The sequence below is a fragment of the Onychomys torridus genome, chromosome 8, assembly GCF_903995425.1.
Source record: "Onychomys torridus chromosome 8, mOncTor1.1, whole genome shotgun sequence".
NCBI lineage: Eukaryota > Metazoa > Chordata > Mammalia > Rodentia > Cricetidae > Onychomys > Onychomys torridus.
This window is the reverse complement of record NC_050450.1, coordinates 34056594-34159720: the sequence shown is the minus strand read 5'-3', so window position 1 is coordinate 34159720 and position 103127 is coordinate 34056594. Positions and strand designations below refer to the sequence as shown.

Sequence of the window (103127 nt, the reverse complement as noted above, 5' to 3'; positions counted from 1 at the left end):
CCCTGGGTGGTTTGTTTTAGTGTCTGGGGAGCTTAATGGTTCTCTTAGGACCAGCAGGCAGCTTGTGAAGGACTTAGCCAGTTAGCTTCTGAAGCAGGGGATTGGGAGCAGCCTGCACCTTGCTCTTTGTCTGGCGCTTATCAAGGCAGAGAACATTCCAGTGTGGGCGCCCACGAACCCTTGGGATGAGCTGCGGTCAGATCAGGAGCAGCCCCATCTGTCTTGGCAGGGAAAGAATGCCCCTTCCTCAGCATCACAGAGATCTGTGCCGACACTTCTGCCCTTTAAGAGAAAAGAAATAGACCCAGCATGATGCAAAGTGGGTGTTTGTGTTTCTGTTTACACTCTCCATGACAGCCACCCAGGCGAAATCATGAAATACAGTTGGTTCTATAAATTGCTTCTTTAAATGTCCTGTAGGTTTTTCCTGTAGGAAAATATTAAAATTCAAAGACAGCTAGCTGTCATTGGTGCTCTCCCAAAGCATTTCATTCCCTTCTGTACTTTTTATGAATGAAATGGTTGCTGTGCTTAGGTCAGGTTAATGGGGAAAAAGAGTCCGGTGGTATAAATTGAGTAGTTTGAGAGATATTTTTATTTTTCTCTTCCTGAACCACATCTGGAATGCACGCAGCCAGTTGTGAATAACTCTGTTCATCTGTCTATGTCTTTCTTGCCCAGAAGGCTTTTTCTCGGTGGCTGAAAGCAAAGCCATCTCCTCTGGCCTCTGTGGGAAAGTCAGCTGTTACTTTCTGGCAAACTGGTGGGTTTAAGATAGCCTCCGCCTCCTGTCCCAGTTATCTGAAGAAGGGTGGGGCCCGCCACTCCCAGTGTTTCAAGAAGTTTTCAGACATTTGTCATTTCACTCTCCTAATAAAAGCAAAAGCCCTCTGTCAAGAAATGGCATGGGTGGTCTGAAGATGGGGGCAAGAAAACTCCAGGCACCCGGGACCCTTGGGGTCTTTGAGCTGTCAGAGTCCAGGCTCCATCCAAACACTTTCTGCAAACACAGGGCATCCCTTAGGAAAGCTGGGAGCAAATGTCTGATGTGTTTTCAGAGCCTGAAGGAACTGCCTGCACACTCCTACGGTCCCAGCACGTGACTACCTGGCCATGTCCTGTAGAGCCTGGCTCCCGAGCAGCCTCCCCTCTTTTTCTGTTCTCCCGACAGGGAGGCAGACAGTAAGCTGTGTCCTAAACCACTCACTCCTGTAAACCCTGTCCTTAGGAGACTGAGGACCACTGTGATCCAGACTAGTCCAAGCTACAGAGGGAAAGTGTTTCAAAAATAAAAAAGACAGTAACCAAAAGAGACTTGCGTATTCGGTATGGGCATGTAAAGGCTGTGGCAACTGTGTCCCCCTGCACCGTGACTTGGTGATGGTTTACAGACAGGGCTGACGCTCGTGACTATGGTTTCCGTGCTCATACAACAACTGGGAAACCCCGAACTGATCTCCTCTTGATTACCCCTTGTTGTTAGGTTAACCGAGACCTTCCTGTTGTGGGGACCTGCTGCTAGTAACCTCCAATTGCAATGTGCTGCTTATGGTATGTGTCGAATGGGAGTCTGGAAACTGTAATAAATATGATTGTATCCATTCGCTTGCCGCTTGGTCTCTGCTAATTTTGGGGAGTCCTGGAAAAATCGTGGGTCTCTTACCAAGAGAAGACACGCATCTAGAAAGTGAAAGTATTTCAAGAGTGGGCTGGAGAGATGGCTCAGCAGTTAAGAGCTTCACAGTAATAAGGATAAGAGTTCAGATCTCAGCACCCACGTAACAAGCCAGGCGTTCCTTATACACCTGTAACCCCAGCTTCTGGGTGGACAGACAGGAGACTTGGGCTGGCTGGCTTCTAGCCTAGCTGAGAACAGTTGAGCCCTGGTTCAGGGATGAGACCTCACATGAAAGAGGGAGGGTGGGGCTGGAGAGATGGCTCAGAGGTTAAGAGCACTGGCTGTTCTTCCAGAGGTCCTGTGTTCAATTCCCAGCAACCACATGGTGGCTCACAACCATCTGCAATGAGATCTGACGCCCTCTTCTGGCCTGCAGCTATACATGCAAACAGAGCACTATCTATACAATAAATAAATAAATATTTAAAAGAAGAAGAAAGAGGGAGGGTGAAGGAGGAGGACCACAGCGCCCTGGGCATGTCCACAAACGCATACACATGTGTACGTACAAATAACCAAATAAAACCTTTCTAGCCAAGTGCAGTCCTGTTGCTGTGGTCTTGGGGTCAGGAGGTGGAGTCAGAAGGGTCAGGAGTTGGAGGCCAGCCTAGGCTACATAGCACCATCTAATCTCTAAAACTCCAAAGACAGGGTATATAGCTCAATGGTAGAGTGCTTGTATAGTATGTGCAAAACTCTGGGTTCCATCCTTAGTGTGTACACACACACACACGCACGCACACACACACACGGATTCTTTCTCAAATTAACTTGACATGCAATGCCCTGCTCTAAAAGACATGAGTTAACCTGAGCTCAACTGCATTTGTAATTGATCCCAGCACTCAGGAGGCAGAGGTAGGTGGATCTCTGAGTTTGGGGCCAGCCTGGTCTACAGAGTGAGTTCCAGCACAGTTAGGGTTGTTATACAGAGAAACCCTGACTCAAAAAAAGGGGGAGGGGTCAAGACCCACAGCTCTAGGTCTGGTTTTTCCCAGGTAGAAAGCCAGTAAATCTATCTTTACCAAGGCTTGTAAGCAAGAACTGAAAACTTGTCTTCTAGTCTTGAATAAAACTAAAGGTCTTTCTCAGTCTGCTCAACCGCCGCTAGGTGGCAGTAGGTTAAAGAAAACTCCTTCGCTAGGTCTCAGAAGGACCCACGTCCAGCTGCAAGCCATACTTCAATGTGTACAAGCTTTGACATCAAGAAAAAAAAAAAAATTCGTGATCCGCCCTGTGGCAATGTGGATTGCTGTCTTTACTTAATCTAAAACTCAGACAGCCCAACGGCTGGCAGTCGGCAAGGGAATGAACTTAGAAGGAAGAAAGAGGTTCCCAGTGTCCGGCTTCAGGGGGCTGTCACGATTCTCAGCGCCCCCTGCTGGCAGGAGATTGGCCCCTGCACTACTGCCTTGAAGCCCTAGTTTCTCAGCAGTGCTGTGTGAAAGCCCAGTTGAGACAGCAGTTGCCACTGTCTTTAGATTTCTTTCCATCCCCAGCATGGAGCGGCCACTGCAGAACTGGATGCAAAGGTGCTCTCGAGTCAAACAAGCGTTTATAATTAACCAAGGAAAGCTGTTGTTTTAGGGTGGGGGGGTGTCAAGGCTTATCTACCTCCTAACACATGCCAACGCCTCCAGAAGACTTCCCTACCCCACCTGAAGCATGATTTACTAGCAACAAACACGGTGAAGAGAAATGTGGTATGTGAAATAATAGCTGATTTTTAAAGGAGTCACTGAAAACAAGAATACGGTTATGTTTGTTTGATTTTCATAACTACAAGGAAAAACTCAAGTTGGTCAACTTATAAAGAGGAAGGTTTTATCTGACTCCTAATTTTAGAGGTTCCTGCCCATGATTGATTAGCCCTGTTGCTTCAGATCTGTAGTGAAGCGTGTGCCCAGAGCAAAGTAAAGCCCTTTCTGCTTCATGATGTATTCATTTCCACAATGTGGTGCTCCTGGGAGGGTCTTTGACTCTCACTGATTACTTCCAAGCATTAGCTTCCTCATCTCTAGAACAGGCATACACCATTCTCATCTTTAAAATTAGGCAGGAGGGGCTGGAGAGGGGGCTCTGTGGTTAAGGGTGCTTACTAGTCTTCCGGGGACACAAGTTCAGACCCCAGAAACCGTGGCCGGTGCCTCACAACAAACTGTACCTCAGCTCCTGGGCATCCGATGGCTACCTGTGGTCTCCTTGAGCTTCTGCACATGTGTGGCAGACACACACACACACACACACACACACACACACACACACACACACACAAAATAAATCCTAAAATGTTGGTGACATAGCCTGATAGAGCACACCCTTGGTGCCATTTACACTTGAACTTGCTGTGTGATATTATGCAGTTTCTGCACTCGCCTGTCCTTGTGTCTTAAGACCAGATCCACCACACTGCTACTGTGTCCTCCTCCTTTCTCCCAGCACGCAGGCGTCTGCGAGGTTATCCCTTGGCTCCCCAAACTGTCTGGGCTCCTTCAGTTAGCTGAACTTCCTGGGTTAAACCTTTAGAAGAGCCCATCTGCTGCTGGCGGAGCTGCATGCTTCCCCCCAGGAAGGACATTAGACTCCATGGGACATTCATTAGTTGGGGTTGCAAGAGGGCCATGGGGCACTGGAATGGTAATTTCCTACAAGAGACCCCAGTGACCCAGTGCGAGCTAGCTCAGCTGGTCTGAGCATGTGACTAATGAGGGAAAGGTCATGCTTTCACTCCTGTGTGGGCCAATTAGAGTCACGTGGAAAGTACACTCTGGAGGCAGCAAGCAGCAGCTCACACATTAGGTGCTGGTTGCCAGGGTGGCTTGTCACCAGCTATCACCACGGTCAGAAACCCAACCCAATGCTTACCTCATCTTTCCTGTGACTGCATGGCCCAGTGTGCTCACCACCCAGTTAACTCCGAGCATCTTCACAGTTTCCATATTGGTCGTGAGCAGGCCACCTGCCATATTTTTATTTAGCTACTATTTCCTTGTACGTTGACTTACTTTTGAACTTCGACTGTAAAGGAAGCCGAGAAAGGGAAATTGAGAAATCCAAATGGGGAGTCGGCATTAACATACGTAACTATTCAAATTAAAGTGTTCATCTTAGTTCGGGCCATCGACAAACAGCTTCTGTGACAGCCACGGCAGGCAAATAAATGTTGTAGCTACAGAGTCAGCATGTGCTGTGAAACACTAGATAGTAATCAAATGCCATCTGCAAAGATAGAGTTAGAAAACATTTGCTTCTAAAAAATAAAACCAATTTGCCATAGTGGGGGAATGTAGGACCAGTGACCTGGATGTTTCCATATTCCATTTTGATGAAACTATTATTCTTGCAGGAATCTCGACACCAAAGGCCTTTCTGGAAACCATAAGTGAGGAGCTATTAAGCTGGAACAAACCTGGGGCTTTATTTACATGCATCTTTTCCTCCAAAATCACAGGTTCTGTTCCCCCTCACTCTCATAACCTTATGTGACTTCTTATGTAGCTCACCACCGTTTAATGCTAAAGAACATGCAATGAGGGGTTTGCTGCCTGTGTAGCACCTAGCCATTTGATTTTCTATCCATGATCTTAAGAGTACTTGCCAGGCATGGTAGTGCACTTTAATCCTAGCCCTGGCGAGGCAGAGGCAGGCTGATCTCTGTGAGTTCAAGGCCAGAATGGTCTGCGAAGTGAGCTCCAGGCAAACCAGGGCTACACAAAGAGAGCCTGTTTGACTTGGAAAATGAAACCAAATCCTGGTGATGACTGATGGTATTCACAGTATTCCATAGCCAAAGTCATCCCATGAGATACCGAAGAAGGGAGGCATATAACTATGCCAGGAGCTTAGGGAACACTCAACAAAGGGCAGCTGCTGTGCCCAGAGACGAGGTAGCTGAACATTGACATGTCCTGTTGGCTGTCTGTCTATGAGACCTTAGCTTTGTCTTCACCCTCTTGTCTCTTTCCTCCTTCTCCAGGGCCACAGTTTAGAAGCTCATCTCTGCTCACCTGGACATTTAAGTGAGTCTTTTCATTTGTCCCTCAAGGGCCTCCATCCTCACTGTTGACCCACTTGCTGTTAAGATGCTCAAGCAGCAGAGCATTCAAGTGAAAGTTATTTCATGCGTTAAGGAGCCCAATTTCTGGCTGAGTGGTGGTGGTACCCAGGACTTGGAGGCAGAGGCAGGTGGATCTCTGAGTTCGAGGCCAGCCTCGTCTACTGAGTGAGTTCCATCCAGGACAGCCAGGGCTACAAAGAGAAACCCATCCACCCCCGAGAGAGAGAGAGAGAGAGAGAGAGAGAGAGAGAGAGAGAGAGAGAGAGAGAGAGAGAAAAGAAGAAGAAGAAGAAGAAGAAGAAGAAGAAGAAGAAGAAGAAGAAGAAGAAGAAGCTTAATTTCCATAGCTAGTTAAAAAAAAAAAAAAGAGCAGTAAACACCAGGGTTTGAGTTTAGAGTGTGTGAATGATATTTTTTGTTTTCTTTGACGTCTACCTCATGGTCTCAGTATGGTTGCTCTAGCTCCAATTATCATCACCTCTACTTATGATATCATCCAAAGGCACCAAAAGAGCCTTTTTCCCCACCAAAAAGAAAAATTCTTCTAGAAGCTTCCTAGAATTCCTCAAAACACAGCTACCTTAAACCAGCCCTAGGCAGAGAATAGAATTACAATGACTGGCTGTCCCTAGGCCCGGATCTATGTTCTCTGAGCATTGTGTTAGCCATATAGCCTAACACAGTCAGGTATCCTGTATCGAGGAAGGCATGTTGACTGTTAGATAAACAATTTCAGCCCGTCCTTCCTACACTCTTCTGGCAGATTCAACGACATCTTGCTTGGACAAGCCTCACCCAAAGCCAAAGTCCAGGCTCTGCCTGTAATTAGGTGTTCCCTCTCTGTTCTAGCAGACGGGGTCTCATTTGCTGGCACACATCTTTCCTTCATAACTCCTCAGCCCCTTTTGTAATTATCCAAAGAGGGGACAACATGACCGATGAGGTCCAGCTACAGAATGAAGTCTCCAAGTGGGGGGATGGATCTGTTTTGCTCCTCATGAAGCCCAACACTGGGCACAGAAGCTAGACACAGAAGGTTTTCATCTTTTCTTTCTTCCTTTCTTTCTTTCCTTCTGCCTTCTTCTTCTTCTTCTTCTTCTTCTTCTTCTTCTTCTTCTTCTTCTTCTTCTTCTTCTTCTTCTTCTTCTTCTCTCTCTCTCTCTCTCTCTCTCTCTCTCTCTCTCTCTCTCTCCCCCCCCTTTCTTTTTATTTGGTGCATGGATGAATGTGTGAATGCACATACTTGCCAGAGGGAGCAAGCAGCGGTGTCAACAGCTAGACATTTAATTTGGCAAGAGCAGGTTTTCACGTGGCTCTGAAAAGAGGTTCAAAGAATTTGGTGCCTGAATATCACCAACATTTTGTTGAAGGGCTGATTGCCGAACCCCCCTGTGCACCGGGGACCATTAGTAATTCCGAAGCTATGCAAATTAAAACCCTGATGTATGATTTATAGCTTTAATAACATTCTGAAGGCTCTTAAATTTTAATCACTTGCAACATCCTTTTTAATATTCAATTACTTTATTAACTAATTAGGTCACTTGCTGAAGAGGCACATAAGGCCGGTGCTATTTTAATATCAGCTGAGCCCCACAAAATACCTTTGAAATGGTGCAAATGGTTTATTTATTTTAAACAGATCATTAAGATGCTATAATTAATAAACCAATTATGAAAAAGAGGCTCGATAGTGATAGATGCTGGTGCACAATAGCAGTGTCCGACAGATTAGTCATTTTTATATACGTACATCAAGGGGCAAAATTTAAATGAACCCCACCATAAAAAGCGTTCTCCTAAATAATTAACTTGCTCAGTGACTGATAACCCTATCGAAGCAAGCCTAACTTGAGGCTTATTCATCACGCAAACCTGGACCGCATGCTTCCATTTCATCTTATGACAGCTTGGGTAGGGAATCCCCAGCCAGAGAAACCTGTGCTTCTTGATTACTTACAAGGACCTTCCTCTGCAGGCAGAGCTGGGCTCCTGACTACCAGTGGGCTGGAGTGAGCCCAGCCTCCTCCCAGAGGAGAGTGGGAAAGAGCCACACTCAGGGTCAGCAGCGACCGGGCTTATTGATTTCTCAGTGCCGGCGAAGGTCTTCAAAGCAAACAAAGTGAACAAAGCAAGCAGAGGCCAATCCTGCGGGGAGTTCTAGTCTAGGATTTTAGAAGTGGCAGGGTGGGGGGGGGGCTGCTAAAGCACACAGATGCTGGACTGTGGCTGGCCGGGAGGGGCGGCTCTCAGCCTCTAGGGACAATTGTTTTCCGGGGTCAGAGCGAGCCAGAAGGAAGCAAATGCTTTCATTGCGAGAGAAAACTGTCAAATCCTAGGGGCCGGGTCATCGTCCTGGCTAACAACACATGATAATAAAAAGCTAACACCTTCATTTATTGAGTGCTTGCTGTCTACCAGACTCTGGGTCATCCCCTGAACTAGTCCCATGGCTAGCCTCATGGATCTCAGAATATACCTGACACTTCTCCCTGGGTGTCCTTCTGGATAAACTGCAACTCAGTCAGTTCCACATGCCCCCCTTTGTCTTCTGTAGTTTAGGTAAGTGCGTGTTTTGTACCCTAAACGGGGTGATTTCTTAAGCACGAGGGTCAGGTCCTGGGTTGGCATCAGAGACACTGGGACACAGAGACATTGCTTTCATATTGCTTTTATTGTCTTGGGACAGATCGATACTCTGCAAGGGAACAGAGTGTGAATAAGGATGTTAGCTAGTGTAAAGAATTAGGCAGCTAACATTGAAAAAGGAGAGCTATCGAGAAAGCTCTGCAGGAGGCAAAGGAAACTGTCTTCAAGCCTGAGGACCTGGGATTGATCCCTGGGATCCACACAGGAGAATCAACTCCCACAAATCGTTCTCTGAGGAGGCAGGAGAGAGCCAGTCGGGTAAGAAAAAGCTGGAAGACATGGGCGGGGGTTTTGTTAAGTTATGATCATTATCAAGTCTGGGAACTTGGCTGCAATGAACGTGTGTGTGTGTGTGTGTGTGTGTGTGTGTGTGTGTGTGTGTGTGTACACACACGTGCACGCGCCATAGAGCGTATCTGTGGAGGTCTCAGAGGTCAGAGGATGGATGGTTCTTGGGAGTTGGTTCTTTCCTTCCACCTTGTTGAGGTGTTATCGATCTTATTTCGGCCACTCTTCTTGAGACTAGCTGGCCCAGATGCTTCTGGCACTCTCCTGTGTGCCTCCCATCACACTGGGATTACAAATATAAACCACCAACCACATCTGGCTTTTTATGTGGGCTCCCAGGACCCGACTCAGTTCATCAGGTTTTCGAAGTAAGCATTTTAACCTGCTGTGGTAACTCCCTAGCCCTGGGGGCTGTGATTCTTAACACTTCCTGGCTGCAGTAGATTCCTGTTCAGTCAGTGAGACCTGCACTGTGGGTATCCATGCAACCTCAACAAGTGGATTAGGGAGGGCTCTCCTGCAGACCCCAGCCCATGTGCATTTACCTGGAGGGGTCTCTCTGTCTCCTGGAATGGGACCTGTGACTATGGACTGATGTGTATAGACTCAGTGACATAAAACTGTACTTCATTTAAAGACAATTATTACACAAAACTATATTTTGCTGTTGTTGCTTTGGGGCTTTAAATAAAAGATGCATTAAAAAAGTTTTACATGTATATATGTAAGCCTCAGTGTATGTATGTGAACCATATTTATGCAGGAGCTTACAGAGGCCAGAAGAGTGTGTCAGATCCCTTGGAACTGGAGTTTTGGAGGTTGTGATATACCTTGTGGGTGCTAGGAACTGAAACTGGGTCTTCTCAACAGCACCAAGTGCTCTTACACACTGAACTGTCTCTCCAGCCCCTGTTTTTTGGTTTTGTTTTGTTTTGTTTTTTAAATAGGATCTCACATAATCTAGGTTAGTCTCTAATTCACTAAGTGGCCAGGGATGACCTTGAATTCCTGATTCTCTTGCTTCCTCCTTACAAGTGCTGGGGTCACAGATATGTGTCACTAAGCCTGCCTTTAACATTGTATATATTGCTACAAAGGATTATGAACATATAACCACGTAACCACATGCAAATGAAAGGATTTTCTGGGAATTCTGTGTACCAGATCCTAGCTTCTGCAACCAACACCGCCCCCCCCCATCTCAAGTTGTTATGTAGCTGAAATGCTAGCCCACAGGTTAGCATGAGACTCCAGTGGGTAGCTAACATCTGGGATGTGTTCAGCACCGTGCCTGGCATGGATGGGGCTGCCAGGGAAGGTTTAACCATGATTATAATAGATTTGTTACTGCTTTCCATCTAAAACAGGAACCATGAGCTTTGCCTGATACCAACCCTGTGGTTATTAATGTAATTATGCAGGGGAAGACGAGAAAAGAAGGTCTCCCTTCTCCCACGGTTACATGGAGAAGGCCGGGTCTTTCTGCCCAAAGGACCTGTATCTGAGGAAGGCTGGCTGAGAGGAACAGAAAGAGGTGCTGTGAGTGAGACACAGTTTCCTCTGCTTGACTCATGGGAAGGGGACTGGAGGAAAAGGGTCTGGAAAGGACTAGCTGCGGTTAGATGTCACTGAGCAGCTGGACTCATGGGGCATGAGAGTCGTTAATAATTTTTGAGCTAGAAGGAGGTAAATATGATATTGAGAGTGAAAGAGAGGCCACAAACGGGAATGTCATCCAGGAGGCCACAAAGAGAGACCTAAGCTCAGAGGGTACTGGTGGTAGTGGGAAGGAAAGATACCAGTTGATGATTTTATGTCATATCTCTATATAAATATAAATATATAATAACTCAACAGAGAAGATTGCGTCATCTTTATTCCCACTCTCAACTGAAACCAACCAAACATCTTATCCATCTTCAAAAGTAAGAAAGAAAGAAAAAAAAAGAAGAGAAACAAAGAAATCAAATATGATATTATAAAAAGGTCTGGGGATGTAGCTCAATAGAGTACTTGCCCATCATGCACAAGGCCTTGGATTCTGTCCCTGCTGCTGCAATATACGAAGGAGGAGGGAAAAGGAGAGAGGAGAGGAGGGAGTGGGAAGGAGGAGGGGGAAGTGGGGAAGGTATTCTTGTAAAGAGGGATGAACATTATTACTTTTATTCCCTGAGTTTAAGTCATGCATTTTCCTAGGTCTAGAATATCCAAGTGGACATGCAAGGTACACCACATTTTTTTAAGAAATTTTTTTCTTAAAAAGCACATTTAGTTTTTGGGGTTTTTATTTGTTGTTTCTTGTTTTGTTTTGTTTGTTTGTTTTTCTGTTTTAAAAAAAAATATTTATTTATTATGCATGTATGCCTGCAGGCCGGAAGAGGGCACCAGATCTCATCATAAATGTTTGTGAGCCACCATGTGGTTGCTGGGAATTGAACTCAGGACCTCTGGAAGAGCAGCCAGTGCTCTTAACCTCTGAGCCATCTCTCCAGCCTTGTTTTGTCTTTTTGAGACAGGGTCTCTCTATGTAGTCCTGGCTGTCCTGGAACTTGCCATGTAGACCAGGCTGACTTCAAACTCAGATTTATGCCTGCCTCTGCCTCCCGACTAACAGGACTAAAGGCATGAGTCCCTACACTCAGCACACACTTAGTTCTTTGTAATACCTGTGTTGCAGATGACAGAATCTCCAGTGCCTGCCTGAGCACCCTGCTGGAATTCTGTCATGTGACTGCCTCTCCACTCACACTTAGAGAAGATCACTCCATATCCAATTACAGGATTTCCAATTCTACTATTGTGCAGAATATTGTCTTATTTATTTCCATGAATGGCACAAGGAACCCTTTTCTTCAAAAGTACCTTCTTCTGTAACTGAGCCATCTCTCACTTTCTGTTTCTGAGATTTGGCCTTTTATCTGGGACACCTTAGAAGAGGCGACCATCACGGCAGGGAAATGGATCTGACATCTCCAGGAGTGGCATACTTAAGACTGAGTCAAGACCCAAGGTGATGTTTTCTTCTATTTAGCAAGGGGGCTAGCACACGCCTGGCCATTTCTATGCTTCCATGTGGTATTTGATGCCATCTCCCCCCCTAAGACAGTCATAGTGGTCAAGCTTGTGATAGAATGCCACAGATGCTGTAAAGTGTTGTTCTTTCATGGGGTAGTGAGTGGATCTTAATTGCCCCCCCCCACACCAATGTGGGGCTAGGATTGTCTTAGGCCCTGTGTATACTACACAAGAGCTCTACCGTTAAGCTCAGTCTCAGCCTCCCATTATTTTTGTTTAGTCTCTCACGTGGATTTTCAAGCTGTGAACTGAATAAGGTTTAGAAGAGAACAAAGTCTGTCCTCCTGAGCTTGACCTCCAGACAGGCCCAAATGGGAATGGGATAGCCAAGGGCATCAAGGTAAGAATGACTGGAAGCGAAAAGGAGACTACATGGCAGTTCTTCAACAACGACGCTTACTGGCTGTTCAGAGAGGCAGCAGCATTCGTGCTCTGAGTTCGAGACTGGCCTCCCATCTAAAACCACAACAAAACAGAGTTATACCCGGCACAGTCATTCCACATCTCGGTATGTACTTCACTGAAGGCAGGGGTCGAGCAGATGTTTGTACAGCACCCTTGACGCACCCTTCTTCGCAATAGCCAAGGAGTGCAAACCACTCAAACGTCCACGTGTAAATGAAACATGGTGGATACATACAACCAAACAGTAGTCAGCCTTCAAAAAGGGGTGAAATCCTAGGGCATGATACAACATGAGTGGATCCGGAGGACATTGTGCAAAGTGAGATGTCACACGGGACAAATACTGTATGACCGGATTGACATGAGCTACTTAGAGCACACTCAGAGAGAGAGAGAGAGGGGGGGGGGGGATGGTGGCCACCCGCCCCTCAGAGGAGTGAGATGGGGTGGGAAATTCATGTTCCCCAGATACAGAGTTGGGGAAGATGAAAACCTCGGAGGATGGATGATAGTGACAGCTGGGTGGCAGTGAGACTATTCCAATGTCACTGAACTGTCCAGTTTAAAAGAAATGGTAAATGCTACAGTGTTATATACTTACACGCACATATTTACCATGTTATACACTTAAGACAAAATACATTTTACCCTATGTTGAAGGGTAAGGTGTGCTGGAGAGGTAGTTCAGTTACTAGAGTGGCTGGCTGATGAGCCTGTATGAAGCCCTAGGTTTGATACCTAGCACCCATGAATAGGGTGTGGCAGTGCAAACATGTAATCCCAGTCCTCATGAAGGGGAGGCAGGAGGGTCAGTTTAAGGTCACCCTCAGGTACATGGGAAGTTTGAGGTCAGCCTGGACTGTGTGAGACCATGTCTTTACAAAAAAAGATTAGTCAAATGAAATACAGAAGGTCACTGAGAGAGCTTCCGTGACTCAACTCTCTTCCTCTCATCCCAGGAGTCTCCCAAATGGCTGAGTACTTTGACGAGAACAGAGCCAAAGAGGGCTCCTGTTTGATTGTGAAAGTGCAGAGTCTCCTAGGCCCCATCTCTCACCTAGGAAATAATCCCAGACAAAGCTTCCAGAAACATGTCTGTCTCACCCAGGAAATGGGAAGCCTGCCCATGAGCACACAGGTGTCACATGGAGGCACTACTGACCCTAGGCTTCCACTTATAATGTCTAGGTCATTGCCTACATGCAGAGTGAGGGAGTGTCCCTCAAAAGGACCCAACAAATGACAGCGCCAAGTTTCTTGTTGTGTACATAGGTTTCACTCTAAGAGTTTTCCAGGTCATAGGAAGACATACAAAATCAGTTTGATGCCGACACATCCCTACTTTTCTCTTGTGGAGATGCCTCCTTCATTTTAGAGTCTTGGTGATGAGCATGTAACTTCGGAGAACTTTTTTTTTTTTTTTTTTAAACACAGACATTGTAAGCTTCCTGTTAGGCACTCGGGAAGGAACAAAGTTGTACATGGAAACACGGCCAGCAGTCTGGGAAGGGTTTTAGAAGCGAGGAGATACAGAGACAGTATGCGATCATTACCCTCTCAAACTCAATTCAATGCGGCAGTGACACTTTGCAGCGCGTTACATCCGATCTCATTTGAAGCTGACAAAGATTGGTTCTGCTTTACATCTATTGGTTTATTAATGGTCTGCAGCCTCTCAGGCTGATGAATATTCATTAGGTAGCCAGCTGTTAGGAGGTTCCCAGATGTCGAATATAACTCTCTCTTGGAACAGTTTTTTTCTCCCTCCTTATTAGGAAAACAAAGTAATTGAGGCTTTATTAAAGAACTGGTTAATTACTAAAGCGGCACCTTATGGCACCCTTTTATCATTCAAATCCAAGAACTCTTGGGACAACTAAAAATTGGGTGAAGATCCAGTATTTAAGAGCCAACATTTTTATTGCATACACAGACAGGTTCTGTACACAGAGAACAATTACACATTAGAGGAACTAAGAGGATGTGAAAAGTTCTTTTTAAAAAGATTATTACACCTTATATATTTGTGCATGTGCATCTATTTCCTGGTCCATGTGTGGAGGTCAGAGAATGACTTGCGGAAGTCAGTTTCCTCCTTCCACCATGTGGGTCATAGGGATTGAACTCAGGTCCTCAGACTTGGTGGCTGGGGTCTTTACCTACTGAGTGAGCCTTCTCAATGGTCTCTATATGAAAAGTTTGTTTGTTTGAAGACAGAGTTTCTCTGTGTAGATTTGGCTGTCCTAGAACTAACTCTGTAGACCAGGCTGGCCTCGAACTCTGAGATCTGTCTGCCTCTGCCTCCTGAGTGCTGGGGCTCTGACACCACCACTCAGTTATGAGAAGTTCTTAACTCTTTTTCTGTTACAATATCCTTTATTGGTTCATTATAGGGATTAGATCTGAAGGACAAAACTAATAAGCCAAGTAAACTAAGATCAAAGTACTTTAATATTTCTTTTGTTCAATCTTATTACTTTCCTGTAAAAAAGAACTTAAATTTGTATGTGTACGTACGTGTGTGTAATTCATGCTCAAACTTCATTTTATATTTTCTACCCCCATCCACCAAAAATAAACTCAAGTGGTGATCAAAGTGGTGTTCTCAAATGGTTGAGTGTTGTCTGAATGCTTTTCAAAGCCCTTAACGATGTCCATTCAAACATGGTCTTAGGAACATCCTTACTAGCTCAGCAGCAGTGGTACAGACCTTTAATCACAGCACTCGGGAGGCAGAGCCAGGGAGTCTCTGAGTTCGAGGCCAGCCTGGTCTACAGTGTAAAATCCAGGACAGCTAGGGCTACACAGAGAAATCCTGTCTCGAACAATAACAACAACACAACCAGAAAACAAAAGAACAACCTTACCTGTAGATATTCCCTATCTAGTTTGATTTGGTGACAGGGCTTCTTAATTCTGTTTCTCAGAATTAGAAGAAGCATACACATGTTTTTGAAACCACTGTGTGCTTTCTGAAATGAATCCCTTCATACAGCCACCCAATCCCACCCACCTTCCACCTGCAGCTTACTTATGACCTATCTCTTGGTCATTTGAGGTACCTTTGAGTTAACTTGCTCTGAATCCGCTGGGTTTTCTGCTTTCTAGATTTGGATGATGATGATGATGATGATGTGTGTGTGTTTAAGATATATGTCCATGTTGTTGTTTGTTTTTGCTCTTTTGGGGGACCCACCACCCAGCTCCCAAGTAAATCACATATGGAGGCTTATTCTTAATTATAAATGCCGGGCCTTAGCTTGGCTTGTTTTTAACCAGCTTTCCTTAACTTAAATTATCCCATCTATCTTTGGCCTCAGGGCTTTTATCTTTCTCTATCCTGTACACCTTTCTTTGTGTCTTACTCCATGGCCTGCTGTGTAGCTGGGTGGCTGGCCCCCGGGTCCTCCTCTTTCTGTGGCTACTACTTCCTTTCCTCTCTGATTTCTCCTTCTATTTCTTCTCTCTGCCTGACAGCCCCACGTGTCCTCTCCTGCCTCACCACTGGCCGTTCAGCTCTTTATTAGCCCTTCAGGTGTTTTAGACAGGCGCAGCAACACAGCTTCAGAGTTAAACAAATACAACATAAACAAAAGTAACACATCTTAAAATAATATTCTCCAACATGTCCATTTCTGGAAAACATACATAAAAGTTTCCCTCTATCAGACTGTGTAGGTTTTTATTTGCTATAAGGCTTATCTCCCACTGCTGACCTATAGAAAATGCAAATAGATGATATGAATATTCCATGGTCTGGTGAGATAGCTCCATGGGTAAACATGCTTGCTGCCAAACCTAACAACCTGAGTTTGATCCCCAGAACTCACATAGTCAAACGAAAGAACTGACTCTCACAAGTTGACCTCTACAAGTATGCTGTGACAGCATGTACACACACATACACACACACACACACACACACACACACACACACACACACACACATATTACACAAGTTAACAAATATTTACAAGTTGTGTATTGTGTGTGGAGTGTTTGGGGACCAAGTGGTCAGGGGTGTGCAAGAGAAAGTGGACAATCTACCTGTGGTCTGTACAATGCCTGAAATACTAATAAACAAGTAATGAAGGAAAGTGGAATAAACCAGAATGTGAATTCCAGGGACTGGAAGCCATGGCCTTTCCCCTAAAGACTGTGGCCTCCCAAGTCATGTTTCCTCACCTGTAAAGAAGAAATAATAACTGTCTTACCTTCTTAGCTTGGGGCTGTTATGCAAATTAGAGAAATGACCATGAACATTCTCTTTGACCATAATAGACACATGAACATTATCATTTGAAATACTCAACTGGCTTTTATAGTAACCCCTTACATGCAAATAATCCTTACCCTTCATGCACAATTAACTGCCAATGCATTTGTTTAACAGCAAATATCAAAGTATACCATACAAATTTCCACTGGTCTTTTAAGGGCCAGTGAAGTGAGCCTTCTCTCCCTTTGTTAGACAGTGTCTCATGTATTTATTCCAAGCTGGCTTTGAACTTGTATGTAGCCAAGGATGACAATGGACTCTTGTCTTCAGCCTCCTTGCCTGGTTTATAAGGATCAGGGCTTTATGCATTAGTCAAGCACTCTGCCCCTGAGCTCCATCCCCAGCCCACTCTCAGCCCTAGTGACAGAAAGGGGTGGGGGTGGGGATGCGTCTTAATATTCCAGGTTGATAGTCCTCTGTGAGGAACTCCTAAGGAGTAGAGTACTCGCTAAGCCCACCTTCTACTCTTCTGTTGGGCTCTGTCCACACTCACCACACTCTGGCTGTTGGTTTTCCCCCTGGCACCTTCTCTGTTTCTGGGACCTCTTGTCTTACTGAGTATAGCTGCCTCCTTCTCATTCAACTCTCCCTTCTCAGAGGGTTTCCCTAGTTACAAGCAGTCTACCTGTTACAGTTCTCTAAAGACTGCACCATGACCTCCCTTCATCCCGCTGAACCCTTGCTCGCATGTCCCCTGGTGGCCTCATGGCCATGTTTCTGTTGCATCGACACAGCACAGGACTTGAGGTAGGGCAGACACAGGAACATGGTTAAGTCTGAACAAGTACATCTCACAAATGGTGGTGGTTTTGTGGTTTGGAAGGACCTTACAATACTGCAGTCTTACTTCCTAGTTCAGAAGAGTTGGGCTTATTAAATCTGTGGAATTACAAAAGTAAAAATGTCATGGGAAAAATACAACTATTGCGAGCTAGTCTGCTATCTAATTTCAGTTGCATTTAAAAAAGAGAAAAGCGCCGGGCAGTGGTGGCATATGCCTTTAATCCCAGCACCCAGGAGGAAGAGGCAGAGCTAGCCTGGTCTACACCTGCACCACCCCCCTCCAAAAAACAATAAAAAACCAACCAAACAAACAACAACAACAACAAACCAAGCAGCATGTGCCTGTAATCCCAGCTCTGGGGAGATTTAAACAAAAGGATCATGAGTTTCAGGCCAGCCTGGACAATATAGCAAGATATTCAATCTCAAAAATAAGTAAGCCAGGCCTGTAATCCCTGTTCTTTCAGGGCTGAGGCAGGATTGCAGATCCAAGGCCTACCTCAGCTACAAAGTGAGTTCATTAAGACTGGGCAACTTAAGTGAGACCTTGCTTCGAAGATAATGTTTAATAAAATCTACAGGTTAAGATCTAGAACATTACATTTTTAATGTTCTAGTCACCAAAAATGAATTTTGTATCTACACTACAAAATAGTTTCCAAATGAAGCTATGAGATGAGGATTTCCAGGTGGCATTATCCTTCCATGGCAAACCCATGGGCAATTGGGTGTATCACAACTGCCTTTGCTTGGGAGACTCACTTTTTTTCTTCTGTCTTACCTATTCTTTCTGGTAAGGAGACAGTATTCCTTCAGCCTTGAGAATGAAGGGACCTGAGTGGGTAAGTGGCTTGGCCCAGAGTGCACCTTTTAGTTCTGGTGGGTGACTGCAGCAGCCACAGGTGAAGAGGGTTTTGCGTTTTTCCTTTTTATAGTTTATTTTCAAGGGATCTTGGAATCACATAGCTTCATATACCACCCTATCTCATTATAAACTAAGAAACACATGTGCCTGGGGTATTCAAAGACTATAGTTTCAAGATGTAAGCTTAAAAAAAAAAAAGCAAAACCAAAAGTAAGGACTCATATTGCCTGAATTATTTCAAGAAACGAAGCCCATTTTTGCCCATCAGGACTTCAGATTGCTCCTACATTTCTGGGAAGCTAAACTTCAGAATTGTCTAGAGGCCAACTCTCACCTATGGCCTTAAAGGAAGACAGGAATCATGGCCACAGTTGAATTAGAGGTAAATAAAAACTCCTCTTTCATGGGTTTTATTTTCCCCCTTTGATTTTTATATATAATTACCTACCTGGATATTAAAAGGGCAAAATCTTGGTAAGCAAAATTTTAAGAATTCAATCAAATAACAGATCTGCGATCTCTACAGCTAATGAAAGCCAGGGCTGGTGTGGTGGAACACACCTGTGATGCTAACTTGGAGAAGGTTGAGACAGGATGAGTACATGCTCAAGGCTATCCTGGGCTACATAGTGAGTTGGAGACCAGCCTGGGGTACATGCAGGTCTGCCTCAAAAGTAAGTAAACAAGCAGGAAATATTGTGCAGATCTCAAACCAAAAGCACACTGAGCAGCTCCCAGACACCTGCATGCCCATGGTAAATACATGCAGTCAGTGACAATTCCTTTGACAGTTAAAAATTTAAAAATCCGTGTGAAGTTCATGACGGCAGCACAATTCTCAGTTATTACAGAAACCAACCTAAGACAGACACTTGGGCTTTCTGAATGACTTTGCTTTCAGGAATGTTGGGATTTTGCCATGTCAAGTCAGTGACATCACAGGAGGTGGTAAAGGCAGCAAAGAGCAACAGGCTAAACTAGGGTTGGTGTCTAAGACATCTGCATAAGTAAGGCAGGAGGCAGAGGCACACCCAGAGAAGGCGGGTCCTCCCACCCCTGTGGAGTGGAGTTGTTTTATATCACTAAGAAGCAAGTCTAGGGACTTTATTTTAGAAAAATGAATCAGAGCACAGAAATGCTAGCTTATTATTATTATTTGTGGCACTAGAGATTGAAACCAGAGCCTCATACCCTCTACCAGCCTTTTTAACTTTCTGAGATAGTTCAAGTTGCCGTTCTGGCTTTGAACCTGGACTCTCTTGCCTGTCTCCAGACTAGCTGGGATTACAGGCTTTCACCATCAGACCCAGCTCCAAGCAAATGGGTCTTCCTACATCATCATGCAGCCACCCAGGAGAGCTGAAGCAAAAAGCCAGTTTATTTCTGAGAGCCAGTTTATTCCATTTAACATGTCTCCATGTCCAACACAAATGATGACTGATCATTATAGACAGTATAAAGACCAGAAAGCATGAAAGCCGGCAAAGAAATTTACCACGCAGGTACCTGTGGAGATCAGAAGAGGGCGTCCAATGCCTTGGAACCGGAGTTACAGGTGGCTGTGAGCTGGCACAGTGTTGAGAACCAATTCGAGCTCTCTGCAGAAGCAGTTGGAGCTGCTGAGCCAGCATCTCTCCAGCCCCTAATTCAGACGTTTGAAACAACAAAGGGAAGCTGAACCAAGTACAGCAAAGAGCACTCCATCCATTTCATGACTTTCAAAAAACTGTTATTTCCCCCCCATGATTATATGAGTAATGTGTGTGGGCAGCCAGGCCACAGCACAAGTGTGGAGTCAGTTCTCACCGTCTACCTTTAATGTGTTCTAGGGGTGGAACTTGTCAGGCTGGAGGGACAAGTGTTTCACTGGCCGTCTCACTGGGCTCTTACGTGTGTTTATTGCATAAATTTACTTTGCATACATGTGCATGGATTTAGGTGTGTGTGTCTGTGTGTGAAGGTCAGAGGACAACTTGTGGGACTCAGTTCTCTCCTTCCACCATGGGCCCTAAGGCTTGAACTCAGTGGTCAGGTGTGGTAGCAAGTGCCTTTACCCACTGAGCCAACTCTTGGCTCCTCTTTTATGGTTCTTGAAGCTATGAGAGAAGGGAAAACAGATTTAGGGAAAGGCACAAAAATGGACCCTGGGGTGCCTGTGAATCCACTGCTCATTACCTAACTTATGGACTAAAGAGATCCAAATCCTTACAGTAAACAGGCCCCGAGCAGGTGTGGTGACATAATCTGTAATCCCACATTCAGGAGGCCAAGATGTTTGAGGCGGGTGGGGTGATGCAGGGAGACTATCTCAAAAGGAAAACGAACTGGACAGGCCTTCACCCAGGGAGCACTTAGACTTTCTCTGTGGTGGGTTTTGAAACAAAAACTACTTTGGAGATGGCAAACTAAGTGTTGAGCCCAATGAGAAAGAGGAGGGGGTCCTTCGTGTCCTCAGAGAAATAAAGAAAAGCAGGGGCTGTAAAAATGGGTTGAAGTAAATGCTATCAGAAAAACCAAAACCAAAACCCACAGCAGCAAAAACACACTCAGGTATAAAATATTTACTTCCTTTAAGAACTATATTTATTTGAGAAAGTGAAGACATACTTCTCAATTAAAAATAAACTAAGATTACGGGGTTCAAGCGTAAATGAAGACAGCCTACCCCTGTCTTCGGCAGAGGTTGGCTGGATCGCTCTGAAGTAACAACATTTGAAAGCTCCCATTCTTTGAAACTAATTTAAACACACAGAATTGTTGAAAGATTAAAAACCGCAGTCAGCTAATTACACCCTCTCTCATCTCTTATTCAGCAAATGAATCACTTTTCCTTCCCACTTAGCTGAAGTACATGGATTTCTGCCTAATTAGAAATGTTGTAGATGGGACATTAGCAAGAGCAGAGCAGGGCAGGGTGTCTCTGCTGCTTCATGTTTAATTCCTGACAGTAGAGCCTGATAGGAAAGAATAGAAAAGTCATTAAATAATTTTAAATTATTTATAAAAATTACTTTGCCCAAATTATAATTATTTTTCCCCAAATGGCCTCGCGTCTAGTGGAGAGAAGAGGCAGTTCCATGTTGATTTTAATGAACGTTTTAATGTTATATATAACAGAACATCATGAATACAATGGAAACAAAGTTGTATCAATTGAATAAAAAAATTCCAACATAAAGTGGGGAGGTAATAATTTGATACTATAGTATTTATTTTAAAAAATATTCCCAGCTTGAGGTTGAAACATTTAATTTTGCATTCCAAACTCTAGCATCATGATTTTCATGTGAGCTTAATGCAGAATCATAGCAGGAAAACAACAAAATTTAATTCATCTCCTTTATTTGTCATTAAATCAATAAAGTCTCTGACTGCTACAGTCTCCTTTACTAAGAGATATCGAACTTCTATTGGAACCATATTGCTAATGCCGTATTATAGACACTCAAAACCCAAACAAAACAAATACTGTATAAAATCTAAACATGAACATTGCTGAGTCCTAACATTTATATTTAACTTAAGGTTTTAATGTATTTTTACCTTTCAATTTTTTGAAAAGACACCAGAAAAGATAAAAATAAATATTTTTCTCTTTTGACCGTTTCGGACTTGAATGATGGCTACAAGGATACGCGAAGACGCAGCTTTGCCAAGTCCATCACTGCGCAGGGCAATCAACCACTGCCCCAACAAACACCACACAAGAGGTCTTCCTTCTCCATCTTTTAAAGGAAACCACAGAGCAGGCCTGAAAAAAACGGCTTTCCCAGTTCTGCACAGGGATAGTACAGAAGGAGACGTGGGTGAAATCTCACAGCTATTACCAGCTGCGGAAAGAGGGTTCAATTCCATGAAAGCTGAGATGCTGTGTCAGCAGTGCTGCTGGAACCTTGGCAAAAGTATATACATCAGGTTACCTTTGATTTAGCCATAATCACATATGTATGCCTTTTTTTTGGACAAAAATATATATTTTTATAAAAAACTGATCATCCAACTTTAATGATTTCATATACGGACTCGAGAGTGGTACTAAAGGAACAGACCCAGTTATGACAAGGCGATCGAGGGACAGAAAAATCAAGTTCCTCAGGGAAAGCAAAGTATAAAGTTAGAGTGGAGCACACTGACTCAGCCCTGCGCCGGTCCTCCCGCAGACTGACTAGCCTGTGGCATGGGCTCTCTGACTCAGAGCCTTCAGGGCTCCTCTCCCTGTCAGTGGCGCACCTTCACTGGGGAAAACGATCCTGACTGCCTCGCCTGAGTGCTTGTGTTGCTTCTCAGACACCAGACACCTCACTTTCTACATCAGACTTTTTGGTTCTTTCTGTGGGCTATTTAATAACTGATAAAAGAAAAGGGAACTGCTCAGCCTTTTCCATCCCAACATCACCTATTTGCAGCTACACATTCTTCCTCCACTTGCTGCTTTATAATCTTTTATTTGCTAAAGTTGGCAAAGTTTGCAAAGGCATCTTGCTTGGGTTGCACAGTTCCAGAAGGCATGGCCATGTTGGGCATACCCATTCCCATTGTGCCCGTCAAGCCCATCCCTGTGGCTGACATCCCCATGTTCACGTTCATGCCCACCATGCTCTGGCTCATCACTGGGGCGTTTCCCAGAGGGGCCATTCCCATGGTGCCTGTCATCACACCGGGCATGTTCATCGGCATGGGTCCCCCCATCAGAGGGTTAGTTTGTGGCCGGACAGGAAGCATGTTTGATGGAGAATTGAGATTCACAGCTCCAAAGCTTTGAGTCATCACATTCAGGGGCTGTTGTTGCATATCTACCAAAAGAAAGGAGAAAAACAAATGACTTTAATAAGAATGAATTCTTAAGGTTCATAGAGCAGAAAAATAAGACTGTCAATACTTCGAAACCCACTAAGTGAAGTCAATTAATTTGTCCTGGTTACATTCAACAGATATTCAGCAGATGTCTCCTAGAGACAAAAACATGACTCCAAAACATCCCTACAAAATCCATTGCTGAATCCTATCTAATAAACTGTCAAAAGCCAGTGTCTACCATAAGTTTTAAAAAAGTTTATATTCATTGACTCAAAGTATTATATGAAGGAAAAAGCAGATATACAGAATATATACAAATTTTTCTATTTATAGTTTTTAAAAAAGTTGAACTTAATTTAAATGAGCTGTGCACTGGTATGAGGGGAAAATCTAAAATTCATTTTTCTCTGAAAATGCTCAACATAGGAAAAACCATCATATTAATGTTGTTAAATGAGAACAGTAAGAAACAAAACAGTACAGACATCCAGATTCTCACTCAGCACAATGAGAGAAGACAACATCCATGAAGCAGGGTCCCTGAGCTGGGGAGTTCAGATGGTTTTGTTTGCAAAAACAGCTGTATGGTAATTTTGGAAAAAACAACTTTCTATTTTGGATCACTATGGAGAGTCCACTGCTGTAAGGATGCTAGCCAAGAGTTGTACCATTGAGCTATATCTCAGTGCCAGGTTTTTAACACAGTCTAGCCATGTAGTTCAGGCAGTCCTTTAATTCCTAAGCCTCCTAACTGCTGGGATTAATGGCATGCGCTGCACTCAGAAGTATTTTTATTTTAGAGATAAGGGCCTTAGAACTCATAAATCTTACCATAGGAGAGGCACAATACAGAGTCAGTGTGCTGGTAGGAGGGGTAACAAGTGAACACTAAGCAGGTAATCTTAGGTGAATATGGTTATCTTCACATACACCCCCCCACCTCTCTGCAGTGTACACCATCTATTTTTATTTTAATGCAAAAGATATGACACATAGATGGGGCATTGGAGGTAACTTACTCTGTTGTTGAATCATTGTATTAAGTGATGGCTGCTGGGGCTTGGAAGGCTGCATACCAGGTAGTAAGTTGTCTAGGCTGATGTTGACACTGGGGTCAGACCAAGTAGAGGGCAGGGTTTTGCTGGCCGACTTCTGGACCATATCTGCATTCTGATTATAGAGAGGGTTAGGCTTCTGCAGCACTGCACTAACGTTCTGCAGAGGCTGGAAAAGAAAAGTTTGTTCTAGAAATCGAGCACCAGCTGCTCAGTTATCAGACAACAACTTTCTCACATAATATCAAATAACTGGATGCCTTATGTTAATGATGTCAACGCTCTGGGATACTTCCCAAATGGAGCCTCTGAAGACTTTGGGTATTCTCCAGTAACCCAATGCCCAGTTCTCTAGAAGCCACTATCTCTGAAAAAATTCCCAGGGCAATGACCAACTTCAGGTTAACATAGCCCCTGACCCCCAGGAAAACAGATTTACTGAGCACACTCCAAAGGGCAGCACCTGGGCAGGCAGCAAAGACCCACCTGCCAGGCTAGCACAACTGAAGGTGGACAGGTGGAAATGTAGCTGTGCAAAAGAGAATGCAGGTCTGTGTGCTCATGGTATAAAGTCCAAGCTCTGTGCGCCTCTCCTGCCTCGAGTGAACACCACCAGCGGCACTCGATACACACAGGGGCCAACAGAAGAAATTTAGGAGAAAGAAGCAGAGGTGTGTGGTGGCTAAGGAGAATCTTAAAAGGGATGGAAACAAGGACAGGAATGGGAGAAGAAAACTGCCACGGCAGAGGGTCAGAGAAGGACGACGGAGGCTGAAAGCAAGCCGCCAGCCTGTTCACAGTCACCTTTCTGCTTCTTTCTTCCCTCCTTCATCCTAATACCCCAAGGATGAGGATCTATGCATTAAAACAAGTGATTAGCATCAGAAACATTGCAGTAACTCAGTCAAAGCTAGCAAGTTCCAGGTACAATCCAGACCCTTTCCCACCTCTGTCTGTTCAAATTATACTGTTATGAAATTTGTATTTAACTCTTGAAATGTGAATTAAAAAACTCGCACTAGTTTTCCTTTATGGAAATGAAGGTGGACAACAGGCCCAGAACAGGGGTAACATTCATCATCGAGACAATGATTTTCTACATGAGCAATGATATACAGAGATACTTTGTTAAAGACAGAACTGAAATTTACTATTTTCCATGGGTCAAACAAAGTATCCGTTCCCCCAAAACAATTTTGTGACCCAACAGATTTCAGCATGTCTTTGTGTCAGGCTTGTTATTTTAGGGACTGTAAGTAGGTAAGAAGGCCTTGCCCTTTAGAACACACATAAACAGGCACAGCCCTGACCTCTATTGTGTTGTCATGTATCACCGAATGTGGTTTAGATCCACAGTGGACTATGGGAAGGAGGGTGTCTTGTCTTACACTAACCCATCATCCTATTAGACATCTTAGGAGGTGTACTAACAATTCCCAAGGGAGGCTGACAACTTACCTGTGATCTTGACATGGGCAAACCAAGCCCCACAGTGTTAGTGCTCATCAGAGAGAAATTCATACTCTGGGAAGACGTCATGGTTGCCTGGGATGAGCCCATAAGATCAAACAAGTCTGAAGAATTTGAGGCAGCAGGAGGTGGGCCTAAAGCTGGTTGTGAGCCACTGATGAGTTCTACTGCAGGCTGTGGGGCACTGCCAAAGAGCTCACTACCGGAAGCAACAGGGCCTGATGGGGCTTGGTTGAAGGCACTCCAGTCACCAAAGTCTCCATTCCCACTTGTTGCTGTTACCAAGACAGAAAGAAGGCAGGGTAAGAAGCACTCTGAAGTGCACAGAGCAAATGCACGCTCTACGAACTGCAACTAACTGAAGTTGATAGGAGCCCATACAGGTTAGCATCTGTGAGCCCCATCTCCATCTGGACATTATCCTTCCCCATGAATATTACAAGATTTTTAACAAGGTGGCAGAGAAAAGGGTTAGAACTCTCAAAGGAAAACCCACCTCTTGGCAGGTCTGTTCATGATACACAAAAAGCACCATGAAATGACTCCAACCAAGTCTGCAACAGTTAAACATGTGGAACTCAAAAAGGGAGGAAATTCTATATTGGCTAACTCCTGCTGGGAGTGAGGGCAACTCCACAGTCAGAAAGCCCCATCTTTGCTCATCATTTAGAAGATTCAAAGAGAAATCCAGCTGCAATTAATATCCACCTAACTGCCGAAACCCCAAGTGCATGATATAAAATTTATTAAGAATGAAACAGAAATCATGAAGGATAAAAAGCTGGTAAAGCAAAGTGTGGGCATTTAATAAATTTCTCTTAGAAGTTCTGACTGCTTTTGTTTCCATGGACAACACAAGGACTACCACCTAGACTGACCTCCAGCATGCTGACTGCTCAGTGTATGAGCAGGGGAAGTCACTAACTAGCAAGGGAAAATCAGGTTAGTCTAAATTTAATGCAATCTGAAGAGGCACACATTGAAGGCTTGGTCTGCAGTTTGAGGCACTAAGAGGTGATAACTGTGCTAAGTTTATCAATGGGCCAGTCCAGTGATGAGTTCATGCAGAGTAGGCCATTCGGAAGTGGGGCCTGGCTGGAGGAAGGGTATGCCTTTGAAGGGTATATTCTGTCATGGCCCTTTCCTGGCAGCCTCTCTACCTCCACTCTAAGGATACCAGCCTCTCTACCAAAGACCCACAGCAAGAACAGCTGACTCCAGAGCCTCTGAAGCTGTTAGCTAGATAAGCTTCTTCCAAGCAGTCTTCTCAAGTGTTCTCTCAGAGTGATGGAAAGCTAACACCTCAAGCTAGCATTAGAAAGTCATCAGGAAGCCTTCACACATTCCAGAGACAAACTAGTGAAAAGAAACTTTAAACCTGAGATAATCAGCTAGCTCCTCTAGACCTGACTTAAATCTATACTGTAAAGATGGAGTAACAGCATATGCAGCATCATCTGAGGTTGGATAGTATTCCTTTGTAATAACTTGTACAATTCAAATGAGGGCTTCTGGGAAAGCTGCATACATAACATTAATTATCTCGAACACACTGATTATACAAGCAAGTCATATTTAAACATTCCTTTGACTAGGCTACACATGACTCCAAGTAAATACACCTGTCCTTTAGGAAGGGACAAGTGCATGAACAGGAGTCTGTGGCAGTTGAGAAAGCAGAAAGTGAAGAAACAGCCATTTCCAGACCATCACCTGGAACTCTAAGAGCATAGCTCCATGGTCTTTACAGTTTGGGAATACATGTCTAGCCTAAAAGATAACCACTCCAGCAGCACTGTCTCACAATGTTAAGTATCAGGAGACCAGTCACATGATGTCTTGGAAGACTGCACTCCTCTATTACTGTATTAATATGCAGCATCCTTAGGTGAGAAACCCCAAGCTTGCTGACAGTTTCAGGTAAGAGCAGGGCCACTATTCTTTCCTCAGGGTTTTACCATATATAACCTGCTGTTAATCTTTACAAGACAGTGTATTAACCATTTTCCCAATTAGTTCTTGATTATTAGATGTTTTAAAACCATTTAAGTAAAGCTACTGAATGAACATAAACTTTACCCTGATTTTCCATTTGCAGGATCCATTAAGCAGAATATGAGTGGAAACGGGCAAAGCATGTTGCCCCATCTGAAAACTCAACACTGAGATGATTAATCATGCAAGGACAAGATTTCAAGTGGTGCAGACATTGTTCAGAAATGATTAATCACTGTTGTGGGTTCAGCCCTGTGCGGTGATGATCAGACTGTATGTGTGTGAATCACACACATGTGGATAGAGATGTATGAAAAGGATCAACTAACATATTCAAGTTATTTGCATACTAGACAACTTCATATACACAAAAAAGTCAAGGATTACCCAGGGAGCCTGTACAACTAGGCCATGTTTACCTTGTTTCTCTTCCACTTGGATGTACCCACAGTAAGGTACCAGCCTTGGAAAGGTGCTGCCACACTTCCAGAAGGAAGCAGTAAATTATACAACAACTCTCATTGTGGGGAAACACTTGGAATTTATAGAAGGAGGTTGTCAAAATAATGCAAGCTACAGTCAAAGCTGTGCATTTCCCTTCCTAAATACTCTATGAACTTACATAGATATTACTCAATATAAAATTTAATCTAGGTTATTATAGCAGCAATATAGTCTATTAAGAACTGAAGAGTAACACTAACTCAGTTACATATCATTTCTCCCCTGCCCCTCATGCTTTTGATTCTTAAAGCTATTTTTTAAATTCTTGCTCACACTGTGGGCCACCTAGATTCTATGAAAAAAAAAAAAAAATCACAATTCCTTCACAACCTGCAGGAAAAAGACGTAAGGACCTCTACACTCTATATAACTCTACAGACATATTATCTATATAAGGAACCATGATAGGGGATGTTTAGCTTGAGAAAGCTGCCCATTTTTATTCCTGGAAAATCAGGTCAGCTAAGGGAAACATTAATTACTGTATTTTTGCTCTAAAATGAGACCGGGTGTACTTACACTCCTCCCTGTAAAACTAAACAAGAGTGTGTTATGAATATGGGTAGTTTTTGTTGGCTTAGCTTGAGTAGTATACAACTAAGTTAACTCATCTTGCATACCTAAGACACTGACCCAATTTATCTTGTGGACAAATGATTGGGAATTATGAATTATAAATACCACCGGGATTAAAAATGCTGACTAGTAGCTGTGTATATGAACTTTTCTGATAGTTTTTAACAGCCTTTGGTTGTGGGCAATCAAATCATGTCCTACCTTGGGAAGGGAAATTGCCTGATGCAGCAGCTGAGCCAAAGTCAGCAAATCCCCCGAATAAATCAGTTGATCCTCCTAGAAGGCAAAAACAGGAACAATGTTTTAAACTGCTTAAGCTGTGGAACAATTATGAGCAATTTCAGAAATCCTTTTCAAGCAATACACAAAAATATGCCACGGGAGAGGCCCATGACCATCACACAAGCTGGCCTGCTCACCTGCGGTTCTCCCAGGCATGGTTCTAGGACTCTTAGACTTTTTGGTATTTCTTCCCCATTTGTTTTTTTTTTTTTATGATTTTATTTATTATGCATACAGTGTTCTGTGTGTATGCTTACACACTAGAAGAGGGCACCAGATCTCGTTATAGATGGCTGTGAGCCACCATGTGGTTGCTGGGAATTGAATTCCAGACCTCTAGAAGAACAGCCTCTGAGCCATCTCTCGAGCGGCCCCCTCCATTTGTTAAATCTTTATTTTACATGCACGCATGCACTGAAATTAACCAGATCTAATGTCCATGTATCTCAATGAACTTTTATACAGTTAGAACAGCCATTCTGAATCTGAGGATCTTCACATGGGATTTTATATCTTTACTATCAGATGTATTTTTATGCATTTAATCACCACCAAAAAGTGAAAATTCCATGTTAGAGTTAAAACCAGAAAAACAACTGACTGTAAATCCTCTTTCACAAATGATATAGAGCAAACCATGAAACAAAGAACTAGACACACTCATGACGGAAGTCTGTACATTTCAAAGTTAAAATAATATTTACTTGTATTTATGTGTGTGTGTCTATGTGAGTGTCTGCAGGTGCCCAAGGAGTCAGATGAGGGCATCAGATCTCCTTGAAACTGAAGTTGCTGTGGGTGCTGGGAACTGAACTTGGATCCTCTGTAAGAACAGTGTATGTTCTTTAACCACTGAGTCATTTCTCCTGCCCCCATATTTCAATGTTGTTCTTAGTTTTTGTTTCATTTTGTTTGTTGGTTTTTCAAGTCAGGGTTTCTCTGTGTAGCCCTAGCTGTCCTGGAACTGGCTCTGTAGACCAGGCTGGCCTTGAACTCACAGAAATCCACCTGTCTCTGACTCTTGAGTGCTGGGATTAAAGGCATGTGCCACCACTGCCTGGCTTACATTTCTATGTTTTAAAACAAAATCTTGAGAAAAAACTTGAAATCAATTTAGATAGACAATGGGAGAAAACTCAGTGTGATAATGTTCGCTGGGAGGTCATCTTTTCCCTCTTGCTCACTCCACTAAACATTAATGGAGAAAAATCAGCTTTTTGCTACTACATACTTATTATTATTTGTGTGTGTGTGTGTGTGTGTGTGTGTGTGTCTCATGTACATATACTCTGGCACACATGCAGAGGTTATAGGTCAGGATGCAGGGACAAATTCAGGTCATCACATTTGGGTAATTTGAGCCAACCTGTCAGCTCTTGTTACTACTGCTAAACTGTTTTTAAAATGGCAAAATCACAGCCACCGAGTCAATCTCCTTTGCAATTTGTACACTACAAAGGTAAGAGATTTAAGATCTAAAACTTAGCCAGGCGGTGATGGCTCACACCTTTAATCCCAGTACTCGGGAGGCAGAGGCAGGCAGATCTCTGTGAGTTCGAGGCCAGCCTGGTCTCCAAAGCAAGTTCCAGGAAAGGCGCAAAGTTACACAGAGAAACCCTGTCTCGAAAAACCAAAGTTAAAAAAAAAATAATAATAATAAAAGAGAAAGAGCTAAAACTTCAAGCTGCTGGCTTTATTTTCACCCTTAAGATTTCACCTCCTAAGAATCAGAACCTTAGAAGTCTAGAGCAGCAGCTCAATGACAGTGCTTTTAGTGTATGTGAACATGACATGGGTTATATCACAGCTGCATAGCCTGCAGTGCTTAGAAACTAGCCAGGTGGGACTGCAACATCTGGGCAGCACTCAAACACCACCAGGGACAGCTTCCAACAGCTGGTGCCATTTCTGAATTGCTTTATTGCTGCGAGACATTCTACCCCATCTGCTACACTCAGCTGGGTTAATTAAAGTATAACCCCCACCCCTTCTAAGATGGCCAGCACAATAAAGGGAAGAGTCAGTTTCTGATACAAGTGTGTTGCTCTTTCTTTTGAACGTACATTTACTGTGGCCAACTATCAGCAGGCATAACTAATTCCTCCTTCCTTCCCCACACTACACCATCACACACACTCACGGCTACATCCTCGCAGCAGCCAGCTAGTGCCCACCACAGGCTCTGCACTGCTACCAACACAACAGCTCACGTGACTATTTTAACATTCATCCAAAGACAGTATCAAAGTGATTTGGCTTTTTGTTTTTCTTTCCTTATAGGTGTATGGGACAAGATAAAATGCTATGAGCATAAAGAGCAGCGGGCTAAATGTGCATGCTTACAGACAAGCACATATTAATAAAAGTTAGCAAAGAAATGAATGTTGCAAACACTTGATGCTTAATATTCATGTTTGTTTTCTATGTTCCTTCATGTTAAACATTTTGATCAAAGTGTACTGCTAGCAGAATAATTTCTATTAACAGTAAGGGATTTCAAAGCAGATTATTTTAATTTGCTTCACGTAAGCAGTGAATAAACACCAGTGAGTAATTTTTAAGCTAAACAAGTACAGACCATCAAATCTGAACTAGTCTACGGTTACAAAGAAGAATTCATGCTGCAGATAAAAGCAGTGAAGAACACAGATCTTAAGAAACTTTTCCTGACTGTGGTATTTCAGGTGTATTGGTTCTTCCTCTTCTCCCACCTACATGAAAACTATACACATCAACTCCTACCTGCTCCACCCACTCAGGTGTGCCTTGGTTTCTACAAGACTTGAAGAAGGAGCAGTGAGAATAGGTACATATGCTCTCTGGCATGGATGGGTCTGACTGGCATGCACCGATCACCCAAGCACCGGGAGGCCAGTGTAGAAGGACCAGGTGTGCAGCCAGTCTGGACTGAATGGCAAAGCCTCATCTTGAAAACAAGGAATATTCACTAAAAATTTTAATAGCTACCTTTCTATATTTAATTGGGTGCAAATTAGTTGTTTCCCACATTTAAAAAGCGAGCATCATCATCATCACCACCATCAGTGAAAAACTCACTAACAATAACTTAGTAAACTCAGCTTAAAGATAACTTCCACTCAATGAAGCTGATGTGCTGAGGCTGCCCCACAGAGCTTCCAATTCACAGAAAATGCAGTTAGGTCCAAATGGTAGTGGAAAATTTGACCTTGACACATTTTGTTTTGGTTTTCACTTGAGAAAAGGAATTTAGATTATACTAAGTCCTATTAATACAGATTTTTAGTTGTTCTGGTGACATGTTTCTCTCTACTCTCAAGAGAAACACATCTTATGGAACAATAGGTTACGACCTAAATTCCTTAATCACAGAGATACAAAGCCTACAGGGTGGACTCATACTAAAAGAGAAATGGAGTGGTTTTAGCGTTCTGTTTGTAGGTGGCTTAGTTTCTAATTTTAATACCAATTTTCTAGCATGGACTTAGGAAAATGCTCCCTTAGAAATGAGCTGTTGTGTGGGAGGTACAGAAACATCACCCTAGGACTGTAGTGCAAGATTACAACAGGACACTTAGCAAAACAATCCCAAGAACAAGCTGACTGTCTAGGTTTTGCATGTGCAGTTTTAAATTTGGTCAGATAGTCTACAGTGATTTTAGCAGATACTCTTCATAAAATGCTAGTAATGAAGATGTAAACACACACACACACACACACACACACACACACACACACACACACACGGAGGCAGGGGGAAGGACAGAGAACGTGACTATGGCTAGTGGAGATGAGTGAACCTGCTTACCTCACCGTCTGTGCTATATCACTGGCATGGCAGTCTTTTGATAAATACAGGACATCAGGCACATCCTTACACACTCCCATGTGCAAGTGCTAAGATTTAAACCTAATTTCCTTCTGTGGCAGAACTTCATTTAAGATCTATAGTTAAATATACTATTCAAATGGAATTATTAAAAAGTTAATTCTGATGTCAAACCACGTTCAGTTGCTTTTGAGATAATATTAAGATACATTTTAAGGGCAAGAAACCTTCCAGATCTCATTTAAACCCTGCCTCAGTTTATTACTGCTATTTGGATACAATTAGTCTACCATTTACAGCAGAGAAAAAACCACTTGAAGGTTTTGTCCTGCTCCAAGTAATCTTGGATCACAGAGAACATCCCATCCACACAGCTGACTACCTAGTTAGTTAGTTCTTCTTTGACTGCTCCACAGATGCGCAAAGGGGCCTTTCAGTATTTCATGCCAGGCAGTCCAAACTAACTGAAACTTGGAACACTCTATCTACATTAGACGGCTGTATGCTAACTACCAGTTCAACCTATAGTTCAAATCTTAAATATACAAAAACAGCATATCAGTTGTTAAACAACCAAGGCAGCCGTTTACCACTGAAGTCTCACCAAGTTACAGTAATTTCGGGACCGTCAGAGAAGAGACTGGTAAGAAACTGAAGAATCCCAGAACTGGGTCAAACCAGATGTCTTGTAAGCTTATTCCCAGGCCAGTAATTTAATGACAGCAGGCAAATAAAGGAGAGAAAATAACTGGTGGTTCCATATTAATCACATGTACTAATCTATCAATGAAAAGTAATTTGTACTGTGGACTTACGCTTAAAGCAAACAAGCAAGTTTAAAAACAATTTTGCTTTTGAGAATTATTACACACAATTTGGAGAACAGCTGCACTCTGCATATTAGTCCTACTGATCTACATTTTAATGTAATGAACTTTAAACAGCCTTAGAAAAGGTATCTTTAAAAAGCTAATTTTAAGTTGTTTTTACTTGGAGTACAGTAGTTTATTAAGGCTATAATCAAGTGTAATTCTATGGTATCAATTTACTTGAAATCAATTTATTAGGAGTTACTCAAAATACAGCACAGGTAGGAGATCACAACGCAGACATCCTCAGTCTCATCAATGAGAAAGGACTGGTCTGCTGTTCGATGTGATGCCCCCCCTCTTCTGACAGCTCTGCATATGCTGCCCAGGTCGCTCTGGAACTCCTCAGGCCAGGAGAGGCCCCCCCCCCCCCAACCTCTGCCTGCCAAGAATTGTAATTATAGGCATGTGCATTCCACCCTGGACACAACCCTCTTACAATATGCTTGATGGGGAGTTAGATACATATTCATATAATGCCCCCTTTCCTCCAAAGCACCAGCATGTTTATGACTAGGTAATTACAGCTAATTATCGCCCTTTGACTAATGACTACTTCCACCATTTGACTTTTCCAAGAGCCTAGGAATTTCATTTTAAGCACCCAACCAGTGTCTGGGTCAGCAAATGCTCACTGACAGATGTACAAGAAGGTAATGAACTCAAGGCATATCTGCTTTGACAACCACAATGAAGGTTTAGGGAAAGTCATGAAAATGTGCAGAGTAACACATCTTTTTTATGAAAAGAAATTTTAAAATAATTTTAATGTAATTTTCACTTCTGCAAATTGTTCTTATGAGCTTAAAAAAGCAAACTACAAAGCCTCCAAAATCTTTGTATAAGCTGGCCTTAAATTTTTAACCTTTACTGCCATAGCCTCCTGAGTACCAGCAATTACAGGCCTGCATAACCAGACTTGGTTAACTGTTTACAGACAGGATCTCTCTACATAACCCTGACTGTCCTGGTACCCACTATGTGGATCAGGCTGTCCTTGAACTCTGAGATCCACCTGCCTCTGCCTCCTAAGTGCTGGGATTAAAGGTGTGCACTACCACACCAGCTAGATTTTTTTTTTTATTCCATCTTTCATGTAACATTAAAAAGAAAATAGCAGAAACCACACAGTTGCTGGAAAGAAGAAGCCAATGTGCAGCTTACCTGCTGATTGGCTGTTTCCATCAAACAGGTCCACGAGGTCTCCTGATGACTTGCTACTCGGCACTGATAGCTGAAACAGTGGGAACAGTCAGCTAGCTTACAAGGGACTCCAGCACCAACCCCCAGTTTTGACAGAAATTTTGTAATCATCTAAACAAGGCTAAACTTAGATTTCTAAAAGAAGTAACAGGCTTTGAATCCTTATAGAGGAAGAGCAAACATCAATCACTCTCTATAATAAGCATTGTGAAGTCCTAACACATAAGTCTCTTTTCCCCTAGACAGGTTGTCCCTCTCCCTGTCTTAGACATTTTATTAAGGAAATAGATACGTGTGTACGTCAATGTGCACATGAGTACAGGGGACAGAGCACAGAAGGGAGGGTTCGATCTCCTGGAGCTGGAATACTGTAAGGTAAACGGTTATGAGCTGCCAGGAAAGCAGTACACAATCTCTCTAGCCTCCACAATACACAGTCTTGCTATGTAGTCCAGGGTGGTCTTGAACTCAATCTCATTGCCTTAGCTTTCAAGTGCTGGAATTACAGGCATGTGTGACCAAACCAAGTTCTAATATCTGAACTGTAACTTTCCTTTCTTCATATTGCATTTCAATCTGGAAAACACCGCACTTCACACCAACGGAGTTACAGCCCCAGCCTGCTCTTTTATCATTTCTCCAAACTTGCAAATATACCCAAGCTTTCCCTAGTAAATGTGGTCGAGATTGGTGATGCTGGAGGTATGTGATGGGCACAGATGGGCTACACTGGGATTCACAACCTCCCTATGTGAATGAGTGTCATTTCTACCTCACAGAAAAAGTCATTCAGTACTGGGACAGGTTTCTTACCCCACAGAGATCTCTTGTTATTAATGACTGAATAGGGCATGCCCGATGAGCTATAACTGATAGGACTGATGAAAAGGCCCCAGCTTACTCAGGCAGGAATTCTGAAAGCAGTTTACGAGAATAAGGTACACATGCTATGTAGACCCGTGTGGCCGCACCTTCGCAGAAGCCTGAGGCGTGTGGGTTGACACGTTCTGATCCGGGCTGGCTTTGTCCCCTGTGTAATGTGCTGCTGCTCCGAGATCAATGGTTTTGGAAGGGTTTGCTGTGCGCTTGTGCCGGGTTGTGGTGGTCTCCGTGGCCTGTGTGATATGGATATGCTTTGTCGTCACTGTTTCCTCTTCGTCTTTGAATTCACCTTTGGGAGATCTGCCTCTTCTTGCTTTCTTTTCTTCATCGCTGTCGCTAAAAGATATTAAAAATGAAACAACATAATAAGACTTGGGAATACTGTAAGAAGGCGTCCTTAGTGAGTTGAGTGAAAGAATCTCAAATGCACTAATTCCAAACTCCGCACTTGTCTGACAGGATCAACACAATGTTGTTTAGGCTGCTGAAAAATGACGTGTGTGTGTGTGTGTGTGTGTGTGTGTGTGTGTGTGTGTGTGTTAGGGAGGGGAGACCGTACACAATTTCCTTGTTCAGTCTAACATACCCTACAAAGGGGGAGGGGACTTTCCAAAGAATGTCCAAACTACCTTAGTGTTAGTTACAGATTTAAAACTTAACTAGTAAATAAAATAGCAGCATGTCAGAACCAGCTGTTGGACCCTAGTATCTCAGGTAATGCAACATTCACAGTCTCAAAATACACTGTGCAAGTGTCTACAATTTCATTTTTTCTTTTTTTAAACATTATTACCAACTTTCTTAAAAGAGAGTGTCATGCAGTCTTAGATGGTCTCTACCTCACCATATAGCCAAAGGTGACCATGAACTCCTGATCATTCTGCTTCCACCTCCCAAGTGCTGGAGTTAGAGGCTGTGATGCCATACCAAGCTTTTATAGCTCTATTTTAAGAGCTCAGTTTGTTAGCAATTCTCATGCACTAATTTAAGGAACATAATGAAGAACGACTAAGGGTTACCAGGATGCACCCCACATCTCACCTAACACTTGGGAGAAAAGTCAGGAGCTTAAGGTCATCCTTGGCTATACAAGGAGTTTGAAGCCAGCCTGAGCTACCTGAGACTGCCTGGAATGGAAGGAAACAATGAAACTTCAATGGTCAGCTTAAAGCAGTAGGCCCTGCCAACTGTCCCCTGAAAAAGAATACAAATATGAAACAACCTTTTTTTGTAACTGTTCTTCATTTTGCTACTCTGTTACATCACATTACCTGTCAACTATGCTTTATAGGAACTTAGCTATAGTTAAAATATTTCTGAAACAATTATTTTACTCATGTTAACACTACAAGTCAGGGTTGGGGATTTAGCTCAGTGGTAGAGCCCTTGCAAGCACAAGGCCCTGGGTTTGGCCCTCAGCTCCGGCAAAACAAACAAACAAAAAACCAAAACAAACAAATACTACAAGTCAACCGATCAAAACCCCCACAAAAGCAAACCCCCTAGAAAGCAGGAAACCAGGATTTTCATCTGTTGGGAATGAAGTGTCTACTCTAATATCAAGCCATGGAGTTTCTGTCTGGGTGCAAGCAGGAGGGAGGAAGAGAGCGCCATGAGAACCCAAAATATGTTCCATTATCTATATTACTTAATTGTAGAGTAGGCAGTTTAATTTGTAAATATCCTGGAGCAAAACGCTCTGATTTCTCCTCGAACTATGACTATTACTGATGAAATGTAACTGTAATCTAAAGCAACCCCAACTTAAACACAAGTCAAGGATCAAAAAGCACATGGGCTGGCAAGAGGGCTGCGGATAAAGCTCTGAAGAAAGGTGGAAAGAGAGAACCAACTCCACAAGTGGTCCTCTGACCCCTCTATGCTCCATGGCATGTGTGTGCTCACATCACATACATTCATAGTAAAAAAATGAATGAAAAAAAAAAAAAAAAAGAATGGCTTCCCACACAGAGCAAAAGAGTTTTAAATACATAAACAGAAGGACCTTAAGGAACATACAAGTTAAGTACACATAAAGCAAACAACAATCAAATGACCTCAAGGTTATATCAATAACCTTGTGAGTAAAACTAATGTTTGACATCTAATTTTATTTCAATGCAAGATAATACATTTCGAACATCCAAGAATTCCTGACTCTAATAATGAATTAACAGACATGACTCTGGTCACACACAACTCCGTCTAAAATATACTGTTTTCTCATCAGTACTCTTAAAATGCAATGTACCTGGTATTTGGAATACAGCCTAGATCTTTAAACCCGAATCCCTGGATCAAAGGTGTACGGACTCTTGGTTCACCGTGCCTCAGTGGGAATGTGACTAATAGCACCACCCAGGCAAACATGGGAGGCAAAAAAGAACAGAGACCAAGGAAGAGAAGCAACCCCCCACTCCCCACCCCCTTCCCCTGAGGACGGGAGGTCAGGAGGAAGAAAGAAACAGTGTGGGATTACACACCGCTATATCACTAAGACCCTACCTTGCTCCCACTTCAGAAACAGCAACAAGATATACAGCTGCTATGTTTTTCAAGTCAGATAAAAATCTTTATACATAGGCCATAAGAGCCTGTATATAAAATTAATAAGGGAAAATAGGAGAGTACTCAGACTGTTTTTCAAAGTTCAGTATTTAGAATTAAAACATGCATGTCTTTGGGAGAAAGCAGAATGTGTCTATTACTGACATAAACTCTGTCCCTTCCAAGACCATGTTCCTACAAGTCTTGAAAAGGGCATTCTAGAGATTTAATGACTCTGGAAGGACATTGAAAACACACTAGAAGCTGGTATTTTAAAACTTATTTCAAAACCAGACTATGGTTTTATCTGAACTTCATTTCTATGACACCCCAAACCAAACTACTATGAATTTATGGGTAGGGAAAAAAAAGCAAACAACAAACAAAAACCTCATTTTACACAGGTCCACACAGTCTGGACGGGCCTCTGTTTCATTCACTTCTACTGTTTGATCTAAGTTTAATATAACCACTCACATCAGAAAATAATGTTTATAAATGCAGGCCTGTACTACAACTCTAGGTGCCAACTGCACAGGATTCTTCTGGTCATGTGGGCATGAGATGGTAATGCAATGTCTCAGGTAATTAAATTTCAGCCCTTAACTTTCTCTAAAACTTAGTGTGTAGATGCCATTTCCCTGACATTATTTTAGACCATAAGATGTCCAAATGTAAAATGATGAATAAGAATATTATTAGGGATAAAAAACTTCAGGGCAAGACTAAGATACCTGAGGAAAAATGCAGAAACAGGAGCAGACCACTACAGAAGCAGACAGGTGTGGACAGTGTGGAAGAAGTGCTAACACCAACAGCACCGTCCTGACCTAGTGTCAAGAAACATGGTTTTTATGTGGAGGTGACTAGCAACTTCATGAATGGTTCCCCATTTTTTTGCACAGGGCATTTCCAGGGAGTTGACATTACTGGAGAATACAGCACATCAATACTGGTTTTCAGTTAACAAATGTATCAAATTAACACAATTATCTTGAAACTTGGGCGAAGGAAAGGGAATATGTAGCAGCCTTCTGTACTTTATTACCAAGTTTCATGTGTCCTTAAGACTCCTCTAAGCTGGGTATATGCTTGTAATTCCAGCACTAGAGAGGCAGGCAGATCTCTATGAGTTCAAGGACAACCTGGTCTACAGAGCAAGTTCCAGGACAGCCAGAGGTGTTACACAGAGAAACCCTGTCTCAAAACAACAACAACAACAAAAAAAAAACCTTAAACTTTACATAGCAGGAGTACCTCAAAATAAGACCAAAGCAATGCAAACAGCCACACAAAGCCCCCCCCCCCCCCCCCCCCCCCCCCCCCCCAGGAGCGAGGCTGAGCAGCAGCCAAGGCACACACCTGCACCGTTCTGGAGAGTCCTCCCTGTCTTTCCTCCGGAACTTGCTGATGGTGTCATCGATTGTGCTTCCGATCTTATCGCTCAGCTCACCTAACTTGTCACTGAATGGAAAAGCGCTCTTGTTTTTATCCCACTCTTCATCCCATTTGGACTTGGGTTCAGGATCGTACCTTTCATCTGTGTAAATAATAAGGAAACAACTAAGGATATTAAGTTTGGAAGGCTCCACAGTCCTTCCTTCTGAAGACTTTCTCATAAAACATTATTTTTAAGAGAAAACAGGAATCTCCCACAGTGCCACCCAAGCATGGCATGGTGCAGCTCATGCCAATCATTGTCAGGACTGCAGATTCCAAAGCTTTCCTTCTTGGGGACTTCACAGCTTCCTGGGTGGCAGCAGTCAGGAAGCCCCTGAACCTGCTGTAGAGAGGGATGGAAACACCAAATACACACTACATAGCACGAGACTTCTAGTTTTCAGTCATTTCATGAATCATATTTCATTCTTGTCTCAATGGTACGTCATTTTTAAAAAACTATGAGCCAACAACAGTGTCCTACAAGAATAGAAAGGGAAGCTAGGTGTCGTGGCACAGGCCTGTAACCCCGACATTCAGGAGACATGCAAGGAGAGTGCAAGTTCTAGGACAGCCCAGGCTACAGCACAACAGGACTTGCTTCCACCAAACCACAACAAAGAGAGGCAAGGGGCGTGGGGGGAGACCTGAAAGAGAGGGAGAAGGAATGTGCGAAGTCAGTGAAATACACCTCCTCAAAAACAGACAAAAGAGGAAGGATGGACAGACAGAAGAAAGGAAATCTTAATTGACGGAGCAACCAACCAACCTACTCTGAAAGTACTAGTTCCCTAAAGGAACCTGAGTCTGACTTCTATGACTCAATTAGCTAAGAGGATCCATTATTTGGTACCAAACTAGAAACACTATTAAATGAATGGATTTTAAGGCCTGGGAAAGAAATCCATAATTTCCATAAAAAGAATTGTAACTTTCCAAACCTGCGCACTTTAGAACTACAAGTGTGTCCAGCAGCTCTGAGCTGTGAGGACCCATCAGAGTGGTTAGGAACACACCTGGGGAACCTCTGCATGAATCTGGAGTGAAGAAAAGATTATGGTGATGAAAACACAAATACCATGATCTGCACTGGTGCTTATCTGGAGCTCGATGGGAATCATGGACACCAACAGAAATCACCCATTTCCATCTCCAAATTTAACTTAAAAAGTGAACTGGAATATAGAGATACCACGTAAGGTTTGAAAAAACAGAAATGATATGAATGGAGGCAGGTTGCGAAATGACAAGAAAGGGCAACGAGAAACCAACCAACCAAGAGAGAGCAAAAGGGAACTTCTACTCGGAACCTTGTTTCCAGGGTGTGATGGCATAGGTGCCCTTTGGGAATGTTCTTAAACGTATTCTGCTGAACTGCCTGCTAGAAAACCAAGGTTAAATTTTACAGTAAGCATGTGAGGATTTTAGTATGTGTCATAGGAGCTGGGAACACAGTTCTGAGAAGGCCCAGGTCACATGAAGCCCAGGGTTCAAACCCAAATGCTGCAGAATGAATAAATGAAAGAATGGATGAAGGTCATCACCTAATGTCAAAACCACACAAAACAGCTAAAGCTGTTGAGAAATCCAAAAACCATGAATAAAAAACAAAGACTGTTAATGCAAAGGCAGGCTATTCACTCCACTGTAACATAAGCTGAAGCAGCCCACTGTGACTCTATCTGCAAACTCACTCCACTTTGAGTTATCAGCTGCAGTTCATACTGTGCTGGTAACGAAATGGGATGCAAGCACAGGGAAGAAGGAAGTAAGTTACAAGTGGCAATTAAGTGATGCAGAAAAAGCCAAGGAACAAAAGGACCATTTGGACAAATCCAAAGCCTTTTCATGCTCTCAGAAGCCACTCAAAACTTAAGTGTTTACTGAAGAGACATACATTCGATCGGTTCACGGCGTGGCTTTTATGTGATGTATGATATGAGATAAGGAAGACTGTTTTTCTGCGGTTAGAAACAACTCTTAATACTAACTAAATGCAGTATTTTTTTCTTTGAGAGCAGGTAAGCAAAGAAACAGAAGAGTGAAGATATTTTACAGAAATCACAAAATGATACATTTTATTTTATTTTATTTTGAGACAAGGTTCACTACATATATATTCCTGGCTGGCTTGGAACTCCGTATGTCAACCAGGCTGGCCTCAAACTCACATAGACCTGCCTACGTCTAGTGCACACCACCATGCCTGACAATAAGAAATGTCTTTTTACCCGTATTCACAACCTCAATGGAATCCAAATGTAAGCAAAGTGAGACACAGGAGCAGGAGCTGGAGAGCCTCACCAAGCGAATGCTAAGGCTACTTATAGCACTGGCCTGCACATGCACACACTGGCCAGGCACTGCCATAGCTCACAGAAGACAGGACAGGCCCAAGAGACATGCTATCCAAAAGAACTTATATGTACTTCAAGCACCCACTGTACTATTTTCACATTAAGAATAAACATTAGAAACAAACATTCAAGTTGCCTTCTGGGAAGGAGAGGTGGATGACAGAGACACTGGGTTTTGCCGTGTGGCCAGGACTAGTCACAAACTTACTGTCTTGCTTCAGCTGCCCAAGTGCTAAGATTGCAGGTGTGCACTCCTACACCTGGCTTCCAATTGCTCTTCAAAGAGGACAGGGTGTGCCTCTTTGTTCTCTGGTTAACTCAAAATGTTTGCACTTATCTAACTAGCCAGCATCAGCTAAACCCTATTTTTTTGGATTCACAATAAAAACAGAAGGATTCTGAAGATCCGGGCAAACAGAAGTCAAAATATTACACATATTTTAGAATTCTGTGTATTGATGGGGGAAAAAATAGCATTTTCTTCTTCTTCTTCTACTTTATTTATTTATTTATTTTTTATTTCAATGCCTCTTAAAATACACCCAAAGCTAATAAGTAAGCAGAGGCCTGGGTGGCCATGGCTGGCCCTGATACTCACTGTATCTGAATCCACCAACGCTGTCGGAGGAGACCCCAACATACTTGTCTTTGTTCTTCTTGGCTTTCTTTCGCTCTTCTCGAAGCCTGTCATCATCCTGCGCAAATTCAACCAGTTCCTTTACTTTCTGTCGAATGTTTATACCTTGATCCTTGCCGTGTTCATCTTGAGGATAGGAAAGGAAAAAGCAAACTGTAAGACCTCTCTTAGTGTACACCAAACTGTTTCAGAAAAGAATAGAAATAAAAACAGCTACAAAAATAACTTCCAATTTTTAAGGATGCAGATTCTGACATTAAATTCCAATTTGACTTGATGACCCTAGACAACAGAACTAGACAAGATCAATCCATGATCTACTGAAAGGTTTACAAATGGTGACATATGGAATGCGTAGAGCTGAAAAGTGTTTTCTATTGTATTTTAACAAATAAAAAAGGAACCACTCATTTTTAACATTCTGAAAGCTTAAAAGCACCCCAAGTATCTTGATTTCCCCACGTTTGGGAACACTAGCTAGGACTTAGTGTGGCTAAACCCTGACATTCTACAGTTATTATAACTAAGGCAAGCTATAAAATGAAACGCTAGCCATCCTCTGCCGTGTTCACATTCAGAACACACTCTGGCCTCACTGTCGAGGCCCAGTAAATACTATCTGGAGGGAGGGGGCCCAGCTTCAAACAGATGTGTGTGTTTTGGAGCTCTAACCTTCTCTTCCCACATGATTAAAGCTATTTCTTTATGGACACCACAGGGGACCAGTCTCCAGTGCATATTTTAATATAAACCCAACACTCATGTTGTGTTGGTTCTGTTGTTATTAGCCAGTCCTTTCTGCAAGCTCCTGTCTTCACTAATTAATACTCTAGGGCCCCACGCCTTGGATTCTGCACTCGTCACACAACCAGCAAGAGTCACATGCTAATTAGAGCAGAGAAGCTTCCAAGCTGGTTCAGGTGACTGACAACCCCAACTACTGTTTTAATTTGCTTATGGGGGTTTTCTATTGCTCACCTACAAAGTGGTAATTTTCCAGGGATCGCAAATCATAAATGTGCTCTCTGGCGCTTGTAACAACTCGCTCCGATCCGTTTCTTATGAGGTAAGCTAGGAGCAGCAGCGACTGTGGAAACACAAAGCACCCAATGACTTCATGGAAAAAGCTCTAAAAGAGCTTTGGTACACAGCTAAATACAAACACAAAACTCCAACCTTACTAGATGGAAAAACTTCATGGTAGTGGTGAGGACTATGTCCTTCCCTTTCTACTAGACCAAAATACACAGTCTGAACTTCAGCCTGAAGTTCCTCTGATATCTAATGCAATAAATAATTCCAAACTATCGTGGTCACTTTAAATCAAGATTTAAGAGAACCAACTAACCCAGTAATTTTGACACTCAACACTAAGTGTGTGATTCCAATGAAGCACAGGATTTGGGGGATGGCCTAGCTTTCACTGTAGGCATTACAAAGCTAAAATACTAGGAACTTGAGCAGAGCAGTCTGTCTCTACAGGACCCTGCACCATTGTCCTCAGATAAAAATCTCATTCTGATGCTAACGAGTTTTCAAAAAAAAAAAAAAAAAAAGACAACAACAACAAAACCTGAGCATTTCAGAAAGCTTGGCTAACAGGTCAACTTCAAGGATGCTAAGGGGCATGGTTTCTCGTGCTGTGCTGGCCGGGGGCTGCATTAGGCAGCGGTGACGCTTGCACAGTTTTGTGAACACAGCAGGAACTCCTCATGGCTTTCCCACTTGAACTTCATTCCCCAGTGACTCCATGTCTGAGGGTCTGCAGGCTGGTGAAACCGAGAGTACACACACAAACTTGCATTTTACTAGGAACTGAGTTTTGGGGGTTGGTTTTGAGACAGGGTCTTACCGCAGCCCAGATGGCCTCTAGCTCACAGTAATGCTCCTGCCTCAGCCTCCTAAGTGCTGAGGTTATAACCCTGTGCCACCATACTCAGATTTCCTAATTTTTTTGAAAAAGCAGTACAACAATATTTAAAGGTCCTCATTTTAGAAAAATTTATACAATTTACAGAAACACCACAGAATATTTTAGGAACCAAACATCATAAAAAACAGAATTTGTTGGACATAATGGCACATGCCTTTAATGCTAGTACTTGGGAGGCAGAGGCAGACAGATCTCTGTGAGTTCAAGGCCAACCAGGGCTACACAGAGAGAAACTTTGTTGTTCCCTGCCCCACCCCAAAATTCATAGAATGGGGGAGGGGTGGCTGAAGAGACGCTTAATGGATAAAGAACTCACCATGCAAACACAACAGAACCTGGGATCCCATCACCCACATAAAAAGCTGGGCAGGCCTGGCTGCCACCTGTAATTTTAGTGCTCAGGAGACAGGGCATGCTGGCTAAACTAGCTGAGTCAGAAAGCTCTGAGTTCAGGGAGCCCCTGCTCAGAAGATAATCGGAAGGCCTGAGGAAGACACAGGAGGCGAAGCTCTGGCCTCCACACACACTCAGGTGCACTCATGCACACCACTCACACACACTCAACAACAGAAAGCTCCGGCTAAAACTGGGTTTAATCCTGAGAGTATCTCTGAACTATCAAGTTTCCAGTGTGAGTACTGCTTTGGCATGCAGCATGTTAGCATAAATCCTAGCTGACACACAGCACACTTTGGAAAGAAATTTTGAGGAGCAGGAAAACATGGTGAAAGAGAAAGACCATGGCCTTGTTTTAGAAACACAGAATCAAAGTGAAATGAAAGGAACCCGACAGCAAGTATGCTCACAGGAAAATGTAGGAAGTCTACCTTTCACAGTCCCAGCCAGTATACGCTGCTGTACTGTACTACAGCTGTGGTTTCACACGGGAGTGACAGACGTGAGACTGGTCTGAATCTCAAATGCTCACATGGTCAACATGCAGATGACTAGAGACTCAATACTCAGAAGCATCCAAATAACTGAGTAGGAAAAACTGAAGAAGAAATATAAAAATCTTCAATATTTCAAAGAACACAAGCATGCAAAACCTCTGTAATATGAGGAGCTGCTTAGGACGGAATACAGAAAGCAGCCACAGCCACCTCTCCTGTGTCTCGGGAAAGTCTAGGACTTAGAAGACGTTGACAGCAGCCACTTGGACGCTGTCAACACTCACTCTGTGGCTCCCACCGTACCTTATACACTCGTCTCCAATTCTTTTTGTTGTCTTTTAGCATTCGGGACCAAAGCATGTTCATAAGTTCCGGGAACTGTTCATACATAAAGGTAGCCCTGAAAGAAAGGCATTTGTTCCTTAAGCATTTGTAGTAGGGCAACTTTGACAGCAGATGGCAGGCTTGCTCTAAGTCCTCCAGAACAGCTCAGAAAACAAGGCTACATCGAATTTTAATGACATTCCTCCAGAACACGCCTCCTCCTATTTTGTGCGGCACATCCCTGCTGTTCTACAAGCTTTTCATTCGCAGCCTCAGTGCCCCACATTATCACCAAAAAACTTTTGTAAATTTACTTCAAATATTTTATATATATTCTTCAAAATCTGCATGAAAACTATAGGGAGCCTCTAGACTTGACTGACACATTTTTAAATCTAATTGTTAATGGGAATGGAATCCACATAGAACTCTCCACACTATGATCAAAATGGATTATGCAGAATGTATGGTTGTAGTTAAACAGTTTAAAACTGAAAGCAAACTTCATTTTCTGTGTAAAGACACTTGGATTCTTTCTGCACTTGAGTCAAATTACCACTTACTTGGCAATCTCTCCCATGAGCTGCCCAGAAGGTCCCCAAGGATCATCATTCGTTGCTTCTCGAACTTTAGACTCAATCTCTGAATAATTCATAACCACATTGGTGCTGTAGAGAAAAAAATGCACGTGTGCGCGCACACACACATACATATAGATACACAAAGATTAGCATCAAAACTGCGCAATACATGAAAACTTAATCACGATACTCGCGTTATGTCCTAATGAGCTGCCTCCATGGGGTGGGGTGGAGGGCGGCTCTGTGCACAGGCCACCCCAAGGACACCACATTACAGGCCTAAGCTGTCCTAAGAAGAGTGTAGTTTTCAAGAACACAATGACAACCGAACATGCTAGAGTCTATCGCGGAACCTAGAGGTCAGTTCTCTCCCAGCCATGCTTCACAAGGGTTCAGTTTCACGGTTACAGGGATTCTCCTCTCTTACACTAGATTATAGGGGGCTCTGATCTATGTGACATTTAAAAAAGAAATGACATGAAGATACGATTCTACAACTGTTTAAAACTATTACCAACATTTTCTTATAACCCCGTTTTTTCTCTATCCAACAAACTCTAAGTTACTAGACAGTTACTGTAAAAAGCCCACACCTTTACTGACTACATAATATTTTCTTGAGAAACTGTATTTAGCTTTTCCTTCAGACTTCCAGTTCGTTGACAAGAATATGGGGTCAGAAAGACCGGCTCCAATCCCATTTTGTGCTCTTTGGTAAACTGTTTTGTCTTAATCTAAGTCTGCTCAAGTGTACATCGATCGGGAAGAGGTTATGTACCTCAAAGGACAGCACAGCAAACAGTGCTGAGCTTGGTGTGGGACATATGAGAAGTGCCAGAAAACGCCAGGTCTAACTATGGCACAGAATAGCCATCTTATAACAATAATGCTTTCAAAGAGTAAGACAGAAACAGCAAAATATTCCATACACTGCATCATGTGTATGGGATCTGAGGGAAGAAAAGCCATAAAAATGTGATACCATGTCGTGCTCATTTAGTGTCTGTGGATGAACATGGCAATTCAAATCTTCCACTCAAAATAAAAACTTAGAACTAATGAATACAATCAGATTTGGACAGCTACTACTCATATACCCTCCTCTCTTTTGCTATGTAGCTTTCCCCCTCCCAATTTAACTTTTTTTTTGATTCTTTGTAGAGTTCACATTATGCATCTCAATCCCACTCATCTCCCATCCCTTTCCATCCATCCTCTACCCCTGCCACCTCCTCACAGGATAAAACAAAATAAAATTTAATAAAAGAGAGAAGGAAAAAAAAAAGAAAAATCTCATCGTGAAAGCTGGTGCGTGATATAGTAAGTCATACAGTATACTCTTTGGTATATATCATTACTTGCAAGTGTCCTTTGCAATGCGTCATTGGTCTGGTTGAGGTCTCTGGCTTCTGCTACAATATAATATTGGGCCCTTACTGGGGCTTCTCTTGGATATCCTGTTGTTGTCCTGTGTCATGGAGATCCTGCAGCTTTGGGTCTGCAGGGCTGGCCCCTATGTGCTCCAGCAGATCAATGATGGGGCAGATGGTGGGATGGGTCAACTCACAGCCCTGGTTCTAGGTCTGGGTAGTTGCTGGGTTGGTTAGCCACCAGCTCTCCCTCATCCTCAAAACCAGGGTGAACTCTCCAGCACCGCTTCGGCTAGCTCATCCTATGTAGGAAGCAGCAAGGGGTGGGGCTGCTTCTCCTGCTCTCCCATCCTCAGGGCCCGCTCATCTGTGTCCCCTACCCCACTCTCATCAATGGTGTCAGCTCTACTATGCTGCCCAGGCGAGGTGCAGGCCCAGCTCTTCCACTCTGATGACCCAAGGGCCAACTCTCACACCTGCCACAAGCAGGGAGGGGCAAAGGGGAAGGAAGGGGAAGCATCTCTCCTCTACCCGTTATGTGGCTTTTAAAAAATCATCAAAAAGTTGTTTTCTAAGTCTAGCAGTGGTAGCACATGTCTTTAATCCCAGCACTCAGGAGGCAAAGGCAGGTAGATCTCTGAGTTTGAGGCCAGCCTGGTCTACAGACTGAGTTCCAGGACAGCCAGGGCTACATAGAGAAATCTTGTCTCGAAAAACAAAACAAAACAAAGAGTTGTTTTCTAAGTAAGGAAGGATTGAAGTTACTACTCAGACCTTTTAAACCATTCACTCCTTCAAGTACTTTAGCTTAGGTAAGACACCACCAAACAGATCCATGTCAGAACTTAGTCATACACACATACAACTGGTCAAGTCACTGAACAGTGTGCTGGCTTCTAGATGGACACCCAGTGCACTGCTCTACCAGGAAAAGTGAAATCCTCAGGTGTTCTTTTAAATCCTGGGACACTTCTTCTGAGAGCACCAATTCCTCCTGTGATAACGTGGCCAGAAGTTATCTAGAACACTACTTTCCTTGAGAGCCCACAACTCCTGCTGCCCTTAAAGACTATTAAGGAATTTTCCTAATTCCAGTGATAATTCTGTTGATAACAATTTATGAATAAATAGTAGTGTCCCTCTTCTCCTTAATTTTATCAACAACAGAAAACCAACAACAAAAACAGAAAACAAAGGCAAGCCAGCCAAAACCAGATCTGCAATGTAAGATGATACAAAACAATAGATTTTACACCACTTTTGTTTATCGTGGTGGCTGAAGACTGCATGGTTGTGGGTAGTTAAAAGCATCCAAATGCAGCCGGGAAAATGAACAATACCAAATAGGATCATAATCCACCTTGCATTTGTTACAGAGATTTCCACTAAAAGATGAAGGAGCCTGCACTCATGCACGGAAGCCATTTTCAGAGTGTTCAGCAGTGCTGAGGTTTTCAGAACACTACTTTCCTTGTTCAAGCTACAAAAGCCTGTGGGTCAAATGAGAGGCCTTCAAGGCTCTCAGCTGAAGGCCTGTATGCTGGAATGCTGTGTGTTCAGGAGAGGTAGCAAAGGGCCAGCAAGTTAAGAATTTCCTCATTTCCTTAGCTCAAAAACAATGGGAGCCATTAAAATATACTGTTGGTTATAAAAGACATCCACAGAGGGATCTTAGGCCGTTACAGTGACAGTGAAAACCTGATACTTCCATAAGAACACCGTTTTAGAGCTCTTTTCCAATAAAACGGCGGCTGCTTTCAGAATGAGGAAGAATGAAGGTTTTTTAGGTTTCACTAGCTCAGAAACAACTGTAACTAAAACAGAATAAAGAACACTGTAGTTCAGCCTCATTCCATATCATTTAAAAGCATAATTTCCAAAAAGATAAAAAATTATATGTTGACTCTTCGTTACTTGAATGGTCTCAATTACTTTTTAAAAGTGGAAACAACTCCCTTCAAAAATAAAAATTAGAAACAACTTTACTTCCAGATAGCTTCAAAATCTTCCTGGGACAGACAGAGACATAGGTCCCTGACTACTTCAGTCGCTAGAGGGGGCCCTCTAATCAGTGTTTGAACACACAAACTCTAGAGAAAGGTCTGAATTTAGCTAAGTTGAAAAGGGGAACAGCAGCTTCCCAGAACTGGGCAACTGTCAATCAAGTAGTTTCTGTGCTTGTAGAAATCTGAACCCAAACTCTGGACTTACAAAGCTCTTACAAGAGGTGAAAGAACAGGGCAAGTATCAGCACCATCCTTTGAAGCACACGATGCTGCAGAGTCTGCAGACAGTGACCCCACTCTTCATTCCCCATTTCCCCTTACTTGACCCCCCCCCCCCCCCCCCCGATAAAGAGTAAAACAGCACGTTATTTTCCCTGCTTAGTCAGTGCCAGGTCAGAGAGGCAGAACCACCACAGGAAACACTGACATGACGGGGCTTCTGCTTACAGCCATGTGCTGCTTCTGATCCACGTTCAGAAAGACCACCAGGGAAAAGTGAGTGGCGACAACAAAACCTGGCACACTCCCATGCCCATGTTCTCTAAGATATTTTCAAGAACATGCTGTACTAAAAAAATACACACACACCAAAAAAAGTATAGAAAACACTCAAGACCAACTGTGAATGAATGAACAATGTGGTACCAAGTACTTTTATCTCTCTCTCTCTCTCTTTCTAAATGGGGTCAAATGGGTTTGTAGCTTCACAGGGCATCATCCTTTTAGTCTACACTTACAGCTTTGCTCACCCCAAGATCATGAAATACTGAGACCTCTAAATGTGTTTTGTCATATTCAAGTGTATAAGTTTAAGACAGAAAGCCAGAAACAGACCCAATAACTTAGTTCCAAGAAAGTTTCAAATAATAGTATTTTCGTTATACTGTCTCAGATTTTCCCAGTTCATCCCCATGAACATTATTTCACTCTAACAAAGGGTAACTAAAAAACACTACTAAAATGCACAACAAATTCTGTGTCACAGCTGGCAACATTTTAACTATTATAGGTTAGAGACATTAGAATGAGCAAGAGGGATAATGCCTGCACTTCCAATGTTCTTTTATCTGGATAAGAAGTGCTGCAAAGTGGCAACCGAAGTATGTCTACCTAGTGTTATACAGTGTACCACTGCACACAGTGAAACACCTATAACTGGAATAATAGTTTTAAAAGAAGAACTGAGAATTAAGTCTACATCTAAGTCACCTCTTAAAACATCTATGCCAGAAGAACTTCAAAAGGACAATTTGATAATGAAGTTCTGTGCTAACAGTTATGCTCCCTGATAAATATCAATGTTAAGCTGGGTCACACTCTTGCTACACCCACACTTTGGAGACAGAGGCAGCAGGATCAGGATCAATACAGCAGCCTGGGCTGTGCTGTGAGACCGTGCCTCAGAAAATGTCCTTAAGTGTTAATTAACACAAGAAGACATCAAGTACAGACACTCTATCACTCAAAGAACGCAATGTTGAAATCACCTTTAAAGACACTCTGAGTTACTGAGTTGTTTTTTTAGCATCTATTAAATACAAAGTGTCTGATAAAGAAGAAGAAAATGGAAGCTAGAAAGTTGGCTCTAAGGTTAACAGCACTTTCTGCTCTTGTAAAGGACCAGAGGTCAGTTCCCAGCACTCATGTTGGGCAGTCCACTCACCAAGCTCCTCTTACTCCAGCTACAGGGGACCTGATTATTTTTTGACTTTTTAAGGCCCTAAGACACACATATAAATAAATAATAAATCTTTCTTTATAAAAAGAGATGAAAGTAAACTTTCTCCTTTCTTACCCATGTACTCTCTCTGTCTGTGTCATACACGGAGGTCAGAGGACAAGCTGCAGAAGCAGGCTCCTCTTTCCACCAGGGTCTCCAACAATCACTGCAAGGGGAAAAAAGGTACCTGCAGAACAAAGCCCTGACATCCCTGACAGATGAAGGCTGTGTACCTTCAGTGTGAACCCTGCAATGGCTACGGAGATCCCGGGAGTGGGCTGGGAACGCTGCTCTCCTCTCAGTACAGGGTGACCACTTTCAGCCACTTGCATTCTATTTGTCACAACTCGACATGTTTGTGGGCAGAACACGTCACTCATCGACTCCACAGAGCTGCCACCAACCTCGTGTGTGTGTGTGTGTGTGTGTGTGTGTGTGTGTGTGTGTGTGTGTGTGTGTGTGTGTAAGCACACTCACTGAGGCCAGAAGAGGGCACTGGATCCTGAAGTGAACTCAAGTTCCCTGCAGGCACAGTGCTCTCAACAGCTGAGAGCCGTTCTCAACCCCCAGAGGTGACTTTGACACAGTTTCCCCAAGGCCCCCAGGTTAGAGGTCACCCTGAGCTGTGAGGTGGAACACAGTAAGAGGCTGGCCTAAGTGCCTGTTCTCAACCACACACAGCAGATTTGGGTCATTTATATAGAAGTATAAACTATGTTTTTGCTACAAACTTTCCAGTTTATTAAAAATGAAAACTGAACAGAAAGTCTAATATGAAATTACTGTGCTTTAGAATTCATCACAGAGGCAAATGCAGCGTCAAAGAATCATCTGTTAATTTAGCTGCTGCAGACGTGAACTGATGTTACCACCTAATACTTTCTCCTCTGGTTCTAAACTGTCTTTCTCTACAACTCCCAAGAGTAAAACATAAGCACTCCCAGCTGGACATGCTAACCCATGCCTGTCATCCCAGCACCTACAAGGGCCCCAGATTGGGAAGGCAGCCTGGACTATGCACTGTAAGATGCTGTCTTGAAGGAGGAAGGGACCAGAGGTGGAAGCACTCTAAAACCTGGAATTCAAATGTGTGAGTTAAGTATTTGTTCCCCTGCTTAAACCATCACATACCTCACACTCCAGGAAAATTCCCACTAGTCCATGTCAGTGTGGAGGAGGCAACACTAACCAAATCCATGTATAAATTTCTGAGATTCATAAAAACCAATTTATTCATTTCTCAGTCTAAAGCTGTCCTAAAATGTAAACTAGAAGCCCTGTTTCCACAAGGCACCACCTTTCTGATTGTTGCTAATGGTGATTTACTCTGGCAAGTTTTCAGGAAAATCCTTGAGTAATTTATGAAACGGATGTGCAAAGAAAATGGCATGAATGGGACAAGCCAAGAAAAGTACCCTGAGCTGTAGGAAGACGCCATTTCCTTTCCTTACACTCCAGGGTGAGCAGCACTAAGCAAAACAGGCTACCCCACAGCAGCCAGTTCTCAGACTTCACATGGGCCCTGGCTCCAGGAACTACTCCACACACAAGACCTCAGTAAAAGAAGATACTGTATACATATGTGTTTTCATCAAGCTACTTCACCACTGACAGCCATTTTGTATAAGAGCAAAGAAATATAGATTTACTCCATCAGTGACTCAGTAAGTTACTAAGTGTGAATTTGTCTCCGGTGCGTACCTACTGTTAGGATCTCTAAACAAAAATCACCGGCATGCCTTGGTTTCTTCATTTAAAAAGTCCCCATATGTCACTATTATGGTGACTAAACAACATGTGTGGGCAGTTAGCTGAGTTCTGAAATCACTTCCTGTTTTTAGGTTGAGTTTTTTAACCCTAGGTATGACTTTGTATGGACAGAATATGAAACACTCTACTGGCTCAAGTGTCACAAGCCTGGCCCCTGCAGGTGGCAGTGTATTAGGAGGTTCTGGAAACTAAGTCAGTCATTGGGAAAGGTCCTCTGTCTCTACTGGTGAACCTCTGTGCTCCACCTCCTTGCCACAATAGCCTGGCACTACTGAGACCATGAGCCAAAGAGCCCTTTCCTGTCAGATAACTGGTCACAAACACAGAGAAACTGATATGAAGTCCCTCACCAGGAGGGCTAGAATACATGCGATGCCTAATCCTGACTGTCTCAAAGAAATAAACGATTAGCAGAGAGTTGGAGAGATGGTTCTCTGGTTCTCTCAGAGGGCTCTCCAGCATTCTCTTCCAGCAATTCACAACTACCTGTAACTCCTGCTACCGACATCCTCTTTTGGACTCAGTGGGCAACTGCATTCACACCCACAGCATATACAGACGTGTATCCACATAACACAAAGTAAAACTCAATTAAAAAAATAATAATTAGCGGAAGCTGGGAGTGTGGTTTGGTGGTACAACACAAAATCCTGGGTTCAATCCCTACCACCCAAATTAACCAACACCCTAAGTATTAGGATTCTGAGCTCTTAAAAACATCCAAACCAAATGTCCATGTACATAATTATGCCACGTGGTGTGTGGCTGAATAAGGGGTTTTAGAAGTGCCAGAAAACCCAGTTTCCTTTCCAAAGACAAAATTATACTAGGAAATAGCTGGATAGTCACCGGGTCTTACTAGTGGTTTGAGAGGAACTCTGTTCACTTCCTAGGAGGGGTACTGCTTTTATGACTTAGGCAAACGTACAGAATAGCCATCATCACATAGCTGTCTCACGACATGGCACAGTTACTACTTTCTAGAAAGGCACCATGCCAGCAAAGACTGAGAGATCAAGCTTCTCATGGCTAACAAAACAGAATAAATTACATACAAGAAGTAGAATAAGAAGTAACTCCTATGTGGGCAAAATTCCAACCCTAAGAAATCCCTTCCCCAGAAAAAGTACTCACAGAAAAAAATTATCCGAATGTATTTAACAACTGTATAAAAACACATGCACATGGGGAAAAAGACTCAAAAGAACCAAAAACCAAATCAAAGCTCCAAACAAAACAAGACGCCAGTGAGCACAGTGGGGTGACAGATGGCCCTTAAAAATGTTCAGTATTATCTGGACAATGATAAACAGAAGAAGATGGTATCCAGACCTGCCCCACCTTCTATGCAAGTGCTGGCTGGCTGGACAGACGTAAGTGGGCTGGAGTCTCCCGAGCCCCTTGGTTCACAGTGCCGTCTGCAGATGGACGGCTGTGCTCACTGCTCTCATCCTTAGGCCACAACAATCAGCTATCACCAGGACACTAACTACTCTCTAGAGATGACAGTCACAACTCTGAACCATTTCTCTGTTTTCTGCTTTTTAAAAACTTTTATGTTTCTTAGTGACCTCAAAGATTTTAAATCATTTTATTTTCTTTGAAGCAGTAATCTAAACAGTTCTGTGAAAACTCACTGGGGTCTGACGACAGGTGCTCCCCGAGAAGAGGGTTCTCTGGGGGAGGTGGGCAGCGCGTTGGCTGCAGAGAAACTTCCCAACTATATTGCTTCTCAGACTTGCTGAGCCTAATGGCTCATCCCAGGGTCCCAAATGGGACAGCACCGTTCATTCCTCAGACTTCTCAGGTATCATTTCTTTCCTTCACATCTTGTCTGAGTGTCCCCAAACCCACTTTAATGGGACTTTTGTAAATACAAGTGCCTTTATCAAACCGTCAAATACACGTCTACCTCACTATGCTTATTATCTAATTTCTTATTTTCTTCTGAGGGATGACTTTTCCTGTAGTCCTAATTTTTTAATTTTTACAACTCTTTGAGAGTACACGATGGCTTATAGGTAAGGGGGCTTACAGCCAAGCCTGACAACCAGAGTTCAATCCTGGAACCCACGTGATGGAAGAATAACCAAGTTCTGCACATTGTTCCCTGGCATCCAAGTGTGTGCCATGGTGTGCTTGTGTGCATACATACACCTATGCACCTACATAATAAAAGTTAAAAAAAAAAGTATCTCTAACTCTTGGCTCAGATTTCAGCCTTTTAACTCATCTCAAGTCTCACCTATTTTTGGTGGAGTTTAAAAACCTCAGTTGCTCCTGAGTGTCACTTTCCATTCCCCACTTGCTGGTTTTATGTTCTTATTTTACTTGTTATTGACACAACACTGCACACATGCAGACAGCCTCATATTTTGATGCATTTCTACACCAGGTAAGACTCAGCACACCCATCACTGTGTGAGACACTCAGAAGGTCTGTTCTGGCCACTTCAAAGCACTGGGCACACCGCTAGCCAGTGACTCTGCTATGCAAGTGTTCGGCAGAACTTCGTTCTCTGTCTTTCTTTTCCTGTTCCTGTATCGCTTACTGTGCTGAGAATCAACCTAGGACCTTCCACATGCTCAGAAGTGCTCTCATCCACACCACCAACACCCCTTTTTCTGAGACATGGTCATACTGTGTAGCTCAGGCTTATCTGGAACTTGCTGCATAGCCCAGGCTGGCCCAATACCTGTGGCTAGGATTACTGGAGTGTGTCACTATGCACAGAGCCCCAAGTACTTTTGTAACAACAAACTCATCTCCTCTTCTTCCTTCTTCCTGTTTCCCCAGCCTCTGGTTAACACTGTTCCCTCTAGTTTCGCCCTCTGTGGTCAGCTTCTCACTATTTGACAGCTGGGGGATCTTCGTATCCAGCTGATTTTCCTCACCAGTCCTCCAGTTCATCTAGGCTATTGCATACGACAGGAATTCCTATTCTTATGGCTGGAGAGTATCCCATGGTAGAGATGTGCACTGTCTTCATGGAGTTACTGAAGGACACAGTTAATTGCATGTGAATGCCTCAATAAACATGAGATTGCTGCTGTTTATCTCCTCAACAGACTATTTCCTTTGGACATAGACCTGTAAGCGGGGCTACTGAGTCATATGGCTGTTCTTTTTTTAAAAAATAAGGTATCTTAAAACAAAAACAAACAAACTTATATGTATGGGTATTTTGCCTATATGTATATTTGGGTACCATGTGCATGCCTGGTGCCCAAGAAGGCCTAAAGAGGGTGTGAGAACCCCTGAAGTTATAGACAGTAGGTACTAGGAATTGAACCCTGGTCCTCTGGGAAGAGCAGCTGTACTCTAATCACTGTGCCATCTCTCCAGCCTGTTTATGCCTAACTTTCTTTTTAAGTCTCCATACTATTCGCTGTATTGACTGTGCTAGCTTGCTTTAAATCTCGTTTATTTTTGTCTAAACAGGCCCTTGTTCTTTTTTAACACTGCTGTAAAAAAGGCATTTAACCTTTACTTCAATCCTTCAAAATTCTTGTATTTTAGCTTTACATTTTAATTTCTAATCTCCACCTTATCATTTTATGCCAAACACCTTGCCCTTCACTTTGTGCTAACTTTATAAGGCACAGCTGAACAGGTAGACAAGTGCTCAGAGGGAGGGAGGGAGGGAGGGAGGGAGGGATGGCCCTGCCACATAGCCTGACTCTGGACCAGCAGTGCTTCTCTGGGTGCTGCCCCTTCATGAAGAGATGCAATGCTGCTCACAAATGCCAATTAAAGATGCATGTGATGCTTACAAAAGAATTAACTTCCTCAAATCCCAAGAGTGAACATGATTATTCTTGTAACCAGAGCTGCTTCTAAGCAAAACAATGGTATTTTTCTTTGTATTATTTGACAAGGAGGAATATGAGTTCAGTTGGAATGCTTGCAGCCTACCTGTTCACTCCATATTCAGAATATAGGCTCCTCTTGGACTAAGGAACAAGCTATTTCCAGTGTGTCCCTTCAGTCATCCTTCTACCATGCAGTAGTGGCCATGGTAACCATACACACAACCCATTCCCTCAAACACCATCCTCCTCTGCACCCATGGGCAAGTCTACCTAAGAATTGAGCAAAGAGCTTGAACGGTGCTGCTGGCCACTTCTCACACTCGCCATCCATCAGCCCATCTCCATCCAGGTCTTCTCAGTGCCGTCTCCTATATTCTTTACAGCACAGGTCTCTGCTTCTTCCGCCCACACTAGCACTATATCTTAGTTCAGTCCCCCTTTCCCCACCTGGACTGTCAAAAGTCCTCTAACTAGTATTTCTGCTTTTATTTACAAACTCCTGGGCTGGGGATTTAGCTCAGTGGTAGAGCGCTTGCCTAGCAAGCACAAGGCCCTGGGTTCGGTCCTCAGCTCTGGGAAAAAAAAAAAAGAAAAGAAACAAACTCCTACCAGGCTAGAGTCAAAGGGAACTCTTGTTCACATACAAGTCCTACTTAAAGTTAGCAAAGTCGTCCCCCCCCCCCCAATTGCTTTCAACTAGAAGCCCAAGGTCCTTGACATGAAGTAAGGTTCTTGCTGGATAGCAATTTACCTCTCCAGTATCACCACTCAGCAACCTTTAGGTTGCTTGCTCAGGTTTTCTTGTTTTTGTTTTTAGGTCCTTTGCTCCACAGCTAACTACATCAGCACATGGTTTTACAAATGCCACTTCCTCCAAGAAACCCTCCTGCAGTGCCCCAAACAGGTGGAGACTGTCTATCTATATCTGCTTTCCACAAGTGAACTGAAACCAAAACAAGCAGCCTGCTGCAGGCCTGCTTCTTTCCCCTGCCCTGGACTTAAGACTATGACACAGGATTGTGCTTACATAGACCCCCAAGTCCTGGAACAGGCTTGGTGACAGCAATCAGACCTTTACTGAATAGCCCCCAAACGACAACAACTAAATAAATAGGCAGCTGTGACTAAGGAGGACATACGTACCAGGAAATGAGGCAGAAGAGCAAGGGTCAAAGGTGACTGAACTGCCTCTCGGGGACAAAGTGTGCAAGCAGAAGCAGTGAAGGTGGTAAGAATTCCATCTGTAGCACCACAGACTGACAGAAGAGCACAGGACATCGAAGTGACCAAGGGCCTAGAAAGAAAGCTGCTTAGGCGGCTGGTCTAGACTCTTTGGTTCCAACCAAAGTTCTGTCATCTGATACCAAGTGTACATTAGCTGGAGAAGTTCAAGGAAACACACAAAGATTTGGTTTGAATGTCTCCTCAATTAGTGAAAATGCCAATAAGCTGAAAGATAGCATAAGACACTAGAGATTGTGTCAAGTTCAGTTCAACCAGAACCACAAAAGATACAAAGAGAAAGAGCAGAGTTCTCTAGCACAGTGGTTCTCAACCTTCCAATGCTGTGACCTTTAGCAAGGTTCTTCATGTTGTGGTGACTCCCAACCATAAAATTATTTTTGTTGCTACTTCATAGCTGTAATTTTGCTACTGTTATGAATCTTAATGTAAATATCTGATATGCATGATATCTGATATTTGACCCCTGTGAAAAGGTCATTCAACCCCAAAGGGATCGTGATCCACAGGTTGAGAACCACTGCTCTAGGTCTCTAATGAAAAGTTCTTGACAAGCTCTGGTGGCCAGTGCTTCCCATTTCTGATTCTTCTTGGTCACTTTTATGCTTAAGTGCAGTCACATAATCTTGGCTCAGGATGCAGAAGCAAGTCTCCCAAGTACACCAGTGAGCATCAGCTGAAATCTGATGCTTTCTGGTTGGGCTTTTAAGGTTGCTGGGGTTTTGTTTGTTTTTGTACCTTTTCTTTCTTTTTAATTCTTCTCTCATATATTACATCCTGGCCAGTTTCCCCTCCCTCTCTTCTCTCACAAGGCTGCTGTTTTTGTAGTCTGCTGTTAATTGCGGGGCAGCAGGAGAGGGTGGAGTGTGGTCCTCCATTGTGGACTCCATACTTGCAAACTGACCAAGACACTGAACTGCAACCCTAAAACCAGCAGTCACGTGCTGTCCTGATCTCTTGGGACATGTCTGTACAAAGCAGTGTCCATCACACTGGTTCTCAGCTGAGATGGAAGATAACACTGTGCCCTCGTTCACTCAGTACAGCTTTCTGTTGTCTATTCAGTACCATGTTTCCATGATCCTGCTGTTTAAACAGCCCACAAAGGCAGTACACAGTGCTGTCCAATGTTGCTCTAAGTTCAAGAGGGCTGTACAGTGCCTCACAGAAGGATGTGAGTTACAACGCTGTGAACAGGGGTTCAATGAGCTATTTATATTACATATAAAATAAGTGTCGGGGCTGGAGAGATGGCTCAGTGGATAAGAGACTGACTGCTCTTCCAGGGGACCCAGGTTCAATACCCAGCATTCATATGGCAGTTCACAATTATCTGTAACTCTAGCTTCAGGGGATCCGACACCTTCACACAGACATACATAATACAGGCAAAGCACTAATGCACATTAAATAAAAGTAAATAAATTATTAGAAAAATAAGTGTCTTACATCAGGAACACACTCTTAGAAGGTTATGGATCAAATGGAGCAAATGTTGTGGCTTAGGTTCACAAAAGCTAACTCTATCTTTTTACCTAGGAGCAAGCGCTTGGTTCTTGCTAACTCTGTTGATAACTTTACCAAACCTAACAAGGACTGACTGCTGTATCTTATGCATTGGTGATGTAAGGTTCAATTCCTAGCACCAGAAACAGATAAACAGACACTTAAAAACTGACTGGAGAAGTGAATACATAAATGAAATTATGTTTATCTTCGACAGAGGTGGGCTGGAAGGTAAAGAAGGGAGACCAAGAGGAGATTAAAACACACCCACCCAAAGGACACAGAGGATGAATGAGTGAATGTCCTAATAAACAGCACTGCATGGGAGGGAGGTGGTTACTGATGCTCCTTTTAAAGACATAAAGGAAGTGCTTCAATGCAGGGGTCATTTGGGGCCTGGATGGAATTTGCCCTGTCACCTGAAATTACCTCAGGGACAGAAGCTATGTGTCTCAAAGAAATAACTGAAGAACTAAATTTGAAACCTACCACTTAAAGGAATACTTGAACACTGAATTAAGCCTCCTCCTCGTGCTCAATGTTACAAGAAGAGCCAGTCACCACACCACCATGGACGTGGTTTAACACGTGGAGAAAAGTCTCCCATGTCTCTTTCTTTGCATGGAAGCTTGTTTAATGAAACACTTCCACACTTGAACTGTGTTCTCCACACAAAGCTGCCATAGCCTGTGCAGAGATAACTACTCTTGGGTTCTCTCCAAAGTACAGCAAATCAATGGCAAGGCACAACATCCCTGGCTTCACTTTCTCTCCTATAACATGGCTGTACTTGTTGCTCACTGTTTTGTTTGTTTTTAAATATATAAACTTAGTGGTGAAGAGTGCTTGCTGCTCTTCCAGAGACTAGAGTTCAGTTCCCAGCACCCTATCAGGTGGCAAGGCAGCCAGAAGGAGGTGCTGACACCCACATGCAGGTACTGTGATGGTGTAAACAAGAATGGCCCCATAGGCTCATATACATGAATGCTTGGTCATTAGGGAATGGCACTACTTGAGAGGGATTAGGAGGTGTGGCCTTGATGGAGGAAGTGTGCCACTGGGTGAAGACTTCGAAGTTTCAAAAGCTCAAGCCAGGCTCAGTCTCTCTCTGCTGCCTGCAGATCAGGATGTAAAACTCTCAGTTACTTCTTCAGCACCATGTCTACCTGTGTACGCCCATGCTCTCCAAATGATAATGGCCTGGACTTCTGAAACTGTAAGCCAGCTCCCAGTTAAACGCTTTCTTTTATAAGAGTTGCTTTGGTCATGGTGTCTCTTCATAGCAATAGAACAGTGACACTGAGATGAGTGTTGTATGTGCGTGTGTGCCTCTGTGTGTGTATACATACACTTACATATAAATAAAAGTAATACAAGTCTTTAACACAGAACTCTAACAGACTGGGTAATGATTTAGTTAACCCTGAAGGCAGGTTTTATTCCTATCTCTATTTTACAGAAGGTAAACTGTGGTACAAGGAGGTAAAGTCTCTCACTCATCACACAACCACTAAATGGATGTGCTGAGGACCCAGGTGGGCAGTGTGGCCTTAGAACCTGTGCTATTCAGTGTTGTCACAGTCACGATTTCAACAACCCTCCCCAACCAATGTACAACTCAGCACCAGGAGTAACCCCTGCCCACTCCCTCCTCTTTAGGTACTCACTTTTTAGTCTTACTGGAAGCACTACCTTCTCAGATTCTCAGAAGGGAAAAGCCCTCACCATCACTCTTTATTCAGCCACTTCATAACTCTCCTGAATGCCTACTGTTTCTTAGAATTTACTTTATTTATATGTATATGCATGTGCCTGCTTACCTATATATTCCACATGTTTGCAGTGCCTACGGTGGCCAGAAGGAGGTGTTGGATCTCCAGAAGAGGAGCTACAGGTGTTTATGAGCCACTTGATGTGGGTGGCTGGGAACTGAGCCCAGAGGTTCTGCAAGAGCCATTGCTCCAGCCCCAACTACTGTTTCCACCTGTGCCTCGACCTAAACCTTTTTACAACTCCAGTACCTACCTACAAGAGCTCCAGGTAAAAGATAATCAGTCATTCAATAACCTATCCCGTGGTTTCGGGTACTCCCTGTTATAACACTTTGTTCTTTGGATGTGGGCATTTGCCACGAGATACCTGCCTTTCCTTGGAGTTACTCATCACAGATTACATAAGCATGAAGAAGAAAGTTAAAGGACAGGCTTAGAGGGTAAGTAAGGTGCTTGCTGCTGAGCCGGACAACCTGACTTTAATCCCTGGAACCTCCATGGAAGAAGGAGAGAACTGAGTCCCACAAGCAAGTACACACACATGCACACACACAAAAACCCAAAACAACAAATAAACAAAAGACCTGCTGTTGTTTTTAAAAAAGAACAAACTTAAAGGACAGGCTCCATGACAGAATTTTTGTATAGAATATGCAAAGTCCTGGGTTTGTGTACATATGTGTGCACAGAAAATATTCTTCATATTCACTCACTGTATAATGATTATCTACCAAATGAGCAACACCTGTGGCTCAAGCTCTCTCCCTTAGGACTGTTTCTGAACTGGGGTGAGGAGAACACGAACAGCACAGTGCTCAAGTGCAGGCCAGAGGACAACTTCCCAGAGCCGGCACTCCTTCCACCTTTACACAGACTCTGGGGATTAAACCCGAAGCCTGCACGACAAGCAGCTTCATCCACTGGGCCTACTTCCCAGCCCAGCTCGTCTATTCTTTTTTTTTGTTTTTTGTTTTTTGTTTTTTTCCGAGACAGGGTGTCTCTGTGTAACAGCCCTGGCTGTCCTAGAACTTGCTTTGTATGTAGACAGGCTGGCCTCGAACTCACATAGCTCCAACTGCTCTGCCTCCCAAGTGCTGGTATTAAAGGCATGTGCCACTTTGTCAGGCAAGCTCTTCTATTCTTTTGTTTTGAGCTGAGGATCGAACCCAGGGCCTTGTGCTTGCTAGGCAAGCGCTCTACCACTGAGCTAAATCCCCAACCCTTCTATTCTTAATGTTAATGCTGAAATGAAGAAACTGGGACTAGGATGATGGATCCACGCATAAAGTGCTTATTGTTTAGTCACGAAGACCTGGACCTGAGTCCCCAGCACCCAAGCAAAAGCTGGCATCTATGACTGTGACCGAACACTGAAGGAGTAGAGACAGGCAGATGGGCTAACTGGCCAGTGAAAGCCCTTGTCTCAAAGGGGAAGAAGGTATGGAGTATAGGCGTGAATGAGAAAGACATCCCAATACCAAACTCTGGCCCCACAGGCGAAGGTACACATGCGTACAACATATATACACAGAGGAAAAAAGGAAATTAAGAAACTGTATCTGTGCTGTGTACAGTGGTCCAGACCTATAATCTCAGCACTTGGGAGGCTGGGGTGGAACATTGTTAGTTCAAGGCCAGCCTGGGCTACAAAGTAAGAACTCATGATTCTCCAGCCTCAGCCTCCTGAGTGCTGGCATATACAGTTTTAATTAATGGGAAAATGCTACCCCCAACATATAACCAGTTCCTCTCCAACTTTACTCAAAATGATTTCATATTCCAAATAAGCTGTATGTTTAGTTTGGAAGGAAAGCACAGTATATATATATATATATAAAACCTTAGACTGTCTACAGATACACATCAATCCTTACTTATTCAAACTTCAGGAGCAGCTACTTCACACTTCCAGTTGCTACATGAAGTGCAAACATGTAGCATTCTAATGAGCACACTGCTGCCATAATTGAGACACTTACTGAGTAATCAGTTACTCTAAAGGAGGCTGTAGTGCAATGGAGCGCTGCTGAGCACAGGTGTGAGCGGGACAGGAAGTGCTCCTAGCAGGAGTGCCTTCTCTGAGAGCCATGTATTGACATAACCAGAATAAATATGCTTTGATTGTTGTCTGTTCGTACCTAATTGATTTAAGGAAAGCAAACTGTGTTGCTGTGGGTAAAAAAACAACAGCTACATGGATGTGCTCTTAACCTCCGAATCTCTGCTATGCACTTCATAAACCGTGCTCTCTTATTATCTGAAAACACGAAGCCAGGCTGAGGATGTTGCTTAGCTGGTAGAGTGTTTGTACACTACCGACACTAAAAAGAGGGGCACAATTTAAGTAACCACTTTTCATGCAGATCAAAACGTGTCTACAGACACACGGGGTGAGGGGAGGAACACAGACAAGCATGTAAACGCTGGCCCTTATGGACAAGGGGTCAGGAATGCCCCATCATAATTTCTGTAACTTTCATTTAAAAAGCAAAAGTTAAAACAATCACTGTTAGACAGTGTCTTCTAGACATGACAGGTCAGGCTGTACCCACGAGATTAACAGTGTGGTTGCTGAAACAAGACCTGCATGGTGACAACACCTGTCGACACGCCAATGTGGACCAGGAAGATTTCACAAGTCCCTACCTTAAACGAAGAAACACAGGCATTCAGTGTGCTGAGAGAGGGAGAATTAGTTTTTTCCAAGGACAAGGAGCGTCCTGGTAGGTTTTCCAAACCCAATGGTCAACCTTAAACACATATACATATGAGCAACACTACACTAAATAGACTTGGGTTACTTTTACATATATACCTATATGTATACACACCTACATATTAGATATGTGACTGCATGTCTAAAAATAATAAAGAAAAGGTCATGTATTTAGAAGGGCAAGGGAGGAGCCAGTGGGGAGAATGATATAATTAAAATACTCATACATAAAATTCTAAAAAAAAAAAAAAAAAGAAAAGAAAAAAGAGGTAGGCTGGAGATTTGGCTCAGTGGTAAAGAGCAAATCTTGCTCTTGCAGAGGACCTGGATTCAGTTCTAGCATTACATGGTGGCTAATAACCATCTGTAACTCCACTCCAGTTCTAAGGACTCTGACACCTTCTACTGGCCCCTGAGGGTACAATAAACACACACACACACACACACACACACACACCACACACCATTTAAAAATTAAAGTTAAATCAGGGGCAAGGGATATAGCTTAGTTGGTAGAGTGCTAGTCTAGCATGCAGAGGCCCCAGGTTCTATCCATAGCACTACATAAAAACAGGAGTGCAAGCACACATATGTCATTCCAGCAGTGGGGAGGTAGAGGATCAGAAGTTCAAGATGATCCTTGCTGACATATTAAATGTTAGGATAGATTGGGCTATGTGAGAAAATGCCCTTACTGTCCATGCTGCAATGTGCTACCAAACAGTTTAAAACTATCAGTTTATCTTACATGACCTCTCTCAATAATGCTGTATGCATAGCCTAGCTGCTGTCCAGTAAACTCATTTTTTTTTTCCCAAGAAAGTACAGTGTGGTGTTATTCTCACCAGGGGGTATCATACGTTAAACTGTTTTACAAACAGGTCAAATATCCAAGGTACTTTCAAAAATGAACATAGCCTAAGAATTTTATTTGCATGAGATTCTAATTCCAATTGGAATTACAGACATAATAGTCACTAGTAAAACTGCTACATTTAAACTAGGTTAAAATGCTATAAAATACCATACGGTACTTACTTATTCATTTATAAACAGGGTCTCACTATGTAGCTCTGGCTGGCCTAGAACTCACTAGCCTCAAACTTAAGAGACCCACCAGACTCTGCTTCCCAAGTGCTGGCATTCAATGTCTGTGCCACCATGCTTGGGTAAATAAAATTTAAATTCCTATTAATTAAAACTAACCTGAAAAATACTGTCATTATGTAACTTTAAACCCTTTGGGTCATAACTCTGACAAGTGTGGAGGCCGGGGACAACTCACAGAAGTCGCTTCACTCCTGCTACTTCACAGGTCCTGGGAACTTAACTTGGATTATCAGGCTTGGTGACAAGTGCTTCTGAGGCACCTTGATGGCTCTGGGCTATAACTTTTTTTTTTTTTCCCCCGTTTTTTCGAGACAGGGTTTCCCTGTGTAGCTTTGCGCCTTTCCTGGAACTCACTTGGTAGCCCAGGCTGGCCTCGAACTCACAAGAGATCCACGTGGCTCTGCCTCCCGAGTGCTGGGATTACAGGTGTGCGCCACCACTGCCTGGCTGGGCTATAACTTTTAAAGCCATCTCTCAATAACAAAATTTAAAAAAAAAAAAACAAAAAACAACTTGAAGAACAAAAATCTACTGAGAGCACAATGATAAAATCTTTTTCCAATAAATAAGCTCATTTAATCCTCTAGCAGACCCAGAGGCAAACTATACCGATTTCACACAGAAGCAGCTGTCTCCCCTTTCCAATGACCTCAACCAGCACTCATGACTGGCTATCTTTTTAGGTGGTACCTTACCTAAAACATTTAAGGTTGTTTTATCAAATGCACTATCTTACTCTAAGGTTGAAAAAAAAAAAAAAACCCAAAGGAAAGCCATATAACAGCATGATCAAACATCCAACACTTGGGAGGTAGGAAATTCTCTTTGTGGACTTTGATTCTATTGCTTATAAACTGTTGTCACTATTGGCCAATTAATTTCAGATACAACACCAAATATCCACTAAATTGGCAGTCTCTGACTCTAAAACACTCCCAACAGAAAGACAATAGGAAATATGTACTTCAACAGGGGAATGTCCGTGACACCACCTTTGTAAACACAGGATCTTGTATAGCTCAGACTCGCCACAAACTTGCTAGTCTGCCAAGGCTGACCCTGAACTCCTGATCTACCTCTCAAGTGCTGGGATGACACATGTGTGTCACTGCACCCAGCCTCTTTTTTCATTTTTACCTGTGATTAAACTCATACACATTGCTAAGTCCTCAAGATCAGGCTTGGCGTTTTTGACATAAAGGCTAACAAAGTAAAACAACAAAATAATTATATTTCAAATTATTGCCTTTGGACGATTTAGTGAGGGCAAAAGAGGACTCTGTCTCTGCTAACGAATGCTCATTGCTATCAACAGAGGCGGGGAATCACCGGGAGCAGCTTAGCAGCAGTGAGGGGTCATCTGGCTTGTGACTTAGATGCTGACTCCAGGTCTGGTAGCTCACTTGAATCTCTCTCAGCAGTCATGACTAAACAGCAGATCTTTATCAGGCTTTGGCTCTGCCTGGCTCTTCCAAGAGTACGGCTGTGTGTCATACCTGAAGTATCCAAACTGGAAAAGCATTCCTTATTATAGTGTTTCTTTTTCATGTGCAACTTCACAGAGTCCCAGAGTCCACCAGAACCCTAAGGTCTGGCTTCATGTTGTCCAAAACTCTGCAGAGCTCTTTAGAAACTTAGACTTCTGGAAATCTGTTGAATACCAGAAAGCTCTCAACAGTGTATCTAGTTACTATGTAACATTTAAATATCTGGAATGGATTACAAAAGCATAGTATCTAGATAGGTAAATACAAATCTAAGATGCTATTTCTAAGTGGTCCATTTTGAACAGAAGAAACACTAGGAAAAAGTAAATAGTAATCCAATCAGTACGGGAATATCAAAGTAACCACAGTACAAAAACCAAAGGACTGGAAAACTGAAGAGTTATGGAAGTTATTCACCAACGATGACTGATTCTGCATCATGATACTTCCCACAAAAGGGACAACATTCTTTGAGACTGATGCCAGAGAATGCCTTCATGACAACAGCGAAGGTTTCCTCTTTCACATATGAAATAGTTGTTTTTCCCTCCATTTTGGGTCAGGTAATGTAAAGAAGGTACAAGGGATGTTGCAGAACAGTGTAATTCTCTTCTATGGAAGGTGCATGGGGGGAAAAGGCTGTCAAGTTTGACTCTGAGTCTTAATTAGTAAATACGTTTTCCAGGTAAGTCTCAATCTGCAAAAGCTATACATGAGTAACTCACCTTTAGGATAATGAATGAGACAAGTTTGTCAGGTGATTGTTTAGGAAAGACTAGCAAAGACTTAAGATGTATGTCCTAAAGGCAGATGAGATTTTAGCCTAGACTACTTTCTAGGTCTGTTACCTTAGAACGCACCTCGACTTATGTAGCCCATTTTCTTATTAGAACATTAAACTCGTGGGAGCAGGGAGTCAGGGTGGGTATGGCTGAGATATATGGTATACATGTATGAAATTGTCAAACAATAAAAGATACTTTAAAATGATTTTTTTTTTTTTTAAAGATTAGAAAATAATCTGTGTGCTGCTGGGCAGCAGTGGCACATGCATTTAATCCTAGTACTCAGGAGGCAGAGGTAGCATCTCTGTGAGTTCAAGGCCAGCCTGGTCTACAGAGTCCCAGGACAGCCAATGCCACACAGAGAAACCGTGTCTTAAAAAACCAAACCAAACCAAAAAAATCTGTGTGCCTGGAGTTCAGAGGCTAGAAGAGTATTCAATCCCCTAAAACTGGAGTTGCAAACGGTTGAGCCACCATGTGGGTGCTGGGAACAGAACTTGGGTCTTCTGTAGGTAGGAGCAGGAAATGTTCTGAAATACTGCCCCCTCTCCAGCCCCAAATTTAAAAATAGTCATTAAAGATTTATTTTATGTGAGTGAACGTTTTGCCTGCATGTGTGTACGCCTGGTGCCCACAGAAGTTAAAGGAGGATTTTGGATCCCCCTGGAACTGGAGTTATGGATGATTGTGGTTCCTACCCCTATGTGGGTGCTAGGAACTGAACTCAGGTCCACTATAAGAGCAGCAAGTGCTCTTAACTGCTGAGCCATCTCTCCAGGACCCCAAAAAGAAATTTGGAAGGAAGGGAGGGAGGGAGGGAGGGAGGGAGACAAAAAGAAAGAAACCTGAACACTGATGGCCATTTACTTGGTACTTAACAAATGATCAGTCATTGTTGACCTTTATTACTAGAAATGTCCTGATTTAAAGGACAGTCTAACAGATATCAAGTTAGCAAGTTTAACAAATTCATTCAAAACCATTTATGAAGTATCCACTGCACCTCATGATGTTTTTAGCATTTAGCAATAAAGAGCAGGAACTAGAACAGACAACTACACGTAAACAGAAGGCAGGCAGACATAGGGCCAGTGTGTGAGTGTAGATTCTGAAATACAGAAGTCCAGGGCAGTGGTGAGACATGAGGTCTGAGAGCCTGCTCACAGGGCTGAGATGAGAAGCCACTGAAGGATTCTGAGCAGAACTGATGGCTATTTCAGCTATTATCAGACATGTCTATGCTACATAGTACAGAGAGCCTGGTACCTGTGATCCTCCAGCCTTAGGCTCCTTAGCACCAGGGTTACAGGAGTGCTGCACCATGTGCGGTGCTGACTGCTCTGCTGCCCTAGGGAGTATCTTATAAACTCTACTGCTAAAGGAGTGCAGACTGAGTGTGTCAGAGCACACATGCCACAGTATACAAGTGGAGGTCAAAGGACAACTTGGTGGAGTCAGTTCTTGCTTTCTACCTTTACATGGTTTTCACAGATCAAACTCAGGTCTCCAGACTTGTACAGCAAATGCCTTTACTAACTCAATCACTAAGCCATCACACCAGCCCCGTTACAGACTTCTATTTGGCTTCATGATGAGCTACATGCCAAAAGCCCATTCAGCATCAAACATGAGCTAAACATGCCAAACTAAGAATATGATTCAGGTGTCTGAAATGCAGGTAAGACATGACTTTATCCAAACAACTGTATGTCACCTGAAAAAAGATAAATATGAATGATAGCAGACACCATAATCCCAGTACTTGGGGCTGAGGCAGGAGATCACAACCAAGTTTGAAGCTAGCCTGGACATATAATGAGGTTAAAAAAATAAGCAAGGACAATAACAAAATCTGAGAAAAATTATAGAAAGCACCAGCAAGACTGATGTATTATTTTTCAGATTTGCTAAAAATGCATGAAATGTCAAGAAAAATAAAGATAAGATAAAATAAAATTCAACGTGGCTGAGCATGGTGACCATGCCTTTAATTCCAGCACTTTGGAAGCAGAGGCAGGCAGATCTCTGTGAGTTCCAGACAGCCAGGGCTATGTAGAGAGACCCTATCTCAGAAAATAATAGAAAACAAAACTTATAATAAGTATGTGCACAAACTGACCAACCACAGTGAGTGTGTACATATCATAAAACACCAAACTTCGGATGTAAAGTTCCTACCTCGCATGCACAGAGCCCTGGGTTCGATCCCTAGCCCTGCACTGTTCAAGTGTGATGGCATTCCTGTCATCCCAGTAGTTGGGAGGTGGAAGCAAGGTGATCAGAAGTTCAAGGGAGCACATGGTTCAGTGTGGATTACATGAAACTCTGTCTAAAGAAAATATTATAGTTCAGTGTGCTGGTTCCATGCCTTTATTCTCAGAACCGGGAGGCAAAGGAAGCTGATCTCTGCAAGTTCATCCACACTGAGTTCTAGGCTAGCCAGGGCCACATAGTGAGACTTTGTTTTTATTTATTTATTTGTTTGTTTGTTTATTTTTTAAAGAAAAGAAGCCAGAAAAATATTTATATTCAAATTATACACAGCATTTAAATATTCTACATTAAGAAATTAACAAAAATTAATGTCAAAAGACATTTTAAAATAATTAGTTACTAGACTTTGAAGTGAAATATAAAACCAACTGTTAATGACACATTAACAGAACCATACTAATGATTAATAAATCATTAATTTAATCTACTCAGAAGTAGCTACATTTGGGTCCAACATGAGAAGATGTACTATTCCTTTATCTGTACTCACTCAACTTTCAGAAGAGCCCCAGTGAGTTTTAAAAGACTTCACTGTAAAACTAGAAAGCCCTTTTTCTAACAAGTTTTCTTCACATATGCTACTCATTCACTGTCAAGTGATCATGTATTGGGGATGGAGAGATGGTTCAAAACTACTTATAGCTCCTTGCAAAGAACCAGGGTTGGCGCACGCCTTTAATCCCAGCACTTGGGAGGCAGAGCCAAGCGGATCTCTGTGAGTTTGAGGCCAGCCTGGTGTACAGAGTGAGATCCAGGACAGGCACGAAAACTACACAGAGAAACCTTGTCTCAACAAAAAACAAAACAAAACAAACAACAACAAAAAACTCAGGGTTGATTCCCAGCACCACATCAGGTCACAAACACTTGTAATTTTAGTTCCAGGATCCCAATTCCTTCTGATCTCTAAGTCCACATAAATTCATGCAGGCACCACATTCAGATAAATAAAAATTAAATCTTTTAAAAGAGAGAAACTGTGTATTTGTTACCACATATTTGAATGGTATCTTAGTGCCCAGTTTAAGGATGAAATGGCAACTCCAATTGACATTCATAAAATCTTTTTATGTTTTAGATAAAATCTTTTACATTGGCAATATTTTTAAAATCTTAGGGAAATACAAAGCAAGCTGAACGGCACAGTACAACTGGCAGGTGTGAACTGCAATATGTCTTTCCAAACACTTCCGTCTTCAATATGTCTTCTGAAAGAATACCCTGTAATATGCGTCGCAATATTCAAGAACAAGCACCCGTGAGCTGGTAAAAAAAAATAACACAATACATGCAGAGCAGTATTTGGGACAAAAGGCTGAGCAGAGTGGCACACACCTATGATACCAGCACTCAGGGCAGAGGGAAGCTGAGGGCAAACGGGGGAGAGTTGGGGCCACCCTGTATTACACAGCCAGTCCTTCTCTAGTGATGTCTTCTAACTAAACTAAAAACCAAACCACAGAAGAGTGCCCACTGAGGGGCTGGAGAGGGCTAGAGGTTAAGAGCACTTGCTGCTCTTGCACAGGACCTGGGTTTGGTTCCCAGCACCCATGTGGCAGTTCACAATTGTCTCTAACTCCAGTTCTAGAGAATCTGCCTCCTCCCTCTGGCCTCCACAGGAACTGCACACAAGTAGTGCACATACATATATGCAAACACTTACACATAAGATAAAATACATCTTTTTAAGAAGCCCATTGTAAACAATGAGCTCATCATTAGGACATAGATCTTACACACTAGTAAAAAATCTATTATCTCTTTATTCTCTTACTGTACTCAATTTCCTCAGTGTTAGTGATTACTATCACAAAACAGTAACAATAGACTTCCCAAGAAGGTACTAGATTATCAGGGTATTTTTTTAAAAAAAGGTTTCATGTGTAACATCCATGAACCTGTAAAACAAATAAGCATGTCTTAATTTACAGTTGAGGAAGTCAGAGGTACTGCTCCTACATCCACAACTACTATTTCTCTGTAGTGGTCCCAAAATTTCAATCCATGTCTTACTTTTGATCCACCAGTGGCATCCAGATTCAGTAAGTACTACCTAGAGACAGCTGAATGTGGTGGGAAGTGTCTTTGGCTAGCAAAGATCAATGAAAAACTAGGCTAACTCAAACAATTTCATAGAAAGTGATAAGAGTATTGTACTCCTAGAAAGTTAAATAACATACAGCTGGGACTAAACAGCCTTAACGCTGTGCACAAGAAACACCAGACGTCATAAAAATGAACTTCTAAACTAGGAAGCAGTCTTGCTCCCTCAGATTGGAGCTTGAATTTATCAACTGACTAGACATAATTGTCATTTTACAGGTGATACAGTGGACAAGAACATTTACACACTACTATGGGGCTAGAATTTGCAAAATCCAGACTTCCAAGAAATGCAAATAACCTAGGCTCACCAATAAACAAGTAGGAAGAGATTTAGAAAAACAAGATGGAGTCTGACGTATAAAATAAGAGAATCAAGGGAAGATTTGCATGTCTAGCAGTATTACAGGGGAAGCAAGAGGAACTAAGAGATACATCTACCAATCAGAACATTAGAAACAAATTATAGGGCTGGAAAGGTGGGGCTCAGTAGTTAAAAAGTACTTTCAGCTCTGTAGAGGCCTGGAGCTCTCATAGAGGACCAGCATTTGGTATCAAGCACCTGCGTTGGAAGGTTCACAACTGACTGTAACTCCAGCTCCAGGGGATCCAGCATCCACTTCTGATCTTCATGGGTACTGCACTCGCATACGCATACCTCACACACAATAACAAAATGGCCAGGCATGGTGAGATATATAGATGTGTGTGCGTGTGTGTGTGTGTGTGTGTGTGTATACATAATGTGTGTATGTATATATACATATATATTGCCAGACTTTGTCACATTAAAAAACAAAATAAAACAAAAACTAAGAAGTAAAAAAGAATCATGAACAATTAAGAAATATAAGACCAGACATTTGATACCAAGGAATCACCTTCTATTTATGAGGCTGACAATGGTATCGTGGTCATGACTGAACTCAGTGACTCCTAGCTGATTATGGGGACTCACACCTTGATCCCAGCACCCTGGGCACTGAAGCAGAAGGCCGCTGCAAGCTAGAGGCCAGTCTGAGCTACACAGGGAATCCTAGGTCAGCCAGGTCTACACAGCAAGATCCTGCCTCAAACACACACACACACACACACACACACACACACACACACACACACACACCATACACAAATAAGTAAGACAACTCCTCATCTTTTAGGAATTGATTCATTTATAGAGTAGATAAAATGATATGCTATCTGTGATTTTCTCCAAAATGCCACTTATCTTAGGCTACACACGACTGAGTCCCACCTAGCCGCCCCTCAAAGCAGGCATGCATGAATATAGGCAGCCTAAAGAACTTGTAAAATCTTCTAGAAGCTTTATTTTACTGGCACTATTTTTAGCTTTTATTATACCAAATTTCAAATATGGCTTCCTGAATACTAAGCACTTTATCAACTAAGCTGTATCCCCATTTTTCCTTTTCTTAAAGGGATTATTAAATATCATAAAGGAGTATGAAAAAAATACAGGAGCATGTACACACACACAGCCAACTGTGAAGCCCTACTGTAAAAAGTAGGAGCATGACAAGTAAGCTCTGCTTAAAATAAAAATGGCTAAGTACCTGTAGTGGACATATTAGTAAACACACAAAAGCCACCTGTAAACTAAAACCAAAGTGCACACCAAGAGGTACAGGGCAGGTAAAGGCTTTTAAGAGGCACCCTGGGAGTAGTACTAAACTCACTCATGGAAACTCCTAAAAATTACCTGACGAAATACTGGCAGAAGGGAAACTAACTCATCTTTCTCTGGAATTAAATTCTGAATACCTACTGTGTCCTGTTACCAGAAGAAAAGGAGGATAATTCATTCATTGTCTCGGCGGCAACAATTCTCAACAACTGGTTCAGAGCAGTTGTTCTCGGAAGATCAGAGCCGACAACCACCTTCTCAACTTTGATTTTAAGTTCTAGGAACTGAATGAAGAAGACTTACTGGGGATAAACAAGAGTGGGGGATGAAAGAAAAGCAGTGGATTGTAGCAAAGTTCTCTGCCAAGTATGGAGTGCTCTGCATGAGTTCCACAGCACTAATCTAAGACAACAAATGCACTGTCTGTTGAAACAACTGAAGAAGAGACTCTCTGAGAGCAAAGTTTCCTATGGAGGCAGTCGGACTAGAGCAGTGCACACAGCTCTATCACAACAGCTAAACATCTAGAAACTAAAAACAAGCAACACAGGGCAAGAAAAATAACTAAGGGGTAGAGGAGATCTCTAATTGAGAGAATAACTTAAAACAGCCAGGACTGTTTAAACAACTGTGCTAAGGGCTGCTGGTGGAATACACTGCTCCCTGTATGGAAAGAGAAGGGTTAGCTGGCATGCAGAGTCAGCAGCAGCTTCCCTGTACCAGAACCATGCATGTCACTTTTTGCCACATTCCCCAAATTCCCAGAGAAATATGCTACAGAGCTACAGAACTTTCACTTCATACCTTGTGTAGGATTACAAATAATAAATGGATTCAATTTATTACAGTTTTGAATTCAGGTCACAGATAACAACGCCTAGCTAGCTGCAGCTGGAAGTTTCTTCACTTATCCTTTCCTGCCACAGTTGGCCCTGTAAGCAACTAGACAAGACGGGGAAATGGGTGTCCTGGACTCTGGCTGGCCTATGTGGCCTTCTTTGCTTTCCTGCCATTTTATAATGTTCTGCTCGAGACCCACTTCTTACCACCAGGAGGTGCAGCCAGAGGGGCACTGACCCTGACTTCCCAGAAGGCTTCAGACTCTCAAGGGCAGGCGTTTGAAACCCCTCCTTACTTTTGAGCATTGCCACCGCACAGAACCCAATGGCTGCTCTGGGGAATGGAAACATTTGGAAAGAATACATTTGTCTTTTTGAAATAAGTCACATTTGCTAGTGGGTATACGCTAAAGTCCAAGTTTTCCCTGAGTCATGGGCTGTACTTATTGATTGCTTCAAACATTTAAATATAACTTTTTAGCCATATTTCTTGGTTATACTTTGCAGTACTCAGGACTTCCACATATCAGGCAAGCACTCTACTACTGAGCTATATAGTCCTCATTCTCTTCTTTTTCTTTAAGACAGGGTCTCCCTTATCCCAGCTGGCCTCCAAGGGGCTGTGTAGCAGAGAGTGACCCTGAACTGATCTTGTTTCTTCTGCCCAAGTGCTGGGAATACAGGTATGTGCCTCTATCCACAGCTTTTAAGAAAATGTACTCGCTGCCCCCAGCACTGGGACTGCACCAAGCAGAGCTCCGCCATTGAGTTATAGCCTCAACCTTTGATTACCATTAAATAAGTACAAAAAGATTTATTTCATTGTTAGCTCTGTGTGTGTCTGTGTGTTTGCTTCTGTCTTTCTGTCTGTGTGTGTGTGGGGGGGTGAGGGGTAGGTGACACGCAATCATGAAGGGCAGAGGCTTCAGATTGATTGTGAGCTGCTTGATGTAGGTGCTGGGAATTATTCTGGTCCTCCAGAAAGGCAATACATACTTTTTTTTTGGTTTTTCGAGACAGGGTTTCTCCGTGTAGCTTTGGTGCCTGTCCTGGATCTCGCTCTGTAGTCCAGGATGGCCTCAAACTCACAGAGATCTGCCTGGCTCTGCCTCCCGAATGTGTACTGCTGCCGCCCAGCACAATATATACTCTTAATAGATGAGCCATCTATCTCTCCAGACCTCTTTGATTACCATTAAAATAAGAGTAATAATAATAATAAACATTCTTTTCAAACTAAATTGTCTCTGGAGTACCACGATTTTCCAAAATTTGTTTGCCGATGTGAAATGCTAAAGTTTTAGTTATTGTTTTCTTTGATGGAAATTTATTTCGTTAAGTACCCAATGAAGCTGAAGTCGCACCTAGACTATGACCACCATTTTACAAATAAGAAATCTCAAGTTTGGTGTCATCCTGCCTTAAATTATATACAGGGTTGGTAAGAGGCAGTGCCAGAACCTGAACTACTTATTCCTATCATAGTCTGGTAATCTAGCTACCAGAGCGGCTATATTAATCACTTGACCATTTCCTCCTCTGCCAGTAACCTCATCCCTCTAATAAACTAATCAGCCATTCTATGGATGTGTTTCATCCCCATCATAGTTTTTTGAAGCATACAGTTCTGTACCATGGTTCTGTATGATGCTTATATTTTAAAGAATTTTTCTTCCTGCCAGTTAAAGACAAAGAGCAAATGCTGAGCACTCATCAGTAAGACTGTCTCCTGTCTTAGTCTCAGTGTGTCAGGTCCACACGAGAACTTTGGGAAGTTCTTGGTGGCAACATTCTGACACATCCTTGAGTAAGTCGGCTCAAGGCTGCAATCCACACTGGGCAGAAACAAGAAAGAAGACATGTTTCACTGTCCTTTCAAACTCTGCAGTATCACACATTTGGCTGGGGGCAGGGTGGCAGTGGGTGTCTTAGTCATTTTCTTCAGCTATCCGAAGACTTTGAAGCAGAGGTACAGCAGTTTTATAGAGACTTCTTTCAACTTTTAAACTAAGTTGGATTCTACTTCATATATGATACCCTGAAAACACCGTGGATCTGGAAGACATGATTTTTCTCTTTGGTAAACCAAAACAGAGTTTACAAATGGTGAAATGGCCCCATATAAATTTCTGAACACTTAATGGAAACACGAACAATAAAACCACCAGAACAAACTCTTTTCAAACTTGCAGCTTCTCAGGGAGGTTTATCTCACTTCAAAGTCAGAAATCTGTTTTCTCTCAGGAGCACACTGACATCAACATGTTTTGCTATAAAGAATCACATGAAATGGAAACCCTTAGCTCTTCATCCTCACAGCTCAACAGGGGCATAATTATCTTCATTCTGAACCAGAGAAGACAGGAGTGCTACAAGGCTAAGAACCCAGCTCTTTTAGTTGTGAAAACAGGACCCTTTGAAGCACTCGACCGACTTCTTGGGTAGTGAAGCAAATCTGCACTGTCAAACTCTGGTTCCACCTGAGGCCTTCTCCAAGTTGCTGCAAAATATGTTGTTTTCTGGGGTCAAGAAGAGCTTCTTCACTTCCTGGTTTTAGGTTAGGAGGGTGGCTCAAACAAACTGTTTTCTTACCACACTTATTGCATAATCACAAAAACTCAAAAGGAAGAGGGCTGGTTAAATATTTAAACTCTTATTTCCTGGTGACCTAGAAGACCTACTGTCCTATTCGCTATGCTCAACTTAAGGGTTAAGGGTTTCTCAGTACACTAAGGACACTGGAGTTATTTCTGTCTGAAAAGGAGTTAAAAGCAGGTCAACAGGGTAGCCAAACTTGGCCTTTCTTTTTTAGAGAAATTTTTATTAAAATGATGTCTTAATGAAAATGACGGGAGCAAGTGACCCACTCCAAACTAAGAGCAGTGGGAAAGTTAGAGGGAAACAATCCAGAAAAGTTGTCTGGTCATCTGCTTTCACTTAGTGTGGAAAACCAGAAGGGCGAGTCTCCTCTTCGGCAACTGCAGCCGGCCCACAGTGACCACTTGTTACACCTCCCACCCACTCCACTGTGGGTTCACTGGAAATTAAAGGGACTCTAGGGGCACACCCGGCCAGGCCTAAGGTGTCTCTGGGTTATACCCTGAGGGGGACGGTGGACGGGGAGCACCGCGTCCCCTCGCCCCCAAGCCCGGCCTAGTGTCCAGGAGGCCAAACTCCAGGCTGGGTACGATCAAAGAATCCGCCTGCCGGGAGAGGGGTAGGGGCGCGGTGAGGACGTCCCGGGGAGCAGGGAAACGAGTGGGGAGGGAGGGTTTGCACTACGGGAGGGTCAGGAACCGAGGCCCAGGCCCGCAGCGGCCGCCGCCATCACCAGGCCGCGGGGCGGGGGGCGTGCCGGGCGCCCCCGCGCGCCGGACCACCGTGCGCACGCTCCCCGCCCCCGCCGCGGCCCCGGCCGCAACTGCCCCCCGCTACTCACGCTTTGTCCACCAGCTCCCGCACTTTCCACATGTTCAGCATCGCGCCCCGCGCGGCCCGGCCCGCTGCCGCCCGCCGCCGCTCCCCACGGACCCCGGGACGCCTCCGCGCCGGGGCTGGTCCAGGCCCGGGTCGCCGCCGCCACCCGCCGCCGCGAACTCTCCCTCGCTGGAGCTCCTTCTCCGAGCCAGAGCCACGGCGCCTCCGGTGACACGTCGAGACGCGGCCGCACCGGCGCTGCGTGGAGCGGAAGTGGCCGGCTTTCCGCCCGCGCCGCGCGCCGCACGCCGGGAATTGTAGTCCACGCCTAGCGCTCCAGAAGCGCGGGAGCACTAAGGTTGCAGTGGGTTTGGGGACCTCTGACAGAGCCTCAGGTGATTGTCATTACAGTGACAGTTGCAGGGCTTACTCACGTTCACTTTCTTCAGATGTACAGCGCGGATGCTAAGTTTAACTGCTCAGGTGTGATCAGCGTGCGTGTTCTTCTTTTACGCACGTGTCTCTACATTTGCTTCCAAACATCCAGAGATCTGTACATCACTGAGCCGGGGGTGGGGGGGGGGGGGGGGGGGGGGGGGGGTAGGGAGGGTGGGGGGGGGGGTGTTTGCAGCTCTGACCAGTGAAGAATTTTATTCGAAATCCTTTCCCACATTCATTCTATGATACAATGATTTTATATGTAGACAGTTACCTGGTACCCTTGTTGGATACTTTGTTACAAGCCTCAGAAACTCAGCTCCTAATCCTTGGGAAACCAGAAAGCTAGCACTAAATATACACAGCATACTTTTGTGTATTTTATGTGATACACCCAAGAACTTTGTAGTTTTAATTTCTAAAAGCATACAGACACTGCTCGGCTGAGATCTGCTTAAGTAATTGCCATTGATCATGTTTCCACTTATTTATGTCAGTCAAAGCAGATGATGAAACTTGAAGTAACCTTAAATTTCATGGTAGGCAACTCCTTCAATTTTATAGGTTTTGCTCGCCCTGGTGGCGCTCTGCTTCAGTCCCAGCACTTGGGAGGCAGAGGCAGAGGAATCTTGATGAGTTTGAGGACAGTCTGGTTTACATAGGAAGTTTTAGGTCAGCCAGAGTTACACAATAAGACCTCGTTTTTAAAATTATAATTTAAAAATTAATTAAATATCTATTTATGAAAATGTAAAAATATTAGATAAGATTATATTTTTTATGTTTTAACTTAAAAAAAAATCCACCATTGAGCATCTTCAGGATGGTACAAGTGAAGACTACAGCTGGGGCTCCAGTTCCTTGAAGCTTAAAGGTCATTGGAGGAGGAATATAACTTTTAAAAAACCCATTTAATTAGAGAGAATAAATTCTTGTTAAAATAAAGTACAATGTTATAGACAATGATGCCAGAGGAAAATAACACTAGAGACTTTTTAGGGCTCTTTGAGGAGATTGAATGTAAGCTAAAACTGAAACAATATAAAAGAACTGGCTGTAAGAAGATCAAGAAAAGAATATTGGGAGAGGGAACACACACACACACACACACACACACACACACACACACACACCCCTCAGATTCACAATGAAGGGGGAAACTGTGGCTGTAGAGAGCAATGGTCCCAGATCCTTCAGTCAAGACTCCTGTTCAGTTTGCATTTACTTGGTCATTGGAAGCAGCTCTGAAAGCGCCCCAGTAAGGTTCTGAAAAGGAGTAAACTAAACCGACAAGCACAAAGAGCAGAAATCAAGACAAAGCTGGCTCACACAGTCCTTAAGACAGGGGCCCTGGAGATCACACTAAGTAAGTTGGAGCCATAGATTGGGGGAGGAAGGCAAACAGGTACAGAGGCAATCGGAGAAATGGAGCTTTCAAAAGCAAAGTTTAATTCTCCTGTTGAAAGCATTGTCCAGCCCAAGGTTCAAAGGATGGAATGTGGCCAGGGCAGATAAGAGAAATTGCTTTGCATAAATAAGAGCTCAGCAAGTTAACTTCCCAACCAGCCAGTCTGGAGGACACCTGCAGAATGGGCTTGGCACACAACAAGCAGCTTCCATGCCCTGGGCTCTTCACAGCAGTGCATGGCCAGGCTTCCCATTTACCTGCAGAACACAATGGGAGTATCTCATATTCCCAGTCCAACACCAAGTCTGAGTATATCTAGAGTTAATCTGAGTTGTCACCTGCGCCATGCTTAGAGTCCACTGGGGCCAAACAGAACATAACACTAAAACTCTTCTTTCCACTTGTCACTCTAGAGAGCCCCCCAAAAGGGCTTAGAAAGAGTTTGTTTAAAAGGTGGTCTCCTGAGAATAATCATTTGCATATAGGCAGAGTGTTCCATTTTTACCTTTTAATCTTGCAAGTTTGAGAGCAGTTTCCATAGTAACTTCTTTATAGCAAGTTAAATGTGTCCATGGTAGAAAAATAAAGGAGGAAACACCCCACCAATCCCTCCTCAGGAAAACATTTTTCACTAAATAAGCTGACGCTTTTGAAGGAAGGCTAACCCAGCATGTGCTTTGAAAGACAACATACTCAGCTCTGTTTGTTACATGCAATGAACAGTCGCAGACAAATGGACACTGACTGCTTAGCTGAGGTGGTTCCTTGGAGAGCACAGTATGAGAGCCATGGGACAACACAATTAAGGTCTAGGGGTTTCCAGGTTCTTGGCTTCTTATTCCAGTAACAAATAAGGGCTCACACTGCTTTTCAAAGTAGCAAGAAAACTTTATTTAAAGCAAAGCATAGAAAAGATCAGAATACCCAAAAAAAAAAAAAAATTCAGAATCCACTGTGAGGGAGCAGCAGGCCGTGTGGGTGAAGATACTCAAGGTCCCTGATTATTATTTGGGGTTTAAAAGGAAGGATTTGGTTCCTAAAGGATGTGATGGGCGTGGTTGTGTGTTTTGATTGATAGATTAGGTCTTAAGATCGTTTTTTATACTGCACATGTCCCTTCCCAATTATGCATAGGTACAAGATGTTAAGTAGGGGACTACCCCTCAAAGGTCACTTGAGGACCTTATTTTGCCTTATTGCTCATGCACCCAAACCCACTTCAGACTGGATTAACATTTCTAGTTGCTATACTGGACACCTTGGGAATATAGTTGGACAGAAACTGTCTGTGTGTGATTGTTATTAGGTAAGGAGAAACATTCCATTGTTCAGAGGGAGAAGATGGGTAAGTCCATGTAGGTGGGGTCTATGGTTTCTAGATGCATTGTTCAGAGAGCTGTTTGTGTCATAGTACCTGAAGTGAAGGAGATAAGCAGTCAAGGGCATGATTAGAAGAGGGGTATGTGCATGATTCAAACCTAGTAGGGTCCCAGGTTACTACACTCTCTTATCTAGACTTCCAAGAGCACCAGTTGGCTGGGGCATGTTGGCTTAGACCTGTAATCCTATCACCTGAGAACTGATCAGGAGGACTAGCATGAGTTCTGGGCTACCATGCCTACATACTTAGTTCCAAGACAGTCTGAGCTACAAAATGACCTGTTGTTTAGATAGATAGATAGATAGATAGATAGATAGATAGATAGATAGATAGACAGACAGATGGACAAATAGAGATGGTTCGGCAGCTAAGAGCATTGGCTGATCTTGCAGAGAATCTGGTCTTGATTCCAAGCACCCACACGGAGGCTCTAACTTCAGTTCCAGGGCATCCAATGTCAGCTCCTGGCTTCCATGAGCACTAGGCACACAGTGATGCACAGATATACATGCAGACAAAACAGGGAAGAAAACAACAGTGGATGGTATGGTAATTCAAAGTGTACAAAAAGTGAACAGAGCAAGACAACAGATGAAAAAGAAACAAAGGACCAACTGCAGGGCGTGTTGTTGACTGACATCACTACTGAGCTGTCTTCTAGGAGCACTTATTCCCAGGCTCGAGGTGGGCCAACACTGGGCTGTTGCACCCAGCTCCTCCACTCCCGCGTGGTCAGAGCTTTGCTGCAATGATGACTCTTGTGCTCACTCTATTTTTCCCTCCTCTCCCTGTGCAGGTGGCAGAACTGCCTTGGGGCTTGAAACTCTAGTCACCTGCTCTTGCTCTTGCTTCCTTTTTTCCTTCCCACCCACCCCCATAAACCTCTACACCTCTAATTCCATCTTTGCTTCTTGTCTGTGGTACCTAGACAGGCCCAGGAAGTAAAACCGCACATCTTGACTTTCTGTGTTTGGGTCCTGAGGTTTTTGTTTGTTTGTTTGTTTGTTGTTGTTATTGTTTTTCGAGACAGCGTTTCTCTGTGTAGCTTTGGTCCTGAGTCTTGATTCTGATCCTACCTGAGTGTTCTTCCTCGTTAGAAGGGAGAATACTTCATTTCTAAATGTATTATGTGGGCTGCCACAAAGGGCCAGGTGGATTATAGATTGTACAACCCCTCAGGCATCATTTATGTAGACTATCATGAATAGGCTATACAATCAACTAGGAAGGATGTGGTTAATGTGTGTGGGATAAGAGTTGTGAACTGAATAGTTGGGTGCTGTGGTTCACACTTTTAGTCCCACCACTTAAGAGGTAGAACTCAATGGATCTCAGTGAGTTCGAGGCCAGCCTGGTCTGCACAGCCAGCTCCAGGCCTGCAAGAGCTATGTAGAGAGAACGTGTCTCAAAATATAAAATAAAGAGTTGTTGACTGATGTTTGAGACTTTGGGTCCAAGCTGTCTAGATTTAAAATTTTTAATTTTAGTTTTACCACTCACTAGCCATATGATCAAAATTATTATATATATATATTTTTTTTTTCAAGACAGGGTTTCTCTGTGTAGCTTTGGTACCTGTCCTGGATCTTGATCTGTAGACCAGGCTGGCCTCCAACTCACAGAGACCTGCCTGGCTCTGCCTCCCGAGTGCTGGGATTAAAGGTATGTGCCACCACCACCTGGCTAGATTATTTTACATCTTAATCTCATTTTTCTCTTAAGAATAGGGAGAATTAGAGACCTATCATGAAGGCATTTTACAGACAACATCTTCTAGAACAAAATTAATATTCAGTAAGTGTTAGCAACAGTACTACCATTCCAGAGTTGCTAATAGTAACTATATGAAGCCATGAATGTCATCTACTACTAAGTATTTAGTGGGTCTTTGTTTCTGACACTGTACAGGGTGGTGGATATACAATTGTAGTTAAATTAGATGCGACAAACAAGTTAAAGTTTTGTCAGATTAAACAAGGCACAGGCAAGAATTCTCGCTGTATATCATAGAGTACATATGTGTCCTCATGTCAAGTCCTACATAGATAAGTACTCTTTAAATTCTCCCTCATGGGACTAGAGAGCCAATGCTATGGTTAAGAGTGTTTTCAGCTCTTCCGGAGGACTCAAGTCCAGTTCCCAGTTCACAATGGGCACCACCTGTAAGTCCAGCTCCAAGGGATTTGATGCTTTCTAGCTTCTTCAGGCAACTGCACACATGGGACACACACACACACACACACACACACACACACACACACACACACACACACACCACAGCCCACACACAAATAAATAAAAGTAAAATCTCAAAAAAGAATTTCAGCTGGGCAGCAGTGGCACATGCCTTTAATCCCAGCACTCGGGAGGCAGAGCCAGGTGGATCTCTGTGAGTTCGAGGCCAGCCTGGTCTACAGAGCAAGATCCAGGACAGGCACCAAAACTACACAGAGAAACCCTGTCTCAAAAAACTAAAACAAAAACAGAAACAAACAAAAATTTACCTCATGGGGATGGGTAGATGACTCAGCAGTTAAGAGCACCTGCTTTCTTCCAGAGGCCCTAGTTCACTTCCCAGCACCTATAACCACCTGTAACTTCAGCTTCAGAAGGTCAGCTGCCCTCTGTAGGCACCCCCACACATAGCCGCATATTCACATAGATACACATAAACATAAATTTGAAAATTAATAAAAAAACTCTACCATATTACTATCAAATCCCTTATATGAATCCAAGCTTTTGTTGGATTTAAGTTTTTCTTATAAACAAGGGTGTTGACTTACAGAGTACCCCAAACCAAGCCACCCATCAGCAATTCATAGACATCTTTCTAAAGTCCAGAGTCTTCTGGTTTACCTCTTGGATTTCTGATTTGCTAGTGGCATAATCATCTAAAACAACCTTAGGCAGAATAAAAGGCCTTGAAATATAGCTCAGGGGTCGAGCTTTTGCCTAATGTGCACGAGGTAAGAAAGAAACATAAATGAAGGAGTGAATGATGGAATGACAAAACCAGGAAATTATTAACGTCGGAAACAGAGACACTCGCCTTGGAAACTTAGTAAGTATTGCCAGACTTCTCCCTCTGATTTTCATTTTACCTGCATGCTGATAGGCCTCTCATAGCGGAGAGGAAGAAGGCCCAGCCCCTTTAGAGGTATAGATGCCATTTGTTTTCAGTTAACCACCCTTAGGGGAAGAGGTAAGTTTGTCTCGTCCAGGAGACTAACATTAGGACTGCTGATTCTGATCAGCCCAGCTTGGAACATATGTTCATCAAGGCTAATCATCTCCAGGGGGAACTGATGGGTTTGGATTGGGTCACATGCCTCCTTCTCACAGCTGAATTGAAGGAGTGGGCAGCCCTAGCAGAGCCACAACTACTTGGGAAGGACGTGTTCTCTGATGCAGGCAAAAGCAAGTACTGAAGGTAAAGCTCGGGACCCTGAATTCTCAGATCAAACAAAGCCTAATGTACTTTTTGCCAGAGCTGGGAATGCCCTGGACTAAGTTTTACTGGTTTTATTCTTCCTAGTAATCTGAATTCCGCAGACAGCCAGGGTAGGGAAGGTAGACGTGAAGAGGAGACCAGGAGGGAGAACAGGAAAGAGCCTGCGAAAAAGAAGATGTGTAAAGGTTTGTGGCTGCTGCTGGTTGCTGTCTAGGCAGCAGGTAAGCCGGCTATCCGACTATCTTCGCTCACTGTCTGTTCTGCTGATACTTGGGCCCTTCCTGGCTGAAACTCAACCCTCTTTCAGTGTGCTCAGTGGAGCTCGGAGGGGCCTCCTCGGAGAGCCTGGTGGGTGCGCTGCAGGGAGAATGCAGGCCTTCCTGGAGATGGGCAGGTCTGTGAGTACAGATGAGATGGTGTGCTCCCTGCCTGTGTGCCTTCTGGCTGCTGCACCTTTGCGTTTCTGAAATAGGAGAGCCTGGGGGGGACAAGCTGCCACTAGTCTAGTCCCCTTGAAAAGGATGCCATTGGTGTGGCTATGGGAACTTGTTCCACACAGCTAAGTCAGATGTAGGGCTTGGAGTGGTTGTCAGAAATGATGGGCTAGCTCATTTCTTTTTTAGGTTTATTTTAACATTTTTATGTGTATGAGGTTTTTGTTTGTTTTTCCTTGGAGCTGAGGACCGAACCCAGGGCCTTGTGCTTGCTAGGCAAATGCTCTACCACTGAGCTAAATCCCCAGCCCCGTGTATGAGTTTTTTGTCTGCATGTATGTATGTGCACCATGTGCATGCCTGATGCCTGCAGAGGTAGAAGAGGGTGTTGGATCCCCTGGAACTAGAGTAATAGACAGTTGTGAGCTGTCATGTGGATACTGGGAATTGAACCCAGGTCCTCTGACCACAGTGCTAACTCTGCAGCCTTGGCTACCTCATTTTTAAAGAAGGAATTTCTGAGGCTGGGTGGTTGGTGGCACACACCTTTAATCCCAGCACTCAGGAGGCAGAGGCAGGTAGATTTCTGAGTTTGAGTTCCAGGATGGCCAGGACTACACAGAGAAACCTTGTCTTGGACCCCCCCCCTCCCATCCCCCCACCTCCCCTCCAAAAAAAAGGAGGGTATTTCTGGAAAGACTAAGTATCCTGAGAAAACCCAGTGAGGTTTCACTAGCTCCTGAACTCTTACGTTCTCTCAAGAATTATGTTATTGGGTATGAGCTCAGTGCTGTGGCGCAGTGTCTGATGGGAAAATGACTAATTGATGGACAGCTTAGTAAACAATGAATGTGACCAAAGACTTGGGGTAGGAAGAGTAGGCCCTAAGAGTGTTCTTGTTCTGGAAAGGTCAATGTGTATCCTTTATCGGGGCATCTGTAATACATGGGGGGACTAAATAGTGGCTGTCACCTGAAAAACTTAGTGTAAAGGCGGGCACCCTTGCTCTGTACTGTGTTGTCTTTCTACCCAGGGACCTGTGAATGAGACTGGGGACAGATCGGCAAGGAAGTTCCTATGTGTAAGATGCTTCCACACGGGAGTGCTTAACAATAAGTAACAGGGCTAGAACTCTGGGCTCACATACCTAACTCAGTGGGGGACGAGAACTTGGAGAAAGGCACCCCAGGCAGGAGAAGTGGGTTTTGGGGAGAGCCATGGAAGAAAGGGTTTTTTTTGTTTGTTTGTTTGTTTGTTTTTTCGAGACAGGGTTTCTCTGTGTAGCTTTGTGCCTTTCCTGGAACTCACTTGGTAGACCAGGCTGGCCTCGAACTCACAGAGATCCGCCTGGCTCTGGAAGAAAGGTTTTTAAAGATACTTTTCCACACAGCTGTGACTGGTCTTAGTGTTGTCTTTAGGGTCATAAAACTCCAGCCAAAGAGGGGCTTTATGGTCAATTTATTCTTGCTCTCTGTCCTCGGGGCAGACGCCTCCTGGAAAAGGGAATTTATGGTAGTCTTTCTCAGAATTTTCTGTTTTGAGGTCAGGTAAGGGGGTTTCCAGAAGGCTTCATTCTGTACTGGTGAATCTCAAATGTCTTCAGCTGAATTTGTTATCTGACTCTAGGATCTGGTGTGCCCCCACATTGTCCAACATGGAAGACAGGTATGGGAACAAAAACCGAAGGGAGATAGATGAGTGAGGGCTGTGTGCCAGCAACAGAAGTATCAGCTGTGTTGCCTGAAAGTCCCTGTGTCAGACCTGGTCTCTACTGCAGAGCTGTGTGAATTCATCTAAATGTAACCCCTCAGTTCTCAGCACCCTCACTGTAGAACTGAATCTCAGCCTCATCTGGTTGTTTGGAGAAGTGGATGGATTGACAGACATTAAACTTCTTCCACAGGGAGTAAAGAGTTGACCAGTAGTCTAGAGGTCCCAAGTCAAGTTCCCAGCACCCAAATCAGGAAGCCCATAATCGTCTAAAGCTTCAGTTACAGAGGATTTGATGCCCTCTTTGGCCTCCATAGTTATTTATGCTTACACATTCACAAGAGGGTGTGCACACCAACATACACCTATAAAAAAACAAACAAGCCAGGCGGTGGCGGCTCACACCTTTAATTCCAGCACTTGGGAGGCAGAGGCAGGCGGATCTCTGTGAGTTTGAGGCCAGCCTGGGCTACCAAGTGAGTTCTAGGAAAGGCGCAAAGTTACACAGAGAAACCTTGTCTTGAAAAAAAACAAAACAAAAAACCAAAAACCAAAAACAAAAACAAAAAAACAAACTAAAATCTTAAGAAAAAAAAATTCTCCCATAGCACCTGGCATGGTTTAAGTTCTCATTAAATACAAGGTCTATTACTGCTAAATTGTTTATATCCAGACATCTCAGTTGATATGGGAGAGGGTGTTGGATGAAGTTCATTCACTTTTGCAATAAATATTTATCTAGGCACTTCTCACTGAAAAGAAAAAATGTATAGTGAAAACCACACCTGCTTTGTGTTCTCATGGAGCTTACAGTCTGAGGGAGGGTTTAGATGCTAAACAAATAATGCCATGACTAACTTGTCATCACAAGCTCTGACGGATGCCATGGAGGAAAGAACAGGCTAGTGTGAGAGAATACAGTGTGGTATTTCATCTAGACTGGGTAGGCGTGAGGCCCAGGAAAGATCTTTCTGGCAGAGTGACATTTAAAACAGGAGTGGAAAGATAATTTTAAGGTGAGAGAATGGAAGAATTGTCCAGGTACAGAGTGGTCTGTGTCAAGGCCTCAGGTAGGATGGAGCTTGGTGTGTTGTGGGGCCTGGGAGGAGTTCCTGTGGGGCTGGAAGGAGAGAGGAGGGAGGGCGGAGAGGAGCTTGGGGACCTGCTGGTTCTTTGCTTGCTCAAATCGTTCTGTTCTGATTCATGTCCATCTGACTTGTGTGGACTTCATGGCCCACAGTGTCTTGGCTTCTGACTCCCAGATTCTACCATCTTGGGGAGGGGGGGGAGCGAAAGATGGGGAGGGGAGAGGGTGGTTTGACACCATGACTACTTTGGGGCCATTCTATCCAAACGTGGCACTCCTTCACGGTTCTAGCTTTCCCTGAGGTTCCTCCTTGCGTCTTCAGGCTTTGGATGACAACGTCTTTAGTCTGATGGTAACCATGCCTGCTTTTCTAAACACTGGCTTTCCTCACCTTGCCCACCTTACTGAGAAATGCCCCCTTGTTGGTGTTTTAGCCATGCTTCCAAATCGTGCTGTTACCCCATCTGACTGAAGGAATCCTAACATGGGGTATTTCTAAATGGATTCCTTTTGTGTGTTAAATTGTGAGTATGTGTACATTAGTGCAGTGCCCACAGAGGCCAAATGAGCTGGAGTTACAGACTGTTGTAAGCTGCCTGACATGGGTGCTAGGGACTGAACTTTAGAAGAGCAGTACATGTGCTTAACTGCTAATCTCCAGTCCTGGAGACTTTTTAAAGGGCATTTTAATTTATTTTTGCACGTGTATAGTGTGTGTGTATGTGTGGGTGTGCTATATACCACAGTACACACATGGAAGTCAGAGGATAACTCCATGGAGTGGGTGTCCTCCTTCAACCTTTGTGTGGGTTCCAAGGGTTGAACTCAGACTTGAGTGGCAAGCACACGCTTTATCTACAGAGCTATCTTGCTTATATCACAACATGAAGGGTTTTGCATGTCAAATTAAGGACTTGGGATGCTGGGATTTGAACCCAGGGTTTCAGGCATGATAGGCAAATGTGCTAGCACTGAGCTATGCCCCAAGCACCAATATAGGCTTTATTGAGTGTTACCTTTACACAAGGAGAAGGTATAATCATTTCTTGTTACTTATCTCTGATGCCACCCACTAGCCTTTTCTCTGAGGCTGTTCTTTTCCTCTTCCTCCTCCTCCTTCAAAGTAGTCCCAGTTGGTACTAAGACCCAAATTCTCCTGCCTCAGACTCTTGAGTAGCTACGGTTATGAATATGTAGCCAAAGATGATTTTTGAACTTGTGATCCCCCTACCTCTACCTCCCAAGTGCTGGAATTATAGGTGTGCATAAACCTGCCCTGTTGTGCAGGGCTGGAGTTCAAACCCAGGCCTTCATGTCCACTAGGCAAGCACTCTACCAGCTGAGCTATATCCCAGTCTCCTCTGTTTCTTTTAACATCTCCGTCATCACTTCTTGGACCACTATGGACCCTACATTCCTTCACAGAGGGCCTCTCCCTGTCTATTTCAGACTCCTTGGAAAACTTGTGTTCCTTTCTTGCTACTAGGTGAGGGTAGGGAGAGGTGGTCTTGCTTTTCCTCTCTGATGCAGGTATTAACTGTAGTCATCTTTCTAGATTTCTGAAGTATTTGCAAACACCTCTTAGTCTGGGCATCTCTAACCTTTCTTGGATTGTAAAGTAGATCATGTTAATCTTAAAGTTCTTAAAAATCTTTCTTAAAAGTCTTGTTATTTTCCATGACACTTAGCCAAACTTAACCCCTTAGGTGTTCCTCCCTAGTCCCCAAATCTGGAAAGGCAGAAGCTTCTGTGGTTTTGCTCTGGGTTAGGACTCAAGGCCAGTTCTCAGGACAAGCTCTACAGATTGAGAGTGTAAGTCACCAGCTCAACAGATACCACTAAAGTCTGACATCTACATCCTTTTCCTCCATCCATTTTCTTTTATACTCACTTACATTGTATTTATCTTCAGGCAGTACTTCTTGAGACTGTGTCTTCATGCTATCAGTACTTACTGAGAACATCTTCATAGTATCAGCTGGATTTTTGTAGCACTTTAGATGGGGAAGCCGCCAAAGCTTGGTTCACACTCTGTGTACACACCCTCCTAGAGGCGAAGCTACTCCTTAATGTGTTGATTTGACTAATCCCAGAACCTATTCCTTTGTTCTTTTTAATGTTAAGTATATATTCCGGCGACAGCCCATGATTACAGAACATAAGCATCCCGTGTATGGTCCAGCTTGCCTAGCTCTCTGTGTGGTGAAGCTGCTTTTCCAGTGTGCTGGCGGTGTTTCTAACTATTACTTGAGTCTCTCAGTGAAACTTGTTTTCCCTCAGGCAGGCTTACCATTAGTAATGTCCCTTTTCCATGATTTGCCCCAGAGACTGTTGAGTCACAGACCTGGCCAGGAAAGTGAAGATCTCAGAGACCCAAATGCCTACTAAGAGAATACCAAATAGAAAAAAAAAAAAAGGGTAATTTTATCACACATTACAATAATCAACATCCTTAATAGAGATTGCTTTCCTTCAGAAAAAAAATCCTTGAGACAGGGATGCATGCCGCCCATCCAGGCTGGCCTGGAACTCCCTTTGTAGTTGAGGACCTTGAACTTTTAATATTTCTGTCTCTATCACCCAAGTGCTGTGTTTACAGGCAGGTACTGTAACATTCAATTTCTGCATTGTTGTCAATGGAACCTAGGGCTTAATGCATGCTTGGTGAGCCCTCAACAAACTGAACTACAACTTAGCCCTCCTTCTTTTCTCTCTGTAAAGGAGTCTGCTCATTATCATAATACTAAACACAGAATATTCACGTGTCCTCTTTTAATCCAGAAATTCAACTCTTTGGTATTTAGCTAGAATGAAAAACTATACAAAAGTTATTATGGAAAATATTCTTAGCAGCTTTATTCACAATAGCAGAAACCCAAAACCCACCCCAAACGTGCATCAGCATGGTGTGGATGAATGGAATGGCTTACATCATTTGAGTGAACTCTGACATGAATGAATTTCTAAGATAGGCAACAACCTGGGCTAATGAGCAAAAGCAACTGGGCACAAGAAGTTATGCTTCTATTTGTTTGAATTGCTAGAATAGGAAAAGCTGAGGTGAAAAAAAAAATAAGCATGTGGTTTTCTGAGGTGAGGGATAGAGAATTGTGGGAAAGGAAAATTAAAAGTGAAAGGACCAGTCTAGTCACTTTAAAAATGAGAATATTTTTCTTTCCTCTAATGAATTGTTTTGGTACCTTGCTGAAAATGAATTGAGCATGTTCAGAAATGATTCCCAAAGTCAATGATAATAACATGATTGCTGACTTGCAGCTTATCTCAACACCCTTTGTCTTTTCCACTCTGAGGCCGTTTGTTTCAGAGATTGTCCTGGGATTTGTAATCTTGAGGAACACTATGAAACACATGGAAGCTTTTGAAGGGCACACTTATACAGGGGCATGTGGGTAAATGACTGCGAATTTCCCTTGTCTATCGGGTGGGGAAAATAAAAGTGGTCACACATAGAGTGTTTATGGTGATGGAGGAGGGTTCAAAGATGCCTCTGAATCATACATTAGGGGGCCAATTGTAAAATATTGTACAATATAAAGAGAGCAAACTCGGTGCTTTGGCAAGATTTGCACTAGGATGCCAGAAAACAAGCTTTGCTCTTTGATTAACCTGCTGAATGACCTTGCCCAGTCACTTGACTCTCTGCAGCTCAATTTCCTGGTCTACTGAATGCAGGTAATGATGCCAGCGCTAATCACTGCTCTGGATTATTAGATTGAAACTGGGTGTGTGTGTATAAACGTGCATTAGAAAATTTGTTATTCTGGGCACCGTGAACAATTTATGAATTACTTTCATTCAAAAAATATCTTTGACTTGTTTATAGTAAGTGATTTGCCCTTTCTGAGGAACAACCACAAGCAATGTTTACCCCAATAAAACATTAACATGAGGTTTCTTACCACTTACCTGGGCAAAGGCCAAGGCCTGGTATTTGGCTCAAAGAAAGTAGTTATACATTGTTTAATAACAACCAGGCCCTTAGGCAACTCTCTATAAAAACTTTTAGTGTCAGGATTAGAGTGTAAGTAAGAAGTACCTCACCCACGGTGTTTTATTGATTGCTTAGACTGTGGAGGAAGTATGGAGACGTCCTGGGACTAGATATATGGCTTAAAGAATACTTATCTGGCATGCATGAAGCCCTGGGTTTGATGTCCAGCACCACATAAACTTGGCATGGTGGTATATGCCTATAGTCATAGTATTTTGGAGGTGGGCACAGAAGGATCAGAAATTCAAGGTCATTCTTGAGGAATTTGAGGTGAGCCTAAATTCATGAGATCCTATCTCAAAACAAATATGTGAATAACCTTAATTTACATGATGATGATGAGCTTAAGACCTAAGCCTTCATCAGCTCCGTTTACCACCTCATGGAGTTAAGGGGAGAAAAATGGTGTGTAGGAAAGAAGCAGTGAGCCAAATAATAGTAGCAGCCCAAAGTCCTACCTGCCTCATTGAGAAAGAGATACATTGTGCAGCTTTTGGAGATGTTTCTCCCCACCCAAACAGGGTGCTGTAGACTCACTGGACTCCAACAGTGTTAATCTCTGGGAGATACAAATATAGCCTAATGGTTACAGACAGACCAGGATGGGAAAAACGAAACAAAACAAAACAACAACAACCCCAAGAAACCCAGCTCTTTAATTGTTGCTAAGTGTCACAGTGGCACCAAGGAAGCCAGGCAGCTGGAATACTAATTTCTCTGCCAAGTCTGGGTGTTGTTGTTATAAACTGAGTAACTTCATCTTCGAAAAAAAATTTTTTCAGCCACAAAGAAGATTTTACCTGGTACAAGGAGAAGGATGGCCATGGGCAAGAACAGTCACTGTACAGGGGACAGAACTTTCCAGAAAGTGTTAAAGAGGGCACAACTCCAGGAGAATGAGAGAAGAGTAACAAGATGAGGATCTGGAGATTTCCAAAAGGGAACTTGCCTTAGAAAGTTTTTCTTCTTTGGTGCCTTCCATTTTAACCCCAGGAAGTTACACGTTAAATAGTTTTACACACTTTATCTCAGATTCTGAAACTGCATTTAGCTTCCCCCTCAGTCAAGTGTGAACCTAGCTTACTGTGGTGGCATGTCCCTATAGTCTCAGCACTTGGGAAACTGAGGCAGAGAATCAACACCAGTTTGAGGCTAGCTTGTTCTATGTATTAAAAGCCAAGCCAGCCAGAGCTACATATTGAGCCCTTCCTTGATTCTTGAAAACAACAAAAATGTGCACACAGCTACTTATTGGCTGGTACCTCGGGTTTCTTACCTGTGAAATGGAGATAACTCTACATCCTAGGGTCGTGATGGGGGTTAAATACATGGGCATAAGCCAAGTGTGCTAATGAATATGCATAGTGAGGGCATGGTGATGGCCACCAGATGAAAGTGCCTATTGAATGTTAGTAATTGTAGCTTTTAGAACCACACCTCTTTCTCCTCTTGTGAGATGTCGTCTTCCAGGCCTTTCAGATACCCAGAGAACCTAGAACTTAGTATGTTTTTGAAGCTAATGTAATATTAGCAGCAAGATTGCAAGCAGAAGATGTTAGCTCAGTGGTAGACAGCTTGCCTAGATTAGGTGAGGTTCTAGACTCCATCCCTAGTCCTGTAAAGTTTAAATAGTTTAAAATAAATAACTAAACCCAAAACCCAGTACAAAGCTCTAGAATTTTGTTCCAGTTGGGGTGACTCACACCTATAATCTCAGCATTGAGCAGGCTGAGGTTAGGAATGTCCTTATGAGTTCAAGGCTAGCCAAGTTACATAGAGACTTTCAGGCCGGCCAAGACTACGGGACTATATAGAGTTGTGATTTTTGCTTCAAAGGAAAGGGAGTGGGAGTGGCATGCTTTAAACATTTATATGTAAGAAATTAATATTTGGGGACACAAAGTCAAGCAATAAAACAGTGTTATTTGCTGTACTCATCATACACAAATATACAAATAATACACTCACTATGGGTACACGATCAGAGATTGGAAATGTCAATATCTTCCAGATCTGGTATGTTGGCTTGTCTTTTTATGTAACTGCCTGTGGGGAACCCCAGAGACACATTTTAGTCTTTTCATGGAGGAGAGATCAGACCAAAGTTCTTCATTCTACTGAATTCTTGGGCCCTGGGCAGTTTGTTAAAGAAAGGAAGGGCTCCCTCTGACCAGACACCTTTCTCCACCTCTTCCTTTCAGGGCCTCAGAGCAATCCATCGCCAGAGAAAAATCAGCTCAAAGAAGTGATGTCAAGATGTTTCTGGAAGGGACAAGCTCTTTCCCTAATGTTGATGAGGGAGGTAAAAATGGAGATGGAGAAGTCACGTTCCAGTAGTTTGGTTAATGAACACCTGGAGTGTCACAGGGGGCCATCCTCACGGACTGGCATGTTCATGTGTTTTGATGGACTCATGGAGTCCACTGCCTTATGTTATTAGAGAATAATGGAAAGTAAAACAGAACTAATATATGCTCTCCAAACAAAAAGGGTCTGTGTTACTTCGAGATACCGTGTGCATTTGAGTCCTGTTCTGAGGAGTTTCCCTTTGCTGCAGGAGAGAACCTGGAATCTCAGAGCAGAAGATGACAGCACAGGCTGGGAGGTGGCCTATCATGGTAAGCAGGAGGACACAAGTTACAACCCCCAGACCCTTGTAAAGCTAATGGTAATGCACGTCTGCAATCCCACTATTCTGTGGTGAGATGATTTGATGGTTTGTGAGGACAAGAGATTTTCCCAAGAAGCTTGTGGATCACCTTGTGTGACATATGCAATAAGAGATCCTGCCTTAAGTAAGGTTGAGGATGGGCACCTAAGTTTTTCTAAGTTTTCTAAGTTTGCCTTCTGATTTCCACATGAACATGCAACACACACACACACACACACACACACACACATACACACACACACACACACACACACACACACACACACACACACACACACGATCATACTCTTTTTTTTTTTTTTCTCCCATTCTGTTTAGTTTCCTGCTGATATCATAGCACATCACAGGGCTGAAGGGAAGGTATTCACAGCTGTAAAACTGAACTTTCAGAACAAATGTGACCACAGTGGGTCCTCCACTGGAAGACGACCTTGTTAAGTGCTGAAGCACATTGTGATGGCACACCCACATAATCCCAGCACTCTAGAGGTAGACACAGGATGATCAGGAATTTCAGGTCACCCTTGGCTACATGACTTAGAGGATAGTCTGGGCTACATGAGCCTCCTCCTTCTCCCCTCCCTTCTCCCCTTCCCCCTTTCCTTCACCCTCCCTCCCTCCTTGTGTGAGGCTGAGGTTTAAGCGTGTCAGGCCACCTCTCTACAGGTAAGCTGTATCCCAGCCTTTGAGGCCATTCTCTTCTGACTCAGAAGTCTGCCTTCATTTTGCTCCCTGTTCCTCTCTTTCAACAGGCAGGATGGAGTGAGAGGAGGGGCTTACACGGTCCTAGGCTGGCCTGCCTCAGGTCCTTTCCTGCTTGTGCTTTGGTTCCTTTGTTGCAAATGTGTCCGGACCACGTAAAGATGGAAGGCAGTGGGTATCTGATGACTGTTAGGTCTCAGCCCAGGGTTAAATGGCTCATCAAGGTGCTTATTGACATATCAAAGAGGACTCTGGCCACCAGGTTCTCCCTGTGTCCTTCAGTCCCTGCCTGTTATAGGGTATGGCTGGCGTACCTTGCCCCCTTCCCTGAACTCTCCAGCCCAGGGGCTGGGCTGCCCTTCCCCTAACTGCTCTTCCTTGTAGAATCCAGACATTTGGGCTACGTTTGTACTTTTTACACCCTCTGCTCCTTTTTACCCCCTTTGCCTCTTTGTTCCCTTTTGCCCCCTCCTTTTGCCCACCTTTGCCCTCTTTTGCCCCCGCTTATCCCTTTTTCCCCTCTGGCCTCTCGGTCTCCAGGCTCTCCCTCCCCCCCCCCCCTATGGCCCTGCTCAGTCTGCAGGTCCGTCCACTCTGGGCTCTCCCAGATGTCCCTGCCCTTGGCTATGCTCTCCCTCCTCCAAGTCCTCCTTTTTATTCTATTCATTTTTTTTCGTTGAGCGACTAGAAATAGTCATGGATATATTGTCAAGTGCCCGTCCTTTACCTAGGGCGGCCAGCATTCTCTAACAATCTAGTTCCCGTTGTGACCCTTGGGTATTCTAGCCTTCTCCATTTGCTGCAGTTTGTTGGGATGCTTGGCTTCGTCTTTATAAACTTAGGTGCTTTTGGAATTACATTCATCTTGAGAGATGCCGGGAGAGAGTATGTGTGTTGTTGGGGCATGCATGGAGGTTGGGAGACAACTTGTAGGAGTTCCCCATGTAGGTTCCAGGAAGCAAACTAAGATTGCCAGGCTTTTGCAGCAAGCAAGCGCTGTTCCCCACTGAATCATCTCAATAGCTTCTTAAAAGCTCTCATTTGTGGGAAGTTTCAAACGTATGATAGAATACTATAATAAATCCCAGTTTACCCATTACTCAGATAGGATCATTAACTCATTGCTGCTCTTGTTTCAAAAAATACTTCCATCTCCTTAGCTAAGTCACTTTAAATAAATACTGTGTCCCATTGTGCTTCTGTTAATATTTTCCATATGGATCTCAAAAATGATTGCTCTAGAAAGATATGAGAATGCCATAACTTTGTTTTTAAAAAATTAAACTGGGCTGCTGGGCAGTGGTGCCATACGCCTTTAATCCCAGCACTTGGGAGGCAGAGACAGTTGGGTCTCTGTGAGTTCAAGGCCAGCCTGGTCTACAGAGTGAGTTTCAGAACAGGGTCCAAAGCTACAGAGAAACCCTGTCTTGAAAAAAAAAAATTAAGTTGGGTTGTAATCTCCTATGGGAGGCTGAGGAAGGAGGGTCACTATTAGTTTCAGGGCAGCCTGAAAAAAAACACACACCAAAAGACAACAGGAAAATGTTTGTGTGGCTGAAAGTTAAATCTCAAAAACAAATTATATTTACAACTGTAGTTTTGTCTTATCCCTTCTACCCGGTTCCTCCTTTCCAATGAGGTAGCATTCTGTTTTTAAGTACTTAGTATCATATATGTGGCCATTTAACATGCATACATGCATGTACTATATATGTAAGTGCAAATGTGTTTGAACCAGCTGGATAAAACCACCTTTATCTGTCTTGATTTCTTACTTGATTTGTCTGTACCTTGAGTACTATGGCATTCTAAGTGCATTTTGGAGTATATATACACACTGTTGTTTATTCAGCCAGCTCCCTCCCCACGAATATTTTCATTGTTTCTACTCTTTTGCTATTTAAATTTTGCTGGTTTGGCATTTTGTTTGTGTTTGTCAACTTGACACCAGCTATGGTCATCTAGGAAGAGGGGTCCTCAGTTGAGAAAATGCTTCAGTCAGACTGGCCTGTAGGCAGGTCTGTGATTGACAAATGATGTGGAAGGACCCTGCCCACTGTGGGTGGTACTGTCCTGGCAAGTGGTCCTGAGTCACATAAGGAGTCAGGCTGAGCAAGCCAGTGAGCATTACTTCTCCATGGACTCTGTTGAGTACCTGCTTCCAGGTTCCTGTTTAAATTTCTGCCCTGATTTCTCTAGTGGTGGACTGTGGCTGGGCATACAAGCCACATAAATGCGTTCCTCCCCATGTTGTTTTTGATGAGTGTTTCAGCATAGCAGTAGAGAGCAAACTAAGACACCAACCAGTGCCAATCCAGACTTGGCACAGTACATACAACCTTTCCTACCCTTGTATGTGCACCTCTGGGGTAGATGTTTAGAGTGGATTTGGAGGTCACAGAAAAAAAAATTGCCAATGAGAATTCTGTATCAAGGACTGGTTCTCCTCTGTAGGAGTTTACCATTTGGCTTCTCACCATTGATGCATGCAAGAATCTATTTTTGAGTTGGGCGGTGGTGGCGCACGCCTTTAATCCCAGCACTCAGAGGCAGAGCCAGGTGGATCTCTGTGAGGTCGAGGCCAGCCTGGGCTACCAAGTGAGTTCTAGCAAAGGCACAAAGCTACACAAAGAAACCCTGTCTCGAAAAACCAAAAAAAAAAAAAAAAAAAAATCTGTTTCTGCACAGTGTTATGTAACATGCCAATCCTTGGGATGTTTTACCAATAATTCTCATTTTCTATTCCCCACTTCCCTCTCTTTCTCACTAGCTCTCCCACTCTCTCCAATTGCATGAAGTTCAGGCTATCTTCAGGGTCATTGGGTAATGCACGTTGGCCTTGAATTCATTATCTTCTGCATTCTGAGCTCGGATTGCAGGTATGTGTTGCAATACATGGTTTGAGATTGATAGACTGTGTGTTTAGAACCCATTTGCATTTCTTTTGAAGTTGACTGTGTATATTTCTCATGTACTTTTTTCTTTAGACGGTTGGCCTGTTTCTCTCTAGTTAGCCCTTTTCATGGGATGATCAGAGAGGCATCTTCCCATGCAGCTGGATCAGTGCCTTCTTGGCTCCTTCCTTCCAGTGCTTGTCAGTCACTCAGGGTCCTGGTTCAGTACCACCTCTGCCTTTGATCTTCTCTAATTAGCTATCTGCTGTTTAAATGTGCAAAGCTCCATCTCTTCTACGAAGGTTTTATAGCTACTGCCAGCTGGGGAGTCAGGGTGGGGTCTGCTTGCCCCATCTTTTCTGGACACGGCTTAGGGAGTTTGAACTTATTTCCTTCTCTGATTGAAATCCTTTAAGCTGTGGACCCAGAGCTTGAACCGGGGGCCTTCTACATAGTGGATGAATGCTCTGCTATGGAGCTGCATCCCTCATACCCAGATGCCTTTGTCCTACCATGTTAATGTTGCCTTCAGTGGCACTTGGCACTTGATGGAATCCCATTGTGCATGTCTTTACTGGCTTCCCTCTACCCTCTTCTCTACAAAGCACCCATTTTACCAGTATTTAGAACACTGACACTCAGGAAACATTTACAAATGGATGTTTAGCAAGGGCCTGGACAGGCAGTAAGCAGCATTGATTAAAATGTGTATGGTGGGCTGGAGGGGCGGGAGGAAGGAAGAGAGGGGGATCTGTAGTTGGTATGTAGAATGAATAAAATATTCCTTAATTAAAAAAAGATGTATATGTTGGCTTGGTGGTGGTGGCACAAGCCTTTAATCCCAGTACTTGGGATTAAAGTCACAGAACTCTGTGAGTTCTAGGCCAGCCTGGTCTACAAAGTGAGTTCCAGAACAGCCAAGGCTACACAGAGAAACCCTATCTCGAAAAACCAAACAACAACAACAAAAATGTGTATGGAGGCTCAGGAGGTAAATTAGGCACTGCTAAATTTGATGACCCCAGTTTGATTCTGTGACCCACATGATAGAAGGAAAGAAGCAACTCCCACAAATTGTCCTCTGATCGCCACTTGTAAGCCATGCCACGGGCATGCTCACACACTCACACAGAATAAATAAATGTATGCATCAATGAATAAAGGAACTTGAACTTGCTGATGGTCTAAGGAGCTCTCACTACAGATGAGGTCACAGTCATGGGGCGTGTGTGGGTGACAGTGTCGTTCTAGAAGACACGGAAAACTGGGTGGATGGTCTCACAGTGTAAACAGGAAAGCAAAGGCTGTGTTCTCACTCTGGCTGTGCCAGAGGTCTGCTTTGCCACTCTGGAAAAGTCACTTCATCTTTTGGGTTTTCATTTCCTTTTCTGTGAAACACTAGACTGAGTTTTGCTGCTGACTAACGCTTTCCAGTTGCGGCATTTTGGGATCCTCAAGTGTTTGACTCAACAGTTGGCATGCCTTAAGGTTTAATTACGTGATCCAAATGATCAGCTATGCCGGCACAACCTGTCTCTCCACTGTACAAAATCTTGCGTTGGCAGGAACAGAAATGCGATGATTATGAAAGAAAAGATCTCGAATTCTGACACCAAAAAGGCCTGCTAGCTTCTGGCAGTGTGCATCCATTTTAACAATTATGTTCTCTAGTTGCCTGCTTAACATTTGTTTACTCAGGATGGGAAGGCCCCATGTGCTTACCACACTTTTTGACTCTAGAAACTGTTGCATGATGCATCGTCTAGGGTGTTCCCATTGCAGGGGGAGTTTGTCTGAAAACATCTGACACCACCAACTGTCTCCTCCCTTAAAGCACTTGGCTCGGTAAGGACTCTGGGTTGATTTAGATTCGCCAAGTTACACCTCCCCTTTCCACTGTAGTAAGCGCAGACACAAAATTCCTGTTACATTTGCCTTATAGCTGATATCACAGGCCCCTCCAACGTGGCTTAAATATTTTAGTTTCCCTCAAGTTCCTTGAAGATGTATTTGGGAAACATGCAGGCCCATTCCAGACATGCCAAAAAGCCCAAAAACCCTGTGCCAAGGTTGTGGTGATGTGCAGGGGAATCCAACTTGGCTGTTCGTATTTCTCGCTCTATAATTGGTGTGTGACTCCTCTTCAATGAATGGTTCTTCCCAGTAATGTCAAGAGGCTTTCCCCCTAGTTTCTCTCACATTTTCAGCTGTTCACTGGGTCTTACGTTCATGTGCTCCCTTGATCATATGTGATGTCTTGAATCTAGAAAGATCTTCATTTACTGTGTGCTAGAATCTATACTGGGATGAAGCGACATATAAGGGGAGCTTCGTTTTTTCTTCCTAGATATTTCAACCTCTTGCTGCCTTTTTGTTCTTCCGTCGTCTCTGCATCTGAGTCAATCATGACTCAGTACCAGCGGTTTCCTTAATATAAAACTAATAAAATTATCTCCCAGAGAACTTTTAAACGATCTGTGTGATCATCAGGTAGTGTGGAAGCTGGGCAGCAGGGTATAATTTCATTTTACCATCTTAAATTATTAAAGTGACAAAGTTTATAGACTGCAGCTCCTGTTGGGAGGGTTACTTTTCACTGTGTGGGCTCATGGTGAAGAATGATTAGGCCGGGCAGGGTGCTGCCTGCCTTTAACCCCAGTTCTTGGTCTGTGCAGGCTGGTGGGACAGGAATCAATGGTCAAACTTCATCATACAGAGAGTTCAGGGCCAGTCTGAGCTACCTGAGACTGCTGTGGATATCACTCTGTATAAATAAAACGCTGATTGGCCAGTAGCCAGGCAGGAAGTAAAGGCGGGACAAGCAGAGAAGAGGATTGTGGGAGGTAGAAGGCTGAGGAGGAGAGATGCTGCCAGCCTCCACCAGGAGAAGCAACATGTAAAGACACTGTGGGTTGTTGGACTAACAGGGCTTGGTGGCACCTGGAGAGAAGCACTCCATCTACATGAGACTCTTTCTTTCAGAAAAAAAAAAAAAAAGTGCAGATTAAAAGTAGACAATAAGCATAGCTGTTTAAATTCAGAGATGATCAGTATAGTTAAAAACACTGAGTATAGTCTAGTTATACATCATAACAGAATTAAATAAGCTAAAATTTATAATAATTTTAGTATAGCCACTAAATAATTTTTAATTATCATATTGCAGTTTGTTTATAATCTACTATTATATAAAAGAATTAGGTCCTGCCAATACATGATCTAGTTTTAAAAAATTCTAAATGAGGCCAGTTACAGTGGATTAAGCCTGCAATGCCACCACTCAGGAGTCTGAGGTATGAAGAGTATCATGAGTTTGAAGGTAGCCTGGGCCTCATAGTTCCAGGATAGCCTGGGCTACAGTGAAACTGTGTCTTAAAAAAAATTATAAATGTATTTTTTAAATGTTAAAAATGTAAAGCTATAGGAAAAGTATTTACATGGAAATATATTTAAATATGTTCACTAATGTGTTTTATATTTGTACATATATTTATATACATGAAAGTATATGTTCATGTTTACCACTTGGAATAAAATATGAAATTATAGGTAAAAATTAATCATTTTTATCTGTTAATTATGGGTGATTCATTTTTTTGAAATAGTGTTGCTATGTAGCATACTGATTAGCCTCTCAGACTATGACTGGAATGTGTGGATACAACCCCTGAGCCTATTATTTGCTGGCCATCTGACCTTTTCCAAATCATATAATAAAACATATGCATCATATAATAATTGAATGAACAAAAGTAACATATCAAATAGCACCACCATCTATCATTCTTTTATAATAACATTTGAAATCCTCTTGGAACTTTTTTTTGTTTGTTTGTTTTGTTTTTGTTTTTGAGACAGGGTCTCTCCACGTAGCTTTGGCTGACCTAGCACTTGTTAATGTGGACTAGGCTGGCTTTGAACTCAGAGATCCACATGCCTCTGTCTCTTGTGTGCTGGGATTAAAGGTGTGCACCACGACACCTGGTCTCTTGCAACTATTTTGAAATAGACAGTACATAATTATTGTTTTGCTGTACTTTGTATAGACACATCTTTTTTTTGTAGCATAAAGGTTTGAAGTAGCAAAAAGACATGATAATAATGTACTTTAGGTTTCTAAAATAGATTGTTCTGTCAGATGTATTATCAGATGTAAGAGGAGAATGAAGTCTCCTAACTGTGTTGTCCAACTTTGACACTCATCATTATCAGCTGGAGGGCTTATGAAGACAGATTCCTGGGCCCCACCCTAGACAGTCTGATTCAGCTGGTCTGGGTGGAGCTGGAGAATCTGCATCTCTCATAAGTTTGCTGCTGCTGACTCAGGACCACCCTGTACCACCCACTGACCTACATCTAGTGCCACCATCATAGACCAAGGACAGACTGAGGATTCGCCATCCCCGGCTTTTAAATCATTCCTCTTGCACACCACTAGACCTTCCTACCTCCTCCTCTTTCTTCCTCCCATAAACATGCATGGACCACCTGTCATGGGTCAGGCACTGTGTTTGGTATTAGAGACAAGAATAAAAGTTTCTGTCAGGGAGTTTATGGACTCTTGAGCCATTTACTATATGCTGGAAGCTTAGATCGGAAAAGAAAAGCTTGGTCACTAACTTTTTTTTTGATACAGGGTCTTACTTTGTAGTCTGTGTTGCCATCAAACTCAGCACTCAGGAGGGGCTAGGGTGGGATTCTCAGAATGCATCATACAACACTATGCCCAACATATCTGTTTGTTTGTGTGTGTGTGTGTGTGTGTGTGTGTGTGTGTGTGTGTGTGTGTGTGTACTGTTTTGCTTGTATGTGCATATGTGCACTCTGTGCATGCTTGGTGCCCCTCAGAAGAGAGCATCACGTCCCCTAGAACTGGAGTTCTGGATAGTTGGGATCTGCCATGAGGGTGCTGGTAAGCAACCCCAGGTCCTCTGTTAGAGTAGCAAGTACTCTTAACTGCTGAGCCATCTTTCCAGTCTCAACATGAATGTATTTTAATGGTAATTACTATACATTCACTGTCCCAAGCTCTGCATGAAACAAAACAGAAGTTTATTATACTGTTTCCAGTATGCCAAGTATTGCCATAAGCGTTCTTTCAATGAAGTCTCACACTAGCCAGTTATCCA

General features: G+C 43.2%; 1 protein-coding gene across 3 annotated transcripts; it reads right to left on the bottom strand.

The window, feature by feature from the left end:
* Positions 1–21159: 21159 nt before the first annotated feature.
* Positions 21160–78064, bottom strand: Clint1 (clathrin interactor 1). Of its 3 annotated transcripts, none has more exons than XM_036196604.1 (12): positions 77830–78064; positions 46215–46319; positions 45631–45727; positions 43480–43588; positions 42463–42627; positions 39430–39607; positions 35610–35856; positions 34600–34669; positions 28678–28752; positions 25390–25676; positions 23896–24100; positions 21160–22872 (listed from the first exon to the last, which is right to left on the bottom strand). In XM_036196604.1, the coding sequence occupies exons 1-12, from the start codon at positions 77868–77870 to the stop codon at positions 22523–22525; spliced, it is 1929 nt and encodes a 642-aa protein (XP_036052497.1). In that variant the 5' UTR covers positions 77871–78064; the 3' UTR covers positions 21160–22522. The 3 variants fall into 3 exon arrangements, with proteins under 3 accessions (XP_036052497.1, XP_036052499.1, XP_036052498.1); XM_036196606.1 differs by having other exon boundaries at positions 23896–24046; XM_036196605.1 differs by lacking the exon at positions 77830–78064 and adding an exon at positions 58055–58165.
* Between the last annotated feature and the right edge of the window lie 25063 nt (positions 78065–103127).

Excerpts from the sequence above, each read along its gene's own strand:
- Clint1 (XM_036196604.1), bottom strand. The coding sequence starts at position 77,870 with ATGCTGAACATGTGGAAAGTGCGGGAGCTGGTGGACAAAGC. Across the intron at positions 43,589-45,630 it reads ATTGGAGACGAGTGTATAAG|TCGCTGCTGCTCCTAGCTTA; the intron begins GTACGGTGGGAG and ends GTGTTTCCACAG. Across the intron at positions 24,101-25,389 it reads TGCCCATGTCAAGATCACAG|CCTCTGCAGAACGTTAGTGC; the intron begins GTAAGTTGTCAG and ends TTTCTTTTCCAG.